Source organism: Poecilia latipinna, unplaced genomic scaffold (genome assembly GCF_001443285.1).
Source record: "Poecilia latipinna isolate Pla-1442-1.1 unplaced genomic scaffold, P_latipinna-1.0 Scaffold847, whole genome shotgun sequence".
Lineage (NCBI taxonomy): Eukaryota > Metazoa > Chordata > Actinopteri > Cyprinodontiformes > Poeciliidae > Poecilia > Poecilia latipinna.
The window spans coordinates 101,231-233,117 of record NW_015113463.1 but is presented as its reverse complement, the minus strand read 5'-3'; the positions used below and the strand labels follow the sequence as shown (position 1 = coordinate 233,117).

Here is a 131,887-nt window from a genome sequence, read left to right as displayed (position 1 = left end):
GGTTGTGCATATTTGTACCTCTTTGTGCTAAATGTACATTGAAGTGAGCGCAGGTGAATGGTCAACCCTGTTGGACACAAGTTTCATTGGTAATCGGGCTGCAAATGGTGGGCGGAGAGCAAGACTTGGCTGCCCGTCAAGACCAGCCATAGATTAAAAGTCCATCGATCCGGCTGTAATTTATTTATAAATTCAACTAAAAATTAAACATTGACCTCCTTCTCTGAAATCCGTCTATTTAATCTTACTGACTGAGTGAGTTGAATACCAAGGGAGATGTCAAATGTAGGGCCCCGTCTTTGCAAAAATGTTAAACAGGTCACGGTGAGAAGCATCTTTCCTGCTCTTCTTTTCAATTCTGAGTTTGGATGTAAGACTATGAAAAGTTTCAGGCATCAGCTCCTGCTTTTCTTTCAAACCCCCAGGACTTCCTCTTCAGACAGTAAACAACTCACGTTTCCTCAGTCCTGCACCAAACCTTCGCTCCCTTTCCTCCTCCACCTTAGCCGTATTCTCATCACTTCTGTCGCTCTTCTCATCTTTCCTTTTCTCTCTGGCTATCACAGAGTGCCGCCTTTCTTCCCCACACTTATTTTACTCCAGAACGCACCAACCATACCTAGGCATTGCAACTTCCTTATCAGCACATCAAAGTCTTATCGGTCCCCTCCTCCCCCCTTCGCATTGGTTACAGATGTGCAGTTTCTCTCAGGGCCTGAATCCTGCTGACTCCAGAAAACAAACAATCACATCATTATGAAAGCTTCATCCGCTTCTTGCGTCTTTTCGTCTTTCTCCTCATGCTCTGAGTGAATCAGAGGGTTACCTTGCTCACACTCTTGCCAGGCGGTGTGTGTATGTTGGGTGCCTCGCCTCGCCTCACCTCACCTCACCTCACCTCACCTCACCTCACCTCACGGCCACTCCTCTCTGTCCTGCTCACCCCTCCCTGAACCCTCCCCATGACTGACCCTGTAATTCAATTAAAAGCACATTAAGGTGAAATGAATTGCAGTAAATTTAATTAGCTGCTGACAAAGGCTGGCTGGATGTATCGCTGGCTTGGAGCCGATCTCTTAGATGGGAAGCAGGGACTCACGGGACAGATGACCACCGTTCACCTTTAACCCACAGATCTCCAAGAGGTGAGCACCATTAGCTGGCAAGCTGACAGAGGTTTTTCAGTGCCCTGATGCCAATCTGGCTCGTATCTGTAAGGAACAAGAGACAAATTCAATGTAACTTGTGTAGAGGCATCGACCAACACGCTCACTGACCCACTGCAGAAGTCATTGTTTTTCTTGCTACACTCTGACTAAGCAGATGAAATAAAGCAAATTAGGTCCTTGAACGATACGCTATTTAAATTCAAGCTAATTCAAAAATATTTCATTAATCATAAAGGGAAATTAAATGTTGTAACTCACACACGTGTCTTCAGAGTTGTAGTTGCTGATGATGGCTGTGGGCAGGAAGGATCCGTCTGACTGAAGAAACTTCTGTCAGTTTAATTGTCCAATTTGTTAGAGACTTGAGACTTTAGCGTGGCCATCACAGAAACCTGGTCTCAGTCCCGTAGAGCATTTGTGGGCAGATCTGGAAAGATGAGCGATGCGGCCTGACCGAGCTGGGCTAACTGAGCCCAGCTCGGTCAGGAGGAATGGTCCAACATTTCAACAATTATTAGAAGTTTTTGGAGGTAAAATCAAGACATAATTATGGCAGTCAGTACACAGAAATGATTAATTTTCTTTTCTTCTTGTTTTTTTTTTTTTTTTTAGGTTGTCCCACACTTCACCCAAAGCCGAAAAGTTGATGTGCAATTACATGGTTTAAATAAGACTTTATCTAAGACTTTGGCATTTTACAAAGAATCACACATAAGTCCTCACAGCATCTGATGAATGTTCCTCAAAAAAACAAAACAAAAAACAAAACAAAAAGCAGATAGTAGAAGCAGACTAGTTGAAGCAAATATCACCATTGCTGTCTGAGTGGCATGGCTACAAAGTTCTGACTAATCACACAACACATTGAAATAGTTCTACCCAGACCTGGTCTCAAGAAAAGGAGGAGAACTCCTGTCTGCAAACATGAAGACACAATTTTTGTCACGTTTTATCACAATGAGAGCCATCACTTTGGATGAAACATGGCAGAGCCTTTCGTCAAAATTGTTCAAAAGATGGAATAGTTTTGTCTGCTTTAATGTCCAACAGGGACAAAGCAATATCTCTATGTATGTAAATATCTGGTTTCAACTGTAGTATATATCAGTTTTAATTTCTCTCATTTAAGACTTGAGACTTGACTTGGACTTGAAGGTCTCTGCTGAATGACCTCGGCCACCTCAGAAGTGGTTCAAGGTCTTCTGATGTGATCTTTTTCGCCTCACTCAGATTCAAATCATTACTGTGGCTGCAAAGCAAAGAAATGGTTTATTACATTTTGCAAACTTTTGGGATGCTTCTTGCTGTGCTGCACAATTCATCCCTGCCCTCCCGCAACCCCCTTTCCTTCCTCTTATCCCCCCTTCTCTCTGGAAACCTTTCCTGCTGCAGCCTCCCAATGTGCACAGTCAGCAGAGCAGTCAGCGCAACCCACTGTGGCATTTGCATCGTGTGACTGAGTGTGTGTGTTAGTTTGTATGTGCGCACATCTTCTAATGAAGAGAGACAGCCTCTGCTGGGGTCCCTGTTTCCGCGGCGTGAGGGGTCTCAGGTAGCCAGTGGACAGCTGGTGTGTTTGCTGTAGTTCACATGCTCACATATGTGCATTCTTGCAGTATTTGCATGCTTGCAGGTTCACTTTTTAGGATATGCAAGTTTGCAGTGATGTGCATCGGTGTGCAGTAAATACATAAATGTGTATGTGTGTGTGTGAGAGAGAGAAATAAGATCCAGGTTCTGGCCTCTCCATTTCTCTCTGCAGGTAATAAAAATATAGAGTGCCCTCCAGATCCCTTTATAGAGCGAGAGTTGAGACCGCAGCGAAATCTAGGACAGGCTCCATTGATTTGGAGGCTACAGTATTACTAGCCATCACAGCCGAGGCAATATGAGAGGACTTTTTTAAAATCATACCGCCAACCCCCCCCGAGTCCAGGGGGACGAAGAGGAGAAGGGGAGGAAGAGGTAATTGGGAAAACTTCTGCCAACATTTCCTCTTGAACAATGCCTCTTGATTTTACAATCAAGCTCTTGCTTCTCTAAAGAAGAGGCACCAGATGTAAGGGGCGCGATGCAGAGCTTCTTTGAAATTGTGAGCATGTTTTCTTTTTGTTACAAGGAAGGAAATTAGCATTTTTCTTTCAGTGGATTCAGGGAGCATGCTGGAGTATGTTGTGTTACTCCCGGGTCCATTAAACGTGTTAAAAGCCCATTGTACGATTTCCCCAAATGTCAGTCACAGAAAGAGAGGGAAAAGGAGCGACTTCTTCCAACGGCGCTGGTTGGTACCTTTTCTACACCATCGCTTTTTGTACTTCAAAGGTGTGGCGCAAAATGGGAAGAAAATGTTTTTCATCTTCTCCAGGACTGGACTCTTCTAGATCTCAGGAGAGGGAGCGGAGTGTTCTGGGTCGGGCCAGGATTCGACCCCCTCTGTCTGGCTAAATAAGATAAGACCCCCGTCATTGTATCCCTCCACTCCACAGCCCTGACCACATCAAATATTCATGGGCCACAGCAGACTCTTAAGTAAACTGGCCAATTTGTCGCGGAAGACGTGTTTTAAGATTGGCTGGGCCGATACGCGACTGGCCCCACAGGGGGGAGAGCAGGCCCAGACAGGAGGATGGGTGGCTGCCATCTTGGCTGTACTCTCTCTATTGTTGGCGCCCATCGGAGCGGGAAGGGGTGAGGGGAGCGGCACGTGGCATGGCGTGAATGGGAGGAAGATAACAGGAGGTCACAGGGAGCTTCCTTTCAGTCAGAGGGAGTTTGGGAGGAAGAGGAGGGCCACGGAGAAGAGAGGAGGAGTCATGTTTGAAGGACAAAAGGGAATGAAGTGGGTGTGTTTAACAGACGATATCAGCAAGACAAACAAGCAAAAAGTACACATGTAGCACAAGCACTTCTGGACAGAAGACTCTTGCCAATGTGCGATGCAACTCACTGTCCAGGTCAACCTGGAGAGTGCCAGGACCACACAAAACAAGTTCTCATTGCATTTTATGTTTTAGATTGATGATTCTGTGGAATATCATCTGTGCTGCTAGGATTTTTAGGTATTCATCATGTCATGACGGTCAGGAGAGCAAAGAGCAACAGTCTTAAGTCAGAGGCCTTTCGGATTTGTTGTTGGACTGACTGCCACTGGAGATTCTTCCTGCCCAAAGCATTTCTGCTCATATTCTCTTCCTGTGCAACTTCCTGCTTCTCAAGTGAACAAATGGATGTCCTGAATGTTTTCAGTTCTTTAAAATATAAAATGGATTAAAGGGGATATTATTGCAATTAAACATCAACTCCTATGTGTCTAACCTAAGAGACTTCTTTAAAATTTTGGGGGGTTTGCCCCTGGGGAACATGATCTGGTGTACTAAAGTTATTCATTCCAACTGTAACACCGCTGCACAAAAGAATTCAAGGACAATCCATGTGTACATTATATCTCCCACGAGGGCAACAGTTGACAAATCACGAAAACAGATTGTTATTTTCCTTTATGGATGCACAAGGCAGCAAGGGATAGACACAGCTACATGTTATGGCCATTTCCTGTGGGAAATCTGATGAAAATGAGCTGAATGGCCTCCTGGAGTAAAAAATGGAAGGAAAAAAAGTTAGCAAGGAAGGATTCCCACAGGTGGCAGAAGAGGACAAGGCGTGACATTGGTGGTCAAGATCATGGCAGCGGTAGTTATGAGGTCACTGCCGCTGAGAGCCGATGCATGTTCAGAGAGCGACCGGATTGCCGGGTGACCCCTGGAAGCCTGCTCGTCATCTGGCACTAAAATTCTCCAGGGATCTTGGCGCAAAGTCGGCCGTGAATATTAATTGTGACATTCTGCCTTTCGCATACAAAGCGAGAACAAAAGAAAGAATGGGAAAAAAAAACGAGCGGATAAATAATTTGTGTGAAAGTGGCTACTGTTCACTTCCTCATTGCTGAGGAGAGCCGCCTGCCACATTAAAATGTATTTAAACCATCTGAAAGCTCGCACCACGGTGCTGAAAGAGCTTATTTCTTCTGCTCTCTGAGAGGGGCAATTGTTGCCTCAATGGGCCGGGTGCTGAATGAATCTATTTACATGCTAATAGCCATGCAGTGCAATTTCCTTATCATGTATGTAAATGAACGCACCGGCTGGATCTATGTTGGCCAAATATAAACAGTCAACAATATGCTGACTTCATGGTAACGCTTCACTTTATTTATGCAGTCTGTAATTAAACACTGCCGACGCACACGATTTCACGTTGATAGCCTCGTTAGCATTAATTAAGTCTAATTAGGAAGACGAACCAATTTATCACACCTGTGGTTTCAGGAAGTGGTGCATTCCAGACAATCTACTCGTATGGAGGAATCCAGGCTAAAATGAGAGACATAGCAGGAGCTGGAGTGGGAGTTTGAAGACCTGCATGCAGGAGTAAAACACCAAAGAATAGTATGTATGAAGGCAGAATGTGTAGGCGAGGATGATTAGTTTCAGCTCTGCCATTTGCAAACAGGCGGACAGGTTTGTTTCTGAAACGACGGGGCTGAGAACCTAATTTAGCTGAAACAAAGTCAGTAGACAAAGGATTTTACTTTCAGGGCTCCTACACTCATTCCAGTCTTCCTTCAGTCTATAGAACCACGTGAACAATTTACATAGAATAACAAATCCGTCATGGAAATGTTTGAGTGGCTGGGCTTTTTCATTTGACAAAATTGACTTTTCCAGATTTTAATATACATTTGATTATTTAGAAGTAAATGTAACTGTTCAGAATGAATTTTCTGCAGATTTTTGTGTGCCGATGAAAATGTTTTAAAGGAAGGAAGAAATTTAAATTTAAGGAAAATACTTAAATTACATATTTTTCAGGACAATTCCAGGATGCGTTAATTCAACCAATGTCTTCCAACATAATTCTGCATCTCCCTTCACTGCTCTGTGTAACATTTCTCCCATTGAGCGTGATTTCACCGATTGAATTTCAACCAGGTCAATCAACAAACAGAAGTAGGAATTATGAACGATAACGTCGATGTTTCTGTGCTGTTTTGGTAACACTGCAGAGGAAGTGAACGGAGCCGTTCAGTTTGTTGTCTACGCTTCTAAATATTGGTCAACTAAAGTTGAAGCAAGAAGAAGGTTTAAGACATCAGTCCAGCAATGAATGAAAAGATGGCGTTATATTACTTTTTTTTTTTTACTAGACTCAGATTTTTTCTGAAACTACTTTGTTAAAAGTATTTTAGGAGACCCAAAATGTTTTTTAAAAAACTATTTGCAGAGTAAAAATGCACAGTTTTATGTCTATTTTACATCATGTTACTCCTCTTGATTTCAATTAAGGCTCAACGTTGTTCTTGGGTTTCAACAGATATTTATTGTACTGTGGGGAGAACGCTAATATGTATTTATTGCCATTTTTAACTGAACAATAAAATAATGAATTAAATTTATTAGAGATGCCGTGATGGCAGCTACACATCAAGCTAAATCCTACTAAATTCTCCCACTTTTAACAGGATGACAGCACTGCTTCTACATACTCCAAACCTGCGTGCCTCCACTGCCGACTAAGGCTGCAGGTGTGTGTGTGTGATTGTGTGACAGAGTTCGAGGTCACTCCCATAAAAACTGGAGGGGGCATTTTGACCGTGAGAGGAAATCCAATTAAGACCTCAGTACAGTCGTGGTGGCATTTAACAAATAACTCTCCTCTGTGTCTCTCCCGGCACAGTGCAGTAATAATACCACACTCGCTCTAAGTTATTGTCTTATACAGTATTATGTCTCCTATATGTCAGAGAGGAGTTATATTTCCATATACCGCTGTGATGAAAACATTTGTCAACACCTTCTGTAATGACTAATCATCAGTGCTTACAGCCAACAGTTGTTTATGCACACACATACACAAAGATCCAGACCGATCCATCCTCTGAAATATGTGCATTATCCCAGGGTGGGTAAAAAAAAAAAAAAAATCAATGAAAAGCAATATCCTATTGGATTTAGTTTACGCCACTGACCTATTTTTGAGAGCTTGCACGTAGATCAAAGGAGCAACGGTGAGTGGATGACCTGCTAACCTCCATCCAGGGTCACGGCGTCGATGCGCCTGAGACAGCCGTTTGGTACGAGTTCGAAAAGACTGTCTGCTTGAAAAAAAAGATTTAAAGGTGATGATTGTCTTCTTTGTGGCACCAACAGGGACAGAGCAAGAAAACGGCGTTCATCTTTGAAAACGGGTTATTAAATAGCAATGGAAAATCTTTAAAGTTTCAAGACCGTAAAGAAAACGTAGCACACACATACATCTGATTTCACCTTTTGTCTACAAGATCTGCTGTGACCTTTCAGTTTAAGCTATAAAAATCTCTTACTTGTGGGTCTAGTTTGAAAACCTCAGAATTTTTTTTTTTTTTAGCCATCATCTGTGGGACATCATTACTGTTTTATACTCTGTCGAATTATTCTTTTTAGTGATATTCTTTCTATTTCTTTCAGTGTTTACCTATTCAGTCATTTTCCATCAGTCATTAATTCATGTCCCTATTTATCTGTATTGTGTAATAGGACTCACCTCATTCTAGCTCCATAAATCACCTTCCCAGCATTTAAATAATACTCTTTGTCAGATCCTTCTGTTATGTAGCTTGCGTTCTGTCACTAAGCCCACTTTGTTACTCCTCATGATCTCACTGATGGCTTCCCCTTTGTTGGTGTTCCCTGCCAGGTCTTGTAAATCAGTTATCATCAGAAAACTTCACTGTGTACTGGCCCTTTAAGGAAACAGGAGCAGTTATGACTGCAATGGTTCTTGTCCCAAAAGAGTTCAAATTATTTTGAAAAACCTGGATCAGAAAAAGCTTTGTGTACAAGCTGACCAGTAGAAATGCTTGCACTTGCCTTGTACTGATTAATTAATGATGTTGCTAACAAATGTCTTCCTTTGGAGGAAGTCCCGCCCCCAGAAGTGTGGAACACGATTTGTAAAACGTGATTTGAAAATCATGCAATTTTGTAGATCTCAGTCACAAAAAGAAAAAAAAATAGAAAAAGATTGAGAAGTTTTATTTTTAATTTTTTTTTTTTTTTTTCAAATTTAAGTTTTTGACACATTTTCTTTGCTTACAGCAATATTGGAACAAATAGTTATGTGGTGTTTGGGGAATTTTTGAATGTTTTGCTCACAAATCATATTACTTATTCTGTGATTTAGTCATTTAATGTCTCATTTAACTTCTTCTAGAGCAGTGTTTCTCAACCCTGGTCCTCAGCGCCCCCCTGTCCTGCATGTTTTAGGTATTTCCCTTCTGCCACACACCTGAATTGTATCTCTGGGTGATTAACAGGCTTCTGCGGTACCTGATGGTCATGCAATCATTTGAATCAGCTGTTCTGGAATAGAGGCACATCTAAAACATGCAGAGCAGGGGGGCGCTGAGGACCAGGGTTGAGAAACACTGTTCTAGAGTCAATTCTGTTGGTTTTTATGAGTTCTGATTAGCACTGAGTTTTCTTTCTTAATAAATCTCCCAGGTCCATAAGCCCTCTACAGATGCACCCAGCTAGGCCCAGAGGACTAAAAACAAAACCTTGCGCGTCAACCGGTCCCTGCCTCTCCGTCTCCTCCCAACCAACGCATCTGAACCCGGCGTCACAAAGCGACACGGTGGCAGGAGACCAACTTGTGGCACTGCTCGTCTGGGAAGATAATGAGTTCCCACAGGCCGGAGATAGGGCACGGAGTGTGCGCCGAAGACGCATGCATGTGTGTCTTTGTCTTTGTTATTTAAGTACAGAGAGGCTCTGGTTGAAAAGAGACGAGGGGGAAATTCTTTAAACTTTCAGCTTGAAATGGGCCCAGTTTGGTCAACCCCCAGCAGGCTGGGCTGTAATGAGGACTGCTTCTGCTCCCTCTGTCAGTTTCTTCTTTCTCTTTCTGTCTCTGCTCTCCACACTTGATGGTACGGACAACAGATCACTCCCAGGAGAACCGGCCCTAAAACATTATCCATCATGTTGACAGCTCAAGAGTCTTAAAGTGAAGAAAATATAATGTACCACTCATAGATAAACCCCTCCTTCAAGTCCCCCTTTTTCTCCCCATTCCTTCCTTCGATCGTAACCTTTTCTTTTACTTTTGGTAACGAAGCAGATATTGAAGAAGAGGTTGAAGCTTTATTGTTGAAAGGATGCAAGTTCAATACCTGATATTAAAAAAAATAACCAAAAGAACCCTGAAGTTTTCATGATGGATCTTAAATTGATAACTGCCGGATATTGGAGGGTCACCACTTTCGCGAACACTTATCAAGGAATGCGGCAATACAATCTGGCGGGGAAATTGCCGGCAGTTTGTCATCCCGCCTGTATATGTCCTTGTAAAAATAAGAGCGCACACTTTTAAGTGTTGATGAGAGGGATGGGGTGAGGTAGAAATGAAGGAATGAAGGGAAGAGGGCTTGAGGGGCAAAAGGAGTGTGAGAAAAGCCGCTCCTGCTATAACTTTGATTTGCGGCTATAAGGGAGATCAAATGAAGCATCTCATTAAGATCCACTTAACTTTGTAATGACGGCAGTTAAAACGATTAGATATTCAGTTTGATCAAAATAAATATTCTTGTTGATGTAATTACACTTGACTGCTTTAAGTGTTATAGTTTATCAACAAGACAATATTTGCAAGCCAAACAAAAGTTATGGCATCCTAATAGCTAATAACTAGCTATAGCTATTAGCTATTAGCTGAAATGCCTTTGGTACTTCTCAGAGACATCTTTAAAATCCGTCCAATGAAAGATTGCCCATTCCTCATTTGCAGCTAACAGCGCACAGCATCTAATTCAGATCAAGATCTGGGCTTTGACTAGGCCCAGGACTTTCCAGTTCTCCATTCTCACCAAATCCTTGGTGTATGTACTGAAATGTTTTGGCCAATTGAGATATTGCGGGATCTAGTTCTAGCTTCCACATTTCTACGGATGGTCTCAGATTTGTCTCAAGCACCTTCTGATCCATGGTGGATATGATGGTGTTTCCTGGGACGATGCAGGTTGGCACTAAACATTTCCTCTTCTCTGATGCCCACATCATTCTGTCTCATTCTCATCTGTCCAGTGGACATTATTCCACAGGTTCTCTTTGGCAAACGTTGGTCTGGTCTTTTTAAGGGTGCTTGCATACTTTCTCTAAACTTTAAACATGTTTTATAAAAAGTATAAACATGTCTATGCATGAAGTCTCTTTATGATTGTACAGACATAAACTTTACCTTCCTACACGATTCTGCTAAATTCTCACCTCCCCCCAGTACTCGGTCTGGGCTTTCCCACATTTAAATGGATTTCTACAGTAGAGTCCAGAGTTCACTTCAACCGAAGCGAAACTCACGTTTGATCGCCATCAGAGTTTGATTCACTCCTCACCAAACAAACCGGACTTTCTAGGCAAACAGACTGGAGTTGGATTGAAAAGGACTGAACCAGACTGGTGGGAATGAACCCTAAGATGAGTCTTTTCCTGAACTTGGGAAAACTCTAGTGCTGGGTTTTCCCTTTAGATTCTAAAATGGGTTCTTGTTTTGCTTTTTATGCTACAACATATTGTCCTTTTTTAGGCTGTAGCTTTAGGAATCAAGAAATAGTCCAAAGACTAAATGCACCTTGGTTGAGTATTCACTTTATATTGAATAAAGTTGGGATTCATAGTTAGAATAGTTAAGGGTTGATATAAAAAAAATCCAGTTTATTCTCTTACTGTCAGCCACCCACTCAATCCCCTTAGCATGCTCTCTCTCTGCTTCCATGTCATCCTCACTGCCTCCTGCATTGGTGCATCCCTGACACTGACCAGAAATAATGATGTCCTGACTTGTCCGACGCTGGCCAATTTCTGTGGCTACTGGTCAGCAGGAGCTGGATTAAATGAAATTATACTGCAGGAATCTGGGCATCGGCCTGGCTGTTTCTCACCATCCGACTCAGGTTAAGGATGTTGTTAAACCTCCAGGCTTTTGAGTTACTCCTCCAAATCAGTGCTGTCAAAAATGCATGGCTGTCACTATGGAAAAAGTTGCAATGCCATAAAAATTGAAATTTAGGAAAAGTTTGAAAAAATACTGAAAAGTAGTCTCTTTGTGTGCGTGTGCGTGTGTGTGTGTGTGTGTGCGCGCGTGTGTGTATGTGACTGAGCACAGTTTTTCCAAGGTTTAAGCTGGCTTAATAAATTCAAAAGCCAAGAAGAACTGGCAGGAGGACAAATGTATTGAGGTGTGCGACAACTCTGTACGGAATGATAAAGAGACACGGGGAGAGACTGCTGATTTTACTGCACCAAGGCCGACGTGCTTCGATTTATGGGCACAAATTTGTGTGTGTGTGAGTCTTCCTGTGCTGCTGACCTTGTAAAACGCCTAAAATCTGTTTGAATTCATTCAGCGCAGTGACCCTGTCCGTTTCCACGGCATTAAGAGACGAGTCGCGGAGACGCTTTAAGAGGAACTTAAAAGACAATTCAGTCCAGAGATGCTTTTATATAGCAATAAATCTTCTGCGTCTGTGATCTTCGAGGTGCTTGAGAGTTATTTTGTGATTTACGGGCTCATTCTTTGATGTGTCCGATTTCTTTCAGAGCAAATAATTTCTTGCCGAGTGTTGAATGATGTTGTAAAAATGGCTTTACGAGGAGAGGAGCTGCTCGCTGACTCACTGAGAGCAAATCGTGACATTTTATGACAAATTACATTTTGGACATAAAAAGGATTGCCATCACTTAAAGTTTATTGTAAAATCATCTGTATAAAGGAGAAAAAGGAAGAAACGATTACCTGATTACCTGATTACCAAAATTGCAAGTTACTGATAGTCATTACTGTGGTGAGCTGCAGCAGCGTACGCACGAAGCCACGTCAACGTGACAGTACTTGTCATGTTATTAATGTTAGTTCAAATAATACTGTAATCAATCTTTCTCTTATTAGCCAATTCATCAGTCTGTCACCAATTTTATAGAGAACAGAGATGTATTTTATATATTGCATTGATCATTTATTTCAATAAGACCACCTCATCCAAAGATCAAGTAAAAATCAACATGAGCTTCTAACAGATTCAGTGTATGAATTTATGATTAATCAAACTGATATATGTACACAGACATTTAACTTATGTAAAAATGTGTAAAAAGTCATCCGGAGTACCTGAAGGTTCTGAAGTTACATTTCATTTATATCCATCTGCAGATTAACAGACAGTATAGTTACTTACATTGCAGTTTATTTTCTACTAGTATCTAGTGTAGTCATCTAATAAATTGAGAAGAACTATACAAACATGCAATATTATGCTGTATTATTGGCATAGATCACCATAGGAGTTTGCAGCTTACTTAAAAAATTCAAAGAGAATGCCTAGATGTAGTCAATAAGCACCTCCACTTGTTGGAGGTGGTGTCGCACGGCTGAATGTAGTCGAAGATGCCATTAACGGTGACTGAATGATGCGCTTTACAGTGGCGCTACTGAGGGGGAGGCGAGCGCTCTGTTCACAGCACAGCCGACGAAAAGGAAGAAAAGAAAACACTGGCAGACTATGACGACAGAGGCACAACCTTGAAACCTTAGGTGGGCGAGAAAGAAGCCTGAGGGGGCTTTATGTTGGTGTGCCAGCGAGGGAGGGAGATCAGAGGCCCAGTGCTGCTCACTGACAAGAGCCTCCATGCAGGGACAAGGACACATGGGACTTCACTTTCTTCCCTCCGCTTCCTGCAAGTGACCTGTGCATATTCACACCTACAGCATGCAGCTTAACATTGGCTTGAGGTTTAACAGTGCACACATCTGTCTCAGAGTGTGATATGTCGTGCACAGGCTGCCATATTTTTTCATAATTTCAATTAAATATGGCTTAAGTGACAACATTCTGCTACAATTCTGCAGGGTTTCTTTCTATTTCCTACATGCACATTACATTTGTTTTTTTCAACAGAACCTTTAGTTTGTCTTGGAGGATATGAAGGAAGCACATTGTCTTTGATTTTGATGTTTTGAATACAAACTACATTTCTGCTGCGCTGTTTTCAAGGTTTCATTGTCTTCCGATTATACCTGTTGGTGATTTTCTTCAGAAGCGTAAATCTAATCTTTTACCGCCCCGCTGCGTAATTTCATTAGGCGGCCTTGGTCTGCACGTCCACAAACAGAGAATATGCACACAGGCACGCTCATCCCTGCTTCTCCCTTTAGGACGGCATCCGCTGGATGAAAGGTGCAGCTCCGCTGTAACCCCTCTCTTCTTTTGGTTGTCAAACATCAAAAAGAAGGGCGCTCTTTCCAAAAAAAAAAAGCTCACCCAGGCCTCAGAGGGAGAGTTTTTTTTCCCTTCTTCTCCTGGAGGAAAGAGGGCGATAGAGAGAAAGGAGAACATGGCTGACACTCTGGCTGTGAGCCTGGTGCCTTATTTATGACCTCAGCGCTCCCCATGTGTGTGTTGGGCTTCGTTGATTAGCACAACGATGTTCTGGAGGAAGAGCGAAGGTGCCAAACGGCCGCCTCGAGCGAAGTTACACGAGAAGGAGAGCGGAGGAGAGTGGGTGTTGGTGAGAGACAGAGCGATTGTACGCTGTTGCAATGATTAAGTCATTTCTTATACTCGCCTTTGAGTGTCTTGTCTTTGATGCTGTAAAGGGAAAAAAAGCCCCTCCCACACAGACATCATTAAGGAACAGAGGATGTGTCTCTCCACGTTGGATGCACAGGGGGGGAGAGGTGATGTAGAACTAAGGAGTGTCAGACAACTCATCCACAGAGATGCAACATGGCAGATTTGTATTGCCATGTTAGTATTTTCTGGGGGTAACATAAACATGTTTAGGGTATTTGGCAAAAAGAACAACTCCAGTAATCTGAATCTGACTTGTACGTTGAGAATTACCACCTGCTAGTTGTTTTTCCCGTTTGATCTGTGATCTGTTTGAATGCAGCAACCTGCAGGCAACTAGCAAACACACAACAAGGCATGAAACGGAAGATTTGAGTGGAATTGCTTTAAATATATTATCAGTAATATGGAAAAAAAAAAAAAACTTGTCCATCGATCAGCAGCCTTAATCTTGTTTGAGGTCATTGAGTTGGAATACCTCAACCCTCAACTCCTCTCCAAGATTTCCCTGAAATGACAGAGCTACCTCTAGTTTTAATGTATATTAAGGTATAGTTGGTGTTTAAAGTGTTTAAAAAGACAGATATCAGTTTCTTTAGAGGAGGTTTTGAGTATTTTTGGGTTTTAGCTATGCTCAGATGCTTGCAATTGCTCATGAATACCAATGGTCCTCTGTAAAAACAACCAGAACTTTGACAAAGTTCACCACTCTAGCAGGCCTTCACCCAACCAGGAGTCCGCTTCATTTCTGCTAAACTTTTGTCATCCACGGACTCAAGGAAACACTGAAATACTGAGTAGCTAGCTTGTTCTTTTTATCGTGAGGCACTAATCCAAAGAACCTTCAGACTGTGTAATTAACACCTGCCTTTTATTGCCTCAATATTTGCCTTCAGCTGTTAATAAAGGTACAGATTTGTACCGTTAATTGTCAGCGATGACTGAAGGCTCGTCTCCAACAGCTGGGTCAATGAATATTCAGTTTCTAGTTAGTCATGGCTTGTATCATCTAATATCTGTTAGTTTAATTTATGAAGTACATTGTATCTAAAAGAGTTGTCTTTGAAATTAAAATGCATGGACTTAACACCTACCCAAAAATAGAAGCGCTGTAAATACAAACATCCTCCCACAGAGAGCGGTTAGCTGCAAAAAGATGGAATTAGTTGGAGAGAAGGTCAGAGACCTTCAGCAGTGATATAACCTGTAATAAGCAGCAGCAGTGGGAGGACCAGCAGATTGTGGCGGCAAAAGAGCTGGTGAAGTAATTCCCTATGGGGAGATCAATGAAAGCAGAATGTTTACTGATCCAAAGATCGGGTATGGAAATAATATGTTTGGAACAAAATGAGCTTAGCTGCAGCTTGGGAGAGTTTGAAGATTTAAAGTGGTTAGAGAAGTATGAATGCAAACTTAAAGAAAATGCTTAAAGTGAACAAAAACTCTTTGATTTGTGTTTGAATTTTAAATAAGGTGGATGAATGTGCATACCCTGTAGTGGGAGAAGAAAGTGGCATTTGCAGAGCTAAAAAACTAAGTTTACTTTTGGTCCCATGCGAGTTGACAGCTTGTTTCAGCAGCTGCCACTCACTGAGTTTTCTCTTTTTACATTTACATTTAGACATGTTGTTTCTGTTGCCCACACAATAGAGTTGACAGTTTTGTGGACAACGTTGTTTTTATTAATTTTTTTTTTTTTTTTTTACCGCACTTGTGTTCAGAGATGATGCGAGCGACCACATGCTCATTGTCTCCTTCAGGGATCATCCTGCAAAGACAATAAAGTTCAAGAAAGTTTAGGTTCTTCTTTTTTAACCAACAGGGACTCCTGGCACAATAAAGTACGTCTCCACTGGCGCAGTTTTAACCGGTTCTGCGCCAGACAGCAAACTGCATTCCTCGGTTGGTTTCTCTATTCAAAATCATTCAAAATCAAAGTTCATTCAGATGCAACTTTGTAAATTTATGTTGTAATGAGAGGAGAGTCTTTTCCAAAAATAATTCTTGTTCATCTTCATTCTGTTTGTCCTGCTTTCATCTTAAGCATTTAACATACTAACTTAGCAGAACTGAATTCATAATGGAGATTTTTGTAGTTGCTCTGAGAAAACTAAATTGTTTGAAAATGACCTTGAACCCTTTCCCAGATTGATGGGCATCAACAGTCGCTTGTCTAAGGTCTTTCCATCCTGGCATTGCATTAACACACATCTAACTCTTTGATGTCAGTGGAACATTTCTTTTCTCTTTGACCGTATAACATGGAAAATTACAGGATAATGACCTCTGACATCATCTTTAGATCCATATACTCAAACCTCGAAAGTCTCCACTGTCCTCCATGTTCTCCTTTTGGATGACATGAGGCAGCGATGGAGCAGAACATGGCTGTTTTGTTTGTCCTGTCTTTACAGTCAGGAAGATCAAAAGGAACCTGATGTCTTGACACTGTTGGTTCTGTGTGCCGTCAATATAAAAGACTCCCAGACTGACAGACACAAAAAGGCTTTTTGGATTTCATGCAACTGCAGGAAGCTGCCTTTCCTTCAGAATTTGCCACATGACATTGACGGAGTGCCTGTCTGCTACAATGACGTGTTAGTCCACACGTGTGCACTCACAGACACAACCGGGAGTGTGTTCAAAGGTTCTGACAACATCATTAGTGTGTTTCTGTCTCTGTGTGTTTCGTCTCCTCTTCACCCAAATCTCTCCTTTCTTTGTGTCGGTGTCTCACCTGACGGGAATCACTGGGAAACGGGTGGAAAACTGCAAACATCAAACATTCCCCCTGCTGCATCCCAGGAGAAGATCAATGTGCCGGATTGGAGATAATGCACATCTACAGGGCGACAACAGATGACTGAGTCTCAGTCTCTGCCCCCACTGTACAGTGTTCATCTCGACGGATCCCCCAGTAAGTGGTAATCCCACAACTACGAGTCACATCTGCAGAAAAAACATGGTTTTCATTCATTTTTTCCCCCTGTCATGGTAAATATGGAGCTTTGTTCACACAAAAACAATTTGCACGTCCGTCATACACCTTTTAACCTCCATTTAGATGCAGCTGCTATTAAAACCTATGTCATTATCCTGTTTTCAATGCTTGAGAGTGAATTTTGTTGTATTCACACACAAACCACAAAACCACTGTAAAGTGCAGATGTATGACATTAGCGAACGATAAAATCTGGTGAAACAATCCAATGCCACCTTCTGTGTTTGCAGATTCAAGCAGATCTTTTATCGCTTGAATTCTGAAGGAAAGCTAAGAAATGCACAAAAGATAAAGAGAGGACCAACTCAACAAAGGGTGCTGGAAAAAAGAAGTAAAAAATTGGTACTCTTCACTTCTGGGCCTCGTGCCCCGTTCTCTCCACACGAGAGGGGGGCCTCTGATGAGGTGTTGATTGCCTGTGGGCACGAGTGGTTTCTCCAAACACTCCAAAAGTGGCCTATCCTCTGATTAGATTCAAGTGTTATAACGGCAAATAGGCCGAGACTCTCAGCCGTACATTACAGCACTGAGATAGACCCGGAGGTGAGGGCTTTCATTAAAACGCTGTCTTATACATGACTTGTTCCGACCCAAAGGTGATTCGACGAACAGTACAAGTCGTTCTTATCGAAAGCAGACATGTGTTTTGCTGTATTCGGTTGCAGTCACAGCAGAGCACTGATAAAGTGTCGCAGGGTTATTTGTGGGGAAGTGGCAGGTCGCTGCAAGAATCAGGACTGGATGATGCTAAAAGCTGCTATGTCAGGTGTCCTAAGAGACTGACTGAGAAAAGCAGTTAGCTTATTGCAAAGCTGCAGATTGTCTTTTGAAGAAAAGTGTTGTATTTAAACCATGTCCTGGATTTATCTTCTTTGTATATATACTCAAGCATTATTAAGTTTTAGGTTGTATCAAGATCCTTGGTTTGAATCACAGATGGGGGGCGGAGGGGGAGGTCTGCATGGAGTTTGCATGTGTGGGTTCTTTCCAGGTGCTCCAGCTTCTTCCCAATGTCCAGGAGAACAATCAGGTTCCCAACCTAATGGCTGCCATTAGGTATGATTGTTTGTGCATTGTTGTTGTGGCCCTGTGAAGGACTGGTGACCTGTCCAGGGTTACCCCACCTCTTTCCCAATGTCCCCTGAAGATGTACTTGATCCTACAAGGATAACTGTGTATTGACATCGACAAGCTGATATGTTCTTCTGATTGAGGAGTCTAAGGCTCATGAGCTTCTTTTGCAACCAGACGACGTTGCCACCTGGCTCTTATTAGATATAAAAGAGGGGGGCAAAAAATATGTCATCCCAATGCACAGTTACAAAGAATTTCAATAAGAATGAATTTCATGAGAATGCAAGTTACCTCCAGTTGACCCAGCACTTCATCACTATATTGTCACATAACACCTGCTGTGGAGTTAAGAAGTGTTGGGGCGGTTTGACAGCTACAATAGATCCTCTTTGCTGAACAGTAGGTTCACAATCATGTACCGACATGCAGCCAACACAAGCCAAACTGCCGCTCGTCTTCAAAGGTATGATCTCACACACACACACACACAGTCTGCCATGCATTTACAGGCATGCAGACGACACATGAATATTTAACAGGCTTCAGTCTGCATGCGTTCCATATATGTCACCACGAGAATCTCGAGAGCTGGTTGTAGGGCAGGGGGCTGATGAGCAGAGTGTGTGTGTGTGTGTGTGTGTGTGTGCGCGATTATGTGTGGTGGGCTCCAAGTGGCCATCTTCATATATCTTGTAGCTCCTCCTTTGCCAAGAGCGCTGCTTCTGTCAAGTGTGCGTGATGAGCACCCACAAGACCTTTCTGCACTTCACCCCATCATCTGTGTGTACGTGTGCGTGCATGTGTCTTTGGAGAAGAAGAAGAGAGAATGAGGCGGGGGAACATCATCTGGTGAGTGAGGAAAGCAGGTCAGTAGAGCAGGTGGGACTGCTTGTGTTTGTTGGGTGAAGACCTGTTAGAACAGTGGAGTTTGCCAAAGTTTTGATTGTTTTTGTGGTGGACCATCGGTTTGGTGGGGGTTAGTGTCATGATTTCATGGAATTTTCGAACCCACATGCAGAAAACACTCTGAGGTGCAGAAAAAAGGGTTTCTTAGATTTATTGAAAAAAAAAAAAGAACAGACATTGAAAATAGGTTCAGGAGCGGAGAACTGCCTGGCTGGGTCTCAGGGATCCTGGTGTGCGGACAAACAAAACAATGGTGAGTTCAAGTTCAGTGGGAATTTGAAGTATTTAATGGAGATGTTTGATCTTACTTGGAGTGGATTCAGATCTTGAAGGGGGGAATAAGAGGCACCAGGATCAGCGGACTGAGTTGGTGGCGGAGGAGGGCGGACAGGTAGGTCGGGTTTTCGGAGGGGCTGGGACAGGTGCAGGTGCCGGCTGGAGGACTTGGAAGAATCGGATCTGATGACTTTGGAAAACGGTGCCCTGGCACCAATGGAGCCCTCTACGGCGTGGAGAGCGACCTGAAGAACCGGTGGACTGGTAGCTTGAGATCTCCAGGAGAACGTCTCCTTCAGCACAGGGGAAATCTGAAGAAATGCTCAAGAGAAAAGACAATCACTGAGGATTCTCAATAATTCTACACAAGAGAACTCACAGAGGCCGGAAGTACCATTACTGATCAACAATCTGGCGTCAAAGTACCGACAGCTCCCTGCTGATATACCCCTCCACTGATGAGGAATATGCTGCAGGTGCGTGCAGCATCAGCATAGACACACCCTCCATGAGAAACGCCTCGCATCCCCCTCCAGTGGACAAAGAATGGAAGAACAACCCCAGAACCCCAACAGTTAGGGACCACAACTGTTAGTAAAAATCCACAAATACTTAAGACCCTATTTAAAAACTCTTAAAACTGTCTATTTTAATAGTTTAAGCACTAAATGCACCTAAATACCCATGTATACCTACAGCGTAAACTGTTTTAGCAGAAGGTAAGATCTACATCAGCTCCTCAGGGTTCAGCCAATCAGCACCAAGGAAAATAACTTGGTGTTCCTGGATTGGCCGCTTTGCAAACTTCAGCAAAGCGGCCAATCAATTCTAGTGTTTAAGTTTTTCACCTTTCCAAGCTGTATTTTAGGGTTTGGGTAATATTTTGGATATACTCCATGAAAAAGATAGGTGAATATTCAAGAAATAACTGGGAGTCACACTCCACAGAAAACTTATGAATACTAAACTATAAATACAAATAAGATCCATACTTCAGTCCACTGTCCTGCAAAATATAATATTCAATTGCCACTATATTTAATCTATATTGACAGAGGGAAAGAGATTAAAAGTAACAATTAAAATGTATTATTTTTTGTGACCAATAACAGTGTAGTCAAAGCAATAATGTGATACTCAGAATAGCACCAACAGCATTCAAAGAAAATGCATTACAGAAAAAAAAAAACAAAGTTATCAAAGTCCAGTGTTTAGTAAAGATTTTCACTTATTTGGGCATATAGAACTTTAAAAAGCCTAAAAACTTTAAAATTACAAAGAGGTGTTTTCTCATCAGTCGACTGGAACATCATTACTCAGCATTTTGAAGGATATTTTCCTAATTTAAACCTCAGAGATTTATAGTCTACTAGTGGGGTCAATTTCACTTTTCAAACATACAAAACAAAATAAATAATTCAAGCTCAGAATGACATGATGCTAAGGAAAGTTTCACACGACCGTAGCAAATCCCAAAGATGTACTATTTCAGCAAAGTTTCTTTCAGTTTCTGTCCCCTACAGTGGCTCTTTTATTTCTTCAGATGTGCTCAAGATCAGCAGGAACATCCGTGTGAAAGAAATCCTAGCCTTCTGCCTTTCCTCTCCAACGTCTCATGACATCACAAGTGTGAGGCATCACGCTGTGGGCGGACATGAGGTGATGAACTGCTGCGAGCTGCTGTCAGCCTCTGTGGGGGTTTGTCATTTACAGACCAAGCCAACCAGTCGGGCTTTGACCCGTTTCTGGCTGTTTCTCTGCATCACAGAGGAATCTCACTGTCTGCATCAGGAGTCTGATTGTTTCTATAACCTTCTTGTTGAGATTGGGTGGATATTTATTCAAAACATAGCTTTAATCATTACAAAGTTCCATTTGATGATTTTATGTGTTTGGAGATAAAATACAAACCAAACAAAAAGAACTTCTCCCCTTAAACCAATAGCTGGTTGTGTCATCCATGTGGGCATCAACTGCTACTCTTCCTTCCAGAATGGCTTCATTCAGCTACACTGGAGTCATTTATATAGGAAAGGTCAAGTTAAGGTCCTTACTTCTTACTTTGATTTATGACTGGACTTTGACTTGACCACTCCTATAACCTTTGAGCCATTCACAGGCATGCTTTGGATCATTGCTCTGTCGCAAAACTCAACTGTGCTTGAGCCAAAGGTCACAAATTGATGGCTAGATCCAATCAGCCAACCAACCAACCAGTCAGCCAACCAACCAGCCAACTAACCTACCAGTCAGCCAACCAACCAGCCAACTAACCAATCAGCCAATCAATCAGCCAACCAACCATGGACACTGACATCAGCTATGAAACTCTTTGCAGCTGTTTGAAATGAGAGGCGCTCACTCTCAGTCGGCTGTTGTGGACACAGTGATGCCCGATGATCGCAAAGGCTAACTTAAGATCTTGTTTATATCCACCACTGCCCTTCATGGGACCTCAGATTTTTCTAACCTTCAGAGAGTTCTTCCAACTGATCCCACAAACTGCCATGGAAACTCAAGATTCACTGCATTCTTCATGGCTGAGTGTGTTATAGGTTATATGGTTGCAAAAGTACAAATGCTTTAGTTTGGTTTATTTTCAAATGCTTTTTTTTTTGTTGTTGTTTTTTTTTTATATTAATAGCTGTCCCACCAATGATCCCCACTGTGTTACAACTACTTTGCTTTCATTGGCAACTTTAAAACCGAGAGTAGAATGTTAGCAAATGAGAATCAAGGCTTTAGTTTTCCAAACATGTCCATTATGGTTTAAAAACAAAAAATAAGATTAAATCAGAAAAACAATCAGGAGCTTGTAAGCTACTTAAAAATCCCACATTCTTATTTCCTGCAGATCTCAGCCTTTCAGTCCTGTTGGCCACCGCCAGTCACTGAGCTCAGCGCTGAATCTTATTTGCATGAGAGGTGAGGGGGCTAATGCTTTTCATAAAACACCAAACGGAAGTGATATATGTAAATTCGGATTTAGGGGATAAGGCTCCCATCAGCTTCAATAAGTATTGTTGCCCTTGTGTGTGAGTGTGTGTGTGTTTGCATGGTTCCAGCCAGTCGCTGTAGGCTAAAGAAATCCATATAAATGAGCCCTTTAACTGCAATATAGGTTCAATTAAAGCCAACCTCATAACGGTATACTGAAGTGTGGTTCAGTGTGTGTTCCATATGAACATATGTTCACACACCCTGGAGGTAAATAGCTCCCCACACTTCTAAATCACACCTTGAGCCGGTGGATGTCTGCAGGCCAGCAGTCTCCGTGTCCGAAGCTGATAGTGCCGCTTCACGTCTCAACCTACGTCTGGCTTCATGTCGCCCTGCATCACGTTCCGCACAGCGCCGGGGGAAGGGGCGAAGCACTGATAAGGCGTGGAGAGGTCAGTGCTGTGGAGAGATAGGGCGGCGACATGCAAACCAAGCCAAGCGCGACCAGCTTCTTACTCGCTTTCATTTCCGCCTCTCTGTCCTTCAGGCCGTCCTCAGTGTGGGCCTTGTTATCTGCCGCGGCTCTAATGTGCTTTTCTGCGCTCTTGTTTAGGTGAGAATCTGCCATTTTCGTTAAATAATTTCCCTCCCCATCGAGGTCTGCAGAATCTTCTTTTCAGAATGAACAAAAAAGTAAGGATGAGTCGAGGTAAAGCCTCGGCATTGATTTTACTCCCACTCCTCCGCTGCAGCTGTCCTTGAATATATTAATGACTGTGTCTCAACCCACTCATGTCTGCAAGGGTCCCAGAATTCTTTATGCCCATCACTGTGAGGATCTACTTCATTTTCTGAGCTCACCCAAAGTTGCATCTCTCAAGACCTCAACATCAGCCTCATCACTCAAACTCACTCTGACACCCAAAAAGGGGAACCAAACCGGGAGAATTTGATCCGTGGGAGCAGGTTCCTTTAATCTTTCCCCCCAACCAATCTTTCAGGGCTGGGACACTTACAGTACAACTCACTCATCTCCAGCAGTGAGCTTTGATTCTCTTGCTCCCCTCTGCTGATTTCGCATAATCACACCGTAATGAGGTTGGCTGCGGTGCACCGGCGTGGTCCTGCTGCCCAGCTAGCTTGTGCGTGCATGTTAACGGGCGGAGATGCTGGTGAAGGAGGAAAGAGGTCTGGAGCCTCTCTACTTTGAGAGCACATTTGTTAGAAATACAATTACAGAGGCGCACAGAAGCATATCAGGCCTCACAATGATTTCTCCATTCTCCAGCCGCTGGAGCGGCTAATTTCCTTAGCAGCTAAGTACTTATAGATTGGTGTGTAACAGAAGCTCGTGAAGCCCGGCGGACGAGGGCAATGTATCGCATGATTGTTTCTGGGCCATATCTGACTTGTATTGAAGGCTGCATTAACATGTAGCACTCTGATTAAATAAACATCGAGAAGTGGGTGGTCCAACATTTACCGCAGGCACAAATAGATGCCCCGTAAAGGTATTCACACCCCTATTTTGTCATGTTTCATGTGATGATTTGTTCAGAAACCAGCATTCATTTCCATCCAGCCCATTTTACTCTGTAATCTGGAAATCAAATCCAGCTCGACCAATTGTCCTTTGAAGTCACCTTGTAACAGTAATGATTGTATTTTAGTTTAGCTTGGGGTTCATCCTGTAAACGAAAACTCACTCCATCTGTCTCAGTCACCTTGCCATTGTGTCCTTGGGCAAAACACTTCACCCACTTTGCCTGCTGGTGGAGGTCAGAGGGCTGAACGGTCCATCTACCCCACTGCAAACCTTTAACTATTATCTTGAATAACAAAATGTCAGTGTAGAGTTGTTAGCACAGTTTCATTTCAGAAGAAGATCCTAAACTGAAACGTATTCCTTGATCCTGCATGACTCTCAGGGAAATTCAGATTTCTCCTACAGTCCAAAAGAAAGCAGAGGCATGGAAGGTTTCTTGGTCTCTCTAAGTTCTGCCTAGGTGTGTATGTGTGTCTAGCATTTATTATTTTGTAGGGCCCATTTTACCAACAAATACTACATTGTGAGGACCTACTTCTTTTAATGGGCTCTCCCATTTCTTCCATAAGAACTGCTGATTTCAGGTTTAGGTTATGTCTAGAGTTATGCATGTGGTGGCATTGGTTAGATTCAGGGTTAGGGTTAGGGTTTAAGTATATATTTCTGTTTCACAGTCTTTGTGAAACAGAAATATGTACTCTGTGTGTGTGGGATTGCTTGTCTCATGTGTCTAGGTGTTGTCCTGTGATGGGCTGGCAGCAGAGACCTGCCAGGGTGTGCCCTCCTTCATGCCCACCTGGGATAGACCAAAGGTATATGTACCTTCAGGATCCAGCCCTCTCTAACCACTGATTGGATTTCTCTTGCTGGGCAAAGATGCCTCTGAAACTACTGGGTGCAAGATGCTGGCAGGTAAAGTGCTTGTGGAACCCCTTAATCAGATGCAGTAGGTGAACACATGACAGACTTATTAGACTTAGACTCCGTGTCCAAAGCTCATAGTACAGCTTCACATCTCAACCCACATCTGGCTCTTCAAATTTATCCGTGAGTCAACAACACAACAAAATATTAGTTTTATGACTATCAATACGTTTCACACATATCTACTCCTGGATATTCTGCTGAATCTGTATCCAGAAAGTCAAAAAAGTAAACAATTCAAGTTTATAGGCTGATCAAAATCTGTGTAATTTTTGAACGGACGTCGCAATTTTTCAATTATTGGGACCTACAGCAATAAACAATTGTAATGTTCACATTATTGCTTACTAAATTCCCTTTTGGGTGTTTTTACTCCCAGCTCAACTGTATCAATGTTGTTTCACAGCCGCTAAAGATGTTGTTACAAATGTGGTTTTAAAATGGTGTGGGACACTCATTATACCACTCAGTCATTAACAAACACTGGGATGTTGGCATGAATTATTTGGTGTCCCTAGCAGGCCTTCTCGGGATATTCAGGAGGAGGGGTGTTGCTGAATCAATAGCCATAAGGAGCCTGGCTCCCATTTGCTTTCAAGATCTACAGCCGAAGGAGCCAGTCATCAAATGTTAATGAGCTATTTAGACCACGCTGTTTCTCCGGCTCTCTGCTGAGAAAACACTGCCGAACCGAGGAGAACAGAGGCCCTGGCACATGTGTGGATGTGTTGTGTATGCTTTATGCGTCTCCTATCTACAGAGGGAGATCGGCAGCTGAGCCAGAACAAAGCAGTGGTTATCATGAATGTGCAGTTGTTGGCACATTGTTCGCTTCAAATGCTTTACATGGGTTGCAACCCTTTTATTCAGCCGGTTATGGACAAAACAGAGCTGCTTTTTGACGGTTCAGCTGCTCAGACTCGGCAGTGCGTCATTCAAACTGCATTTATGATCGTAATCCAACTTTTTTCCTCTTCCTTTTGAGTTTCAAGTGAGAAGCGATGCACATCAAATAAAACCGCACTAGCAATGCTCTCCTTTTGCTCCACCCCTCCCTCTTTTTTTACCCATGAGGCATGATGCAGGCAAGCTGACATTTCACCTATGAATGTCTTCCTGGATGCTGGCCTTGTTAAGGAAATAGCATTACAACTTTTCGAGTAAGAGACCTTTATTCCCAGAAGGCCATAGCAGAGACAGAAATTACCTCTGAGAATTAACCTAAAAATTAAACATCACCCAACAGAGTAGTAAAATACAACCCACATACATTCATATGCGTATATATAACCCAACCCTTAATTCCCATTTGCTTTAGAACAAAAGTTTTATGTAAAGTGAACATTCTGGTTCAAAAATCTGCCTGACCACCATGTCAATCAAGTAGAATTGAAAGGTTGAATCAGAAGGAAGTGAGCCAAACAAAACACTGATTTTATTTTTCCAGGGTGGACCCCAGTTAATGGTTTTATCTGCACATTAACGTCCAACTCTGTTTGAAAACCCCCGGAGGACATCAAACACACTAGTGAGGCCCAACTGGTCAACTTTAGTTGTCTGGTCTCTACCAGGCTGCCTTGATGCTTACCTTCCCCTGGCCTGGAGGTTTTCCCACAAATATTGATCCACTTTGTCCACAGCTTACCTCGCCGTGGACAATAACTAGGATGTCCCAGCAGTTTTCAGTTCTTAAATCTCTGTGGCTTCCTGATTGGTTCCTGAACATCTTAATTTCCTTCTTATCAAGGGTGTCTATTTAGGCTCTTTTTCTGGACCTCGTCAAGGAGTTGAGACATCTAAATAATTTGTATTTATTGTTGAATTTGAAGTAGAGATGGTTTGTTGCTGCCAGAAGAAAGGGAACATTTTTCTGTGACAGAATTTAAAGCGCACCGAACATAGCCAAAAGTGACAAAAAGAACAAGATGACAGAGATGTTAGAGTGCACATGATATGTAGCTTTAAGGTCGAACAAAAAAAAAAAGAAATATCAACTTACTGGCTAAAATATTAATTAGAAATTAAATTTACGATCCATTTTAGTCTGCAGGAGGGTGAAAAACATGCTTTCCTGGCCGGAACCCAAGAGGGATGTTCATCGGTCACTGATGAGCACTCTCCACAGGACTGGAGCAACAGCCACTGAATTATTGAAGATCGCAGCGTCCCTAAGGTGAGGCGCTGCATGGAAGTCTTCCGTCTTCGGGCCTGACAAAGAGAGAAGAAGGCTCGATGAAACATGGTGGGGCGCTTACAAGCCATCCGTCACGGTCCCTCCCCGCTCACATGGAGACGGGATTGGATTTCCGACCGGCGGGGATTTGTTGTGTCAGGAATGAGAGAGGGGAGTGAGCAATCTCTCAGCAAGATGGTGAGATAAGAGTAACAATGATTGTTCCTGGAGTTTTCTAAGTATAACTTTAATTATCTGCTTGTAGAGATATTTGCTATGACATGCATATCTGTGCAAGTTATAAGTGTGAGGCTGGGGGGCTTCAGCCTGACCCAGCGCACCAGTCCTAATACCATCACAAGTCTCCTCTGGTGCCTACATTATCCTGGCCTTTTCCTCAAGCTGCATATGAAACACGAAAACAAGCCCAAGCTTTTGATTTAGACATTGAAGCTTTGCGCTGACTCACAAAAATGTGAGTGATGTGGTAAGACGGGATGGGTTATTTGTATTTATGATGGCCATGTTGTTTCTACATGATTTAAAGGGGCCTTGCAAAAGTTTTCCGCTCCACTTTTGTCATGTTGGAAAACAATTTGGTGAAATATGTTAAGATTTTATATGACATGCTGACACTTGTGAATAATAGTGAAGTGGACGTCAAACAATGTTTAACAATGGAACAGAAAAGGTGTAGTGAATTTATAACAGGTTTACCCCTTTATTCTAATACCCATATATAAAATCAGTGCTTTTTCATAGATATACTGACAAAATAATCTTTTTATTTAAAAAAGAATTGAATTCCTCTACATTCATTCCCACTTAAAATGTCTCAAATTACGCAATTAAATTGCACTTTTCAAACATCAGATATGCAATTTATTATGCTCCTGACTACTGAAGTGAGAGTGAACATAATATAATCCTTTGGTGCTTAGATTTTTTGTTTATTTTCTCTTTTTGATCATTTTTTATTGTTTGTTTTCTTACGTCATGTCATTTTAGTTTATTCCTTGTGTTAGTTCAGTAATCTCATTCTTTGTGTTTTGGATTTGCTCCACTAGATTAATATTAATATTTATCCCTGTTAATGTTCAGGTATCCCTCTGCCCCCTTTCATTGTTTTTTTTTTTTTTCTGTTTGTTTTTCACTTCTCCTCAGCTTCCATTCTGGTCCCCATTCCAGCTGTTAGTCATTTCCTCATTTGTCTCTACCTGCTCCCTTCCACAGCTGCATCTGCTTACCTGTAATTAGCTCTTCTGGTTTTTAGTCTCTCGCTATTTTTGAACTGAAAGTGTCTGTCTCTACCATCACAAAGAGATTAGTTTCCCTTTCAAAGGAGATGTGTAAAGAGGAAATTTTTGCTCTCTATTGCCCTAACCTTATAGCTCTAATTCATGGAAGATAAAGCAAAGAAGGTGAGTGAAAATTCTTCAAGAAGAAATTCTAAATCAAACAAAACTTTTCCATAGCTCTTGAGCATAAAGCAACTCTCTGAAGCTAAACCCTGTAATTCCCATTTTGTCTTAACTTTTTTAAATGCTTTGTTCTTCTTATCTTTTTAAGAATTCTTTATTTTCTATCTAATTTCTCCCATATTTCTACACACGTTGTCTTCTTTTTGAACAGCCACAGCAAACTAGACAAACACGAGCACAAACACCTTCCCCCAGCTCCTCCACCGCCCCGCCTCCATATCCCATGTGGGTAGTTGCATCAGGAGCCTCTGACTGTTGTCATGGAGCGAAACATCCCCCAAAGGCCTCGGCGGGATCACGCAGCCTTCCCTTTGCCTCCAACAGGCGACGTTAAAAAGCACCCTGCCAAGCTGCCAGCTGCCTTCCACAGGTGTTGTCAACAGGCAGAGGAAACAAGGAGGGGAGGCAGGGAAACAAACACAGACAGACCCTCTTCTTACAGATGCTCACCGTGTCGGGTGCGTGTTCTCGGCACGGCCCCTGCTTACTTTCGCAGTCTGCAGCTGCATCGCTGCCGATCGCGTAGCAACCCCAGCTGGCGTCATCATCGGTACCCACAGGAGATTTGGCAGCACACAAACACTGGCTGCATGGATGCACAACCAGCAGGCCAGAAAGAAAGCTGGCGCTTGGTCTAAAACAGCAATTTCACCAGTCAACTTAAGCGTCTTAAAAGAGATCAAATGCTCGATCTGATGGTTTGATCCACATTGTTGGGCAGATACAGTACTTGTCACTTCAGAGAAACCAGACACAAAACACACCCCAGGTTCATCTTGGAATGTAACACTGGAAAAGCATGCAGGAACATCGCAGGAGAATGAAGAGTCAACAAGCATTGATTCTGATCCCTTCTCTGAGTTCACATTGCGATGGAACAGCAAGTCCCCCCATTAGTTGCAGTGCACTCAAACTCAGTTATATAGGATTATTAAGTCAATGTGTTTTGTACACCACCCATTAGAGGTTTCCTGAAACTAGCTAGGAGAACCAAGGATCTCTGGCAACACCATAGAGTCCCTGAAGAGGACTTGGTAAATGCAGGATGGATTTTTTGAAGCAGAGGGCTTGGTTTGATTTTAAACCAAAATTGCAACATTTGTTAAAACAATATGTAACCCTCTGAAGAAGACACTGAGGGAAGCTTTCATCAGATGATTGTAGGATTTCTCTTTTGCCTTTGTCAAATGTACCAAAGAACACTCTTCAACAATAAGATGAGGCAGAAGGCCATAGAGAATGTTGCGCAGCACCAGTCCACTTCCTGCTTGTGGAGGAATCTCTGGTCTGCTTGGCATTCACATATGAACCACACCAGAGTTCAGTTCGACCGAGCGAAGACCGAAGTTTGTAGGAGGACCAGGTGTTGTTTTGGTCTGCAATAGAGCTCAATTGAGCATTCAGAGCTAGAAAAGCAAACTGGAGCAAATGAGCTGGAGTTGGGTTAAAACAGACTGAACTGACTGGTGTGAACACACCTGCTGAAACATTAACATTACTGTATCTGTGAAGTGGGCAGAAGGGTTGTTTTTATAATAAGAAAGTTTATTCTGGATGGAAGATGATTTTGTGCACTAACGTCAAAACTTTTCACCCTGAGGGGCAAAATCCCCAAAAACTCCAGCACCCAGATCTTCAATCTCTACATAAATGTTGCTTGATGTGTGTGGTTTGTAGAAAATCTAAAGCCAGGCCTTTGTCACCACAAGATGATGAAAACATCTAAATCTTTACTTTAAAGGAAGTCACATATTCAAAGTAAAGGATCAGACTTTGTCTAACAGAAGGCAGAATGCTCGCCTACCATAGTAATGTGTGCAGCACAATTAAAGAGCCAGGACAAATACACACAGACAGACTGGAATCAGCAGTCAGCTAATGGTCAGAATGGGGGCAGTCTGCTTCCTGAATTGTTAATAAACCCTCTCTGAGACGGAGGGTTTGATTGATTGGTGCAGACCTGTAACAATGTGATCTTTATTTCTGCTCTCAAACTCATTTACCTTTTCTGTCTCTACTGTTCAGTTCCTCCTTCTTCCTCCTGCTTTATCAGCAGCGGCTCCCAAAAAGCCTTGATGAATCGTCTCTGAATGTTGGAGCGCAGCTATGGAGTCCAAACACCACATTCATCACTGGTTCTCACCAGGAAGAGTCATTTTTACATCGGTGTTTGCTCACTGTAGATTTTTATCAGCTTCTGTTTGAATGGCTGTTGTGGACGATTACCATCTGTGTGTGTAGGTGTGTGTGTGTGTTCTGAGATGTTCTAAATGGGTATGCATGTCCACTATGCTGTCTTTATCACACCCGACTTCAGGATAGCAATCGGTTTTTGCTTGTGCTCTTGCCTGGTAGATAATTATCACTTGGTATGTGTGTGTGCATGGTTTTTCTATTTGTCTGTGAGTCACGTCTCAGACAGACAGGTAAACACACCACCTCTCATCTTGTTGACTTCACCTAAGCTTCCAGATTGTATTTTGACAGCGCCGATCGTCTTGTACCAAATCCTGGAATCCTGCACCAGACACGACGCCTCCAGGATCTTATTAAACAGAAAAGGGATACAGGAGTGAAGAAGTGGCACAAAATAAAATGGACGTGCAGCATGGAGTAGAGTACTCGTTATTAGAAATGACTGGCTGTTTTTGTACAGGAAGGTCAATGTGGATAAGGGGAGAGACAGAGATGTTTAGCAGCAAAGTGCTTTCTAATGTGTTGTCAAGGCCGAGACGAAGACGATAAGATAGCGATCCCTGGCAGCTGTGTGAGTCTGGTTGCCAGAGAGCTTCTCCAGCTAATCTATGCACACCAGAGATGGGGAGCCGAACAGCCAGAGATCATTGAGATGAGCGTGAGGAAATGAAAACGGTCAAAAACAAAAGAAGAACAGTATCCTTTTGGAATCGTCTTGATTCACCCAGAGAGTGAATCTTATTGAGTGAGAAAGGCCCGTTAGCAGCCTATCGAAAGCGGTGTCTTTCTACTTTTGAGAAATGCATCTCCTCCTGCAGTCTAGCGTCTCTTTCCTCCTCACCTGCTCACCAATACCTTCTCTCATTTCTTTTCTTCAAGCCTCCTGAGCTAAGGCCAATCTGTCTGCTCGCCATCCATCCACTTCATCCCCATCTTCTTCTTCTCTCCCATCACTCCTCTTTCTCTGCTGCATTTTTCTCCTCTCACCTTGCCGTCTCATTTCTCCCTCCCTCACCCTCTTTTAAAAAGCCTGTTGCTGATCCATCAGCCTTGCTGCTGGAGTGCGCTCCCACTCCTTTCTCACGGCAAGTGAAGTCTCTTTCTGAAGAGGAAGGTAGCCTCTACTCCACTTCGATACCAGCCAGTTATTAATTACTCCCCAATTCCTCATCTGTCTGCAGAGGGAAGTAATTACGTCGCGGCCCGTTTCTCCCCCTTCGCCGGCATCAGAAATGACGCGATAACCAGAAACCCAAATTACTCCCGCTGATGAGACAATCATTGAGCGAGAGAGAGCAGGCCAAAGATTTTTCAGCCCCACTGTGCTTCGCCCTGTCAGAGTAATGGCGCCTTGATTCAGTCTGGGATGTCTTCCCGACATATTCGCCGGGCGTTTCCAATTTCCTTCTCGCAAAACACTAGAAGATGGGTAGGGAGAGATAGGCAGAATGAATTAAACACGGATTTTCCCTCTGTCTTTCTGTTTTTTTCTTTTTCCTTCTCTGCTTCTCTATTTTTTGCTCCTTAGAAGAGAGAGCAATCATGAGTTGTTTCCAGCTCCAATCAGCGTTCTGCAGCTGGAGAGGAGTGATGATGGAAGAGGAACATTAGCACCGGATCCTCATCTGCCTCTGAAGACAGAAGGAAGGAAGAAGTGAAAAAACAATTAAAGATTCTTTTCATTTTCAGGCTTTCTGCGTGTTTTTCTTCAGACACACAGGTGTACCTTGATATATTCTGACACTTCCTTCAATCAGTGTGTGGAATGTATATCAATAAATAATTTTCCACTATGTCTCTTGTGATTAAGAAATAGTAGATCCCTAAATGTGGAATTTAGCAACAATTAAGTATTTTTGGGGGGTAAATCCCGCTAAGCTACTTTGGTGCAAACAAATCCAAATTCAATATAAAAACGCTGTACTTTTTACTTTTGAGTAATTTTATCATGAAGAATCGTGTTCTTGTGTAAAATTTCTGGATTCTACACCCACTGAAAAACAAACATGTTTTATCCAAAAATTCACCAGGCACAAACGCATACCTGCAGTTTTGGTTAGTTCCATAAGTTTTATATTGAAAGAAATTGATTTGGAAACATTTTTTGGATGTAAATATTTTTTGTTACTTACATAAATTATTGCCATTTTGGTCCCCAAAATTGTCTACTTAACTTTATATTTTAGTCCATCTGATTATGTAATTTTTACATATTAAATGACTGGTAATTTGAGCACTTCAGTAGACTTTTTACCAAATACTTTTTTACTCTTACTTGAGTAATTTCCTGGGTGGCTACTTTTTAGTTTTATTTGACCATAAAATATATTGAAGTAGTGCTACTTTTATTTGAGTACAATTTTTGGATTCTGTCTACCTATCTCTGCTTACAAGTTCTTAATATCATGTAAGGTCACATCAGGTCAGGCCTTTTGACTAAGCATTTCTGCTTCTGCCCTTTCAAACTGCACCCATAGAACTCCAAAGTCAAGGACATTTTTAATTAAAAACACTAACATACAATAACACAATTAAGTTGCAAATCAGTTTTAAAGTTATGCGGGTCATAAGTATTCTTTTCCATAAATGATAATGAAAAGAGAATATGTGATCACATTACATAGTGCGTCACCACGCCTTTCTAACAGTTATGCTAATTGCTAATTGCTAATTGTCACAGTTGCCAATTAGCATAATTGGCACTGTGACACAGGTCACGGATGAAGTTGGCGGACGTAACTTGTAACCTGTGTGATCCTGGCTATTTGAGGGTCAGATATTATTCATAGTAGATCCAGATTGTGGCAGAACTGGTAACAGCTATTCAGAGCGTAGATGAAATAAAATTCCAATCTCATATAGTGTTTATTTGTTGTTTGAGATGCCAATTTTGGCAAAAGCAAGTTCAAAATTGCTGATGGTTGCAAGCAAACAACCAGTTAAGCATTTTGCTATCACCATGAACATGAGGGCCTTTGATGATGTGTAAAGATCTGGTTTTAGTCATGCTAGTGTCCAAACACACAAAGTTAAATCCTGCCATTTTTTTTCCACAATGAAACCAAAATTCTGCATCTGAATGGATCTAAAATGTAGCATAGTGTCTATGAAGTGTAGCCTGTTCCCTAATCATGTCTGAAGATCTTCAGATCTTTGTTAGTATTCATTTTTAGAACTTTCCTTAATGAGGGTTTGTAGACACACTTTGCAGACGAGACATTTCAGAAAGCATCAACCTTATCTTTACACCAAAGCTGTCAAACTGCTGTTTAAATTAAGCAAAGGAAAATGAAACTAACTGGCTGGAGGATCTTTCTATATTGTATTACAGCAGCTGTCAAGTGCTTATTGATTGGCTACAGTGGATAAGGGTGGCTCCATTTCTTCCAGGCGTGTGTACATTTGGCACATGCATGTATTCAAGAGGTGTAGTCACAGAGCTGTGCATGAGGTCTCACTTAATTTGTTCTACAACTTCCCCTGCTTGGCTTCTCAGAGACTCTTCAGTCCAGTTGGATCGGGATCCTTATAGTCTTTTTTTTTTTACAACCACTCGCTAATGTTGCCATGGGGGAATGTAACAGGGCCATAACGAGACGATCTCATTCCATATGCGGAGGATATGAAGGGGAATTTGTCTGCTTCAGCAGTGACAGAAGCAATCTGTACTGTGGGTTAGCTCCAATGAGGAATCAGTAGGAGGAAAAAAAAACTGAGTGTATTCAGGATTATGGTGTAGGAGCCCATTGAAAATCTAATGGACTAGTCGCATCAAATAGACTTGGTGGGAGCTTGCATGTAAGCCACCAACCACACGAACTCACACCCCGAAAGAGAAGCCATTACCAGCAGGAGTTGGGTCATTACTCTCTGTCCAGTATCCCAGTGTGTGAGCCCCGGTCCTAATGTCTCCAGTCCCAGGGGGGGTTTCACCGCAGTTTGCTCTTTCTGAATAATTATCAGTCAACCTTGTATTAAATACAAAGGCTATAAAAAAGTATGATACTTTATTGTGCATATTAAGCACCTATGAAGTGGAAGGAAGGCCACCCAGAGACGTGTCGGGGCTTGATTTAACAGCTTTCCAGTGAAAACATTTTTGCAAAACTAAAATGCTGTAATTTGTTGAAGTAAGGGATTGGACTAAAGAGTCTGAACCAGAGTAGCTCCAGTTACTGGAACAAAAACCAGGAAAAAAAAATTCACTGTTCATTTTGAAGGCTTAATTTTCTATATTGAGCCTTCAAACGACATTAAACCTGGATGCTAGCAACACTTAGCATCCAGTGTTTGGGATGATAAGGACTCTTTGATGTTACTGGGAAAAAAATCTCTTCTTTGCAGATTTGTTTCAATTTGGAGAGTTTTAGGCATGTTCCGTTTATGAGATTAAAGTGTGTACTTTGACTAGGTCAATTCAAAATCTTCCTATAGATTTCTAAGCCATTGGGGAGAAAATGGCTGGATAACCCAAGTACCTTTGTGCTTAAAGTCACAAACTGATGGCCGGACATCAGAATTTATGGTTCTAATAATTACAGTTCAGATTCTGAGCCATTAAATTATGCCTGTAACATAATTTTACTGCAACCAGGTTACTTTTACACCAGATACAATGTGACGCCAACTTCTTAAGGTTCACTGTTTTGTTTTTTGTTGAATCATGCACTTTGACCTTAACCAAAGTGGGTGAGGCTTGGGAAAAGGGCTTGTGGTATATTGTTCTAGATTTGTTGGAACAGTTGTTAACGAGATCTCAGATTAATTTAGATAGACCACCAATTTCTGAAACTGTTTGCCGCTGTTCCATGTTTTATCTGTTCATGAATAATAGTTTTCTGAGTCCTATAGATTTGAAATGGATTTCAATCTGTTCTTAAATTAATTTCCATCTGGACCTGATGTGTTGATTCTTGAGATCTTCTAGACTACTTTGTGTTGTCTTGTTTTAGGTCTTTATTGAATCTGTTGGCCTTTGCATAATCTGACCAGTGATTATGCAAAGGTACAATCACTGGCCAGATTATGCCTTTGCATAATTTGTAAAAACTCAGCTGTTTTTACAAAAAACATGGAGAAAAATACTTTGTACAAGAAAATGGCTTTTGAATAGCTGTGAATTGAAGAGACTATGCATGAAACATTTAAATTGGGTTTCTTAATAATAAAGCCTATAGGCAGTGTTTAGACACATAACATTTTTAAGTAATTAAAATGTTATCCCAGCAGGTGTCAGCTGAACATATTACTAATGCTTTTCCCTGGTGTTCCACACTGTTTAGTTAGTAATGAAATGATTTACTGCCTTTCAGCTGCTTGACTGTCTGTGAATCAGAGACACCATAAGATATCATTTTGACAGCAGAAATCCCTTTTAGAAATAATGTTCCTTTCAGCTTCAGTGGTGACTGGGCGTTTTTCAGAAGCACATATCTAAAAGTGCCATGTTGCAGCGCAGCTTTAAACACATATCAATGCCAAGCCCTCAGGCCATGTTGGGTGGAGAGATGTGAGCCTGGCACATAGGCTGCCTGTTCCCTAACATCCCCCCCTCACCAGTCATAATCTGCGTAAGTCATCCTTGATTAACCCCTGCTGAATGACTCTAATTACAGCCAATTAGCCGGGGCAGAATGAGACGCTCTCCATGCAGATGAACACGATGAAGAGGTGGAAGGAGGGATGGAGGGACGGAACGGGGTTGGGGGGGTTGAAAAGGAGATGTAGAGAGCTGGGGGGACGCGTGGGATGACGGAGCGATGGAGGTGCTCGGGGCATGTGGAGAGTGCCGGGATGCGGTGCGAGGTTGCAGGAGAAATAATGAGGGGATGAAAGAGAGGAAGAAGCCACAACGCCACAATGACTATCCGGCTGTGCAGCACACCAGTCAGGCAGTCATGAGTAAACACTTGTAAGGGCAGATTAGAAGTGATGAAATGTGACTTTATGCCAGGGTAGAAACACTGCCGGTGTCTGGTTCACTTGCTCAGGTCGCTGAAAATCAATGCAGTACTTCTATCAAGATATTGATCAAATCTGCGCTTTATGCAAGATGCGGTTTTGGAAGGGAAGACAACTTCATTTTAAGTGCTAAAGGCTTCAGTAGTTGCATGAGGTGTGCCGAGATGGAACACCTGCATGTTCGAAATATGCCTAAACCAGGAGAATCACTCAGAAAGTTCTAATAACATATCAATACTTTGCAAAATCAAGGAGGAGGATCTGAAAAGAGAATGTTCCCAGAGATATAGCTGGAACAGAAGTCTGTTAAGATTAGCATTTGGTAGAGAAGAAGCAATCAAGTAGATAGTTGATGTTTGAAAAGTATGGGACTTCTGCTGTGGTGTAGCTCTGATAGCACAGCCATTGATTCATTTAAAGGTGAGGACGTAGATCTTGTATTCAGCAGTCTGGAGAATGAGATTAATGTGGGCATCTCATCAGGATCTGTTTTGGATATCCTGCAGCGTTTAAATGTTTTTGAATCCTGATGCTAAGTGTTATACAGGCTGGAGAAGACCAAAGTGTGGAAGAGCTTCTTGATTTCAGGAATACAGTAGGTTGCTACGGCAGCAGTTCTGGCACAGACAGGACCAAACTTAAGCTTTTTGTCCTTTTCCTCTGAAAAAATTACTTTTTTTTTTACTTGTGCCTCTGCAGAGTGTTGCTTTTCTATTTCATTGTGGGAGGGTTGCTACCTACTTGAAAGCATTGAATATAACACCCTCTATTTCCCAGCTGTGTTTCAAACCATTATGGCAGATTTACATAAATTCATCCACATGTAAAAGTCGTGATCTGTATGGATGGCAGCATGCGCTCCAGATATTGGCGACTGAAAGAAACGGCTCAAGGTTGAAAAGCTGCCTTCTCTTACAGCCGTTCCATTCCATGCTGGGTTGAATGAGGCCTACAGCTGGACTCATTGCTGCAACTGTATCTCTTGCTTTCCTACAACTTACAAGTTACGTTCTTGGAATATGAAGGCCACTTTACTAGAACTTACCGGGTTCTTTAGATGACTGAACTGTAATTCGTGTTAACTCATCTAGATCATAAATGTCAGGTAAAATTGCAGCTATTCCAGTCATCTACACAATTTCCAGACTGTGTACTTGTAACCTTTTAATATTTTTTTTAACTTACAGACTTATGTCCTACATTTTACTTTTCAGAGCAAAGTGTACTTCAGACATCTGAGCTGTGTTAAAACTTGACCGGCACCCACATCGAACTTGAAGCGTCAAACGCAATTTTGACGCGGATAACTCATTTGTTGTGAAAGCACCATTACATTGCTGTTCTGTATAATTGTTCTCTGGAATGTTCTGGAACTTTCAGGTGTCTTTTTAGGGATGTCTAGTTCACTTTAACTTGCTTTTTAGCTTAATTTGAAATTTAATTTGAAAGGAAACAGTAATTTACAGGGAAGTACATGTATTAAATTATCTTCTATTATTTTTGCTTTTTATGCTACAGTTTGTATTTATCATTTATGCAAAGTAAGTAGTAAATAGACATGCAAAACTGGGAAACTCAACACAGAAAAGGTTCTAGGATCGTCTGAACCATAAAAATCCAGCACAATGTATGACTCCAATTTAAATGACAGATACCCTCATTATTGGGTTTGTTGTTTAGATTTTCTATCCCCTCAATCTTTATCCATCCAGACAGCAAACATACCAACTAAATACCTATGCCAACATCCCTCTGGCCCTTTCTCCACTATCAACCAACAGCAGGGTTGGAGAGGCCAGAGTGAAGAGCCCACTCAGACTGCCCAGTGATTGCCTCAGTCTATCATCAGCCAGAAGATTTCTATTATTGCAGATGGATGATTGGTCTGGCTAGCTGCCGGCCTGGCAAAGCAAGCTCATTTCAGAGCAGTTTGAAGTGCAAGCTCCGCTGCACAGAGGCGAGCAGGAGGGGTGCGAATTTGCAAAGGAGGGGCGGGCGGATTTGGTGATTTGGTGTTGAAATAATGGAGCAGAAATGGCCGTAATGACAAGGCACGCTGGTGGCGGGAGCATTATGTGCTAAAGGACGAGGCTGTTAATGTGGACGGCCTCTATTTCCAACAACAATTTAAACGCTAATGGGGAGCGCTTTCCTGCCAAACAAATAGATGCCCCACTCGCAGAACAAGGAGTGTTTTCGGGGTTTTGTACCATGTTGTTGGATCAGTCAAAATCATCTCCGCCTGCGTGTTTTATCAACCTGGATCCAGTTCCAATCAAACAACCCAGTGCAGTCATTGTTTTTGAGAACATTTTACATCATGTTCTTTGTATCACACAAAAGACTGCCTGTATTCTGTGAAAAAAAAAAAAAACCCAAAGGGCCTATGCTTGAGATCAACCTTAACGTCATATGACTATCACATGGCTGCACCCGCCTCTCCGTCCTTTGTGTTGTTGCTCTGCTGCAGATCGAATTACCACAACACATTTCAGCCATGAATGTAACTATTTAAAGCACTTCTTCACGGTCCTTCTCTGCAGCAGCAGCTCTGCTCCAGCGCCCTGCCCCGGGGTCAGCTGGCTCTGCTGTCGACGAGGCTCCCGATTCTGCAACCTGCAACCTAAATCGATAATCTTAAGGGAATTTACAGTATCTGACTGCATGGCCTCTGCACTTGGGAGATTGGAGACGCACCAAGGAAATGCAACCCTACATGTTTTTTTATACACTATTGATCTCTGCGTTCAGAGGTTTAAAGCCACGTTTAGGGGGACAAGAACAAATGTAGAATACTATTTGTGATCTGAAGTGCTTGACTTTTAAAATAAACAGGTTTGATTATCAGGATAAAATTTAGTTCTTCGTGCAAGTGAAAGGTAGAGATTATAAATTGATGATTTACTCAGCCAACTCTTCACTTTCTTTTCTTTTTTTTTGCCTGTCTGATTTTATTTTGTTTCATCTGTTTACGCTGCAGAGAAGCTTTGAACCGAGAGGCGGCGGCGGCTCGGCGGCTGCCACTGTCACCTGCTAATGTCAGCGGTAATGATGTGAGGCGGCTTTACCTTGAAACGCCGTCACAGAGCCAGGACTCAATCATTTCATTTAAGCAAAACAAAGTGCGACAGCAACAACTGTGAACCAGCCAACACAAAGAGACACAAAGAGAGACAGAGAGACCAGGATACGGTGATGCTTTCCTCTGAAACTCGTTCTGTGAAGACCTTTGAAGTTGTGACATACCTGTGGTGGAAAAAAGAGCAAACTCTACCGGTTTCGGGTGGGAGATCAAAGAGCGACCAGGTTCTCGTCAACTTTTGACCTCCGTACCTGTGAGGGATCATCTGGGGTTTGGGGCCAGCTGTCGCTCCAAAGGCTGCCGTGTGTTCAGAGGAAGCAAAAAGGGAATGCAAAGTCAAATAAAGTGCATTCAAGTAAACAATTTTATGTGAAGAAAAGTGCATTTAATGGGGATGAGGCAAGTTTTTCAAGACTTGTTTTCCTTATTATATCCAAGCGGTTTCATGAAAAGTTGAAGAAATATATGAACCAAAATGAACCCCCAGCTCATCCCCTCTGCTCATTGGAAGTGTGTTTTATTAGTGTGCAAGGAGTCCAAGAAGATAAAGGCCTTGAAGAAGATGAAGCAGAAGTTTGCTTTTTGTAGAGAACCGATTGAAGAAAGCATGAAGAACCCTAAAGATGAGCCAGTTTGAGTTTTCTGCCAGATAAATCATAGTTTCACTTAAAATATTCTGGTATTCCAAAGATTTGATGATGCTGCACATCATCAAATCTCCTAATAAGGTTTCCAGGAAATCTCAGCATCACACATCCTACTCCATACTTAGTAGTGTAGTAGTGTACATCAAGAGGTTTCCACATATCCATACCCATAAACCTCCAACCTCATTTCAGCCCAAATTAGGTTACATTTGTGATTGTCTTTTTGTTTTTTTCTTTCTTGTTTTGGCTCTCAACTTACCTGTAGATGTTGCCTAGAGATTGTCATGGAGATTTGGTGACCTCGGAGATGACGCTTTGGCATTTGTACTTCTCTTAAAATCATTCCCCTGTAGACATACCACCACTGTACAGAAGACGATTAAATTTAGAGAGAGGTTTAAGTCTTCTTGTATTCATTCCTAATTTCTGAAGATCTTGAGAGAGGGCAAAGAGAATTTGCCTTTGTATCATGTCCTATAATAGGAAGACATGAAATAAAGGTGTGCTAATTGAAAGTACCTCAACAAAATGAGCAACTTTAAAAGCTAACTCGGGTAGGCTACATAGAAATGCATGAAACACCTTTTATATTTTTACCTGTTAAATATTTTTTCTGGGAATACTTTGGCAAAGAGCCAACAGCTAAAACTGTATATCAAAAACCCATTTCTCTTTTCTGTTTTATTTTATCAGCCTGAAGTTGTAAAATAATCCAGCATAATTCTGATTGTTTTTAACATCATCAAGCTAATTGGTTCTGATGCGACCTGTTCCAGCCTCATCAGCTGGAATTAGCCAAACTGGAACTCTGTGCGCTCCCAGTGTAACTTCCTCCTTCTCATGCATATCATAGATAAAAAATAAAAAAAAAATAAGTGCTCACCATTATCCCTGGGCACACAGCGTTATATTGTGGATGCTGACATTGCTCTTACCTGGCAGTTGGTGCTTTTACTATATTAATAATGGAGCAGGCGCCATCCATCATGGGGATATGAGGCTGCTAATCATGTCAGCTCCCTGCATATTCACTCCTTTCATCAGGAGGAGGAGAGGCACTGCGAGCGAGGCGAACTGCGGGGAAAGGCAGGAGGGACGGCACTGAGATGAACAGAGTGGGGAAGTGGTGGCAGAAGAGCGGGGGAAAAGAGGAAGAAGGAAGGGGGACGGCGTCCGTGTGCTGAACACATGACAGATGCCCTTGGCCTTTTGCTGAATGGCTTCCCTGTTGGCAGGAGTTAACCAGTGTATTTAAACAGGACAAGACGAATGGGACCTCTTCTCCCTTCTGCTCACTGAACCGGCCCATTTCTATTCCAACTCAGCGTTCCCTCAAGTGGGATGCTAATATGGCTAGCTGACGCCGCAAGGGTTCAAACTTCATAGCGTCGTTTTGTTGTAAAGTTCACTTTATTGGTTCCATTTCAAGTTGAAACATCAGAAATTAATTGGTTTGTTTTTAGCTTTTGTTAGGATCTGTGTTTTCTGTGTAGCTTTTTAGGTTTTTCTGTTAGTCCAGTTTCCCCTGTGAATCTATCTTCCCTGTTGATTGCTCCCAGCTGTATCCCGTTCCCTGATTACCTTCCCTGTGTATTTAACCCCACCTGTTGTCTTTGTCTGTGTCGGATCCTCGTCGTGTGTTATGTCGTCAATCTGTTCCCTGTGCCGTCTCTGTTTTGGACATTTCATTAAAATTAATTATTTTCATCATCCTGGGCATGCCTGCGTCTTACCTCACCTCACCCAAAACCTGAATCATGACAGCTTTATTGGTACTTTAAGGAAGCGAACATTAGCATTAATTGTACTCGTTTCTCTCTGCTTGTTTCTTTGGGGGTTTTTTTTAGAACAAGCTAATTTGCATGGAAAACGTTGCCTGATGTTTGCAGAAACACACGTCCCACCTGGCCTCAGCTGCTTTCTGCCTCCTGCAACAGAGGAACCTTAAGTGTCTGTGCTTTGCCTCATTTTTGCTCATTTGGCGTAATATGACATCCGCATGCCCCGATGTGTTTGAACAGAACATTTACACAAATCCAGAGGCTAAAATTGCCTTCTGTACAGCATCGTCCTAACCTTTGTCCTGTGAGAAGGTAAAAGCAAGCGCTTTTTTTTTTTTTTGCCAAACGTCTGCTCTTTGCTCCACAAAAGAAAAATAAATTTGCTCTTGATTGATGGGCCTGATTAAAGGAAGATAAGATTTTGAAAATGTGGCCATATGCCTGGCATACATGCTGCCTCTTTTGGCTCAAAGCCTAGTGGCAGAACATCTTCAATATCCTGACATCTTCCTCATGTTGCTCCTCCGTGGGGAAGAGGGGAGAATGTGGAGGTGGGTGATGAGTTGTTGGAGAGTGGAAGAGGGGTGGATTTCAGAGCGACAGGCCGACTTGGAACAGAGATAATGAGCGCTTGGGGGTGCCTGGGGTGCAAACTCCTTCCTTCCACCATATAGCTGGAAGGGAAGGGAATAGAAGCAGGGTGGAGGTGGAGGGGGGTAGTTAAGGGAGCCGAGGGGCCAGGCGAAAGCTGCCCTCTGAGTGATGTTTGATGTGGCGCTGCTGTTGCTTCCGATGCCAAGTAAAAAGACGAGCCAGCCAGGAGGCCATGAGGGGCTGCTGTTAAGTGCCAATTAGGCAACTATGAGTGGGAGTCAGAGATAGCCATTTGCATTCACCACTCCTGCATTTTAGCAGGGACGAGTAGTCAAATGCTAAAACATCCACAACATAATTCCCTTCAGTTTTCCTTAAGTTGCTTCCCCTCCTTTCACCCTCTGTCTCCCCCGGTGCCTGTTGGGTAACGTCGCATCAGCGTCAGTTAGAAGAAAAATAGGCTATGATTCGCCGCTCCATTTACTTTTGTCTTTGTATGGCCTTGACCTCAACTGAGGACCACTGAAAGGAATATTTTGCAGAAGCTTGACACATTATGCAAAAGGACAATGACTGTTGTCAGGCGTCCAATTAATGAGAGCATTCACAGTCATTTCATCCTGCAACGCAAAGAGACAGGGTGAGGAAAATGGAGCTTACATCTCAATGTGTGCACATGCCTAACCTTATGTAGCAATAAATGCAAAGTCTAAGGAGATTTTTCATAATGGTGAATTTTTCCCTGATCACTATCTCCCTGGAAACTTATTTTAGATTCAGCCATATGGCTGAACATTGGCATTTAAAAACCATGTTCCTCTTGGCTTCAGCCAAGAGAGAAAGAAGCTGCAAGGTGCTGATAATCAAATACAAATGCTTGATAAGTTGATTACCATCAGGGTAACTACTGCATACAGGTGTGTAGCAGTTAGCTGCAAAGTTCAATACAGTACAATCAGAAAAATACTACAGATGAAAGTCTTGACAGCCTCTTCTGTCTAAAAACAGGATAGTAGGTTAATTTAAGAATGATCTTAAATCAGAGGTGGACACATTTCAGATAATCTGCTAATATGCTAAAGAGGTGCTAATTCTTCATTTCGCGCTTTAGCAATTTTGCTAACTTTGGGAACGTTGAGTAGATGCCGCGTCTCCTAAAATATTTTTCTGGATAAATTCTAAAGCACTAATGTATTTATTGTCTCATTGAATTATGGAGGATATCAACATGGCTGAATTAGTGCTCTAGCATTAGCTTCTGCTAAATTCTGTTGGCGTAGCACTTTAGTGTTAGGAATAACACAGTAACTTTAACATTTGCATTGTCCGTGGCCCTCAGTCAAGAACAAGAACAAACAAATACTTCTGGTCCAAAGTGTTTACATTTGTCTCAACAGAACAATTATACCAAACATCATTGGAAATCAACAGATTATCTGGAAGAGAATAATAATTGGTGAGCTTCATGAAATGTCAACAACACACTCACTGGAGTTACCATGGATAGTTTTCAAAAACGTTAAAACTTCCAACTAGAACAGGTTCAAAAAGTGTGTCGAAGAGATGATAACTGTGTCGTGACTTGCACCACCCGTACATGTTGACCTTATCATTCTTGCCAGGCTAAATCAAAGTCAAGACTCAACTTGATTGAAAAGCTGTGGCAGGACCTGAAGAGAAATGAATGTATCGGAACCTTGATGAAGTGAAGTGAAGAGTTTCAGAGACTGAAAAACACCACTGAAAGCTACTGCTGCTAAACATCCTTCTATAAGCAGGTCAGCCATCACTTGAAATGTCGCAGCAGTGTCAAGCAAAATCAAAAAGTGCAACAATATCTTTTCAAATTTCTTCTAAAAAGAGAGGAAATAATGTTAGAGAGTAACAAACCGCTTCTAAGGCAGCAGCTATGGCAACTGTGGCTATCATGAAGCAGCTGACCTTGTTTGCAGAGAAATAAGTCATGCATTTATCTGAATGCAGGTGCACACTCCTGTTACAGCACCTCATAATCAGGCTGCCTGATTTTTTCTCCTACTCTCGCATGATATTGCACAACCGGGTAAATTACTTTGATAGATTCACAATGGCTCCAAATGTAAAAGCGTCACCCGCCATCGCGGTCGCTGACAGTGAATGAGTCTCTTCATGTCCGAGCTCCCAGTCAGTCTTGTTTTCGTGTGTGCCGCTCACATCCCAGGCCTATCAGTAATTTCCCCGAGCCGCCGCCTCAGATCCGCCCGTGCCCCCGTGCTGTCTTTTGTATATTCATGTGTGTACCTTCCTATCTTAATCCTAGCTATTACTCGCATGGCTGGCCATGTCAAGGGGAGATTTGCTCACTCACAGTGAATGGGCCAATATTGACAGCACGCCCACCGCATCAGCGATCAGTGTTAGGGCTTAGTGAGCAGTAGATTCACCGGTTTGAGGCTGAATGCTAAAGGGAGGTTGGGGTGCGATCGGTGTGTTGGGAAACAATCCTCCTAGGGAATCTATGCAAATTGCTAAATGTTATTCAGAGACTGTCAGGTGCGATAATTTACTAGTGGGGGGATGTTATGATGTCCATGTGCTAGTTCTTATAATCTTAATACACTGGATTACACTTTCTAGTGGTTGTAGGCCAATTTTGTGTTTATTTCAATTTTTTTTTTTTCACAAACCAGATTTGAAGTTTGATCTCTGTTTTGCTCCTGGTGCTAAAGGCACCAAAGGTACAACACGCTTAATTAGTCTTAAATTTACAGCCTTGTTAAGATAAGAGGTAAAATATACAAAGTTATAAATGTATCTTATTTTAGAGCAAACAAACTTTGATTGCAACATAAACCTAAAATTAGAGAAATGCTCCTAAGCCGGTCGGTGGAACCAAATTTCTACAGAGAGTCTTAAACTAAAAGGAAAAGAGAATAAATAAAGTCTAGGCAAGTACTTGCCTACATTTGATTGTACGCAAGCAAAGGTTCCAGTGGTGTTCAGGGATCATATTTAAAGTTTAATTGGATGATGGTACTCATCAAAATGTAATCTAAAACTCACTCTAAATTAATAGATAAAATAATCTAATTAAAATTGTTGTTACAAGCTTTAAAAATAGATTCACACTCTTCACAAACACCAAGAAATTCTTAGAAAGGTCTAAAGTTGATGTCAACAGAGTTTTCACAGAGATATGTTAATGGCTACAAAACTCCTCAGCCAACTTACTTGAAACAAATTGCTGCTGACATGACTTGGTGTCATTTTTAGTGGTGGGTGGTGATTGAGAGACCCAGACTGACAGACTGTGGAGCCAGTAGTTGCTTATGTCTAAATGCAAACTGAACTGTTGTTGTGCTAACCCTACAGCACTAATAATACATGCTAATTAAGCTAATGCTAAAGCACTGAAACAGCACAGCATTCAGTGGAATGCTAAAGCGCTAAACTCAGCCTTGTGGATGAGCATAATTTGTGATGACATGAAAGGAGTCTCTCAAAAATAATAACATTTTGTGAATACTTGTATAATTAACACCCTGGTTGTTCAGGTAAGTGTTATAATCTTTTGTATGCGTTATTCATTTGTTTGTTTCACTATCATTTGCTCAATAAAGTTTCTTGAAGAGAGAGAGAGAGATTGTTGGGCGGGAAAGGAAATGGAGCTGCTTTGTAAACAGTCTTCACTCCCTTCAAAATAAGAGGATGAGTCCAAGTACTAATCATAACAGTCTGTAGCCAAAACTGTTACACAGAGGTAGAACTTTATTCAAATGAAAATTACAAAACAGACAAGTAAATTTATGCTTTGGAATTTTATCTGGTAAAATTCAAGTGCCCTAAACATTTTCAAAGTTAACAAAAGCACTAAATGGAAAAATTAGCTCTGCTATTAGCGGATTAGTAGTGTGCACTCTTGTCTAACTGGTTTAGCTAAGAAAAAAAAGACACTTTCTGTCATCTTCTCCTGTCTCCCCAGGAATGTAAGGCAGCACATGAAAAACAACAGAATTTATCTGTTAAATATTTTAGACTCCAGTCAACCGTGCAGCAGTTGTCTGTATGGGCTGTCGTGTGTCTCCGTCACACCTTTCGTACAGAGTTCCTTACAGGAAAAAAGTAATCGTGGCAGTAAAATTCTGAGCAGGATTCCGGGAGGGGAAGATGGATATGATCAGGTGGAGATGAATGCAGAACGAGATCACAAATAAAAGCTGCATGTGTAAGGATGCGAAGAGCAGGAGGGAGAGAGAGACAGAGTGAGTTGTGTCAAACGGATAAATGTCAGAGAGAGCTTCACCGTCTGCCTGAGCGGGTGCAGCTCTCCCCTCCCCAAAATGCCAGGCGTAAATCTCATGCAGCCGGGGCCCTTAGTCAGTCAGCCTCACCGAGAGTTGTAATGAGATTACAGTCTCCACCAATGCTGCCTCGCATATGGCTTACACGGCTGGAGAAAACCAGCAGCAAAACGCTGAGCATCGAGGAAGATTTGGCCACTTCAGTGTCATTCCTCTCAACCAGCATATCATCTCTGGGAAAAGACATGTCTTTACAAAGTGTGTCTGGAAACACTGGCTGCTGAAGGTCAGATATGAAGGTAAAAAGAAAATAAGCGCAATTTTTTCACTCGGACGTCAATATTCTGTGGAGGCTCTAGCATTCCCTCATTCTTTTCCAGAATAATATGTAGAATGCAAAAGGTTTTATAAGATTGGAAATATGGCTCTACAGCAGGGGTCCCCAAACTACGGCCCGCGGGCCGGATCCGGCCCGCCACCTCATTTGGTCCGGCCCACTGAACAATACCGGATCCGGCCCACCTCCTCATACCAGAGAGCATTCAGTGTTTTTTTTTCATTTATTGTATTTTCCGGTTTATATGTGGATATTTCTTCAACCACCAGGGGGCTTTTGAGCAAATGTGAAACTTACTTTTCCTCAATGGAATATATACTAATCCCAGTCACCGTTTCGCTGACGGTTTTTTCCATTTCCATTCTGGGTAAAAACCGCTCTAAAAACGCGAATATGTCGTCGACCGTCGACTTATGTGGCCCTCGCAGGAAAAAGTTTGGGGACCCCTGCTCTACAGCCAGAGCACTATCTGTCAGGGGGTGACACAAGCATGGGAAGGAAAAAAGGAAAAAAACTAATTATCGTGCCCTTGTGGGATTTTATGCACAAACTCAAACAAAGTAGTGGATAGTGGAAGTGACAGGTAAATTTCACAATTTAAAAAAAAGAAAGAAACTGAAAAATGTGGCATGCATTTGTATTAGACCTTTTTATTCAACAGTTGACTGTATGTTTAAGGTTACTGTCCAGCTGGAATTTGGGTCTTTTCTAGCCCTCGTTATTTAAAAAAAAAATCTATCTATCTATCTATCTATCTATCTATCTATCTATCTATCTATCTATATTACCATATATTTAGTTATTTTCCTCTCAACTCTGTTCAGTTGGTCTAAAAGCACTCCCGCAGCATGATGCTGCCTCCTCCATTGGTCACAGTGGGGGTGGTGCGTTCTGATGTGTGATGTTTGTTTTACATCTCATCTGACCAAAATACATTTTTACAAGTTTCCTGGTTATCATGATGCTGTCTCTCAGCCCCAGTTCTGCCTTTATTCAATATTTATTACACACATATGGATTCTTTTACCAGTTAGGTGAGCTCCCATGTTTTAGTTAGGGGTATTAACTTAAAGGAAAATAAAAGTATATTCACTTTCACTGTAAAAATAGATATGCTATGCTTTGAGTCTGTTCATCTAATAAAATTGTCTATTAGAAGGTAACAAATTGTCATTTTCACTTTAACTTAGTACCAAGTCAGAATCTCCAAATCAAACACCAAAACTGTTCTGTTTTGACAATGGGCTCCTTACATGTGGCGACCCTCATAGATGGCGCCCTGTGTGGTGAGCCGGATCCCCCATACAGAAAGCTGCCTGTTTGTATTTGTGCTTTAAGTGAACCTCTGACTTCACCTTCCAAGTCTAAATATTTTGCACAAACAGCTCACCTATGCAGCTGGTCGAAGCGCCTCCGCAGCCAATCACCTCCCGAGAATCCATCAAGTCCCGCCTCTAATCACCATCAGCACCTCTCCCTCCCCAACATCACCCGCCCACTCGGTAAGAAGGCAAAGCAAGGGGACTTTGATTGACAAATTGCCCCCACGCCCCTTCACTTAGCGGAGCCCCGCCCTCTCCGCCGGCTCCCTATCACAGGCTGTTTTGGCAACACGGATACGCATGGAGCGTCCGTCCACCTCCAGTCTCCTTTACGCACCGATTATGCGCGCAGGTACAGGGACTCGAACTGCTCCGCGTCCGGCCGCTGCACTGCGCTTTTAACCCCTCCACACGGACCAACATGACACAAGTGGATGTAGAAGTCTGACAGGCGCGTTTCTTTGTGGATCATTCTGCCGCTTCCTCCCCGGTTGTTTTTTTTTTCTTCCCCTTCCTCCTATCCCTCCCTCCTTCTCTCTCGCTCTCTGCCGGAGCGTCAGCATGGATGTCTTGGCGAACCACGGCATCTTTCAGGAACTTCAGCTCGTCCACGACACGGGCTATTTCTCGGCCATGCCGTCGCTGGAGGAGAACTGGCAGCAGGTACGTGGCCGAACCTCCGCCCACCCCTCAGAGCCATGCGCTCGGGATGCAGGCGATAACTTTCTTCCTCCTTTTTCCCCTCCTCCCTAAAATACTTATTTATGCACTAATAAAGCTGTCAGGCGCTTTACCGGAAGATGAAGATCCAGATCTCATAATGCAGACTGAATTGATCGTGAATAATATATGCATCCTTTAGATTAGCCAGTTGTAACCCCCCTCCTCCTCTCATGGATAGAAGTCCCCTCTTATCCATAATAGATACCCTTACATGTCTGGCTTTTTTTTTCTGCCATTTTTAATTGGAAGAGGAGTGGAGAAATCATCTGCTCTCTTAGTCCCACCTTTATCCCTTTTCCTGCGTGGAAGTTCCGCTTGGAGAAGTGGGAATCACATGGAGCCGGCTGAGAAAACACAAAATCTGCAGTTTGTCTTTTAATTTTTCAGCGCAGCGCAGACAGTCTGTGCATGTTTGCGAGTATTTAGATGAAAATTTTAGATACATTTTGGAAAGATAACAGGAGTAAATGAATGGATTTGTCATTCTACTTTCAGGGTATTTTTTATTGCAATTTAGAAGTTCATACAGGAGCCACCTGCATGCAGTCAGCCAGAGGAATAAGCAAACTTAGCTGCTTAGGTCCTTCTCACCTGCAGGGGGAGCACCAGAGTTTTTAGAAAAGTCAGGTTTATAAATGTGTATTTTGTAGCTTTATTGTTGGTTTAACTGGAGCACCCAAGTGTAATTCTATGCTTAGCTAGGTCCTCCACACCAGCAGGGGGGGGTAAAGCACAAAAACTCTCAATACAATTCAAGTTTTGTAAAAGACACAGAACCCTAGTCCATAGCAGAGGTAAAAAGAGAAAAGGGAAATGAAAAATAATTATAAATGACTACTAATAAGGAAAATGTTAGAAAATTTACCTTAACAACTGTATATGTTATGTGTTAATGCTACTAACAAATAAGTTAGCTAGCATTAAACGCTATGCTCTAGAGGTTTAGAATTCATACCTAGCAATCTTTTTAATGTTTGAATGCAAAATATTAATATATAACTCACATGCAGCCAATTAATACAATCTTTTCAAACTTGTACCACTAAATGATGATTATGTTAAATGTATTTTGCCCAAAATGTCAGAGGATGTTAAAGAGATGTGAGAGTATTTGGAGAAGAATTAAAGATTAATTTTGCGTACATTTTCCAAATCAAAGCTACCAAATGAATTAGTTTTTCCCAAAGTCCTGCTTTCTTTTTTTGTTGTTGTTTACTTTTGCAGTTTTTTAAGATGTGAGAAAACTAAGCAGCTAGTTAAGTCCTCCTCACCAGCAGGGGGGAACTAGAGCACTATAACTGTCAGAAAATGTTTTGTAGCACTAACACCAGTGAATAATTGTAATATTCTACTTTGTTAACAATAATCCAAAGTTCTAAGTACGTCTCAATTGTAAATAAAAACATTAAATACAGATTTTTAAAAAATCTTTCTTAATATAGAAATCACTTCAAGGTGAAATGCAATCCACTGATTTAAAAAAAAAAATCTTTCTTTTTTTTTGTTTCCCTGTAGCTATATTTGGCGTACATCGTAGAACATGTGACTTCTCACTTATTTCATTTGGTCCCTATTCAGCTTTGGGCCTGTTCTGACTGCATTGCTGCTGCTCTCCACAGCGCACATGATTGACCAGGGAAATAATGCAAAACAGAGAGAGAGAGAAGGAAGGAAAATCAATGCATGGAAATATGATGCCGTTATTGTTCTTGTAATAGTAGCTTCAGGTTTTTTTTCCTCTCTGCTCCATGCTGGAGGAGGCAGGATGGAGGAGGGGAGAAACCGGTGCGTGACCGCAGATCTCCTCTCCGTGGCCGAGCAGTCTAATTGGCATCCTACTGTTCGCCACCGACGCATCTTTTCATAACAAGTCTCAAACTCCCTGCCTTCACTGTCAGTGCTTTTCTTTAAAAAAAAAAAAAAAGGAAAAATCGCATCGTGTACCATATGCAGCGCTGCTTTTCACCCCACAGCCTGCGTCTCAAAATCAATACCTGATGCAAATGGAAGAGGGAGACAGCTGTGTGTGTAGGCTGGGAAAGCTCTTATCTGTGAGCAGCGAAAATGTCAGTTTTTGCTTTGACGGGAATTGTTTTTCAGCACGCTCACTCCGATATAATGCCTGTTTTGGAGAAAAAAGGGAAGCACTTTCTGTTTAAAAAAAAACACTTTGAGTTAAAGCTTTTTATTTGCTCTCATTTGGCAGCTTGCATCTATTTCCTGCTCTCACTTCAAGAGACATCATCACAACAATATATAAGGAAAGCACCTAATTTAAAGTTAAGAACCTTTGGCTTTATTTTACATCTCCATCCCATTACATGGTCTTTGATAACATTAAACAAATTCAAACATTTTTTTTACACCAATCTGGCCATATGTGACCTTGGGCATGTATCATGCAACAATGAGAAAATAATAACAGATACAGTAAATTGTTCTGTCATCATTTCAGGTGCTTTATGTTTTTCTTAACCAGTGTAATCAGGAAGCTTCGGAGGCTGAGAGTTCACCTATCCATCCCGCTCCATCACAAACTAAACTAGTACCTTATAGCAGTGGAGCGCTTTGAGTTTCTCAATGATCCTACAATTCAAGTTTCCTTGGCCAGATGGTAGATTAGTTCTGGGTGAGAGGCTGCAGATTAATTATTATTCAGTAGAAACACAAAATTGGCTTAAGGTCGGTATGGTTTGTGTCTGGGTTGCCCTATGGAGCCTCTTGCTCAATGACTGCTGGACACTGGCTCCAGGTAACCACCCGGGTGGAAAAGGTATGAGAAGTAGAAGAGCATACCATCCTCCTGTAGATACTCCCTCATTAGCACCATAGTGGTGGCAAAAGACAGAATAAGTGGCCTTTGTAATGGTTGGTTACTAAAACTATCTTTGGGTACCTGGAGGCTAAAGCTAATCAACAGTAGACAAGTCAGTAAGAGATTTTCAATAAGTTGAGGTAAAACTACAATCCTGTGTTATCCAATGTGGAAAAAGTCTGCAATTTGGTGTATTTTACAGGTGAGAAAACTTATGAAAAAGAAAATGGAGTAAAAGAAAAATATTTTTACTTCAAGATCGCACAGTTTCTCCTTGCATCCACACGTTCTATAGTGATAGTCCAGCCTGTTCGCACAGCACAGACATGCATGTTGGATTAGTTAACCGATTGCAATTAATCTGAAGTGTGTGTGTGTGTGTGCATGCTTGTCTTCCTGTGTCTAGGTTGCTCTGTGATGGACTGGTGACCTCTCCAGGGTGTACCCTGCCTCTCACCCAATTACTGCTGCAGCCCTCACTTTACTACACACCAATCCCCAACCCAACTCATGACCCTGCATGGTTAAAATCTGTATCAGGATAAAAATAGGCAAGAATAGGTCTGAGTTCACATGAAATCTGAAAGTTATGCAGTCTTACATTGAAGCCAAACTAGATCCACAACTGTAGCTCCACGGTACAATACATCGGATTATGTCATGTAGATTTCCAAGCCCTGTTAAAGTACTTTAGTTGGTTAAACCTGATCAAATGTGGCTGAGACAAATGGAAACACAATGAAATTGTGGCCAAACTAGATATTGGTGATTGAATCCTTTTCACCACTCTTCCATTTTTTGCAAATGGAGTCCTGAAGGACGTCTCTTTTTGTCAGGTTTCACTGTACGCCCCAAGTGTGAAGCCACCTGCTGTGACCAAAACAGCACTGTTTAACACCCCAAGATGAAAACAAGTCGCTTAACAGCACTGGGAAAAAAAACAAAAAAAAAAACAGTTTCCATTTAGAAGCATTTTGTAAAAGGGCTTAAAACCTCAATGTCCTGCTGTGAATCACTGAAGTAAATATCTCAGAAGTTTTTTTTTGGCAAACAACCCCTCCTTTGGATAAAAAGATCACACTGCTTCCTTGTGAGCACGAGGATTATGACTGGCCCCACATTATGAAATCCCCTTTCCCCATGCAGAGCAGAGATGTTCTTGGCAAAGCACTCATTGTGCTCATTGTAGCCGGATGAGGATGGCACAACACAAGCCCTGCTGAATGCAGGAATTATGAGTCGTGGCTCGCCTTAAAAGCTTTGTCTCCTGCAGTGGACCCATGGCTTTAGCCGTCCCTTCTGTATTCCGGGCACAATTTAGAATTTGATGCTTTTACAGCTTCTGATGGTGAGATAGGAGGCCGTTGTAGTCGGCACCTAAATGGCTCCCTGAGACGCGATGGCAGGAGTGATGACTGTGTCCCCTGTTGGTGTCTGCGAGGCATGATTCAGCCGGTTATAGGGGGATGGGGAGCAGAGGAGGGAATAAAGTGTTTTGGAGGTCTGCAGATGGTACATTTGAGGCTGCTATTTGTTCCACTATTGAAGCTAATGGCGCCAAACTGAACTGTGCTGCCTCGCGTCCAAATCCCTGTACAGTTGGTTGTTCAGATTTGGTTTGGAACAAACAGCAGGGCTGAGCGGGATTTGGAACGAGCAGAGCTGGTCAAAAAAACTTCCTCATTATGCGAGGAACCCAGTTTCCCTGACAGCCAAGAGAGAGCGTGTGTTGCTTTGCATCTTCGGACCAAAAGAAATGGCTCGTTATCTTGGCTGCAATATCCAGTAGACTGACATTTGCTCAGATAAAGCCTGATTTAGCTTCATGGTAAAAAAAATGAACTGAAATGCATCCTCAGACACATTTAAGAAGGAGAATTATAGATTTGCACAGCTTAAGTCTTTTCTAAACAGCTGCAGATTTCACGATAATCAGTTCAAATCATTTAAATGATAGAGTACAAGTTGGGAAAATACTTATGTGCTTCGGGAGACTCTGTAAAGGAGAGCCAAACGATTTCAGAGGAAAATAAAGTGGCGTGGAGCAATTCATGACCGCTAACACTCAAGCCTGTGAGGAACTGGAAACATCAGGTTTAATGTCCAGAGTGAAGTGAATTTGAAATGGCACCAGACAAATGTTTTCTAGAGAACGATGTTGAACTATTTCACCACAATTACAAGAAACATGTCTAGAGAAATGTGGCAAATTCTTGACTTACTGTTAAGCATGGTGGAGGCAGCATCATGCTGAGTCTATCTTATTGTAAGTGTTACAGTTGTACTGTACTAGTTCAGCTTCACCTCTAATCAACTACTTGGACACAATTGTTTGTTCACACTTATAAAAAATAAGTTTCAGAATACTGGATACCAAAATTTAGCTGGTGTGTATTTGGGTATTTGAGTCTTGTGAACGAGAGAAAATCTACAGTAAATTCAAATATCCAGTTCTTTTTTAATTCATTGCATTGTTAAATCAATAAAAGCCCACAAGGAATAACATTCTTGCCCATATGTAATACATTTCTAGTTGACATCGTCGACTTTTCAGCTGCGCCTAGTCCCAGCACTTGACCCTGATGGAGGGGATGTAACCGAACACCAACCTTAGTGGTGTATCATTGACCTCTGGACACACTCCATACACTCCAACACATATATCATCCTTCAGGGCTCCAGCACACACAGTCCTAGGACACGCATGTAAACAGAGTTCCTGATGCTTACCCAAGCAAAAATATCTGGATGAGGCTGCTGGGCGCATTATGGGCCTGGCAACCTATGTGACTGTGGCATTTCTAAATACGGACAGATCAGCGGGACAACCGCCATATGCAAACAGTGTTCACAGACGCATCCACTCACATCCAGTCCATGTTGGCGATTCAATAACATGCACATCTCCCAAGTGGCACCTCAGTCTGCAGGATAGGGTGTAGTGGTGGCGGGGGGGTGTTGGTGGAAGTTGCAGAGCACGCACATTCTCCCAACCGCAGGGTTTTGCATTTCACAGTTCGGTGGGCTGCTTGAACTCCCCGCCCTTCCCCACCTTTCCACCCTGCACTACCCTTAGGGTTGATGGGCACACGCAGGCAGACATTCAGAGAACAAGTGTGTAGGAAGGAATGGAGCTTCATGATGAGCAGGAAGAAGAAGCAAGGGATGCAGATAGATGGAGTCATTTAGCATTTTGACGGAGGCCTCCGAGGGAAATGTTTCCCCACGTTGGGCTATTAAAGCTGTGGTCAGCAGCAGTGGAGTGCATCAGCATTAAGGACCCTCTCTGGTATCCTCCGGAGAGATCATGAGGATTAAGGGACAATAGTGGAACTGTGAAGCTCCATCTGCATCCATATGCAGCCTTGTGCATGTCTCAGTGTGTATGTCTCAATATGTTATGTAATCGTCAATAGGCCACAGCTGCTTTCTCACACAGCATCCTGTGTTACTCCATCTCTTCTTTCTCCTTTCCTTCCATGTCTGAGCATTTCCTTCTTATAGAATTAGAGTATGGATTTTTTATTTCAGCAGAGCTGTTTTGTTAGCTTGAGTTATGTTCGGTTTTACCCACATCATATAGTTGAAACACCTTGGCTGCCAGGTAACCGTGCTCTCAGGTGTTCCGCCTGGCAAAGTAGGAATGCGCCGACCAGTTGAAAAACGTGTTTTTCAGGCAACTTTACACTGACTGCTGCTTGATGCCATGTTACGCAAACAGAATTCAGTTAGTCTGGAAGCACGTTTCCTGAATGTGTTCCCGTTTTCTGACATAATGCTAAACATCTTCATTGGACGATCTACCCCGCGATGATCAGATGTGGAGCGCAGAGCTGGACTCCTGCCTCCAAGCCGATGGCAGTCAGATGATTTTTGAAGATGGATGCTGTGTAGAATGTATCTGACATGGCCTTGGCTGTGACGTGGTGAGCCATGAAAGGAAGTTTTTCATGTGTGCTGCTGCTCAGCGCGCCATCTCTGCTGGACTCTTTTCAGCATTCTCAGCCACAACATTCTTCCTTAGTGCATTGATCCTGAGAATGTGAAGCTATTGGTCATTGTTGCACAGATACATTTTGATCACAAGTTTTTAATAATTCCATACATACACCCCTCACTAATATTTATCCTGGATTCAGTCGGGATATGGGTGATCATTGTCTTGTTGAAACACCCAGGTCTGTTTTATATCTTCTTGCAGATCTTGCCTCAAATATTTGAAGAAATTTGAGGCAGTCTCCCTTTATTACTCCACACACTTAGATGCAATGTGTCATTGTTCTTGGCTGCAAATCAGACCCTAAACATGATGCTCCCACTGGCATGCTTTAGAGATTTAAAGCTACTTCTAACGGTACTCTTAGATCTTAGGAACATGCAACCTTGCTAGAATTAAGCATTGCATAATACGTTTTGATGGATGTTTGGGATTATTATCTTGTTATGCATTTGAGGTGAAGTTGAAGTGGTGTAATGAGTGTAATGGGATGTTCAGCGCCAGCCCCAAGAGCCAGGATTCATCAAGTTCTCCAGAGTTGTGGTAATGAATCATCCATTTCATTGAGGAGTGTGGAACAAGACATGCATTGAAAACATTTAAGACTTCAGCTCTTATGGGTCCAGCAGGGTGTTGACAAACTGTTGACATATGGTTGCAGGAAGTTCGTTTTCAAATCCACCCTTCAAGGTCTATGAGGTGGAACCCATTCTGCTGATGTGTATGCTACGGTGTTTTGTCATTTGTGGTACAGTAAACCTGAAGCTACTATTGCAATAGTACAGTAAAAAAAAATGATCCTGACAGAGAGGAACGACTATTGTGAGTTCACAAGTTCGCCGGAGGAAGAAATAATGATTGACAAGCTGCAAAATTTCATTTTATTTTTCATATTGTAAGCCAAAAACAAAAGAACAGAAGATGAATGTTCTCCCAATATGATGACCAAGAAGGAAGGAGTTTAGTGTTTTGGTCCAACAGTATGTACTTTGGACAATTGCACCTTAAATTTATTCATCCTGCAAGAAAAATCCAACAGTTTACCTCATAAACAAACACAACCACAAATTTCTGACCAAGCACACACTAGTTATAGCTGAGAATAAGACGACAAGATTTTCATTACGCTTTCTCCAGAGTTGACATGTCCATGTGGGGAGCTACAAATTTTGATTTGTAGATGATGTGTGTTTTTAAACTTCTTGCAGCATTTTTTTTCCTGAGTCCTCTAAGGATGTCATTGTTATTTTCAATTTACCGAAGGTATTCTTGTCCTATTCACAGCCCATCCAGTTTGTGTATGTTGTGTAATGAGATGTGGGAGCGACCCCCTGACCCAGTAACATCTATTGTGCCATAGGAGTGCTTAGTGAACTCTGCCACCTCTGTCTCATCACTCAGACAGCATAGAGGCGATTGCCCATGATAGGTGCCGGCTACTGCTTTATGGGCACTGATGAAAAGGTGGGGAAGCGCTGATGAAAAAAAGGACAGCCGGGGAAGTGTTCATTTGTCTGACGATCCGCTGACAGAAAGGCAGGCGGTGAGGGGTCTGTGTGGGGAGAAGGAGGCAGGGGGCGGCGGGAGAGGAGCAGTGAACAAGCACATCTTTATGTATGGCTTCCGTCTGCGAAGCGCTCTGCCACCTCGGCTTTGATTAACAGCGAGGAGAGGAGCCAGTCATTTTTTTCGCCTCACTCCAGCACACATGGCTTGGCAATGACTTTCACATCATTTGAGGCGAAATCGGGAAGCCGTTACAGCACCTTACAGTGATCCGACATGCTTTGCTGCTGCCATCCGGCTTGGCAACCAGAGAGAGAAAAGAGAAACGGAAGACAAGTCTTCAACACTTGTTTTAAGCTTTGAAATAAGCAATAACTCTCTGTCTTATGACTTTGTTTTTTTATGCTTTGACAAAATCTGAGAAAAACGGTTTGACAAAGAGCTACATTAATCTTCAGTTAAAGTATTTCTCTCTGCAAAACCTTGAAAGGGAAACCTTTACATCAATGAAGATCCTAAATATAGAACCTTGAAAATAAAGAGCTAATGATTAAAATGTGATTTGTTTTTGCTTTGTAGTGAAGAGCTAAGACTGGAATGTAAAAACACTATCTTGGAGTTCTTGCATCAAGCTTTGTCTTTATCAGCAAAGGTCTTCAGTTCTGCAACAAGTGTCTCCTGCCATGGTTGGTATTCCATCCAGGACTAGCAGTCATGGAGGCTCAATGCCTGGGCAGACACGCTAATTGTCTCTGTGTGCATTATGCTTGACGCACACAAAGCCTTAAAATAAAATTAAAGACGCATCCACTCATCTAATAGAGGGCCTGAAACCGAGAGAAGGCAGTCAGTGTAAAGGCCAAACCAGTAAATCCGTTGCTAAGGGAACCAAGGTGCATTCTCGTACAGTGTTCTTCAAGCAAAACCAGCAACTGGTTGAAATTAGCAATGAGTGGGTGTAAGACTGATCTCCCTGGTGAACAAATTCACCTTGTTTGCATTAATTAATTCAAAAATGTTGAGGAAAAGCACATGTAAAATACCAGCCATGAGTCATTCTATGCAAACATCTCCTTTCCCTACCTTTTTTTTCACTGTTTAATCAGCCCACCTGCTCACGTGTTTGGGCATCCAGTGACCACACATACACACTCCATGCAGGCATTTCATAGCACTAATTGGCTCCGAAATCCAAGGCATCGCATCCCATCTTCCTACCTACCTGTTGCTAGGCAGCCTTGGCAAGCAGGAAGATCAGATTTTTGTTTGTTTAGCTGTCAGCCTGCAAGGCTAATCTCACCTCAAGGGAGTCCTAGTCATCCAGAAACTAGAGACCCAGTCATGTGGACCATCTCTCTCAGAAGGCAGAGCTGGAAGAATGGGGAGGAAGAGATGGACCGGAGAAAGAGGCAGGGGCAATTTGCCCTGAGTAAACACCGCTGCTTGTTGTTGTCATTCGAAGCAAGTTATCAATCACAGCCTTAAGCTCTTGGTGCTGACAACCGCAAAGGCAGGACGTCCTTTGAAAGCGGTTGGAAGGTTGTCATGAAATTTCTTGGAATTCAGTGTACAGGCAGAGAAATGCATCCATGTGCTTGAGTTTCTGCTTTGCTACGTAAGCACCTTTGCATGCAGTGATGTGTACGCTTTGCATGCCGGCCTCAGTGCTCAGCTGTTGTATTCCGACATGCAAAGCCAGCTTGTGTATGTTTACATGTCCTCCATCTCACTGCTCCAGAGCTGTCCAACTGGTTCACCGGCAGACCGGATGGTTTTATCAGACATACCTCACCGTCCGCTGTTATCTCTCCATCTTACCTTCATATCCTGCTGCCTTTTCTTTAATCTCTTTATCTTCTTCCTCTTTTATTAGATCAAACCTCAAACTTCAGTCGAATCTTTTTATCATCTTGTGCACTTTTCATTTGTCCAAACTGGTTTCCTTCAGTTAATCGGCCTGAAACCAGGTACGAGGATACAGATGTGTGGTCAGAAATATATAAACTCCATTTTCCATTGATGGCAGCTGGAACTAGGTGCGCTGGAAATATTACCAGGGTGACAAATTACCCTAAAGACACTGGTATCTCCAGCTAACTGGGTACATTTTGTAGTTTAGGTAGTCCAGCTCCCTCCAGAGTTGAATTTTCTCTGAAAAAGAAATAATGGATTCTGCTTGAACTTGGATCAGCCCAAGGTTTTGCTGTGAAATATAGCACTTTAATATATCCGTGTATAAAAAGGCTGTGTAGGTGTCAGAGCAGACAGACAAAGCAGCTGTGGAGATTCTGCACCTTGCTCCGCTCTTCGAATAGGCCGGGAAGTGCCCTTGTGTGATTTAATGAGACCTATGGGAAGAACCATTCGTCAGTGTGACAGCACACCTCTGTTTCCCATTGTTCTCTGCTGGTACTTGAGGAGAGCAGTGTGTGTTTTAGCCTTAATGATGGGCTGGCAGGCCTTTGATTAGATGAATCTCCTGGTGCTAATTAAGATTTAGTCTGCCAAAAGACATCTGTGTTTATGCCTTCAGCCCACTCAGAGACCCTGGAAGTACACGCCAGTGTGCACGAGCAATTTAACGGAAGGCGATTTTGATGTTTTGGCCCAAATGGTGTTTTGGCAGTAACCTGTGTTTGACATAAATGCAGGTCATGAGAAGCAATATTTACACCAAAAACAGTGAGGTTTAGTCCCAAATTGCTTAACTGTTTGTTGTTGTATTCAAGTTCCCTGTAATGTCTTGACTGTCTATAGAAGCCTAGCTCTTAAAAAAAACTGTTTTGATTTCAAGTTCCAAAAAATTTGCTTCAATTCCTAAACACAACAAATATTTTAACGTTTTCTGGTGTTGAGATTTTCTGAAAGCTGGTTTGTTTTTAGATAGGAAAACAAGTTTGAAGCTAAAATCTTGACAGTTTTTCAACCTTAACTAAGGTGTACTGTTGCCTAAACCAGGACATGAAATAAAATAATTTAATAACTAATTGGTGTCTTTACTGACAGAATGCAACCATGAAAAAATAACTGTTATAGCTTATCACTTACCAGCACAGTCCTGCTAATCTGCTAGCACAGATTAGCAGCCTGTTAGCTAGCTGCTAATGTGCTAATTGCTGAGCTAATTTTTCATTTAGCTCTTTTGCTAACTTTGAAAACACCTTACATGTAACACTTACATGAGCAAACAACCATGGCAGTTAAACAAATACATGAAAAAATGTACATATATGAATTGTTTTCAGAGACTCCTCATGCGCCACAGTGTCCAAAAACAATTCTGAAAGTATTGATATAATATGTTCTAACACCAATATATCATGGTGGGTATTAACATGGTCAAATTTAGCACTCTAGTATTAGCTTCCCCTAAGTATCATATGCAGCCCTTTAGCGTCAATGGAACCTTAAAAATATTGTGAGTATTTTTCCTGATTAAGCAGTTTGAAAAATGATGTGATGTAAGATTCATTAGAAAAACAGAGTGGTTACCAGGCTGTATTTAACATCTTTGCACATAATGATATTGTTGTTTATAGATGACAATGGCTCACCACCCATCACGAATAGGTTGATTATTACTTGGTAACCCTCTTTTTTTTCAGTTGTATATTTGAGACGTTTGGTTTCTATGACTTCATTCTCTCTAGATACAGAAGACGGCCTACTAACCGAAGTTCACAGCCATGTAGTTAGAGAGCCAGCTGTTACATTTTGAGGAGAAGTTTGTTGCCAATGTTGTATTTACACAAGGCGCCCCATAGAGACTGAACGTCAAAACTCTGACAAACTTGCTTTTGAAATCTGCTAAAGGATGATAAATTAAACTAAACTTTACTTTTGGGAGTAAATGATAGAAATGTTAACAAGAAGCACTTTGTGGATTTAAGCATTTAGCGACTCCTGCTGTGGATGTTATTTACATCCATTTTTGAACTAAGCTGATGCTCTGGATGAATATTTCATCCAGTTTTCTGTTCGATGTTTTCGGGGAAAGCATTTGATGATCCGTGCTTACAAGAACGAAGGGATCCCCCTTTGCTGCTCGTCCCTGCTCTGCAGTTTACTGCCATGTGTTATTCAGTCTATTGCCCCAGATATTATTTCATTGTAAAGCGATGCCAATTAGTAAAGCCAGCCGTCAGTGGCTCTGGTCTGGCTCCCTCTACGCTCCGGCGGGGACACTTATTTGGGTCGGCTGCTATTTTCGGCCCCGGCGATGTTGCCAGGAATACCTCAGGGAGCAGCCACTGTTTTATAAGAGAGCACATCAATAATTTTCAACCGTGTACGTGTGTGTCTATGAGGAAAAAGGGCGGAGACAGGCGGAGGTTATTGGGTTTACATGCGCTGTATCTTTACCAGAGCAGGTGTTCCTTACAGGGTTTAAAAAAAAATCTTGAACTTGAACTTTTTCACATTGTTACATAATGGAACAATGTGAAAAACATAAATGAACATTGGCAACGATGTTTGAACAAAAGGAATACGTGGAGTGCAAAAAATCCAGGAAAACAAACTTCAAAATCAGATAAACTGTAATCATACAGCTAAAGCTATTGTGGTATGATATATATCTAAGCTTTTATATTTAGCTTAAATGGCCTTGTAACAGTCAAAAGATAAATCTTATAAATAAAAACTGACATTCACACACACTCAGCATTCAATGGTGAATAGGTGAGCTTCATCTAGACAATCTTGACAGCTTCATAAACACATATTTGGGTCCGTATGAAAACAAATATTTTCATCACATTGCTTCAAATGTAGCATCGTACATATAGGATTGTTCTCAGAAAACTTTTCATCCAAACAAATCAACCCAGAGCATTGCTTAAGCATTGCAGGTAAATATGATGAACTACTTCTAAGTGTATTAGAAAATAAAGCTGATAAAACACAAGACGATGTTGGTGTGGATATGGTGCATTGGCAACGCAGGCTGTAATGCACCAGAACCTAAATCTCTGTTTTCCCATAATCACACACACACTTTGTTCTGAGTTTCCACAAATCATTGTTTTTAAACAAAGTTTTCATGTGGATGAAAAGCCAAAATGCATAAAAACGTATTGGTCTTCTCAAATATCTGGCTACATGTTGTCTAGGCTTAAAAGACTTGTAGTTTTATAAACCATGCTGGTTTATAAAATAAAATCTTGGTAAAGTTCACAGAAGTCTGTGGTTGTGTTGTGACAAAATGTCTAAAAAAATTTTTTGACGCGACTGCTTTAAAATACCAATCTGACCTTATAAATTAGAGCTTAAGGTAGTTTTACCCCCAAGTCGTCTGCTTTCTTTATCAGACCAAACCTACAGGGTAAAGTCACTGACTTCTCACCACCGTTCTAAGTGTGTCTAACCGCCCTCCCTCTCTGCTGAGCGGCCGCACATTGTCGGGATGAAATTGGGGTGAAAAGTCTTCGTGGTCCCCTTCTGCTTCCCGCAGAAAAACCAGCCGCTCTGCACCGGAGAGGTTACTGAGTTCAGCCTGCCTCTCTGCCTCAGCCCCCGCCTGGTACATACAACCTTAACTCACACGCACTCTTTCTCTCTGTGCTATCTCTTGGAGAAGAGCCCACAGCAGACGGGAGAGGAAACATCTTTCAATATTTTAAGCAGCTTGCCTGGGCTAATCTTCGTCGTTCAGGTCTGTTTTGAAAGCGTCCCTGTGGGATAAAGGGAGAACGACAGTACCCACCTCTGGTTTGGATGCACATGAAGTCATCCGGTTTGGTAACTGAACCGGTTCCTTGCAAACTTGTCGCATTCAGCTTTTATTTATTTATTTATTTTGGCGCACTGTGCCACTGACCTGCTTACTTAACCTTAAATTTGGTGGCATAATGAGTGCCAAAGCTGGCAATCTGTGTCTTTACAGTTGCACAAGCTCAAAGCAAAGCTGACTTTTCATTCAGGCTTTAAGAAGCATGTAAGAATGGAGCATTTGGACTCTTATCACTGTGGGCACCGCACCAGAGTCGACACTTTGCGCCTCGCAGATGCAACTTCCAACCAGTCCTCTACGAGTAGGTGGTTGAGTCTTTCTGCTCCGCTGTTCCCTTTATCAGAACCCCCTTTCTCACTTTTGTTTCTCTACCCCTTCCCAGCCGAAGCCTCCATTGTCCTGCACCCATAATTGTGCGCGGTAATGAAGATTAGCTCGCCTGCTGAACACAATGGGGTCCCCACATCCGGGTTACAGACTTCCCAAATCCTGCCCCAAGCTGCTAACCCTGGTGTAAAAGCTCCTTCTAGCCACACGTTTTCATGGTCTGGTTCATTGAGTCAGAAGCACAATCACATAAGCATGACCAATATTCAATGTGCCCCCCTTCCCCGATTAGATTAGGGTGGTTTTGACAGCTGAGAGGGAGCGCTATGGCGATAAACAACATCTCACCCAAATCCATTTACAGAGAGACAGAGTTCCTTTCCCCAGCGAGCGCAACATGGCTCCAGTCAGCAGGATTACCCTCCTCCCCTAAACCCCCATGACCCGCTATTCTCCGTTCCTGTATCTATCTCGTTCGCCTCTCCATCGGTCTTAAGATGCGTCTTCTCTTGTGTTGATCCTATTTCACCCTCACCTCTCCTACCCTCCACTTAATACCAGAACAAAGACATTCTCCACACTTTGTCACAAGCTATTTAGATGGCGCCAGAGAGGTCTCTATATGCAGTGTGCTTGTTGTATCCAGAGACTAAGAGCCCTTAATAACACCCGTGTCAGGCTCAAGGTCGGTACATCTTCGTTTTCTTGGGTTTGCTCGCCGCGCTGCTGTTCAGAGGGAACATGTGTAGCTTTGTCTGAGCGTAGGAATGGATTACACAAATGTGACCACGGCTGAAATAACGGAGGAAATCAAACTGCATGAAATACTTGAAAAGGGTGTTCTTCTAGCAGTTTAAAGAGGATAGAAAAGTTTGGAAATTCAAGCCAGTCAGGATGAAGATATGGTACCTTAATTTATGAACTGTTCAGAGCCAAAAATACTTTTATGATTGGCGATGGATTGTGTTCAGGAAACAAGAGAAGTCCGGTTGCCTTTTACTTTAACACTTAGGATCGATATGTCTTAAATGACTGAGAATATCCACCAACAAATGGATGCTCCGCTTTACCTCAAGGTTTCAAACAGTGAAAACGTCTGAGGCCACAGAAACTTTAAAAATGGGTATTAATGGCAAGAAACATTCTAGACCTTCTTTTATTCTTTGTTTTCTTTCAAAAAGAGATGGCCAACAGCAGAGCGCTTTATTCTTGTTTTTACTCCGGCCCCCAGGTTGAACTTTGAAGTTGGGCAATTGACAGAAATAGTATGAATATCAAGTTGTGGACTGCAGCAATTTCCCAACGGCTCTTGCTCAAAGACACAGAGGGACAAATCTAGGCCTGAAAAAATACACAGAGTGCAAGAAATAGTTCAGGGTGAGAGGTTGAATCCATTTACAGACTTTCTCTAATTAATTTTATCCTTTAGAGCAAATAAGAAACAGTATTTGAATAAGAAGCAGCATTTTATTTTTAAATGTTTTATCCAGAAATATTTGCCTTCAAGCTGACTTGAAGTTCACAGCAAAGAGAAGTGTTGCTGCTCATGTAACCCCTCCAGAACATCCTGGTTAAACTTCAGGCCTGTGTGAAAAACACAGCAGAAGTGATGAACTTCATCTAGGCGGCCAAGTCTTGCTAATTTCCTAGTTTCTATTTCTCTTTTGCCGTGTTTTGGCCTGACTACTCTCCCCCAAGCCTGTTTGAGGTGAACTGTCACATGAACAGATGGACATTCGGCATACTGTTAAACAAGTTATAAAAGAGAACTTTTATTAGCCTGAAACATTTACATTCACTGCATTTCTGCACAAAATCAACTTATTTCATAATGGAAGCTATAAAAAGAGACATTATTGTTTGAGATAAGGCAAAGTAAAGCCACTACTGCTTTGCACCTATGCTGCTGAGAAGATTGCTGCTAAAAGAACTGCTTTTTGGACAGTCAAGAACTTAAAGGTGCGAGCCGCAGTTGAAAAGGTGTCAGGACTAAGATAAGAAAACTGTCTACAGAGAACCAACAACATTGCTGTTCAGCATTTCAGAAGAAAAAGTTAAGAAAACACAAGATGATGTTGATTGGGAATCATGTCAAAGACTCATCGTTTCCCACGGACGTAAAAACAAAAATGGAGAATTCTCCAATCTCCACTTTGGTCAGAGTTTTTGAAAAATAATCCTTTTTAGCTATAGTAAACAGATTTTTTTGTGTTGATGAAAGTCCAAATTGTATAGAAATTTATTAATTTTCCCAGATGTCCAGCAATGTGTGGACTAGGCCACACTCCTTTTTCAAATTAAACAAAAATGAGCTTTTCTGGCTTGGTAATACTTCCAACTAGGGATTCACAATATTGTATTTTTGCTAAAATTCTGATATGCCGATATACTAAAACTCATTTGGCCAATAACCAATACAAATATCGATATTTTGTCTTATACCTATTTACTGAAACTCAATGGTTTTCTCTACTGTGGAATTAAAATACTGCATCAACTTATCCTGCTACCAAAGTGCTAAATATGAGGCTAAAAATACACTTTCAACTCATGGCATTTGCTCTCTCTAAGACAATGACAACACTCAAACAGTGCACATACTGTGCTACAGGTGTCATTGTCACTGATTTGTTATATAAAATAAATGCCTTTTATTTCAGTGAGTTATTTTGACAGAATGGTCGACGTCTGATATTAAGTTTTACAGCTAATGGCCGATACCGATACCATGCCGATAAAATCGCGCATCTCTACTTCCAATTGTGTTTAGCTGTTTGTAATTTCCCTTTCTCTGTACCTTTTTCCAATGAATTTGCCAAAGATTCAACATTTTCCATGCATATATATATATATATATATATATATATATATATATATATATATATTCCACCTTGTTTTAGCGTCCTCACATTAGCGCTGTGCTAATATTGTGCTAAAGGAAGACAAGAGGGGAGGTCCCGGGTGTCAGCTTGACGCGGACGCGTGCCTCTCTGTTGTGTCTGCTCACAGAAAACGACGGGAAAATGTCTCCCTGCTCCATTAAGCAGAGGTCACCAGGATTTTTTTTTTTTTTTTTTTTCTGTGCTCCGAGTGCTTCATCATTGTGGCTTTCCTGCCAGATGAAAGGTGCTTTGAAGATCACACACAAACACACACACATGCTCGCATGTCGTTAGTGTGAAGATGCCTTCCATCAGACAAAAAACAAAAACAGAGGGAACAATCCAAATATAATAAGCCAGATCAGCAAGCAGAAAATTCTGCTTGCAACAGTTTGGAGCCTTTATTTGTGCACCCATCCAGACCAGGATTGACTCAGGATAAAGCAGCTGGCAGCTTTACAACCAAATGTGCATTATTCCCTCAAACTCCGTCAGCAAATTGCGCTTTAACAACTGGCAGCGTGTGTTATCAGCCCGCAGCTCGCTCTGTGTAAAAGCGCCTGGAGGTGCTAGCTTTGACGGAGGAGGCTGATTATTACCGCGCGGCTAATGTCGTCTGATAAGGCCGTGTGTGTAATTAAGCCGTTTCCGCGGTGCCTTATCTGGAGCTAGGTGGCTGCCTGGAGAGATGGAGCTGTTAGTCAAACGGGAGGAGGAGGACAGATCTGCTCTGTGGCATTTAAATTCCTGTGTTTGCTTCAAACTTTTTCCCTCCAAAATCATAAGGTGCATTTCAATCATTTAGAATCATTTATATGCAGTATATTGCCTCAAATATTTGTTCATCCTTATAAATCATTGGGTTCTGGTGTACTGGGGACTTCAAGTAACATCTTGACTTTATTCTGATTTCTTACAAAGTGAGCTTTGGACCACAGTGACACTTTCCTGTTCTTTGTTCTGCTGTGTTATCATTTTGTCATTTTGTACGGCACTTTAGTGCAGTTCCAACCTGCTTTTGAAAGTGCTATATAGATACATTTTACAAGAATTTTACAAGAATCTTTTACTCAGGAAGGACATTCTGATTCCCGTCTCTGGTTCAGAAGTTTCTTAAAGGAGCGATTAACTGCCAGGAGCATCTCGTTAAAACGAGGAAGTTTCTTGTTTTATATAGTCTCGTTTTAACCAGATACAAAACCTGTTAAATCGAGATGAGTTTAATTTGTTGTTATAGCGAAAAATGTTGTCATTTTAACAAGATTTTAATAATGCCTTCCTGACTTGATGAGAAGGCATGCAGGGCCTCACTTTGACTCTTTCTTCTCACTTTGTTTCTTCTAGAAATCCCAAAAGATTTTTCTGTTTTACTCTTGTGATCGTTCTTATTTAAAAGAGAAGATATTTTGATTTTACCAAGATCTAAATCTTAAGTTATTTTTATCTTATGATGAGAAACTTTCCTTGTATCAATGACGCTTCCTGTCAGTCTGCTAGTGGTGTGCAACGTTTTCACATCACACTTTTTCCTTCCACTCAACTTTCTTTGACAACACCTGGATAAGGCTCTGCAAGCAGCCGGCTTATTTAGCATATTCCTTTTGCAGTATGTTTGACATTTGCCAAGTCAGCATCCTTTCTTGTGGCTTTGTAAGGTATTTCTAAAGAAAAGAAAAAATCCTGAGTTTGTCATTTGTCGTCATGACCCCGCTTCCTCCGTCTGCTCCCATATGCCTCCTGGCCGAACCCCGCACCTCCCGCTGCGCTCCCTGTCGGGAAAACCAAAGCGCCACTCAGATCAAGAAAACGATGGATCTCTATGCAGGCTCAGCGCTGGAGGGCAGGAGGATCCCCCCTCCCCCCTTCCCTCCAACCTCCTCCGTCTCAGCGGGGATCCGCCGACGACGCCCAAGCTGCTCTCCGAGGAGTTTCAGATCTGGGGGATCTTAGGAGACCACGGAAGGAGCAAAAAGAAAAAGAAAAAAAAAAACCCTTAAGGGGAGATTAGGAGACAGACAGTCCCTGGCAGGAGGGGGTGGGGGGGTGCTCCTGAAGTTCGGCTCGGGAAAGCTATAGATTACCGTCTGTGTCAGCTGCGACGCCCGCTGCTGATGAGCTCCTGCGCGGTATCATTTTGTATCGATTAGCGCACACACACACACACACACACACACACACACACACGCATACACACACACACACACGGAGAAAGCGTTGCCTCGATGGCCACTGCCCCGGGCTACTGGTCATTTAGCTGTCACCTCAAAGTGATGGCCTGGCCCGGCACAGCAGATCAATGGGAGACAGAGACCCAATAACGTGTGGCGGATGGATAAAAAACACACACACACACGCACACACACAAAGAGAAACACTACGCTTTGAATCAAACGACAGCCCAAACTTTTACCTCGATAAAAGTGTCGGACTCATCCGCTGAAATACAAGCGGCTATAATAAAGACGACTGTAAACAAAGTCGGTCGAGTCGTAAAAAATGAAATCAAAAGAACGGGAGGAATCATGAGACAATTTGGTTAGTGGGAGAGGTTTCATATCGATGTCTGTGCTGATGTAATTGTTACCTACCTGTAGGGGAGGGGGGGGAAAGTGATTAATTTCTCACGGGGATTTTTAATCACAGAGGTACAGCACTCATCCAGTCCAGTGAAAAGAAACCAAGGCCTTTTTTCCTGACCACTCGCTTTGTGTGGTTTGAATAAAAAAACAACACGACGAGTAATAAACAGGCCGCCACTCGAATGCGACACAACAAAAGAAGCGGAGGGAGGCCGTGGAGGAGCGGATGGAAATTCATCCGTGACATGAATGTTCTGACTTTCGAAATGAGCAAACTCCGCCTGTGAAAGTGGCCAAAGCAAATAATCAATGTGTCACGTCGATGACAAAGGGGTTGTTTTTCCAATTTGTGGCGAACGATGATGGCAATCAGAGGCGCACGCTGTGCCAAGGCTGTCCTGCTGCGGTGACACAATCCAAAGAAACAGAATGAGAGCAGAGCTCAGGAGTTCAGGAAACCACGAGAATTAATGTTTCAGAAATGATACTTCAGATTTTAACACCTTTGGTTTGTACAATAAAACCGGTTACCGTATCTAATTTTAGCATTAGTTTGTTGCAGCGTATCCTCAACCAACATAAAGTTTGAAAACACCAGTTGAAGCCCCACATCATAATACCTCCTCCACCATCGGTCACAGAGGAGTTTATGATGTTGTGCCTTTAGGTGTCTTGTTATAAAGTGAAATAATCTAGTACTTTTTCATCAATATTAAAGAATTATTTTACTTAAACAAGTCTATATATCTTGCTAAAAAGTTACTTTTAATTTAGCTTTAAGTGCAGTAAGATATGCGCACTAGAAACCAGACCAAAACTACTTGGTGAGGTTTTGTGTTTGTGTAGTGTAGAGGGTGTAGAGTAGGGGCTTCGTAGCGTTACGTTGGTGCACAGATAAAGACATACTTAAGATAAGTTAAGACAAACAATAATTTAGTAAATATAATACTTTTTTAAAATGTAAAACTTATATTTTCAAATTTTAGACTTTCTAAGTCCATACAGCTCAAGGTTTTAGAAGAGTCTACAGCTCGCCTGCCGTTCTTATGGTATCATATCTTTTTCATGCATATTGTTTGCAATATTTGATTTAAAACCGATTTTGCGTTAGGACAATACTGGATATGATATCAATAAGCAATTTGTGTTTTACATAAAGCATTAAGATGAGCAGGCAAACAGAAAACTGTCGTATTTTATCAGGAATTATGCAACCTGACGAAGAGACGACGCTGCTGGGAGTCATAAGTCATCTTTTAAAAGATGTGACAGCACCCCTCCACCCCCCTGCTTCACCCTCCATGTGTTTAACAATAGAGCTGCATGGCCCCCCTCCAGCTCAGGGGCCTCTTAAAAGTCTTGCCCTTTTCAACCCTGCTGCCATAAGAGGCGAATATTATTCATAGCACCTTGTCTCCATCATGGCATCTGTAAAAACCAAACACGATCACCCTAAAATTAATGAGCCGCATCCTTCCCATCACATTTATCTGTTTAGTGGTGTTTTGGGCCCTCCTTTAGGGCATATGCATGCTCCTCTGTTCATATTTATAACCCAGGCTTTTTATTAGCGACGTGGCGGGGCGCTAACAGTTGGGAGGCAGCAGGAGCTTTGATGCGATGGCAGGCGGCTCGGCGCGGGCCAAATGTGAAGGGAGGAGATGGGAGAGAGGATGGGCTGCCAGAAGCAGGGCCTGATGGAACAGGGGAGGGGTGGATGGAGGGAGGAGAAGGAGGAGAAGTGGAGATTTAAAGGGAATAGGTGGAAGTAAGTGGATCAGGTTTGCTGCGCAGACTTTAGAAAGCGTCAGGTGTTCAGAAAATATCTGGTGCAATACAAGCCTTTCAAAGCTGAGGTGTCTAAACACAAATGTGTTCTGTATAAACACACAACTTTCATGTGTCAGGTATTTTCTTCTGTCTTAGTATCAATTATGCATGGTTTTGTAGTAAATATAACCTGAATAAGGAAATATGAGATCTTTATGAACAAGTAAAGCAGAGGTAATTATTCTGAATTCTTTATGCACTGAATTGCTGAATGGAATTAAAGCTGAAACATAGTCATGGCACAGGGATCCTACACAGTCTGGAAAAGACTTTCTTTATTGCGTTATGCCATTTCCTTCATTCCATGTGTCCTTTCTTCCTTATTTCCTTCCTTGTATTCTTTCTTTCTCAACATCTCTCTAAACTTAAGAAACAGGAATTAACCATAAAAGATAAGCAGATGAAACGTCTCGATCCTTTCAGCTCCTCGCTGATGCCCACATCTCGTCAGTCGTTATCAGCCTCCTCCTAACCTTTCACTGCCTCCCCAATTACAAGAGACGTTACCTGACAAAACCAGGAAAACTGGCTGGTGATGGCCAGAAAGGTCAGCGTGGGTTTGATGCACCCAACACGATTTGATTTTCCTTTTTTCTCTCTCGCTACAGCTTCTTTATCAGTGGCATTTTGATATATCACAGTCAGAATGTTGTGATGGCAAACAGTTTAGATGAAATCGTCGTTGGATTTCATTCAGCCACTTCGGGTTCACCACAATGCTTACGCGGGAAACAAAAACAGAGCCATTGCTAAAGTTTGTGATTTTTTTCTTGAGAGGTATTCTGAGATTATTTTTGCACAAATTTACAGTCGATATAAGTAGCATTTGGAACTGTTTATATTATCTACCTAGAACACAAAGAAAAGTCGTCCCACGTTCTTCAGGTGATACAGATGTTTCTGTCGCAAACTCTTGGATTTAAGGGCCAGAAATTCATGTTGGATTTATTCACACCAAACATATATATGTTCAAAAGGTTTTGGGAGGTTAGCCAGCTTTGTTTTACCTTCAAAAGAAAATCTTTCGTCTTCTAACTTTACTCTTTATTGAAAATATTTGGAGACATCATGAGTATACAGGAGAATACTGGATAGCAATGTCGTCATCTCCTTCAGTCTTGCTCTCTGTGGCTTGGCAGAGTGTTTCATCAGTTTACATTTTCTCTTATCAATCTTGGAAAAATGTCTAACTTTAGTCACTGTAATCACCTTATATGGAAACCTGTAGTCCTTGTTGCTGAATCAGGGATTTATGTTTTGAGCGTGTCTCTTCCTACTTTGACACTTTAATGATTTCAAAAGAAGGTCAAAGAATCAATGCAGGTCCATAGAGGCATCAGGAAAAATGTTACTTTATTTATCCTATCTGGCAGCCTGATAAGACTTCCCCTGAATAAATTAGTTCCTTGATGCTGTTGGTGCTCTCTGCAAAAATCTCTTAACAACCATCCATGTTTATACATGTGCATCCATCCATTTCCCACTCAAGAGTTTATTTCTCACCATTTAAAGAGAGTGAAACCATACAGTAGTATCCAGTTGAGAGCTTAATCCAGAGGTTAGAGCTGTCACGCTTGTCAATATTGTGAAATAAATTATTCATCAATCCTACCCCACAACGGAGAGCCGCTTCTCTTTGCTGGAGCAGCCGAGGATGTTGGATCAGCCACTGGATTTGTCTCAGCTTATCTTGGCTGCCATAAAGGACTCATCCCGAGAGCCCTTTAGGAAACGGACCCTGGCTTTGCGTGGAGCCAACTGCTGTGGTGTCTCCAGATCGGCGTTTGTCCAAACTGGACTTAATCCAGGAGCATTCCTTTATCATGGCTGTTGTGCCAAACATTCGGCGCTTGATTACTTGCCTACACACGGATGCAAGTTGCCCACTCAATGCCATGAGACCAGCAAGAAGACATGTTTATGCATGCGCGTAGGTGTTTGCACAAACACGCAGACAAGAGCTGCATAATTGCACATGGAGTGTGGTAATTACTCACATTCACTCGCACTTGCCAAATTATGGGCATACACGGTCAAACTTGCTGCATACAGTAAAGCGTACCCTCATCACTGCCCACCGGGCGCACAGGAACTGCTGATCAGCTGCATGACCTTCTCTGCAACAATGTTAATGCCACCACCTGGGGGAAGAGGGTTAAGGAAGGCAGGAAGGGGCTTGATGGAGTGATGGGGAGGAACACAGAAGCTAGAAAAAGGTGCATGATAAGCTTGTCATACTTGCCACCTACTCACCTGGAATCTCTTTTATCCTCCTTACCTTGTCAGCGTCCCTCATTCCGCATGCATGCTGGGGTGTAAGTACAGTGCATGCCTGAACGTCGGCACGCTGTGTCACACACGACATCCTAGTCCATCACCATGGGTCGCAACCTAACATTTAGCGTGCACGAACGCGAGGCCCTGCGGTTTGCCCGCTGACAGGATCCCGTTACGCCAAATGTCACGGTTGCAAAGCGGATTCGCCCCCCGCAGTGAGAATGAAGTCAAGACCTTCCCTTGCTCTCTCTTCCCCTCTGCCTACCTATCTCGCCTTGTCCTTCCATCACTCCTTCTCCTTCATCGCCCGCTCTGCACCGTCTCTTGCTTAGCGCCTTCTATCCTCTTTTCTGCTTCCTTGAACTACCTCAAGCACACACAGTGCGGTTTGCAGTCCTCAGCAATTTGCTGAATAAAGTCCCCTTCCACTTGCTGGTTTTAGAAGATAATTAGTCCTCAACTGAGGTACAGGAGGGGACAACGAGGAAAAAGGAGGACAGAGGAAAAGGTTGAATTCAGGAAATCGATCTGGGTTGAGTTGAAGATGAAGTGACGAGAAAGGCTGAAAGATACTTTCAGATAATGTTGCGGACAGAGCAGATTCTTTTTCTTTTATAACTCTAAAAGCTAAAGTGCCGGTATATTCCCTGCTTCCCGTGTTTCCACACCATCAATACTTAATTTAGCCCTGAAAGTAGGCATAACAGAGGATAAATCCCTCTTATTTTATTGGGATTTCATTGCCTTGAACCAACAAAGACAATTCACTGCAGGAAAGAAGAAAGATGTAGGCGTACAGTGTGAATAGGAGACACGGCGCATTACCTTCACTTCTCACTGTAGATGTGTCCTGAACAGCTTTTTAATTTGAAGCCCTGTTTTGTTCCTAGAAAGAAATAGCTTCGAGGAGCAACCGCACTCCCTTAGCAACAGACACCCCTTCTATTTTTAGAAGGTGCAAACAAGGAAAGAGGCGAGTTCGGAGTGGGATCCTAAACGTCTCTGATGTGTTCAGTCTGTGCAGTCTTATTCCTGATAATGGGACCAGCTACTCCTGTCTGTCAGTGCCTATTTACGAAGAACGAAGAGGCGAGTTGCACGCACCCAACGGAGCCGCTAGCCTCCATATCGGCTGTCAGAATGGGTTAGCGGGTACAAGCGAAACACAACCATCCCTGGGATCAAACCGCTGCCGTTTCCGCTCAAACATAATAGTTTCATCCTTGGACACGGAGCGTCTCGCTCCCCGCGCCGGGCCCTCGCTGCTTAGAGTTTTGCCAGCTTGTTGTGAAGTAATAGACTTCTCAGGATGCCAGTTCACAGGAATAGGGGATGCAAGTCTTTTATTTGCTCTCCGTAGGGAGAGGTGTTTGGAGTAATAGGGATGAAGCAGACCATAACTACAGCTGAATAAATCTCCCTATCTCTACCCAGGGGAAGCTGGTTCGTCAAAGCTCCATAAAATGTTGCTCGGTGGGGGTTTTGCACAGTTTGGGACTTCTTCCCCTGCTACCCACTCTTCTCTGCAGCAGTTGCAATCAATCAGGGTTTAATCAGCCGTCTTGCTGGAGTTTTCAGGTAATCATGGCTGTCATTGTGGCTATCTGTGCGTGTGACAGCTGTGCAACGCAGCAGAGAGTCATGCAGGGTTTTTTTTTTCATGTTGGAGCATAACGGATGATCTAATGGCTGTTGAAACGGCTAAGTGGTACGTGAGAGGGAAGACGGACATGCCTGAAAGTTGCCTGATCTGAATGTAAATGAGTGTTTCTCTCTGTGCCGCAGACCTGCCTGGAGTTGGAGCGTTACCTGCAGACGGAGCCCAAGCGTCTGTCAGAGCTCTTCGACCAGGACCTGGACGGCCTCCTGACTCCGGCCTACTTGAAGGAGGACGGTGAAGAAGACCTGTCTGAGGCTCTGCTCCCAGGCCTCCCTGAGCCTCCAAGCCCACCTCCTGTCACCCTGTGTCCAATGAGGCAGAACCTAACCTCAACAAAAGACCTCAAACCCAAAGGGCAGGGGCCAGAAACTTCAGACGGAACGGAAGGGGTCCACCTGGCCCAGCTGAGCGCCGTCACCTCTCTAACTCCTCCGTCTTCTCCGGAGCTGGGTCGGCACCTCGTCAAACCCAGCCAGACACTGACGGCCTCCGCGGACGGGACGCTCACCTTGAAACTTGTGGCCAGGAAGGTGGGGCTCAGCGCCGCCCGGCTAGTGGCGGGACACGCGCTTCCGGTCCAGGTGAAAGAGGAAGAGGAAGGAGCAGCGTGCCTAATCGGGGGAGAGCTACCAGAGAACAAGAAGAGGATCCACCGCTGCCAGTTCAACGGGTGCAGGAAGGTGTACACCAAGAGCTCCCACCTGAAGGCCCACCAGAGGACGCATACAGGTGAGGGGAGGCTTTGTGGCTCCTTTCTTTAATCTTTAATGTTTGTTTTCCAGGTGAAAGGTGGATTTTGTCATCCACTAACCTCGTCTGCCTCCACAAAGGTCTGAAAAACAGGCACTGATGTACAAGAGCAAATGTGAGAGTAAATCACAGCATAGTAGCATCTGCTCATGCTCCGTTAACAACAGTCACCCTACTGGTTCCAACTTAACGACTTTGTTGTTATATTTGGAAACTTTTAAGACAAAAAAAATTTATATCGGCCAAAACCAGAATCAACACGTCAGGCTTTTTAAAGATCAGTGATCGGCTAGAAAACTACAATCGGTGCACTCTGAGTTTTATCTGTATTCTTCTAAATTTAAGAAGCATGGTGGCTGTTTTTTCTATGTCTGCTCTGGATGTCTTTTTAAGCTTGATGAACTTGTCTTGGTGTCATTTCTTTGTTTTTGTTTTTTGTTTTTTTACTTCTTTCGTTTTATACCAGAGAGTTTCTTACCAAGGCAAAGGTCCAGTAGACTTACGTAAACTCTGTGTTTATGTTAGTGGTGGTAGGATAGAAAAGAAATTCCCCTAACCATCCTTCCATCAACCTGCTGGCATTTAGCGGTTGCCATGGTGATATGATGACCCTCCAAGGCTTATCCTCCTGCTTACCGTGATGTATTGCCCTGATGAGATGTGGCCACATTTTCTTATATTCAATGTCTGACTATGAAAGATAAATGTATTTTTCTTACTTGACTTCCATGTTTACTTGTCTTTTCCATTTTGAATTGTGGCTAAGGAATTTGAGTTTAATAAGAGGTGTTTGGGTGCCAATAAATGAGGCATCTGGGATTTTATTTTTTTTTTTTGACATTCTGGTATTGTAATAAAAGGTGAATTTATTTGACGGTTTTATCCCTTTCCTGGTTCTAGGACATTAATTACTATGGAGGATCCTCTACAGGCCCACAGAAAACGTTGGTTCCACCGTTAAACAAAAAAAAAGCAATGAAAGATAAAAACGTGAATGACTTTGGCAGAACCTTCTCCTTTATCGCCCTCCAAGTAAATCTCCCTGCCATACTGGGGCAGATCCTCCTTGTCAAGGTTCCTCTACAGAAGGAAGGAAAGAGGAGGTGGGGAGGGGGGCTCAGAAGCTATAACTCTCTGGCTCTTCCATCTCAATCCCGAACCACTCAGACCTCTGTCAGGGAGCTGTCCTCCGACTGAGTAACTGCACAATGATGGATGGATTGACCTGGATAGGCCGCCATTTCCCAGCTTCATCCCAGGCACCTGTCCTCCGTTCGTTCCTTAGGTCCGAGGTGGGAGAACATGGTCTGATAGGATCATTTTTAAGACAATAGAATGAGGCAAAGGGATAACACTCAGGGTTTCTGGAATTAATTAGCAGGATTTCTGACGGGCGTTCACGCTGAACTCCTGAGACTTTCTGCTTCAGATCTGGTTGCTGAGGTGAGAACTGTGTTTTTCAGATTCTATTAGAAATAATTGCGCTTAGCAGGTCTGGTCTCCAACTGCCTTTAAGGAAGGCGCGCAGGAGCTATAATTGGATGATTATTGACATTTAATACGTATATGGCTGTTTCTTCCAACCGGAGGGATACAGAAACCAACGTCCATCACGCCAAACACACTTACAGCCACTCATATTAGATTTCTCCTCTCCCCGCCATCTAAACGGATCCCCCCGCACCGCTGACAGATCACCAAAGCAGCCTCAGCAAGACACCACATGTGCTTGTTTCTATTTTCATGGGTGTGATTTTGGGAAAAAAACAAACAAACAAAAAAAAAAAAACAACCCCCAAAAGAATCAAGTTGTCAACCTTTGCATGCTGGAGATAACAGAGACATGATGCATGTGTGATCACACCCTCAGTGGTGTGCAGGCATTGGCTTGACTGCAGCAAGAGGCCAGCAGACGTGCCATTGTTGATTCCTCCCAGTGTTGCAGGTCTACCGCTGCTGGGATTTACCCATCATGGCAACTGGGACAGCAGGCAGAGGCTCGTTCTGCTGGCGATCCCGGTTAAATGTGGTCAAACACAAATCCTCGGCTGCATTTCGAGATTTTCCTTCTTTTTTGTTGCCAGTTTTAATGTTGAAGTGCAAACGTGTCATCCTGTTTCTCCCTTATCGGTTTTCAAAGCCGAACCAGGGCCTGAGCCAGCTGAGCCAGGGCCTCAGGCTCCCAGATCAGCATGGCACCTCTGGCCCCCCTTCCAAGAGCACTGCGATTAGAGGCCCAAACGTACTTCTGTTTCAAGAAGGAGACGATTGATTGTCATAGAAAATATTTTAAATATTTTATTTGTTAAAGTAATAAAATGGCAAGATTAAAGATTTAAAGAGGATTTACAGAGCAACATAGATCCACGTATAGTATGACTTTATGCTTGTATTGTGAATTTACTCTTGTATTATTATGAATATTTTCACATTATTACAACTTCTTTCCTTTTGATATAACTGTTCGCATATTTTTACAACTTTATTCTGAAAATATTCTGACTTTATTCTTGCTATTACATTTATGTTTTTATTAAAAAGTTCTTAGTCTTTTTAATAAAGACTAAGAACTTAGTCTTTATGAAAAAGACTAATAAAGACTAATAAAAGGCACCAGGGTGCTAACCACCACCCTGGGCACCATTTTCATAATAACGCATGGCAGTCGCAGCATCATGCTGTGGGAAGATGGACTTCATATTCTGGGACTTTATTGAAATCCATTTGGAAGGAATTCATTTCTCCAACATGGTCCATACATAATTTTGTATTTTAAACGGTGCCTTCAATTTTTTGCTGAAATTCGAGGAAAATCTAAACTTTTTTTGCAAATATTTGGAGTCAAGTTACCTCAGAAAAATCTGTGAAGTACTGAACCTTGAATAAGTTTGTAATTTCCTAATTTAAAAAATATCAAATGCCAAAGTTTTCTTGTTCGGAGCCTTGCACTGAAAGAAAACCTGTCTTGTTACTCAAAGCAGTGAGGTAGGAAGACGAAGGAGAAACTGTTGACAAAAGGAAACAAAAGTAAGACGAAGAGCAGAAGAAGAAGAGATAGAGGCGCTGGGTGAACAAAGCGGAGACAAACGGGGGAGGTACAGTACAGAACCTCTTTGGAGCCTACAACAGTGCCACAGGCTCCCTCATTCACTGAGCCATTATCCTGACAAGTTTAAAGATGTCATTACTCAAATCCTCTTTTTCTTAGTTGTTATTTCCATAAATTACCAAACGAGGGGAAAAAGGCTACGATTTAATCTGGAATTAGACGGGCTGAGTGGAAATGACAGTGCCCTGTAGAGCTTTTTTTGTGAATAGGCTTATGGCAGATAAGGAATGGTACAATTAGATTTTGAGGCCGGGGTGAAAAAAAAAAAAATGAAAAAAAACGAAGGCTGTTGGGTTGTTCTGCCTTCTGTCTTCTTTCTCATTACCTTACCTCATCCTCCATTCTGTCCTCCTTAAAGCACGTCTTTCTGGAGTACACCGCCAGGCTGCATGTTTTCATCTTCATCCTGCTCACATTCTGCCACTCTCCTCTTCACCCTCCATGTTTCGATAACGTATTGTTAAATAACAGCAAATAAATTAGCTCTATTTCTTTGAAGAATGTGATTTTTATTAATAGGATTCCCAGAAAGTCCAGAAGAAGAAACTATGTCATAATTATACATAAAGGAAGCATAGCAAGAAGGGTTTCATGGACAGAAGTTACTGCTGAGGTAGAGTAGGTGAGGTCAACTAAGGTCAACTGATCTCCTTCTATCCATACATCTAGAGGTTCATCATCCATCCATCCATCCATCCATCCATCCATCCATCCATCCATCCACAGAGCTACAACTGAATGCTTGAACTGCCACATGTGATCATGGTTCAGTCAAAATCTAGACGTAAGACTTGACACCTGATGTTCACCTTCGGCCCCTCTCCTGCCTACATGTCAACTCTGACTGAGCTACTTTGCAAAGAAAAAAACGGCCAAAATTCTGTTGCCTGTTTCATTAATCCCAAACAGAAAATCCCTTTTATTTTTTTGTCGTTCCCCTCTAACCTGGGTGTCTTTCCTCTCCCTCACTGCGGTGCCGCCCCAGCCTGAGCGTCTGTAATGACCTGGGAGACCCGGACGCTCTGCCCGGGTTCTGGCTAATGGAGGGAATGTAATTAAGTTCCAGCGCTGGCACCTGAGAGGCTGCGGAGCGGAGCGGAGCGCAGCGTGCACGGCGCCGCTCGTGCTTGCACACGAGAGAGCGATCGGAAGTAACAGATTACATATAATGGGATTACGGTGACTCAGGGAAACACCCAGTTATCAGATTACACATGAGAAATGTGTTTTGGAAGGAGACTGCACATATGCCGCTTCCTCAGATGAATAAAAAAGCAGCTGGAAAACAGATGGAGTTCTTTTTTCTTGACACACAAATTAACACTTTCCATAAATAATCCACTTAACTTCATAATCTTCATTCAGTGTTTTCATTAAACTAATCCAAAGTTAACAGTAATATAATCTGATTATGGCTGAGTTGGGGCTAATCTGGATTATATGGAGCTGTCAGTCTAGAACGGCGTTGGTGAGAGGCAGCAGGAGCCGGCTGCGTTTGCCTGGTTGTCGGACGGTTTCTTAAGGGAGACGAGCGCCGTGGTGGTGGGGGGGCTTGTTGCCAGGCAACGTGAGCAGTGTATGGTTGGAGGAGTCAGTATTTGAGTGGCTGTGTACTGCTGCAGGCTGCCGCCCCGCCCCTCTCCTCCACCACCACTATCACCACCAAGCAACTGGCTCCGCGCTCTGCCAGCGCGCTCGCTAATTGGCCGGCGGCGTGGCGGCGTGCCGGTGCCAGATCCAGCCAGCTGCGCCGACTGCTGCCTCCTCGTGTTTCACCACCACCCCCCCACACACACACTCTCACACACGTACAGATGCGACACACCCCTTCCCCTTGCAGACATTGCTAGGCAACACACACAGGCATCCCTGCCTCCTGGGGATTTCATTGGCCAGAGGCGGAAGGGGTCAGACCTGCTGAGGACCGGGTCCAGGGAACCGGACTAACTGCTGAGACCAAACCAAAGCGAACTGAATTATACCTAGCAAAACCTCGTCAGACACAGTGCATTGTTGATTAACAGTGAGGGTATTATATATTGGCAGGAATACTTTTGAAGTGCTTTTACTCCATTTAATTTAATTTCTGTCAGCTGTTAAATTTTGCTTGATCTGAAGAATTCATGTCTGAAAAAGATGCAAACCAGATGTAATCTGTAAGGGGGAAAATACTTTATGAAAAGCACCATATGTAATGTATGTTCTACTGTTTGTAATTGAAAAGTGAAACGGTGTCCATAAATACATTTTAAAAGCTGACCTGTTTATGTTTGAAAACATTAAATTTAATCAAATATGCTATTCATTGTGGTTGTTTAGTGATTATTTGTAATCACTAAACTTTTTTGTGCATACAGTACTTTGTTTATGTGGCAAAAACTCTTAAAATTTTACCTCAGAAATTCAAAGAGATGTTTCTGCAGAAGCGCAGAGTGAAGACGAATCTTTGGAGATCATCTCCTCCTCAGTGGTCGGACCCCTGACCCCTCATTTCACACCTTTCTAACGTCTCTGAGTCCTGCTAATTAAGTGTTCCTCAACATGGCTTCTGGCTGATCCACAGTCCTTGAACCGAGCATACGTTGTGAGATCTGTTTCATCTTTAGATTCTTTGTGGCTTGCTTGGCGATTCTTGTTGATTCCCACTGAATTAGCAGCAGATGTTCCCTTTGACTTGTTTGCTTGGACATACTGTGCAAACATAGATTTTTCCTTTTCTTTTTTCTTTTTTTTTTGGGAATTTCTACATCCCGTGGTACCGATAATGCCGTAAAACAAGCGCCGTCTTTGAACAAGAGCTTGACAGCAGTTGATCCATCGATTGTGTCTCCTTTATGGTCACATTGGATGGATTAAGCTGGCGTTGGTGTGGAAAGGACTCAAGCTGTGCTGGTCAGTGTGTCTGGATTCAACCAGATGGGATGTGACTGATGCAGTTGACATCTTCGGAGCTGGACGCAGCTGGTGTATTGTGGCTTCCTTGCCATTATGTGACTGGCCTAATTATCACCACCCCCTCTCCTCCTCCTCCTCCTTCTTTCCCTGCCGGCATATCTGCAGCCTCCCCTGCCTTAATCCACTTCTGCGGCACTTCTCTCCTACTCACACTCATCTCACCTTCTCTTCCCAGACTCTCATCCACCTTGGCTCTAATCCCCCCCACCCTCCCTTGTACCGCTCCACTTCTTGCAACCCCTTCTCTGCTCTTTTGCATGTTCAGCAAGATCGTAGACCAGTGGGAGCTTCTCCGTTCCAGTTGAACATTTTGTTATATTTTCAGTCTCCTAAAAAAGGACAAACACACATATGATTATTTGTTTGTTTTTTCCAATGCACCTTGGCAGTAAGTTTTACATTGTTGGAACTATGTTCATTTCCCCATGAATGAATGAATGAATTAATATACTTTATTAATCCCAGAGGGAAATTCACAAGAAATGTGTAAAGAAATGCCGTTGCTGGTCAGTGACTATTGACTGGTATAGGCTATAAGATTGGATGTTTGAATACTGAAGGAAGAAGATGCACTGACAGTTTAACAATTCACTCCATTGACAAATGGGACCTTAGCAATGTGTGAAAGTCTGGCACCAGCCAGGTCACACACTGCCCTGGGATGGTGTCTCATTCTTCAGCCAATGTATCTGAACTCAAGGCTATAAAATGTCTTAAGATCAACCGGGCTACGCGCAGCGTGAGTTCGTCAGATGTTGATTATACGCATGGCTGTGATAAACATGATGTAGCGGTTGCTAACTAGCATGGACCACACATTTCAAGTTGTAATTGTTGTCTTGCTGTCTGGAGACGTAGAGACAGAACAGCAATTGGAATGCGCGCCTACAGAACGTTTTCAGCAGATATATTTTCATATTCCATTAATGACTCAACTCTTTTTTGGAAAAAACTAAAACCAGCTGAAGTGAGTATAAAAACTTTTTCTTGCGAAATTGTGGAAGTTATTTTAAATTCTACCGTTTCCATCAACCTCTTCTAAAGCGAGACTTCAGCAAAACGATGGAAACATATTTAATGTCAAGTCTTGTTTTTTCCATTGAGAGGACTGGAAAAAACATTTTCATGTTTTTTTCCACCAAGCAGTTTGGTGGAAGCCAAACTGGTTCCACCAAAAGCTGTTTGGCACTGCCAGTTCTACACATTCGTAAATATAAAACCATTTAAGAGGGAACCAACTAGCTGTCTAACAGTGTATCAGGCATTGCCAAGATATATCAGCCAAACATAAATTTCCTTCTTTTTTGTGCTGAGTATATTTAAATCTGATATTTGCTGCTGTGGTTCATAACTAAATAAGAATATGATGGGTGATGAAAGTGGTGCTTATCTATATTTTTTCTTTACTTTCATGCTCCAGGTGAGAAGCCGTACAAGTGCTCATGGGAGGGCTGCGAGTGGCGATTCGCCAGGAGCGACGAGCTGACGAGGCACTACCGCAAACACACGGGTGCCAAGCCTTTTAAGTGCAACCACTGTGACAGGTCTGTCAAAACACAACTTTCCCTCCTTTCACGCCGTTTGATGTGTTTTTCTCCCATTTTCCTGCTGTTATTCGTGTTTTCTGCAAAGTTTGCTACCAGATACTACTAACACACTCTAAACTGTTTTGGTTCTGACCCAGTTTGAAAGTGCGCTGGCAGGATTACTAATGTGTGCTTCTTTGAAACCTGCAAAGTCTTTCAGGGGAGAACCCAGAGAGTGCTCACTCTGCTTACATTTAGCCTGGTGCTGCATATTAATACTGGATTGAGCCTTGATATGGAGGCTGCTTTCAGATTGGAGCAAAAATGCTAAACAGGTGTGGAATCAATTAATGCCATCACACAAAAGTCTATGACATATTAATCTTCTGTTTTGGACCTGTAAGGTGGAGTTTTTATAAGATCAGTCATCATTTAATGAAATTGTTTTACTTAAAGGAGCACTACATTTTTCAAGCAGAAATTTATTTTTAAGCATTGCACCATTATTGCACCAAAATAGCCAATATGTTATTTTGCTTTTTTTGTCATTATATTCAGACTGTGCTAATATACAATAAATGTTGTGTTAATGCACTTTACAAGACAAAAAAGTCAGATACTGAAGCACTGGTCCAGCGTTACTTTTCATAGCATTAACAAGACAGAAAAATCTCTGTTTTAATTTAAAGTCATTTTTTATGGCTCTCTGATATCCATGAAGAATTTAAAGTGATAGGAAAGAAGCGCAGTAATTACAGTGAGAAAGTGATTTTCATTGTCTTTAAAAATATTGTTTGTAAAATTTGTAAAATGTAAAAATATGTTTGACTTAAAATATACTCTAAATCTGGGCAGTAATTTAATATTAATTAAGTTTTAATTTACTATAAGCACAAAAGTGTTGATATATAAAAACATGTTTTGTATATAAAACCATGTTTTAGTTAGTAGAAAAAGAATTCCTGTAAGAAAACACATTTTTGCAAGCCCCCAAATTATTTTACAGAACTTTAGTTTGGTAAAGTGGTAACTGTTACGGAGTAAAGCTTCTTCAAACAAGACGGAGGCTCGTATGTCTTTTACTGAACCTTTCTGTTCAGCTTTTATTGAAGAGAAAAATGGCGACAGCTGATAATGGCAACAGCTGTTCATAACCTAGCAACCAAAAATCAACAAAAGCAAGATAGTAACAAAACAGAACCAGATCCTGTTAAACATTCTTCAAAATAAAAGACTTCCTCTATTCAAATAAATCATGTCTCACACTTAAATATATTCCACTTCATCTTTGTAATTATATACAATCATGTTAAATACATTTAATAATAATCACCATGTAAATTATGCTTAACATATAATTGTAAATCAGTCACTCATCATGCAAAATATACTGAACAACATATAAGTGTAAAAAAATCACAACAGTAACAGAGGAGACACTTTAACTTCAGTGACCTTTAAACTAATTTAAATAATATTTAAAAACACTGCAAGACAAGCATTTCATCGAAAAAGTTAACTGGATATCCAATTGGTTGCTGGTTCTTGAAGTAAAATGACAATAACTAGCCCAGAATATACTCGGAAACTATGAGTTTACATACTCATTCAAAGTTTTACTGTATTTCTTCCTTACAAAAAGAATTGCTTAAGCTCTGAAATATAGATACAGACATATTATATATATATTGTGACCTATATTATTACAAATAAAAAACATCTTCAGATTTTATGAAAGATTTTTGTAATTTCTTTTTGGCGAAATGTAATGTTTGAAAATACAAGGACTGGATGAAACTGATTTAAAATATTTTGAGAAAATTGTGCAAGGTTTTGTGTATATTTTTATGCATATCATGACCAAAATAACAAGGTACGATGGAGTATTAGGGGCAAGCTAAGGAAAACATTTTAATTACATAAATAAACTCATATGATATCATGCAACTTTATTCTTGTAAATGCATTTAATCTTTTTTTTTTCTTAGTCTGGCCCTAATACTACATTGTAACAAAGAATGTTTTTGTTTTATTATTATTATTATTATTATTATTATTATTATTATTTATTTCTTTTTTTTTTTATTTGAACCGTCACCAAATTTCTTAATAAATAACCTATTTTAATGATATTTTGGTTTCTTTTTGCAGCATAGTTCCAGGTTGATTGTTCTGTAAATTATATACAACAATCTTAAGTTATTCATGAGGATGGAACTCAATGAAGATGTCATCCATTTGTCAAATGCGGCGTAAACTATCAACTGTATGGGAGCTTTTAAGTACAGCGACAGTGTGGAAATTGGACACAATGGAGGAAGTTAGTGAATATGGGACCTCTTGAATCATGCATAGGTTCATTATTAAAGGACAAAAAGAAATCCCTTCTCACCTGGGGTACTTTCCCTAATGTCGATAAGATTGGGGGGTCTTTGAGTGTGTGTTAATGAACAGCAGGCCAGACAGCGACAGCTAAATCAAGTCCCAGCTGGGTAGACTGTAAGTACAGTATTTCTCCCCACCACGAGCCCACCTCCACCCGCAGGCACACCCCTAATTTGGGCCCACCTCTGTCATGTGTCAGAAGGCATCCAGCCCTTCCAGCCTAAAGACCCAAACACACATGCCCCCTGCTGAGATTAAAGAAGAGGGGAAACAGTGGAGACAAAAAAAAGTCGAGAGGAAGATTGAGGATTGCAGGGGGTGTTGTGGGGTGAGACAGACCTACGGTGTGCCAGCTGGTGTCGTGCCCCCAAGTCGTGACTCATACTTCGCCATCTGTCTCCGAGAGTGTACACACACACTCACACACTCCTAATGACACACGAGAACAGTGATGAATGACTCCGTAGCACTTTGTTCATTCCACGAGTGTGTATGGGTAAACACACACATAAAGGTAGGACAGGAAGTGGTGTGACATGGAGGTTCAACCTGTCTGTTTGGCAGACAGGACAAACTGTTGATTGTCTTAAAAACAATCAACAATTGAAGACGTGGATATAATTTTCATGGTGAAGATCAAATAGGCATCTATTGTCTGTGGTTGCTTTACATTGATTCAGTTCAGCCATATTCACTTATTATAGCAGTAAATGCCCTTTGCCCTGCCACTTAACCACTACATGTAGTTTGCTTATGCTAGTAAGTGGGTAGGAGGGAGTACTAATAGTTTTTTTGTGATGTAGAGAGGGCAAATTAGTTGGTCCCTCCTCACAATCATACCTGCCTGTTACCATTTTATCCCCTCTAATTTCATTTCATAACATTGAACCCAACTTCTGTATATCAGTCAATATACTAAAGTCAGGTGTTTTAATGAATTCTGGAGATAAATATTAATATGCATCATTAGATAATTTTCCATAGTTTGGATATTACAGCCTGATTTCATGAGTTGGGGTTTGCTGGTGTAGATCCACAGTCATTCAGGACATGAATATCCTAAGTGTTTGAGTAGAAGGCAAAAAGATTTCTCTTGATTCTTGAAGATGTTTCACCTCTCACCCAAAAAGCCTGTTAACTTCTGAACAACGGTTGGAAAAAGCAACCCTTGTTCAGGGTATAATTTGTAGTCTGAACAATCACACTAATAGGGCCATTAAGGTCCTAGAATGAATAATTAAGGAAATATAAGTCATTGGCCCCGCCCTCCATTTAGGTCAATACTTCTATTTTTCTCATTTGGTGCGCCAAACATATCCCTAACCCTGTGGTGTGACTTGTTTTGGTCACATTTCTGAAGGTGTGAAAAGCTGTTAAAACTCCTGGAGAGACGAGTCCAAGCTGCACTGTAGGTGTTGGAAAGATGAAACCTGAGGTCACCTCCTCCGTAATGTTGGTTTTTAATGATTAACATGGTGTAAAACAGTCTCTGTCTGACAGTCTTGTTAGGTTTAAAATGCGACAGAATGTTGTAATTGAAAAATGTCCTTTGTTTCTCAGATACTTTCTCCAAGAAAAATATTCCTGCTGATTTTAAGCCAAACAATGCTTAGTCTCCAGTAGACTGGTTGGAGCATTGTTCCTAGGGATGAAGAAGGTGTCACGAAGGGAACCTATGGTCTCAAAGTGACATCTGATTCTGCAAATGCACCATGGGAGGTGTAAAGAGGACAGGCATTCTCCTGGAAGAAGTCCTTTTGTCTGACAGACAGATGAAGGCCCTCAGTCCAAAGGGACGTCCGCTGCGGGATCTCAAGAAAAAAGCCCCGAGATTATGATAGCAACAAACAGTGCCATGTGGAAAACATACCCAATAAGACTTCCTTGTCATGGCAAAAATTCTAGAAGCCATCAGAACCATTGAATCAGATGAATTTTGTTTCATCACTGAATGAAACCTTGTGCATGTATTCAATGGGGGAATGTTAACTCCAGTCAATGAAGACCTGAAATTTGATTTGGTCTTGGGCTGAAAGACTTGAGGGCAAAAAGTTTGAAACTTCGCCTGGATTTTCTCCTAAAAAAAAATGAAAAACTCGATGCTGACTTTCTTTGCAAAAACTTGATACTTACTTTGGACTTGGGACCCATACAAGTCTGACTTGGGACTTAAGTCAGACTTGCCCTCTGACAAATTGAGATTTGACTGACTTACCTTTTAGAGACTTCACTTGGACTTGTCTCTCAAAGGCTTAAAAGTTGAAGTCAAAAATATTAGAATTGACTTTGAAAACTACTACTTCTACCATGTCTCTGATCTTTTTAAGCAAGAGGACTCAGTGATGGCTAACAATGCACTGCCTTCTTGAAATGGGTGAAATGAGGCGGCCAAGGGGAAGTGGTAATGCAAATAAAATGATCAATAGTGAAATAAGACTCACCCTAAAAGAACTCTTCCTCTCAAATGTTTCTTACACACCAATTACCAAAGCAAACAGCTCCCTGTTATCTCTTACAAAGCAACCCTCTTATTTGGAAAGCACTTCTCATGGGAATGGAGCAGTTGTTTTCCTCTACAAACTCTCAGCGGAAGCATAGTTTATCCAGACATGCATATGAAAAAAATGTAAGAGTCTGATAAAAGCTGCATAAATGTGTGTGTGTGTGTGTGTGTGTGTGTGTGTGTGTGTGTGTGTGTGTGTGTGTGTGTGTGTGGAAGCAGGCACAGGAATGAGCCAGCTGAAAGCCTTTATTATGTCAGTTTGTGGCAATCAGCTTGAAATCCTCATTTTCGCAAACATTTTTCAAAAACCCCTCGCTGATAACAAAAGACAAGAGCAATTTCATTTTTCACCGTGGAGCGACGCCCCAGCAATTCCACCAGGCTGGTTTTTTTAGATGAGAGGCTTCGAGCCGTCTAATTTAGCTGTCGTTTCCCTGCGCATGTTTTGCATGCCGCCTTTTATTCCCCTCCTCTCCTTCTCTTCCTCTCCCCCCAACACTGTTTCAACAGATCCATCTGCAGGCTCTCTAGTTATTCATGGCGCAGCTGAAGTCATTAGGAGTTCTGCTGAAAACGCTGATTATGAATTAGTTACACATATACTAATTGCGTGCGCATTAGCGGCTCAGCACTCACTAGCTAACAGCAACATTTAGCTCCATCTACAAAACAAACTTCTTCCTCATGCTTTAGTAACAAGCTAACAAGCTGTTCTCTGTTTTCTCCTCCTTCTTCGGCTGCAGGTGCTTCTCGCGGTCGGATCATTTGGCGCTGCACATGAAAAGACACATCTGAGGAGTCGGCGAGAGGTCAATGGGAGCGAAAGGAGGAGATGGACTATCGACAGCTGAAAACTAACAAGAGGAAGACAGAGAGGGTGGATTTGGAAGACACTGGGAGGACCAGATAGGCTGCCTGATCATATGCAGAACTGAGCTCAAACCTTTTTGGTCCACTAATACAGAATGGCAACACCCTGTCTATGACACTTCAAGGGGTTGGTGGAGGACATCATGGCAGCTCTTTGTTTTCTTCATCCAATGAGTGATCAAGCCGCATAACTCAACAGTTGTACAGTCACACGTTTTCAGCATTCCTACTCTTCAGAAATTCCACATATTCAAATAGATTTTCAGCATTCATCCTGTCAAACCTGCCACAGCCTTTAGAATCATTCTTAGAGTTTTGGGCAAACGCCAAATGGATCTTTCTGCTCTTCTGGCTTTGGAGTCCTCAGAGACGTGTTGCACCGATGTGTGGTTGTCTGTTGCACTGACTTACCCCCCACCCCAGATCAACTTCTGCTGAGACAAACTTATCAACTCCGGGAACGTCAGAGGAAACTGACCGTCTGGAGAGATGCAAGGCAGCTTTCGAAGAGTGTGTTTCCTTCTTGAGATCTTATCAGTTGTTGACAAAAACGGTTGCACAATTGACTCTTTCAACTTTTGTAAAAAACAAAACAAAAAAAAAACAAAAAAAAACAAGAAAAAACAAACAAAAAAAGTGCTCCAATGTCCAAATGAAATACTGGCTTTCATGTGCCACCTGAGCACAAGTTTAAGCAGCTAGCCCACTGCGACAGCACACCGAACACAAAACGAGATCACTATGTATTTAAAGGCTATATTGTTTCTAAACAGATCCTGTTACTCTTTTGAAAAAGACCATTTTAAATAGACACCTCACAGGAGAAGAACTCACAGGAAATGGATGCAGCCAGAAGGAAAGAAAAGACGGATGCCTGAAATGATCTCTTTGGGCTTTGAGAGTGATTGGCACCAACCAAGCCGCTGGACTGAGACGGTCCAGCTCACATTCCTACAGAACTCTTCCAATTAAGCGTCTCTCTGACTTGACTTCAAATAAAAAAAATGTATTGGACATCTCTCTAAATTTGGCTCTATGTACATCCAAGAAGATTTCTGCTGACTCCCTGACCAGCATGTATGTCGGAATGCTGATATTTCCCCCCGCAGGACTGAAGCTTAGGAAGGCACATTCAATTAATCAATTGGGCCCTGTCAGAGAAAATCAATGTGAATGTATCTGTTGCAATCCTGGCCATTTTTGCAAGAGCCATTAAAACACTGGAGGATGGTGGTGGAGACCATACTAGACACTGTTTCTGTTCTTTTTCACATTAGGGAAAAATGACTGGACTTGGAGAAACTGGCTGGTCACAGCTGGTAGCTTTTGACATTTTAACGGCTCTCATGGACCAGCATGAGTGCAGATTTTCAGTGGGTGGCTAAAATGGGTTAGGGGAGGGTGGATCTGCTCAGTCAGCAATGGTAACTGCCCCATCAGCTTATGTAACTGTGGCAGAGTGAAACCCACACGCACAACTAGTCAAACATCCACACCAGGATGTTTAGCATTTATATTGTGTAACATGGCCGTTCTCATGTCAGAGAAACAACTAAAATCCGATTCTTAGATGTCTTAAATTCACAGATGCATTTGAGATGGACATAAGATTGCACACAAGCTTGGATGTCAATTGATTAGCTTTGATTTTGCTGTTTTATTGCCTTGAAGGAAAAGTCTTCAGAGTAAAATGTCTGCGTCAGGGTTACAGCTCTAAATATATGTGTTGGGGGGGTAAAGCTGAAATAAGTCACACAATCCTGATCTAGAAAACAAAACTTTAGAGTTTTTGATGGGACAAAGAAGACTGAAAATCTTAAAGCATAAATTTTCCAGCTAACACCAGCTGTCTTGAAGAAAGGCCAAATTATGAAAATGTTTAGTCCAAAAACCTTTGATTACAGGACAATTGCTTGAGCCGTCTTAGAAAAATCTCATTGTCTCATATCATGAAACTGTTCCAATTAGTTTAAAAAGATAACACTGTTTAAGGTGTCCAATGTACAGTCAGGAGTTGAGGAAGGTAGGATGAGCAGAGTTGGTAAGTGTTTGTGAAGTGGGGAACAGCAGAAGCAGCACTAGAACAAAACTTACTAGTTCTTATGTTTGATGTGTAGCAGATTATATTGAGAGCAGTGGCCATCTTGCAAAAACTCTGAAATGACCATTTTACAAATCCACTGCACAGATTACCACATAAAACACTTTTTTGCTAATTGTAGTTTCAAATTTTACTCCAAACGTTAGAAACCTTAGCAAAAAGTGCAGCCGACTCGTGAAAGAAAAATATTCTAAACTGGCAGAAACTAGCAATGCCGTTCAACATGATAGCTTTGTTTGATGAGCATCCCTTTTCAAGCTGATTGAAGGTTTGTCACAAGGTTTACTTTTTATTTGGCTAACATGACTTAGAATAAAGTATGCCAGCCTGCAGTTTGGAGTTTTGAGTGGAGCTAATGTAGGCGGAGCTACATGATTTGGCACGCCCTTTACTAGTCCTACCCAGTCCCAGCTAAGAAACATTCACGGACAAACAATTCACATTCACAGTTTCAAAAACTATAAAAGTGACATATTTTACTCTGGAGATTTTGAAAAACAACTAACTTATTTATTAATTTATGTATTTTTTGTTAAGTCTTTAAGGCCATCCAAGCTGCATTTTCTTCATCATATGTGCAAAAACATGACTCTTCCAATAAAGCGAACAGCGTAAACATTTCAAATTTCAAGCAGATTTGCTGTAATGTAATTTTCTGACTGTACATGAAAGAGGAAACGAAGAATGGCAGTTTCACCTTTTCTAAGGTGACTCCTGACCACTGATGGCAGCTCTATATGTGTGTTTCAGTATTTAAGTTCGATATGCTTCTATTGAATGAATCTGTGTGTTTATATATAAGCTGGAGACTGTTCCGCATCGATTGAAATTGTGGATTTAAACAAGAACATTGGGGGGGAGGGATTTCATGTTTGTTTGCTTGACTTTCTTTGAATTTTTAACAAGAAGCTGATCTGAAATGTTAGCCCGCCTCTTTTTGGGCAGCTGACGAAAACAAAATTGTTCTCCAGGAGTCGTGGGAAACTCAAATCTCGAAATGTGAATGTGTTTTCTGGGGGAGGGGGGGTTGAAAAAAAAAAGTCTTCATGTCGTCTGTGAGGATGCGTTTACGTTCCGTGTCATCTTAATGATTGATTCAGTTCTGCTGTGCCTGTGTGTTCTTCGTCTGTGTTTTTTGCACTCTGACTTTTTTTTTCTTTCGAGAGAAAAAAAAATCACTTGCATATCTGATGTTTTTGTTTACCTGTCTACAGTCCTAACAACCATGCTCTACCATGATCATAAAGTCTGTACAGTAGGGTTTTTTTAGCACAATATCCACACACCACCGCTGAGACTCTGTAAACACTTTTCACCAACACCTATAGACGCATTCTCTGCTCATTCCTCGTATTTTTCACTGATTTAAAAAAAAAAAATTCTTTCATTTGAGACTGCAGCTCGAGCTTTTTCTGCAGAATGTGTGGGGGTTACATACATTACTATGTGTGACACCACCTCCGTTTCCACCAGGTCTGAATTTTAAATCAAACGCACCTCCCCTTTTTCTACCAGCACACTCTCTTTTCCCTCCATTTTCCCCGACACGATCCCTTTTCCCTCTCTATTGTCCTTCTGTTTGTGTTCCTCTGTACAAAGTGTTTCAAATTTATCATTTGTATATTATGACGTATGGGTACGATAATGTTCTTTATTATGGAAAAATGAGAAAGATTTATTTTTGTTACCGGTTTGTTTCATAATTCCTTTTTTAAATTGGTATTGTAATATCTCTATGCAAGGAAACTGTTCGGTGAATCGTTTTTATTTAAGAATGTAATTATGTGTAATAAATGGTAGAAGCAGTTTGGCATGGAGTATTCCTGCTTCTTCGGCTGGTCTGTTCCCCCGAGCGACAATGCCCACCTAATCACCCATCTTCACCCTGGATATTTTCCCCCGATTTCTTATCGAGTCTCAATCATGGAGCCCATTCAGCGTGCTAACAAAGACCGACCACGTTGCTTTTTCTTCTCACTGACCAACACGTTCCTTTTTTTTTTTTTTTGCATTTTTAGAGGTCTGGCCACAAGTTTGAGAGCTAAACATGAACACAGACGAGTCAAAAGGAGGATGGGGAAATTTAATTTACACCCTCCTGTTTCTGCTAAGCCCAAGAGGAATGAAAAGAACGGCTGATTTATCTCCGTTTTCGATCAAACGCAGGAAATAAGCCGGAATACCTTCGGTTTACTTCGGTGCACGCTCTCGTTGTCTCCCTCCAAGGGAGCTACAGCGTGTTAATTACATCTGTTACCAACCAAGGTGATGACTTATCCACTATTCCTGCCTTTTGACCATGACTAACTGATAAAAGGGTAATCGAATAACTAATAGCTAATTAGGGAGTAATTACTCTCTGGTAAATGGCCCTATGCAGTGTATTAATTCTCCTTGGGTCTGGCAGTGAGAAACTCCCATAAGGTTTTTTGTTTCATTTAATGCTCCCTAATTGAAATGGGCACCCTCATCAAGAAGCTTACATGTATCTGTCGAACTTAATGTACTTTTATCTGTAATTACAGACAGGCTGCATATTATCTACCTCCCTACATCGTCTGCGTGAGGCTGCAGAGGCCCCATTATGACACAAAGAGCCATGAAGCCATTTTTCAGTAAAGGCCACGTGTCGTAGGAACGCTTTTAGAGCGTCATTGTCTTCTGGTGCGATGGACGACAGCGGGAATGTGAGTTTACAGACAAGCTAACTGGTTTGGATCTGGGAACTGTTGGCAAGCTTCAACAGTCTGTAGTTTAGACAAACCGGTAATCTGTAACTGTTTTCTAATTGAAGTGGGTGGAGCGAACTGGAGAGCAATGCAACACCTAACGGAAGACAAAGTATAAGAGAATCCTACTACGGTTTCCTCTTTTGTCCCTGAGATGAAGCCCGAACCGTTTGGTAGAAAAAAAATCTACATCAGCTATTCTCTACAAGGCAGGACAAATTGGGATGCCAATGAACAAAACTTAAATACTTCTTATACACATTCAAATGATCCTAAAATATGTCTGTTCCTTTCACAGATTAATCCCACTTGCTCTGCAATCCAGTCCAGGTTTCTTCTGATTGAGTTCCTTTATCTACAGACGAAGAATTACTATTTCTTGCCAAGGAAAAATGACTTTACTTAAAGTCAAACTTAGTTTCACAGTCACATCAATTGAGTTATTCCATATTTATTGCATTACTCATGCAAAAGCAATCACTGATTTTTCCATTAGTTGTATTTAAAAACATCATAAATCCTTTCAGGAGTGAATTTACTCGCCAGACTTTATGAAAAGTAGTAATATGGCAGTTGAAAAGGTAATTAGCAGATCTGATGCTCTGATAGTTAAAACTCACAACATGATAAAGAAGCACCTACTAATATCATGCTTATGATAGCTACTGCTTTACTAAGCTGAAGGTATCCATCCATAAGTCAAGCAGGGTAATGCAGTTAAAGAATAGTGCAAATTCAGTGCACCAGCTTTGATGTTTGATCAAAATCGACACTTTTTATTTTAAACTACTAAAAATTTTTAGGTGCGATGCAAAGTACTCATGTTTTAATTACCACACTTTTTGCGTTCTCTAAAATTTCATAGGATATTTGTCCAGAAATTTACTGGAAAGCAGCTTTTGGTGCAACAAAAAAATAAAAATAAATGCTTTTTGTTTATTTATTAAACAATTTAAGTGTCTCCTCAAATCCTGTATGACTTTCTTTTAAAAAGGCAAACGTGGAAGAACAAGTTCACACTGTTTGACTCTATGACTACACAAACCCTTTTCTTCTAAAACTGACTATTGTTTTATTTAAAAATTGTACGTTTACAAACGTCTTAGTTTATTGTTAGACAAATTAAAAAAATATAAATTAGTAGTTTGGAGTGAACATTTTTTTCTATCCAAACTATAGCCTGACTTTACCTCAACACCTACAGCCATTTGACCTTTGACCTCCCATGATGAATCCACCTGGATGTTACTGCAAAGAAAAATTTGATTGCTTTCCAAAGTCCTGCAGCTTTAGCACACAGATCTGCAGTGGAAAGAGAAAAGACATGGTCATATTATGTTGCGAACAAATTAAAAGGAAATTAAACGGAATAAAATAAATATTCAAACATAGTCTGCAGTGTGCTAGCTAGCCTGACTTCTCATTGCTAGTGCTAACAGAAATACAAACAAGTTCGCATCAGTTTCAAATAGATTCTAAAAATTGGAAGTATATTAACAATCTGTGTTTGGTTCATTGTTTGATTTTGCAGCTTCAAAATAAAACGACCAGAAACAAATAATTGAGGCCTGATGATCTTTCCATCTTTTCCTGCATCGCTAGTAATAAAAAACTATGTATTCTATTTTGAACATAGATAGCTGAAATAAAGATCAAACAATGTGTATTTTTATCTAGTTCGATTTCACATGAAGGAACAACTAATTAATTTTGGCATTTTGTTTTGGAAACGGAAAAACCAAATACAGAACAAAACTCAAATTATCTATTTAGCTGTTAGCTGTTAGCAGTTAGCCGTCGTGGTCTGAACGTCTGACCGGTCCAGTTAAACATTTTATTATTCTTCAAACCTTGCCTGTGGCTGAGCATTAGGGCTTAATCTAATATAGCTGATGAAATCCATGATATTATTCCGGTCAATATATCCACGAGGGTTCACGCAGTTTAATTAAAAAACAAAATTAAACATGCCCCCACATGATCTTCCTTCCTAACAGCACTTGACAGTGAATACAACTGAATTAACGCAGACACAGTGCAGTAAGAGGTGGATTTGTTATCCGGATAATTACACCGGGGGATGCCAAGCAGAAAAACGTGAATAATAGAAAAGATAAGTCGATAAACACGTCTTTTTCAATGCTTGATTACATGTACTCTGTCACCCTGTCCCCGCTGATGTTTTCACACATCGCCATCAAATGATAACATCTTTGTAATTCTAGAAGGACAACAAGAAATTAAACATGCATGGGTAGCGTTTTAATTCTGTTGACACCATATTTCATTAATGCTTATTCGGGAGCAAGTTAGTTATTATGCTGTTGGTGTTGAATTCAGATTTGTTCACTCAGAGATCAGTATTTAGATCCAAAGATCTGAGCAATTGCTAAATGAAAAGAAAGCAACAAAATGCAGTTTTGATGATTTGAAACGAAACCCAGCGGATGCTTCATTTCTGTCTCCAGATTTTTTTTTTTTTTTTTTTTTTTTTTTGAGCAGTGATTGTTTAGCATCCTGCGGGATTATGAGCCGTGCCCTTGAATCTTCTACTTCCTCTGCAGCGCTAAACACCTGAGCACATTTTCGAAGCGGTGCCTTTTGTTTCATTTACAATGATTCGGTTACAGCTCCCATCGCTGGAGGAGAACATAAATGGTGGAAAAGTGCTGAATTGAAGCCCCTGTAATAAAAGGGAAAAAGGGGATTCTTGAGGCAAAGGGGTGATTCACCTGACGAGCTGAACATTAAGCTTTCTTTTTTTTTTTTTTTTTTTTTTATGTGGTTGTAACGGGAGATTTTACAGAGGGAGCTGCCAATGCCCGTGGGTGCTTTATAGGCGTCTGGCAGCCATATTGGGATGTTTCTGTCAAATCTGCCAATGGAGACGGAGACATACTGAGAGATCCAACAGGTTTAACATCTCCTTTACTCTCATCTTTTTTATGCTCTCTATGAAACTAGAGTGATAACTAGGATAGAATTACAAACAATTTCATATCTGATAGTGCAAACCACGAATTCTCCAGTTGCAGTCCTGCGGGGGTATCATCAGAAATCCAAACCTAGAGATGCAGACCGGAGATTCTCGAGCAGCCAACTGCTTGGGTATTCTCAATTATCGGGAATATGTCGTTGCGGCTCTCTGTAATTAAAGTCTAATCATGTCGGTGGATTCAGGGAAGCATCCTCATCAAACTTTCATTAATCTGCCTCCTTGTGATGGCTAGCACCAACCCAAATGGTCAAATGGATACATCAAGACGGGGTGTTTTAGGAAAACTTGGATGTTTAGTATAAGGCTTTTTATAAGCGTTTAAAGGAAACGAGTGAGGAAAAATAGAATAGAATTTTGAGCCCCTAAAATTCTTCACTGAGCCTTTAATAGATCAACATTCAGATTTAATCCTGGATATTAATTCATAAGAGCACACACAATTGAATATTTAAGAAATGAATCGTGTACCTTTGACAGGTTTAGCATTCTGGCTTGGCCAGTGTTTTTGAACTGGATACATTAAATCTTCCAAATGTTTTCAGGTTGATTAGAAAGTTAGCTGCTCAATAAGTTGGAATTACTTTGTACTGGTGTTTTCAACAAAACTTAAAAATTGGTTAGCAGCCTGGCCATTGCTTTCCTGAGCAATATGTTTTTAAAAAGTTCTGGCTTCCACCACCGTCTGAGTTTTCTCCATTCTCCATTCAGGTTGTTTCCAGTCCATATTCTACCAGGACCAATCAGCGAACAAAAGGAGAAATCATAGATGATTACCATGACAACCAGGTAATTACAAGTCTTATAAAAAAAAGACAACAGCATTGGACAGGGCATGCTAATGTAACATTATTCTTAGCATAAGAATAATGCTAAGAATAATCATAGCAAAGTTTTGAATATTTTACAAACACACTCACTTTATAGAAAACTTGTATTTTCCTATGAAATAACTGATTTGACTTTGTGGTTTTAAATGCAAATACATTGAACATGTGTCTAATAAAGTCAAATAATATGACCCAGACAACTTATCACTGCATTTGTGTTTTAGGCCACCAAGTTTTGGTTGAAGCAAAACTGAGAGTGCAGAAAAAAAAAAAAATCTGTGTTTTATGGACGCTATATTAAGACTAAAATACCGTATGTGGCGCTGGGTCTGTATCTGCACTTGTTCTCACTCTTTCCTCTGACTGTTCCCTCCTCTGGGATAGTTTGAAATAAAACTACAGGCGAGATGTTTGTGTTTGAAGCAGGAACAAGCAGCTGGAAAGGCTGGTGGTCCCGTGCTCGGAGTCAGATCAACCGGAGCGCCATGTGAGAGCACCTGGCTCTCTCATACACTGCCTGCTTGACAGACAGCACAGACACCTGGAGGTCCAATGAGAGAGCGCCGTGTATGAGCCACTGCTGCTCTACAGGGCCATGCATTATGCAGGAAGCTTTTTCCTCTCCTCCCTCTGTCTGTCTCCCCCTCTGCCCCCTGCTCTGCGGTAAAAATAGATCAACAGACCTTAGCGTTCAGCTCTTTTTTTTTTTTTTTATGCCTCTCACTTTCACTTGGATCCCACCAGGTGCAGCGACTGCTGGCACGCGCCCCACATTTCTTCGCCTCGTTGTTTGTGCTTCCGAGGCTTAAACGCGTAGGTGTTTACACACTCTTTTCAGCATGTGTGTGTGCATGTGTGTGTGTATACATGTCAGCCTGGGTTGTTTCATCAGTTTGCACTGCACTCAACTTGCAATAAAAGTGGGATATTAGTCTCACAGTGGTTTTTCTGGTTATTATCGAAGGAAGGATTTTGGAGGAGGTATTATTTGGCAGCGGCTGGTGGCGTGACATTTGCAGATATTGCATTATAGCTTGTACTTTGAGCCCAAAAGCATGTGAACTCTCCATTATCTTGGAACTGAGTGCTTGAATACAATTAGAAGGCACACCAATGGAGCAGAAAATCTAACAAAAACAGAAAGGGCATGTAATTTCTTTTGAATTTTCTTCAAATTTAGCTGTGGTTTCCTTTATTTCTACTTCTTGTTTTCTTCTCTCTGTATGTAAGAATGTATGTAACCTTTATTTAACCACCTTTGTCTCACTGAGGTTAAAAATCTCTGTTTCAAGAGAGGCCTGGCCAAATCAAAACTACACTCATCACAACCATTTTAATTTTAAAAAATTAAAATGCAGTTCAGATCATAAAGGGATAAAAATAAAGAGCAAAAACAGACATAAAGATAAGATGCAACTTGATATTAGTCAAAGTATTTACATAAAAATAACATATTTACAAACTGCTTAAGAGTTACTTCAAATATATTAAAAGAGAACACTATGTGCTTCATGTCTGCTGATTATTTGGGTTTTGAAATACTGATGAGAACATTTAAACATTCAAGTTATGATGTCAGAGGTAATGAGTTCATTTGGACGCATTTTGATACACAGTCTGGGAATATTTGATCTGGGAGAAAATGGATCACACTTGTTGAGCCAAGTGTGATCAGGCAGCAGCCGAATCGCTACCTGCTAGCCTGCTGTTATAAAAGCCATACCAGTCTCAGTCAGAGGGTGGCGCCAAAGACACAACAGATGAAAAGGTGAAATCAAAGAACAATGAAAACTGTGAAATACAAATTTTTCTAATGAAGAATTACTTTATTATTTCTTTTCAGGCCATTTCTTACGTTTCTTTTAATAAAGTGTTAAACCAGGACATTATCGCCGCCTAACATTGTCCTGACAACTACATATGTCTGCCTGGTTGTTCATCTGAGAAAAAAAATTGTTTGAGTAGGAAATGTGCTTGTTCACAAAGACACAGAGACGTATGTCAGCCCTTTAAAGGTCATCAGACAGTGGGGTCTCTCATAGACCCGTTCCTGCATTACTATCTACGGATGGAGGTTGATAGAGGTCACATTGTGGGTTTGCATGAAGGCGGACATTCATAATGACCAACATCTGATGGCTCCTTGATGTAACAGGTGGTTCCAAAATTGTGTCATTCAGTGTACCAGGCACCTACTAACAAACATTGGTATAATATTTAATTTACACTTCAGTTGTCTTCATGTGTGCCAAACCATGTCTAACTCTGAGGAGTTCTTCTGGATGATAGGCTGGTTTTACCGTGAAGGAAGAGCCTGTTCTGTCCTCCTGATATCGGCTGAGGATGACTGCTGGCATCCATTTTGAGGTTTTCCTGGCTTGTGTCAGTGGAAGACCCCCCAGGGAGGAACACTTTGGAATCCCTTTGGAGCTGAAGAATCCCGTAGCTAAGAATGTTGGTACCTGTCCAAGTTGATATTAGGCCACTGTACAAGAGGATCAGGGGAATATATTCCATATTATCCATCTTTATAACAGTAATTGCCCCATCTTTCAAATTATGCGTTCAATGTCCAGGCCTTGTGTCTGGACAGAAACATCCATCCTCTGGTCACTTTCTTGTTCAGACTGTCCATGTAATACTTCACCTCTCTCCATGAGTCCACTGTTGGTCCAAAGCACCAGTACTGACCGTAATTCACCTGCCTGGAGGTTTTCAGCCTATGAAGAGATGCCACAGTGGATCTGGGACTCCATGGAGAGACTAAATGTCGTTTCTGGCTTGGGAACCTCTGGGTGTCCCTTAGAATTAGTTCCTGGATCTGTTACCTCTTTAATCCAACCTCAGATGTTGAGAAGACAATAAAAAGTTGGCAGTACTTCTCCATCGACTACAATCAGGGGTCAAATGTTTATCTCAAAAGTAGGGTCAAGGGGCATTACTTTGGAAAGTTCTAAAACTAGAATCTTGTAAATGGACAGAATTCAGAGTTTCACCTATAAAAAGTTATAAAAATTCATGACAAGTATCAGAACCAAATGATATGCTGCCAACTTTGCCTTTAGGTCCAAAGTTTAAGCAAAAAAATATATTTGCACATAATTGTATGCATCAGCTCATGGCATGCTTGCACGATAAGTGTAAAGGTCTTCTGTTGCCGAGTGCCAAGTCTCCCGGAGGACCATTGATCCACGTCTATGACCAAAGAGCGTTCTGCGGCTCCTCCCTGATTGCCATTCTGCTGCTAATTAAACAGTCCGGCTTAACGAGTCCACGCTGATAACAAGGTCGGAAGAAAAGGTCACGGCACTACGCTCGCCTCAACCAGACGGTGTCAATAAGAGCGCCGTCCGAGAGGACAGGCGCTCAGAGAGAAAGGTAATCATCTGAAAGGTACGGAACAGAGAGAAAGAGGCAGATGAAGTGGAAAGAAGAAGACGCTTGTTTGAAAGAAGCGGAGCATCAATACTATTAAATCTGAGCAAATTTTAGGTTTCGTCTACCACATCAACCAATAAAGAGACCCTGAAACTCGCCGCTGACTCTGAATTTAATCAGCATCTTCGAGACATTTAAGAAGCAGACATGAAAAGAAGTGTATTGATTCGAGGAGGGCGTATAACAAGAGGGAAGTGGTCGTCTTGCTGGATTTTTTTCCAACCAGGCTGCAGAGGAGCCCTGAGCACGACACGCAAACACATGACCTATATATATATATCTCCTATCTGGCCCTCATCATTTATCTTACAGCGGCAGAATCAGGATAGATTGGTTCAATTAGACTGGCCTTTAATGTAATCTGTTTAATCCATTTCTATCATCAAAGCCAATACCTACCTCTCTCCTCGGAGAGTGGGATTAGCACCGGGAGAGCACATCCAAGCAAGAAAAAGAAGGGAAATAAATACAGCCTTCGAGTTGATCAGATCCCCTTTAATAGTCGGGATATTTGTTCTTTACAACTGGGCTGTGAGGAAAAGTAGAAAGTGTGGAGTGAAGTTTTTATGGGCGAGATTTAAGATCTTCATATCCTGCCAGAGATTGGAAACACGGTTTGTCACGATGCCCCGCGCCACCATAAAAATTAAAGACTTGGCTCTTTTTTTAGTGTCTTCACAAACCTCTAATAAGTTGATTCTATTAGGAGACAAGAAGACCGTATCTTTTTGGATGAAAGTACCTTAAACATTAATTCTGTTTCAAGTGAATAAGTTGGCAAAATACTGACATTACACAGTTCGTTTCTAGAGCTTCCGTTGCATTCTCAGGCTATTTGACTCACTTTTGCAATGATTAGACATTTTCTATTGAATGAGGAGGTGATTTTAGTACATATCTTTCCATTTTATTGTAATTTTTTTTTTAGTTCTGCCTGTTGTTAAAAGGTGATCTGTTGAATTGCAAATGAATCTCAATATTAATCATTGTTCTTTTCTGGTATAGGAGAAGTTCAAAATGTGATGCTCAGAGTCCAACAGAATTTGAGAAAATGAATTTTCTTGAAACATGCCTGAATTTAGACAACAGTTAGTTCCAGAAAAACACTTTTTAAAACCATTTTTAATAAGATGGTTCCTTACTTTGGTCCCAAATCCACCTGTGGTGCTATCTTTCTTTGGGAATTTGCACCAAAATATTTCTTAGAGCAATGCCTCTTGGGAATAATCTGTTGATTTGCTTTTAAATGGTGACAATTTTTTAGGAAAATTAATTTCAAAGTTGAATATGTCAGTCATGCCAATGAAAAACCTGCTAACTTTTAGGTTTTTCATTGGCCTGATATAACAGATATAAACGGGCTGTTTATATCTTGCCAAGCAGCCCATTCTGTTACTGGATTAGATGACTGAAGATTGATCAAACAAAACAATTGGAAGTTGAACAATTTATGTCCTGAACAAGCAGTGAGGCTTGGATAAATGTTACTCTACCATAACAGGCTGGTCATTTGGTCATACATTGCTGTGGGATGCCAAAGTGGAGGTCTGGCGTTGATGTGGTTCTGTGGTGGAATAGGCATCTTGCAATTGGAGGGTTATAGGTTTGATACCAGCTGCAAACCAAACTTGTCATTTTATCACTTTTACAAGATAAAAAGATTAATATTCATATTCTTCATAAGTAAGAACGATACGATCAAATTTTGCATTATGGCAAATGTATACACATCATTGGTAACCATGGAGAAAAAGTCACACCATCATGTAGCCTACCATATATGGAAAATACTGGTAAGAATCCAGACTTTTATACACTTTTAAGTCTCGTCCGGTGAAAGGGGAAACTCAGCTTATGACTTGGTGAAATAAATCATGTGGTGTGAATTCAGGCTGACTTGATGAAATCAACAAAAAGGAGGGAGAAGGTATGGATCAGTTTCCAACTTTTGTAAATATTGCTGTCAGAAATAACAAAAAGAGCTAAAACTGAAGGGCAATTCCATTATTTTTTCTATCTGGGTAACCTTAGGTCAGTAAAAATTCACCATATTGAATTAATTACAGACCCGTTAAATCCCAGCATATAATCCTTCACAAAATTCTAAGAAAAAACTTGAATTTTAGTGATAAACTCAACCAAATTCAGGAACTTTGAGTCAAATTTTAAATCAAAAGCAAAAGCATCTAGAGAACATAGAACAAGTAAATATTTCTGAATAACTTATACGTCCAAATTTAATACGACAGGCGAGTTGGCTGAAAACTGAAGATATAATGTCCCAAAGCAAAGATAAATGTCATCACCTGGACATAAATCTAAATAAAAAGCCCTGTAATTTTCCAAAAACACATTTTTTTTAATGTCCTTTAGACTGTATTAAGATATAAATTCTATAAACTCAACTTTTGTTCTTCACACAATTTTACTTGTAGCAGACTTTTCAAGAACTGTATGCACATTCTGCTTATTAGGTAAGAAAATTAAATAACATCTTACTGGGATGGGTGTCAGGTTCATTGATTATTTAAGAGTGTTACAACCTTCTCTTTTGGCAAACTGGCAAATCAAGCAAATTAGGTTTTTGAATAGCTTACTTTATATCTTTGAATAGCTTACTTTATATCTTACCAGTTTATGTTAATATGTGCTTATTCAGATCAATAAACTGCTGCCAGGAGCTCAAGAGCTACAACATCCTTGCTTGTCATCCGTTTTCATTTCAAGGTTTTTTTTTTTTTTTTTACGCTCCTTCACAGAACAAGATTGTGTTTGAGGACTCAGGGGTCTGCCATCCGAAAACCCGTGACATTTTTTTCCCCACCAAATTACATGGCTTTCAATGAGGCAGCAAGACTGTTTTGTAAATTCATGGATTTCATCCAACAGCTGCAATCTGCTTCTACCTGCTGAGATTTCTGCAGGGAAGTGGGATTTTTTACACTGAATACCCGTCTACCCCCACTGCCCCCTCCTCCCCCAACCCCCCAGGCCTCCATGTCTCTGTGCTGGCTCTCTCAGAGGAAGGAATGAAATCAGCGCACAGGTAGACGATGCACTCATGCATTTATTTTTGTTGGAGAATTTTTTTTCTTCTTCTTCTCATGCATAATGCTTATGCATGCAGCAGCACGCTCGTTTATCTCTTCCTCCACGATCCACAACTTTCAACTGTTTTCCCTTCCACCTGTCTTTATGAAGCCTGCTTTTTAAATCCAGTATTTGTAATAATTCTCTCTCTCATATAGTGTGGATTACCTGTGTGATTGCTTTCCAGGAGAATTCCCCCGCGGAGCGTTAGCAACACCGCTCGTCACCCTCCCTACCCCCCCTCACACCTCCACCCCATCTTGTCGTTTTTATGTGCCTGCAGATATTAAAGCTATATATGGTGCTGCTACGCTGGAGTCCATTAACTTTTGTCTTACGGCTCCCGTGTGTTTGCAGAATTGTTTTGCAGAGAGGCTGTAATGAGACTCGGCTGGTGAGGCCTCGGTGATGCATTGGTCATGTCTGCTTAAACACGTGTTGACAGGCTTGTCCTCCACAAGCAGGATTCACCTCCACCAGCACACACACACCCAGCTGTTAACGGTGACTTGACTGCAGCTGACAGGTTTGATCAAAGCTGATTGATTAGGAGACAGGAGGAGTAGGGGGGGTGAAGGGTTGTGGAGAGGACGTCCTACACCTTCCCCTCACTCCCACTTTCTCCACCTCAAATCATATTTGTCGGTTAATATTGATCAAATGGATCTGAGTGATCAATGCTTCAATTTGTTAAATGGGCAAAATTAATGATTTTAAACTAAAAAAACAGTGTAATTCAAAAATATGTTTTGCCAAATAGAACAAAAACATAAAATTTTTAACCTTTCTTAAATTCTATTTTATCTTCGAACCTATATGACAAGAATTAGACAAGTCTCTGTTCATTCAGGTTTGTGGAAATATACTGAGATGTGCATTTGCTGCCATCTGCTGAATTGTATATGCAAGTACATGCCATTGTAACTTCCGCATCAATTCCAGTATCCTTAGAAATGAAACATTGATAAACATTCTGATGTGTAATAATGCCACCAGACAAATGATGTAAAGCACTTTGAAGTGCCTTGTTGCTGATATGTGTTATACAAATAAACTTGATTGATTGATTGATTGATTGATTGATTGATTGATTGATTGATTGATTGATTGATTGATTGATTGATTGAAAAGTCTAGGAATCTAACAGCACGTGAAGCCTCACCAGGCTGGTATGTTTTTGATGAATTTCATAGCTGGACGTTGCAGGACGAATGAAGCCTGCTCAATGACTGGGAACACCTATCTCATGAACTGCCACCAGGGGGTGCTGTGAGTATAAACGGAGACTCTTTCACTTGTGACATGGTCACATTTCAGTGTGAGTTATTTAGCAGTGACCACAAATCAGCTAAGTGTTGCTTCTCCTGCATTAGATCTACATATGGCTGTTTGCTCATTTGTGATGTAGAAACAAATGAGCTGAATCTCCTGCTTTGGCTGGGCTGTGGTAGTAACTTCACCTCCCAATGTGACCATAGCAGCATAGAAAAGGTGTGTACTGTGCTCATTGCATCCAAATGGTTCAAGTACAGAAATCTTGACTATTTGTTTGCTCAGTAGAAATCACTGGTCAGCTGCTCCTCCTGTTGCTGCTGGGCCAGAAGGACGTCTCTGGTTTGGGTGGAGTACTTCAGAAGGATGATGCTGAAGTTGGTTTCAGAAGGTCTGGAAGATGAAAGCTGCTCCTTCCTCTGCACTCCACCACTTGGCTAAACCACCATATTGATTTCCATTTCTTTTCAGATAGTGAAGTTGTTGCAGCTCAATGGAGACCCTGCTGCTCTGTTTCTCTAGCTCTGTGCGATTATTTTTAGTTTTGCTCGTTCTGTTTTAGTTTCCTTTCTTTTGATTGTTTTCTTGGGTATTAGTCAGTGTGGCCTCATTTTGTCTTAAATCTCTCTTAATAATGTAAATTTTAAAATTGTGGAGCCACATCTCGTTCTCATTAGTGTACAAACCTAAGCGCCTTTAAGGGGCAGAGCACCAAATAAGTAATGCCATTCCCTTGTGTTGTGAGTACATATTATGTATAGATTGGTTTTGGATGTGAGCATGAATACAGAATAAACTAATTTAACTTTTTTTTTTGATTTACAGTAACATTTTAAGAATGCAATTTGTGATGGACAAAACAAAAACAAAGGTAGATGATGTATTTGAAGAAAGATTTAAAGATACATGATCCTCTGTGATGCACCAGAACTTTTCTGGTCCTTCATAGCCTCAACATGAGCTGGAGAGGTTTGCTTGGAAAAAGGAATTGTGGGTCCCTTCATGAACTTACCTTACGTCTGTGATGAGATCTGATAGGTGAAATTCATTTGATTGATTGATAAACTATAATGAAGGATGAAACAAGAAGAACTCTGGACATGGATTTAAGCAGCTAGGGCAGCAGTGAGACTCAAACTGTCACTTTATCCTAGTTGGTTGATTTTGATTTATTTCTCAGTCCAGAGGGATATGGGCCTCTTCATTTTGTTAGAAAACACTTTCACTTAAAGTGCTTTGACCTTTAAAGTGCTAGCGTACTGTAGGTACAACAATCAGTCTGTTAATCTGTAACTCGCTGGTTGAACAGTCACACCGCTTTTACTGCTGAGTCATTGTTCTCTGGCTGACGTTGTGGAGAGGTTCCAACTTTCTCCTGAAGCTCTGGTTTGTTTTATGATAACTCCTTTTCTCTTGAGTTCAGGAACTTGACATTCGATTTGTTCTTCTGTCTGGAGAAGCGGGTTTTCTCTTCTTTTTTTCTGTCTGCTTTGGTTTTTATTGCTCCTTTAAAAGATGGCTGTGCGGCTCTTTGAAGGGAAAGACCATGCAGCCTCTTACCTGCAGTACAGAGTGACACCCCATGAAATTATCAGCAAGATAATGAGCTACATGGAGCAGAAGGTAAGCCTATGTTACATTTCATGCCACCGCCATAGAGCGTGTAAGAATGGAACCATAAACTCTTTAGTTCACCTTCATGCTCCAATGCTTGTATTTTCTTTGAGACTATTACCCCTAAAACAGAAATAATGAATTGGTGCTTGTCTTCTGTTACTTTTGTCTGTGCCCCATTGTGCCTCATGCTGAGGAACATGAACCACTGGTGAATCATGAGCTCCCTCTAGTGGTGCATAGGAATAGTGTACTACCCAAATCACAGGGCATTCTAGGGAAAACTTTATGCTTCTTTGCAAGGTTATTGTTTTGTCAATGAAATGTTTCCAATCATCAGATACGTTTTATTATCAGTAAAAAGTAACTAGAGTAAATACAAGAAGCACTTTTTAAATGAGTTTTCTCTTAAGTTACAGTAATCGCCCACTATTCACTGCCAGTCAGTATTTTACTATAGAGGAATTTTGGCCCACTTTTCCTTGCAGAATTGTTTTAATTTTATATTGGATGGTTGTCAAGAGTGAGCGACCAGTTTTTGTAAATCCAACATCATCTCAAGTCCAGACTTTGACTAGGCCACCACAGCGTTCATATTATTAAGTGATTTCAGAGGTGAACTTATACTCGTAAGTGTTCTTTGGATCATTTTCCTCCAGTAAAACCACATACTGACTTTCCAAAGCACTTCAACTTTTGTCTCACCAATTAGAAGAATATTTTCACAAGGGATCATGACGATGTTTATTGGAGGACGGATATGTGTGTCTTTGTGATCTTGTTAAACTGCCTCATATTGTCAAACATGTTCCTTCCAGGTGTTTTCTTGAATCTTAACTGGGTGTGACCAGAAAAATACATCAGAAAATATGGATAATCATATTGTTTTTTTAATGTTGGATCTGGTTGAGTGGTATAGCTAAGATCATCACTTCAAAAATAATTAGACAGATATTTTATTTGAGGTTTTGCAGTAAAGAATGAGGATCTTTATCTTTATTCCGTTCAGACACCTCGGCAGTACAAACTGGCCGTGGATGTGGGCTGTGGTCCGGGGAAAGGGACAGTCCTTCTGGCTCCTTACTTCACCAGGGTAGTTGGAACGGACATCAGCCAGGCTATGGTAGAAAGAGCGCTGGCCAAAAACAACCCACCAAACATTTCATACAGGTGAGCAAGAAAAAACCATTCTTATTTATTTAGATGAATTCAAAACATGAACAATTTCAGAACCCAGGAGGAATCATCCAACTTTTGGAGTAGAAAAATATCCCTTTTGCTTTCTCATATGTAAACAAACAAACTTAAATGTTGGAGTATAAACAAGATAACTTGGTCATAAATAATCCTCCAAATGAATCAATGACCACTTAAATAGAGCTGTGTACTGTTAAGAACTAAAACAAGCTGGTTTTCTGTAGCTGGATGTAATATTTAGCTAAAGTTTAGCATTAGTATGGTCAACACAGATCAGTATCAATTCTGTTTTGACTGATATAAAACAGAACTCCAACATTTAACTTTATCATGTGACAAACTGAATATTCAGCTTCCTTCTGCAATGTTGGCACATAGTTTGATTCCTCAGCTTCTGCTAAATGACTAGAACAATGCTCTTTAGCGTTCTTTACAGATTTCTGGAAACTTCGTTCCTCTACTTGTATTATCTGACCACAGACATTGCCCTGCAGAGGAGACACCCTTTGCATCAGGGGAGGTGGACCTTGTGACGGCCATGACGGCGGCCCACTGGTTCGACCGGCCACGGTTCCTCCAGGAGGCTGACAGGATCCTCAGACCTGGAGGCTGCCTTGCTCTCCTGAGCTACACCATGGACATGATCCTGGAATACAGAGACATCTCAAACGTCCTGAATGACATCTGCCGAGAGGTCCAGTCCAGATCTTAGAAGTTAGCCATTGTTGCATTTATGAAAGAGGACTAAAGCCCCTTCTCCATTGTCAAGTCTCACTCTAGCCGGGTAACACCTGGTTTGATTCTTGCCAAGTTGAGAGGATCTCCTTTGGCATTGTGTCCCTCGTTATTTTGGGAATGTTGGAACAGGCCGTAACCCCACAGCAGCTGAGGTTGACACTCAGCAATGGAGAACCTCAAAGGTTGTTGTTTGGTAGACACAATTTAAACACAGGTATTTTATTTGGTCTTAAATTCAAACAGCCAAAATTGTGAAGTAGCTAAGATTAAAGTCTACAGTGATGTTACATCTCATCCTCCATCCAGACGCTGTCATGGCTGACTCAAGTAAATCTAGATACTCCATTTTGTCTGACAGAAATTAATTACTGGCCCAAATGTAGGCAAAACTTGTTAAAGACATGCCGGTGGAGAAGGGGCTTTAGTGTTCAAACATGTAGAAATTGAAAACTTCCAGCTGGTGCTAAGAGATGTGTCGACCTCTGTCACCAGTTCTACACTGCCCTGCTTCCCTACCGAAGTTCTTATTTAGGACCAAGCTCCAGGAAGGTTTACTTTGACATGTTTAACTCCTGCTCTTACCCTGACAAAGAATGGTGAGTCCTTACCGACATGCTTGTTGTTGACCTACTGTATTTATAGACTGAACACCCTGAATGTCTCTGTAGGACTGAGTGCCATCCAGTGAGAAGAGCCCTTCCAGTCAGTGGATTCATAGGCATGGTGGAGACATTCTCCAGCTACCAGCAGCTGAAACAGAAGGATCCTTCTGAAGCCGATAATCTCTCCAACAGAATCCTGACCAAGTGAGATATCACCGCTAACACCTTTCACCTCCCTTCTCATACTCTCCGCCTTGGCTTCATCCATCATTATCAAAAACTGCTGAGATGCGTCTGTGAATGCTGTCACAGTTCTGGCCTTTAATCAGAAAATCCAAGCATTGCTTGACTAAGCTCAACTGTCGAAGGTTTCCTCTGCTTCGGTAACACAACCGTCATTAATTCCCCCTGCCAGTGACGGGGAGGTTGGGGGGGGAGGGTGCGAACAGCTAAGCAAGCACAATGTATGTAGAAGTGCTGAGTCATGACTTTTACATGCATGGGGAAAGAAAAAAACTTGAGATTGTGTTTAATTACTGACAGCACATTAATATTTAAGTAAAGTTCTGGTTTCTGTCTCTGTTTTAATTCACCCATTGAGGTTGAAATTAAGATTTAAGTCTTTTTTTTTTTCTTTTTTTTTTTTTTCAGATTACTGACCGCCATGAATGTGTCCTCTCCTGACACTGAAGTGATGGTGATCGTGAACTATTTCGGCATGCTGGCGTGCAAACCTTCATCTGAATGAAACTTTGTACGCTTTGATTGAACGCCACACAGTGTGCGAACCCAATATATATATATATATATATATATATATATATATATATATATACACACACACTATGAATTCAGGAAATAAATATAATTTTCCTAAAATTTTATAGCACTACTAACAAAAATAATACTTAAGAATACTGAAACAAAAAACTATTTCTAGTTACAGAAGTAATAACCAAATTCACATTCAGACATAAAAAGCAAAAAAAGCTGCTAATCTTTAACAAGAGCAGCATACAGCAACTTAATCTCATATTTCACTGGAAGCTTTTTTTTATTATTATTATTGTGTTCCTTTTCAGTTTATTTTGTTGCACATAAACAAACTAGTTTTCATATACACATTCATGTCACATTCACTCATGGAATTTTGAGCCTTTCTGCTTGCTGTCCGTTTTCTTGTTCTTATGATTATTAAACAGTAACAGAGAAACACTTTCCTCCTGTTAATCTGCTACACACTCAGATGCTGCACCAAACACAATGTATATTTTACCATTGCCAAAGCACATCCAGTCTTAAGTTGTTTTTCTGTATATATACAAAGTTATTTCTTTGTATTTTTCTGTGTATTATACTACTTTGTGTTTTTTATTGATTTGTTGATAGATCTATGCATAAACACTAATTCAGACTTTGTTTTTAGATCAGAATTGACAGCTAATACCAGTTCACCATTGTCACTTGTGAAAGAGTGATGTTGAAGTCACTCTTACTCTCATCAGCCAACTGATGTGCCACCTTCGTGTTAACACCTTCTAAACAAGTAGCACTTATTTTCAGCTGTGAGAAGAAGACTGACTATTCTTAGATTTTTTTTTGTGGATTTTCAAGAACTTTTGGCTGCAACGAAAAGTCAAATTTGCTCGCAGATCTTCGTATAAATACTTTGGACAATTTTCAGAAATCTGCACATGGAGAATCTTTCATCACTTCCTTAAAGACAGCCGCAGATCAGAGGCTGATCCCAACATTTGCCTTGTAGCTATGACTGTAAATCGCAAAAACATTCAAAAGAACTTTGAGAATAATACAAATAAATAAAAGCCTAAACATTTTCTTCAAAGCTTAACTTGTTGTGCTTTTGCATTTCCTGCACCTCATTTCCTCTCAGTTGTTGATGCAGACGTAGTTTAAACTCAAGACTTGAATACGCTTTTGTAGAAGCGACACTATCTTGTCTTCACTACAGTTTACCGTTTCCTAAGATATCTTCTAAGATGTACATCCGCTTCTCAAAGTACATGAAGTTCACTGACTGTGGCTCATGATGCTATGAGTCCTTCTCCAAGTCCTGAGACCAACTCAAGCTCCTTCACCACCTCTACAGCATCCCTTCCGTGCGTTTGCTCCTCCACACCACGACTGTGGTCATGAGCAGGGTGATCAGCATTGACGCTCCGATGAAGGGCGTGAGGATGCCGATTGATGGCTCACTGAGGAGCCGGCCGGTCAGGGCGCAGTGGTGGAAGTACGTATTATGAATCTTCATGAAGAAGTTGTCGACCAGCTGGTTGGGCCAGAAGCAGTCCATCCTCAAGGCCACCTGGCAGGTGCAGTTAGTCAGTCCCTCATAGATCCTGCAAAAACCATGAGAGACACACACCAGTGAATATTTGCTTAAAGACTTTAGATGAAACACTTAAATTAACCCAACTTTCAAACGTCTGAGGGATGTTCAAGTCTCTCAAGTTAAAATCTAAAATGATAATGAGTCTGAATTTTACATTTGCAGTCTTTGGACTGAAATATTCTCTCCTGATGTCTTTGAACCTCCTCTCAGTGTGAAAGAGCAGCAGGAGATTCCTGACGGTAGTGGGAAAAAAGAGCTGAAGAGTTTCTAGAATTACCAGTGAGCTTAAGAGAGCTATATATAACTGCTTGGTTGGTGGAGGGCAAAAGAAATGGAGATGCATTCCAACTGAGGAGCGCACTCATTGGAGCACTTCGACATTCCAGAGAGAGATTCTTCTCTGGGTGAAGTGTGACTTGGTCTGAGGACGATCAAGGGGGGTAGAAATGAGGAAAAGCAAACTCTCAATCTGTGACAGAAACAAACATATGATTTAATTGCATAATCACAACTCTGGATGAGTAAGCAGAGAACTTATCAAGAACAAGATTAAGAAGCACGGAAGGATTAAAAGGATTTAATTCAATGAGAATTAACAGTATGAAAGTCTTGTCTTGAGGCAGGACATTCATAGCCCCTCTGTTCTGGAAGATGTTTTTCTAATTGTGTTTCTTTCCAGATCCTCTGGTGGAAGTTATTTTAAAAGCTTTCATGACCTTGTTTAACATGTCCATGGTAAAAGTTAGGTTGATACTCTGATGGGTCAAACCTGCATCGGATTGTGGTCATTGACTTTGGCATACAGATAAGGTCAAATGCTTACCCACTGTCATCCCTGGACATTTTCTCAGAAGTGCCGGGCCCACACTGGAAATGTCCAGCAGGCCTATCTTGACTACAACAGGACTAATTTAGGTTTGTCATAACAAAACCTAAAGGTTCAACTTTGACCAGGGGATTTTCAATCCCTCTGGCTTCTCCAGCTCCACCACAACACCATCAGTATCAAAAGATGGAGTCAGATAAGCAGAAGGTTGAGCCAAACATCATCAATCTCACCATAATGAAGCACTCAACTCTAGGAATGTGGTCATGTTGAGTATCTATGAACTCGGCTGAACCAGCTCAGTACAAAGAATCTATGTTGGTTGGGATCCTACCTATGTATGCAGAGCCCTTTGGATTTGATTGCTTTCCCTCAATAGTTCCTGTTATTATTTTAAAATCAGAGGTCTTCTAAAGATAGCTACTTGAGTTTTATTCACACCAGGAAAGTCCATTGGCCAGTTTTTTTGGTCCAGACAAAAAGCCGATTTTATTTATGTATTTTTGTTTGGTGTGGTTTGCGTTCAAATTGGGCTTTTCTGCAAGTGGACTATAATAAACAAAGCTAAATGGGTGACAATCATTTGAAAGAAATGACAGGTTTCCCAGTATCTCCACTTCGGCTTGAGAATCATCCAAATTATATTTAGTACACTGTATAATTAAGAAGTGGAAAACAGGTGTTAATTTAGTCATTACAAAGAAAACCCCACTTTTGATTTATTTAGAAAATCAACATGAAAAATATTTTTAATCTCTTTCTATTGGTTTTTATAATAGCATAAATGCATATTTCAAGTAGGGTAAATGTTACATTTGATCAATATTCAAAATAATAAAAAGTAGCATTTACCTTTAGACGGATAGTGTGGCACTCAGGTTTCAGTAGTTTATTCTTCTTATTAATCTTTCAGAGATAAATCTCAGCTGATTATTATACATCGGATTTTTCAAGTCTCATCTAATTTAGCTAATACTTATTTCTGCCAGTAGATGGCAGTAGTGTTTTAGCTGTGAGCTTGACTTACTGGCGTCCTCGGCATTTTACGGCAGCAGCGGTGAAGCCCTGTCGCACCCCCACCCCCTTTCCGCCCTTGTGTTCTTCAAATGCGCACAGGAATTGATACTTATTTTTAATTTCTTCTGCAGAAAGTCATTACTGGAAAACCTCGTATATAATTATGAAATTAACATCTTAATTTTTTTTGTGGAAGTGGAATAGAAACCAATTCGATTCTTATTTTCTTTAGAGATATCATGATTTTTTAAAAAAATATATATTTTCCTCTCAGACTTTAAAGTAATTTGTTTTCTTGCAGTTGTACTTTTTAGCAGCACAAATGCGGAAACACTGATCAGTCCCGCCATTTTGGATATCTAAGCTACAACACTAGGGGCGTACTGTCCCAATTCTCACATTTTTGCTGCTTCTAACCCTGCGCACTCGATCCCTTATGTGCACTTCGACTGAATCCACACTTCACAGAGGGGCGTAGGGTGCGCACTGAGCACTGGGACTAAGTTTAAAATTTAGGAGCTCAGTCAGAAATGTGTCTGTGTACTGTTGACTTTCTAAAGCTCTCCTTTGCATTACAGGTGAGACTAAGCACACAAACTGTGTATGATAAGTTTAGTGATGTTTGATGGTGCCATGTCTTATTTTGTAAATCTTTAACAAAGTGACTTTACCTCTTCTCTTTGTTAGCTAAGTTTGGTTAGCCTTGGAAGCTAAGTTGCTTCTTTTCACTGAGTCCTTTCTATGACAGGGATGTCACTCTCTGTTTTTGATTGTTGCAGTACATTGCTGTCTTTGCTCTCTGAAATTGTACTCTAAAGCAGCATTTTTGTTTAGAAACAATATATTTTCACATTTCTGCCTTTATTCCTGTTATTGTTATTTCTATGGGCATTTACCAACGGTAGCAGGAAGTTAGTGCTTTGAAGTTCAGCCAAAAATGACTGACCTAAAGCTTTGTTTTGTGTTACAGACAAAAATAAACACTTGAGACACCGGGATTAAAGTTGTCCTCATTCCATGTGTAACACTAACTTGTACAGGAAGTCTATCAAAAATAGATAATGAATGTTTACATTACAGAGTTTTTTTTTTGGGCTCATATCCATTTCCATTTTCTGCATTGCTGGGTTCTAATCACATGGTTTTTGCTCCATGATGTTAAATCTAACCTGGTGTCAGACATTGTAATTTGTAAATAGCACTTGCTTAAAAAATTGTGTTTTACATATAATCCAGCCTGGAATTAGCCACAGTGTGACTAGCTTTAAGCTTAACTTTTCAATGAAAATTGTACCAAGTTTGAAGACTACAAACCTCAGGTAAGATACTTCCTGCTGATAACTAATCTAGAGAACTCCACTTTTAAAAACTGTTAAAACTGGGGAAACAGAAATATGTTTTTATTTATCCATTCTGTGTATATTTTTTTTCTCCTGCATTTTTAACATATTTTTAACAAAAGTTTCAGCCAATCAGGTTTAATCTCGCATAAATAAAATAACACACATCAAATTTGTGTGAAAAAAATAGCCTACCTAATATGTCACATTATGAAATATTTTATGTTTAGTCTTATTAATAGTGACCTGTGGCACACGCAGCTCTTCGTTCTAACATCAGCTTGTTAGTTTGTTTTTCTTTTCTTTCATTCAGGGACATGAAGGGGAGATATTAGTTAAACCAGATATAGCCACTGGCTAAATCATATTTGTATTCCCTAAATCCTTTCATTTTGCTCTCTTCAGTGCTGCCATTGCGCATTCTTTCCAGCAGTTTTATTACACCAGTGCAAACCTTGAAAATGCCTGTACTTTTTTTTTTTTTTTGCAGCACAGAGAGCACCAGCAACCAATTATTTTGTGCTGGACCAGGCGAGGACAGGGAGCCAGGAGGGAAATCACATAGTTCTGACAGAAACTTCTTCAGAGCCTTTTTATCCTCCTGCCTGACTCATCCTCTGGCAACCGCTGGTGCTTGGAGAAGAAGGCCACTGTTTCACTTTCAAACACGCACTCCGCCACTGTGATGTCAGACTGATTTGCGAAAAACGGCTCTGGCTGAGCAACCGGTTGACTTTGAGCAAAAGATATTGTGTGAGAGAAAAAGGGAAAACTCAAAGCAGCAGACGGAAACCAAGAAGGAAAAGGCAGAAAAAGCGATGTAGAGATCTAACTATGAAACTAACAGTTAGCTAGACTATCAAATGTAGGAGAAAGTACTCCTGGTCAAGATCTATATGTTCTTCTGGGCAACTGACTAACCTATTCACTATTTAAACTCTATTTATGTATTTATATTTACCATAGAAACTGCTCCTTGTCCACTAATTCTTTGTCTCTTTTCTCTCTCTCATTAACAATTATTTCTCATAGCCTTTTTATGTTGATTTGCCACAGAAAGTGCTCCAGGCTCTGGGATTTGTTTTTAGCAAACAGAACCTTTAAATGATAGACTTAAAACTATGAAGACTGTTTTTGTTTACTATTGAAGTATTTTTTGTTCTGTTTTTCTTTGTTTTGTTGTTCTTGAGCTATTGATTAAGCTTTTCTGTCACTAATTTCATACACTCTCTATTCCCCTAATAGAAAGTACTACCAGCTGAGTTCTTCTATATTTATCTTTGTGCGTTTCCTGGATGGAAACATTGCCAACACTGACTTTGTGCACTTTTTAATTTTTTGTTCTTTCCACACAGAAAGTTCTTTTGAGCCATTGTGTTTGTGTTTACATAACTTTTTTTTTTCTGGTGAAAACATTAGAACTTTTCTTGCCATTAAACTATTTCCATAGATAGTTGTTTTTCTGCTAAGCTACATCTCAGAGGGGCGTAGTCAACAGAATTTGACTGTATTTAACATAACTGGATATTAATTCAACAGTTTGGGCCTTGAAATGAGTTTTTCATGAATGGAAAGTTGAAAGTTTTTGATTTCACTCACTCCATTGTTTCCGGCCAGCTGCACCACGTTCCTGAGTCCAGTCTGCCCATCTCCTCTTTGAAGTGGTTGAAGCAGAGGTCGTTGATCATCTTCTGGTAGAGCCGGCCGTCACATCCACACTCTGAAGGACCGACGTGAGCTGCAGAGAGGATCCAGTCATAAAGGTGCTTCTTTTTCTGTTACATGATTGGCAGAAAATAACCATTATTGTGAATATGAAAGAAATATGACACAAAGCACCGCAGTGGTTATCTGCTCCGTTTCATTTTTCCCCTCATAATTAGGAATATGTTTGTGCAACAAAACAAGGTCACTTCCTGGCTCCGCGTTTCCCTTCAGGACTGTTTCTTCCCTATTAATCTGCTACTTTCACGAAGAAAAGATTTTTAATTTGCAATCAGAGTCCCAATCCCATTTGTTTACCTCGGAGATGCGAGCAAACAGCTTCTTAATGTGGAGGCAGGCGGCGGCCGTCCCGTTGGACCTGAGGCTGAATGGAAAGACGGTGTGGAGGGAGCAGAGGGACGGCTTGTTGTTCTGATCGGAAAAGGCGGCGGATCTCAGGCTGCGGCGGCCCGATAAGGCCCAACTGTTTGGGCCCGGTGTTTGTTCCGACTCGGTGAGCTCTCTGAGGGAGCCGCAGCCTCACAGGGACAACCAGTGTGTTGAGTTTTCAAAAGGACAGCAGCTGAGAAGCAGCAGCTACAAGTCATTTCCTCGTTCTTCTGTAATTTTGTGGGGGGAAACAATTCCCTGAATCAAAACTAATAACTTCTCTCAACTGTTTAATCAGCAGGTGGTGCTTCCTATGTGCCATTAAGCATTAGCGGCAAGATATCCCAGCTATCAAAATAAATACACAAATGGATTTCCATACATAAGCAACAGGAATCAAATATTCAGTTTTTTTTTAATTAATAAATGCTCATGTATTGATGTCTAATGTTGAATTTCTCTGTAAAACCCCAAACAAACATCCTGTTTTTCTCATAAAACTAATTTCTAGTTTTCAGTGAGGTCTGCCCTGTTTGAACCTCTAAAGCTCAATCATTTGGGAAGATGTTTGGCGTAAACAACCAAATAACAGTTTCTAGCCTTTCACATGCTATACAGCACGGAGTGAGAGTGTCATGGTGCAGGCAGGAAAATGCAACAAAACAATAACCCCAAATATACCAGTTAAGTCACCAAAACTTTCTCAGAATGTCCTGAAAAATATGGAATATCTGATTGTTGCATTTTCTACTAATCTAAAATGAAACATAGTTCCATTTCCAAACTATCGCAGCATTTCATCTTACTTTGTTCTTCATCATGAAGTCCAACTTCTCCTCTACGTCCAGTAACTCAGCCGGCCAGAATAATTAAAGAAGACGCTCCTTTAGAGACTCACCTGTCAGCAGCAGCAGCAGCAGCAGCGGAAGAGCCATGCTTGGAAACAAACTTCACCTCCTCACTGGCTGCAGGTCAGAAACACAAACCTCATTCTGGACTATCCTCTCCAGCCAGAGCTGCTGGTTCTGGTCGGGCAGACCCCGGTTCCAGTGAGATTCCTGCCCACCCCCCACCGCCCCAATCACAGCCTGTCATCTGAGCCCCGAGTCCCACACAGTGGACAGAACAAAGTCAGGGTCCAAAATTAGAGCGGGGGCATTGTGAATGCTGGAGGTCATCAGGGCACAGACCAACCAGATTACTTTATATGGCAGCCAAAAATGTAATTAAGTTCAGCAAAGCTGAAATAGAAATATCTTTAAAAAGATTTATATGTACAATAGATGCTTATACTGAACTAATTCATAGATCCTTTAAATAGTAAAATCAAGAAATATACAAACACAAGCAGATATTAAAATGATTCATGTGAGTTTTTTTGCCTAATGAATAAAAATGTAAAAAAAAAGAAAAAAAGAAAAAAATACATTCATATTCTGAAATTACAAATATTGAGTCAAATGTACGTCCGAAACATTTTTATTCATAATTAAATAAAGACAGAGCTATCCCTTCCTGTTTCCGCTAGAGGGCAGCAGAGGACATTGAATAAAGCTCCTTCGTGTCACAGCGAGTCCATATCGACTCTTGTCCGTTAAGCCCTGGATGCTGAGCTGAGGACTCAGGTCAGGTTGGCTAGAAATTAACATCTGCTTACTTTGACTAAGCCTTCCTCTCATTACACCTTTTAACAGAATTGTTCTTATTCCTTCTTCTGATTACTTCTAACGTATTTATGAGTCAGTTCCAGTGTTTAAAAAGGCGCTAATAAACTGACTTATGCAGATAAGAATAACCAAAGCAAGAGCGGGAAACCAAAACAAAGCAGCTGTTGACAGGTGTAGTGACAGCCGCAATGACGCCTGTTAGCCAATCAGGAGGCGCGTTGGGCTCATTAGGAGATGGGTGTGTGATGTGATTGGCTGAGAGAGGTGTCGATTAGGCAGAAAAGGCGTGAGCAGAGCACCTACACCCCCTCCTCCCCCCTCCTATCCCAACACGCACCGCCCGCTGCTTCCTCACCCCCCATCCCTCCCTCCCCCCTCCAATCCAAGAACCGGCGCAATGGCAGAGTGAGGAGTAAATGGCTCAGAGTGTCCGCGGCGGAAAGCGACCTAAACACCGGACTGGGAGCCCACAAACAAACCCAGCAGAGCGGGAAGCCGTCACACCACCCGGGGACACTTTCATTCCGACACTTTCAGCCCGTTTTATTCCTCTTCTTTTTCTTTTGTGAGAAGCGCGTTAGAACAGCGAGGATATCTTAATTTGGACATGTGAGTTATACGGGAGTTAACAAGACAAGGAGGCTTTCTTCTTCTTCTTCTTCTTCCTCTTCTTCTTCTTCTCCTGGTTTTGGATCAAAGATGAAGTTCCAGGCGTGCGTTTTAGTCACTTTGGCGGTGATCCGCTGGAGTGCAGCGCAGTCAGGTGAGTGCTTGGATGCATGGATGGATGGATGGATGGTTGCGCGCCTGTGCGCATCGGTTCCTTCGGAACAATGAAGCGCAGCTCCTTGAAACTGAACACAAGTTCTCATGTGAGTCATCCCGATCCTCTCACACCTGCAGCGGAGCGTCGGACTCTGCGTAAAAGCCTCTCCATCTGCTCCAAAACATCCACTCGCATTCCACTAATCTGTTCTCTGAAATATGAACCTAATTTTTTGCGCAGTTTCTTAGTGAATACATGCCACCGCAGCTATTTGCGGGTGTTTTTGCATGATTTAAATGTCAGCTACTGTGCGAATCATTTAGAAACGGAGCGGTTAGGAGTCATCAGGACCCCTGAGGTTTGGGTCCTTCCTAATGTTCCTGCAGTGACGCTAAGAAGTCAACTGAGAAAACTTCCTGAGAGGGATTTTTGGTTGCACCGATTGTTTTCACAGTGCATTCGTTTCTAAAAGGCACCACTTTTTCTTCACACTGGAGAAAAGCTGCTTTTAATCAGCACAATTTGGAGCATGCTTACTTTCTATCCCAGGTCCGCAGGGATGGGATCAGTTCTAGGAGCAGCAGCCTTTAATTCCAGGTTTGAACTGGAAGAAAAGGTGAAAGAAACATCGTTAAAAGCGAACCATGCATACCTTCTACTGCAGGTCCAGAAGAGATGATTTTTGAACCATCACAGCCTCATATATGTCCAGCTTCGACTTGAATCAAGTGTAAACACTGACTGTTCAGTTGGATGGAAAACTAGATCAAATGTTTTTAAATGTGTACTTTCTATTCCAGGTCCAGATATTTAGCACACATTTGTCCAGTTTTGATGTATATCAGACAGATATTTAGATTCCAGTGGTTAATCCTAGCTGCAGACTGCTGGAATGAAGAAAAACAGCAAGAAATGTCTTTACTAGAACAGATAAGACCATGGATCCTTTCTACATATGTCCAGATGGAAGATTTTAGTTTACTATGAAAGTGATGTATGTTAGTCTTTGATTCCAGGTTGTTGCTAAGCTTAGACAATGGAAGTTGGACATGAATAAAATAAAAAGTTCAGAAAACAACCAAGTTTAAACACTGAACTTGCAACTTGTTAAAATCACAAAGTGAACAATGCGTACTTTCAAGCCCCTTTTGGGACAGGATCCTTTTACTCTGGTGCACAATACTACAGCAGAGCATCACGGGTCACTGAATCGATGTGTTACTCAGCTCTGACTGATTCCAGAAAGTGGACAAATTGAACGAGGTATACTTTCAAGCCCATGTAGGACAATACAGTGAAGGTCACAGTTTTGAGGCATTCCTTAGTTCAAACATAAATTTAAACTGATACAGAGAGTTTGATTTGAGATAGTGGAAAAAAAAAAACTAATAAGGCATACCTTCAAATCTAACAGCAGAAAGATGGGATAAGCATTTGTTAATGGATACTGAATGCAGTGTTTTAAAACTAAACAAACTGGGCCATGGATACTTTCTTGTTCAGGTCCAAATGGGATCAGTTTGTCCTGAAACTGGCTGTAAAAGTCACAAATTGAACAATGCAAGCTTTCCATCACAGGTCCAGCTGGATGAGGTCAGTTTGTCCTAACCCTGAACACGAACAGAACTATGTTTACTTTCTAGATTAAGTTCACATAGAACATTAGATCAATTTGGATTATTTAAAAAAATAGCAAACTTGTACTGTTGTTTACTCACAATTGAAATACACACACTTCTACCCCTGGTGAAATTTAAAGCCGAACATTTTGGATATTTTATGTAAACTAGTAAAAATGGGCAAAAAGACACAAGTTGAACCATGCATACTTTCTAGTCCACGTTTAGATGGGATTGTATTGTTGTATGATATAATAGTACAATGTTGTCGTTTGATGCCTTGTAACTGAACTGGAGAAAAAATGACAAACCAAACTGAACACATTTGATGATGCGTACTTTCTATCCCAGGTCCTCTTCATAGTGGGAGCTCCAGATGATGCCAACATGAACTCTCTCACTGTCTGAGTGCTGCTTTGGTGTGGATCTGGCATTGTTAGGAGCTGAATGCAGCCTATTAAAACGAGTGGATGGATGCTGGGATGTATGGGAGCAGGGCAGGGAAGAACGAGGGAAGAAAAGTGGCACCCTCTCCGCTTTATTTATTCTCCATGCGCACGCTGCCATCCGAGATATTTGTGATGCAAATTCGGCCCAAGAATCTGAGCTATGCCTCGTGGGAAGTTCACTGAATGCTTGTGTGTGTGTGTGTGTGTGTGTGTGTGTGTGGGCGTTTGTCGACGTTTGCTTCTCTCTTTCATTTACTCTCCTTCTCATCACCCTTGCTGCTTTAGAAAGAATCCCACCCAGCTCCGTATATTTGTGTTTACCTACATGACAGTCCAAGTGAAGCCAAGGTTAGAGCCGTTTCTTTCTTCCCGTGATTGAAGCTGTCTGTTCGCTCCTGCAGCGAGACAAATGTCTGTAGCGTTCCTGCCAGTCAGCTCCACCAGGCTGTGTGTACACTAAACCGGGCGTGATGTGGCGTACGAACACACATGTGCATCGCAAGCTGCTTGATTTATAGTTTCTGCTGGATTCTGGCCGACTGCTGGCTCCTGTTAATCTCAATTTAATCCAAAATGAAGATAAAATCGCCCAGTCTCTTCTCCGTTGGGTACCAGTCGACTTTTCTCAGCCAAACTTTCTCGATAAGTTTCTAAAATGAGGTGTTTTAATCCAGAATTTGCTGTTCTACATGAGTTGGATTCTCGTTTACAGCAGTTGTTTAAATATGCCTGCAGTATATGGACACTATTCTTTCATGTTTGTTGAGTTTCACATGTGGGTACTCGTTTCAAAGACGTCTTAGAGCAAACAGTCTGAACAGATGACGCCTCTGCCATTCCTCAGTATTCATGTACTCTAAAATTCAGGCTTAGATTTTAAAGAGCTGAGATGAACATCTTTAGATAAAAATCAGTGATCAAGCTTGAAATCCTGTATCAGAATGACTGAAATAGTCATTTTAGATTTACAGCACTTTACCCAGTTTAGCTCTTAGTCTCTGGCATCAGTCTGGGAAAGGTTTGACTCACTCCCCACTTTATGTGTGATGTTTGAGGAGTTTCCTACAGGTACATGCTGTTTCAAATGGAACACGTGTCAAACTTGAGGCCCGGGGGCCAAGTCTGGCCCGCCGTAGCTTTTTATTTGGCCCTCTAAGACTCCAAATTACATCAACAATTCCCTCCAGTTTTTCACAAATTGGCAAGATTCACACAAAATCAACAGATCCCCACATTTGTTTCTGACCTTACTAAAAAATGTTCTCAAAATTGGCCAAAAACATTAGGTTCAAGTGACTGCTGCCGCAGCAGTGAAGTTGTAGTTTCTGATCGATACAGCAATTTAAAAAAAAAAAAAAAAAAAAAAAAAGAAAGTCACATTTAGTATGATAGATTAGCGCAACTATCGTAAAAATTCCTTTCAAATATTACTAAATTAGTGCCACAAAATCTGTGATTTTGATTGCAAAAACCACAAAAACAATCACAAAATCCTGGATGAACTGATCAGTGTGAAAAGATGTTTGGTATTATTTCATTTTCACAAACGCTAATTGAATGCTGAAACAAACAGCTATTGATATTTTAACAGTTCAGTGGGATTTATCTATAGATTCTCCCCTTTAAGAACATTCAGATTTTTGCTATGGCCTAAAATGAAAATGAGTTCGATGCTTCTGCCCTACAACATCTCAATAATATCATGATCTGGGCTTTAACTGGGCCATTCCATTTCTTCATTCCCTACCAGTTTATTGAGAGTGAGTGGGTCTACTGGTATGTTGTCACTAAGGAAGGGGGATGTTCTTTAGTCTCCACAACATGGAGTCCAGAAGTATTTCCAAAAATCAGAAGTTGTCTTTCTATAAAAGGTGGTGAAAATTGTTGGAGCCTTCTTTAAGCCAGCTGACAAGCTAATCTAGCGAGTAACTTTTTAGAACTTTGCCTTCTTTAATCAGGCAACCATTTACTCAATTTATGCTAAACTCAAAACAGAAAATTAGTTTTCTCACTGATTTATTTTTATTTTTATTTTGGGCGATCACAGTTGCTGCCTGATTGATCATTGTGTCAATAATTGGTCTGATAGCCTGCTAAAGGATGTTTTTGCCCCTTGACATTTGTAAGAAATCCTCCAGAGAAACAAAGATTGCTAGACACATTAACAGTAAACTAATCAGACTTCAATAGTCAACATGAAAAACGTCTCAGATAAAGAAATCTTTGTTCCCATGTGGATAAAAGAGACTATAATACATCCCAGCTAACCCTAACCTCTGAAAGGCACGGGATATTAGTTAAGGTGTTTAAGCTTCTTCAAAGATTGTAACAACAAAAGTCATAAAAAACGATGCTGCTCTGGAGTCTGGGTGTAAATGACTCCTCTCGGTTTGTTCAGACAATTGTCCCTGCTAGTGTGGGATTGTGTGTGTGTGTGTGTGTGTGTGTGTGTGCATGGATGACATTTTGAAGACGACGCATTCTCCTGTTGAACGGTCGAGAGAGAAGACGCCCCGACCAATGCTGGTATCAAATTTGTCAGCCAGCAGATGTGGTTTAGGCTTTGTAGAAAGAAAATGAGAATTTATTACAAGCTAATTAAGCACTTTTTTGATACCATCAGTCTGGACCGCGAGGCCTTTATTTGACAGCATGAGAGATGTGGTCGGAGGAACCGGGGGGATGCTGGGTGTGGGAATTCAATCTCGCTTTAAATTAGTCAACACTGCTATCGTAACTTGATATCTGCCAGGCTCGACTCCTGCCAGGCTTTTGCTGCGAGCTGACGGAGATTTCTGCCGTTCCTGTGCATTAGTCAGTGTCCTCGGGTGAAAGAGACATAGTCGGAACAGAACTTGGCAGTTTGCACAAAAGAATAATAATTGCAGTTCAGAGATGGTGACGTTCAGGTGTTATTTGCCTCCTCTGTCGAAGTCGGACGATCTTAGTGGTCTACGAGGGAAGCCTTTATAGATGACTGCGCGGCGCGTGGGGGGTGATGGAACGCTTTTCCAAGGCCAGAGACAGCAGTACACAACCTCTCATGGTACCCGCCGTCTGAATCAGCGCTCAGATTATTATCTTGACGGCCCCAACAAAGATGATGCTGTTCTCCCTCATGAGAAAAGTGATGTCTTCTTTGTCTCTTCTCTTCTTTTTTTTCCCCCCTTTCTCTTCTCAGGCATTCGATCTGTCGACGTCACGAGCCTGTTTGCTTGACATTTTGTTTGCGACCCCGGCTGTACAGAAGGGCTTCTGTTCTTTGAGTTTGCGCGCCGCCAAATATTTACATGTGTAATCACAACTGCACAGCGTGGGAAGGAAAACACACAAGACTTGGGTGCAAAATAGTGGCTTTATTGGCTTCTGTTGGTTATCCTTCGAGCTCCTTAATGCCTCGCCGTGCTGGCTCCGTGCTTGTGTGCTTGGCAGGACAGACTTTTGAACGCCCAGTGGCTTTGCCTGCTAATGATGAGCGGGGTTTGGCTTTGGTTGAGCCGAGGCATGCGGCGCCAACTCCTGGTGGGAGTTAGATTGGCCGGTGGAAGACTGGAAGCCTGGCACGAATGTCCCTTTTTTTCTCAAGAGGACTGAGATCTCACTCCTAAACAAAAGACAGCGCCACCAAATTCTATAGAAAAAAAAAAAATCACTGCTCCCATATCTTGCTTAAGGTGACTCTTTCAATCCACACAGGCAGTGATGTGTTTAAAGCTTTTTTTTTAATGGTTAGCCCCATTCTTTTGGAAATCGCGACACGTTTATGAGACCAATTTCTTAATTTTTTAGCCTATAAAAGTGAAACAGTTTTATACTGGATGATAAAAACTGTAATCACCTGTAATTAAAGATTTCGCCCTGATGGCTGACATGGATTAGTTAATGGATCTGTATCCTGGTCCATACTGCTGTTATGAGTGCATTTACAAGCATAAAAATTACTTGTATCTCTCTAAAGTAATATTAAATGCTCCAGCAAATAATATGAAGCATTATACAATTTAAATTCTTAAAAGATAAGAATCTGGTTTTGAACTTTTTATTACAATAATTTATCTTAATAAGGTCATGTGAGCCCTGTGAAGCTGTGCAGTTTAAAAATTTCTAAAAATGTCTTCATCTACAGGTTAGGGTGACAAAGGTTGGACCAGAATTCTTCGGAGGTTTCCAGGACATATCTTTAGTTTCAGAACTTTAATTTACTGAAGGAACTTTATTTCCCTTCCTGGAATATTTTATCTTCCACCTCTGTTTCAGAAGATGATGTGTAGATGAATGCAGTGGATCACAAACAATAAGTTAAACCTGATTGTTCAAATGCTTGCGTATTGCCAGTTGGATCCCATACATATAAGTTGCACATCTCCCTGTACAGATGTCCTTCTGTCATTCAAGGAACAACTGTGTGACTTGCTGTAGTTAAGGCCTGAACTACGTAGGTAAACCAGCCAAATGCATTCAGTTCTCAGCAACGAACCTGAAAATAAGCATGAAGACTGTGATGACTTATGTCTATAAGAGGCTCTAGGCTATGACTTCAAGCATTCAAAGACTTTAACAGATCTTATATAATCTGGTAAATGTTGAACTTGGCAGAGCTGACATACGGTTTGCACTCTATGTAACTAAACACACCAAGATGTTGTGTCTTTATTGTAAAAGCTTGGTAAGAATACCTTTACATGCTTAATAGTCAGGCCTCAGGAAGAAGCTTGCATCATTATAATTGGGCCTTAAAGTCCCAATAAAGAAAAATGCTTGCATTTAACATTCCAGGGCCGGAAGAGAGAATGAAAGCGAGTAAACACACACAGACCGTGATCAAGGTACGGCGCACGGGAGAGAAAAGAAAGAGGAAGCTTTTCTTTTTTCTGTGTCTCCCAGGCCTCTTGAAGGTTTGTTCGGCCCGCCACTTGTAATTCCACTCAGAGACAAATGTCTCCATCCTGCGCTTTAGGGGTTTCCTACACACAGCCCCGCATATACACACACACAGTGGAGGGCGTTGCAAACACACACACACAAATCCTGTGCGGCAGCGCAGGTTAGCTTCCAACACGTCAGATTTCTCCTTTCATTTAAAGCCCTTCATCAACTTCCCTTCACTTGTCATCTCCTTTTCACTTTGCTATTAGCAGATCTTTCTCTCTCACACACCCTGCCTCCTCCCTCCTGTCCTCAACCATTAACATCTCCCACTGTTTGTTTTATTTGCTAGCTCCGTTTCATCCGCCTTTTACCACGTTACTTTCCTCGTTAAAGTCGCTTTTCTTTTACTCCCTGTGTCCCTTTCCTCTCTTGCTTCCTCTTCATCCCACTCACAAATACACAGTGTTTCTGTCTTTCATTAGCTGTGCTTGTGAGGCTGTCGCAGCACACATGGACAGAATAGGAAAACAGACCTTTTAATCACGACTTCCAATTTGTTTCACGGACAACATGCTGTCAACAGCACCGTCATACACTGTTCAAACTAGTATTTACGTGTAAACATGTGTAGACGTGCTTGTTAGCTCCACAGAGTTGTAAAGATGCTGATTTTTCTTTTTAGCTAGCTGCTAACTTACTGACAGCTAGCTGAGTGTTTTGTCGTGAAGCATCCAAGAATAGTCTGTAAATTTCTTGAGGAAATTCGATGGTGCTGTCCTTTTGCATATCGTTAGCAGCATTTTGCTAGTAACGATTGAATAATTTTTCAAGAAATCCAGAGGATACCTAAAAACTAAATAGACTTTGACTTTGGAGGTTATTTGAGAGCTGAAGTCTGACGGTGTGTCCAAATCTGTTGTCCGCTGAAACTGGAAGTGAGCTGTTGAGAAACTGGACGGTCCAGCCTTCAAATATACTCCTACTTTTACCTCAGAGTATATCTTTTCACCTAGCAACCATTACGGTGCTAAAAACAAGATGGTGAAAATAGAGCTTGAAATCTTGCTGAGTTTTTTTTTTTTTTTTTACTTATTTAATCCTTTTTGCTAACTATTGAATTGTTTAAAAAAGTTTTTTTAATAATAAACAGAAGAGCCTAACCTCACTTCCGCATCAAGGATTAAATTTTTGTACCGTTTTACTATAGTCCTATCTGTATCCCGCTCCATTTCCCTCATCGTCCGCCATTGTTGGAAGAAAAAAAATCTCATGCAGTGAATCTTGGGATACGTTGAGCTGCGAAGAATACACCTGACCTGTCCTTTATGTCCCTCAAAAAAAGATTTCTGGGCTGCATTTGGAGGATTCCTCGAATTTGGTGATTGTTGTGATGGAATTGGCCCTTAAATGGAATGTTGACACACCATAAGCGCAAAAAATGTTTTGTCCCTGGTTGCTATGGTGATTACAGCCTGCACTATGGAGCAGAGGGAAGGGTAGCACACATCTCACATTCAATCAGACAGAAAGTGAGGTGCTTATCACCACAAATGGTCTCTCATTGAAACGTATCAAAACTTTTTTTTGGAGTTTGAATGGCTACAGGATGTGTGCACTTCTTCTGACTTTCATGCAGAATATGTTACGAATTAAAAACGCTGATGAGAATCAGTGGGTACATTCTGGCACTCTGTGCCAAATGATATCGTTCCCCTAATCCATCTGATTTCCAGAAAACTTTTTCTGACTAAATAGTTTTTTATATATATAAAATAGATATTAAAAAGCCAATGGACAGACAACTTCTCTAGCATCTAACAGTTGAACTGTGGGTAAATGAATGTTTGATGCCTGAGCACAGTGGAAAAGTAAAGCAAGCTTTATGATTTTATTTCCCTAAATAAAGTTATATTGTCATGGTAACTGAAAACATCACCAGATGTAATAGCACACATTTGACTTCCGAAGCTTCTTGTTTTTTATATACGTAGATTGAGTGGGTGTGCTCTTCTGTCCAGGTTGTGTTGAAGCATCAAGTTGCTCTCTGTGCATTTCCATGGCAGGCATCACTGGAATAATAATGTATATAGTTTTTTGCAAATAACGGCAGTTTACCATTTTTCTGTTGGTGTTCTGTGTTTGCATCAACAGGCGATTTATGTCTAGACAAGGGAAATCAGGGCATGAGATGCACATACATGCATGCATGTATATTTGTTCTAATGTGCAGAAGAGTTGGATTGGGATTTGACACTTTAGCGGTGCTGTACTTGGGCATGGGGCCAACGCAGGAAGTGGAGCACCGCTCAGCCGCCTTTGATTGGCAGCACTCCTTTGGTGAAGCAGGATGAAGCGTGATCGACTCCGTCTTTCACAGTCTGGGCTCTTTCTTTTAGTTCCTGTGCCCTCTTTAACTTGCTTTTGCTTTGGCTGTCTGCTCAGGCTTTTAGCTTCGTACAATAGAGGGCATTAAATTCCCAATAGATTGTCTTTTTTTTTTTTTGGTCCTCTCTCCCTCCCTATAACCGAGAGAAAAGCGTGTTTTAATGAAAGCTGATGAAGAAGAACAATCAGACACATTACAGTCTTCATTGTATAAAGATGGAGTTGCTTTTGACTAGCACACTTTGCTCTTTTGGACATCAGTCACTAGTTTACTCCTCTGCATGTTTCAGTGATTGTGTATGTGTAGCCAACCCCGCTGATGCATTGTCTGCCAGCTAATCCCTGGTAAGACATTCATGGCAGCTAATCTGTTTAATTACACTACAAATTAAGGATATTTACTGTTCCAAGACTTTTATGCGACACCCGCCTTAATCAGGGCCCTAATCTCTCTGGCACAGTCGGAGTGTGTATTACTTTGGGTGCACGCGTGACTGTCTGCGTTGTGATTGATATTCTGCATGCTTGCTGTTTATCAGCCTGTTTCTGCCAGCGTCTGTCTCTATCGCTACGCTTTAATTCTCTCCTGGTTGTTTGCCCACAATGAAAGAGAAAAGAAAACAAGAGATTATTGTATTTTTCCGGCTGTCGTCAAAGGCTGAGAGAGGCATCACTTAGGAGGATTAAGATCTAATATCAGTGAAACGTGGACATCGGCTCAAATGGCGCCTCATCTTCTACTCATGTTCTGTGAAATCTGCTGGATTAAAGGTAGTCTGAAAACATGGAAACATGCTGCATTCTTGGGGGGGAAAGTGCTGCAGAGTTAGTGATTCCGTAAGAGATTTATTAGGATCTGAGCATATTTGACTTATGTTTTAGCTCTTTGTTTAGATTCTAATAAATAGTTGTTTTTTTATGTTAGGGTCAATCAGATCATTAATAAAAGTCCAACTGGAAGGAATATAGTGACATAAACCAATTTTTATTGAATCCAAGCATTGTAAAATGTGTTACTGAATGGTTCCATGTGTTATGGCTACATCCTCCCCTTGTGGTGGCGAATGGATATAGCACCCTTCCACAATGAAATAAAAAGCAGTAAAAATCCTATCTTTTAAATAAGTATATTCCAATAAAGCATCATCACCTTTGTTGCCAAGGAAGAAAGACATTAATGTAGCAATGAGGGTTAGCAGTGCAACCTGGCTAGTCTAGACTAGCGAACTTAACCATTGGGAAACAAGGCTAACAGGTATTTGTTTTTTGTTTTGTGGTAACAATGAATAAAATTTTCACAAACTGTCATAAAAAAAATTCTGTAATCTGCATGGTAATTCAATAGTTTTACTTAGTCTGTTTAATAAAGAAATATATATATTTTTTTCATATTTGTGATGATTATCTGTGGGGAAAAAATCTAGCTCCTCTGCCTTCTTCCAGTGCTAACATGAAACAACCAATCAGGACCAGGAGGCGGGTCTTAGCTCTGTCAGTAACAATCTCATCCTCCTCTCCTCTTTAAAGCTGCAGCTTTTAACTGTCAGCAGATCCTGTAGTTAGCATAGCCACTGATGCTGGCACATAAACAATTTTCCTGTAAGTTCTTTCTCCACCTTTAGCACATTTAGCAGTGAGCATATGAAGTTGACTTACAGTGCTAAGACCCTCCTTCTGGTTCTGATTGGTTGTTTTTGGTCAGAGTGGTGCACGTCTTCAGATAGCAATAGTAGCTCAAGAATGAAGTAGAGGAGATCGATCTTTTCACAGATTATCTGTCTCGTGGCATACTGTCTTCAACTTAAAATCACTCTCCTTTATATGCAGGACCCACAAATCACTTGTAATTACTAGAACAAGCAATGAGGTTCAGTCACAAGACAGACTCTGGCTGTGATGAGAAGTATAATTTTTATTCCATAAAATCCCATATCTACTCTTTTGTACATTATTCTTGTCTTTAGGAATGACTTTAAAGCAACCAGTGAGCTATAAATGGTGCAACATTGACATAGGTTTTAGACCTGGCAACAGAGAGATGTCAGTTAATGGCAAAAGCTACAAAACTGTATTTAAAATGTGCTACTTTTCAAAGACTCGATGATGCCACGCACTCTTGCAAGGTTGACCTGACTTTTGAAGAACAGGCCTACAGTTTCACATCTACAGAAAAGGCTGTTTTTCCTAAATATTTCCCAAACAACCAGTTGGCGGAACATGCATGAAGTTGCTCGACTTTGGCCTTGTTCGACAAGATTTTATTTGGTTTATGTCCGGCTATAATATTGCTAATTATTTGTAGCCGTTTCCCAATTGAGAAAAACAAATACACATGCTTTAGTAAACAGTATGTTTTCATGTTTTTCATATTTTGAAGAGCTTATTGACACATGACATTTATATGGAAGAGAAACAGGAAGCCAGGGATTATTAATTAAATGTTTTATGGAGACTCTGAGCTCAACGTTTTGCTCACCGTGTTTCCAACATACCCTAGGTGCAGGCAGTGTGTAAGAGTATGTGTACTCCTCGTTTTTCAAAATAAAATTATTCTTACTCTAGTCGTGTATGAAATAGAAATTACAAAATTGAAAATGAAATGTATTTTTTGTTCGGTGGTCTGTATGTTGTGGTAAAGGTAGAGCATTATCACAGCAAACGCTCAGTAACTGCTCTGTTGAACGTTTTTAATCTACCGTTTTAAACTCTGTCAGCTGTAATTTCCAAGCAACACATGACAGGTGTATGTGTTAGCATTACAATTTATGTATATGGAGTTAGAGGTTGTCTGTACCTGTTCAGATGGGGCACACTGTCCTTTTTTTTCACCCCCCAACAGCCCCTCCCGAGACGGTGGCGTATAATAAATGAGTGGGCGCGATAAAGTGGCAGCCATGACAGGCGACCAGGGAGGGTGGGAATAGAGCGAGTAGACGTGGGGAGAGAAAATGTGAAGGGGGTTATGTGTGTGTGTGTGTGTGTGTGTGTGTGGATGTGGATGTGGGTGTGTGTGTGTGCTGGGGAGCAAAGGGGAGACAAAGCGGAGGTAAAAGAGATGGAAAGTCTCTGAGGATAGATAAGGAGCGAGCATGAGAGGATGAGGGGGAGACAATGGAAGGTGAG

General features: G+C 41.4%; 3 protein-coding genes and 4 long non-coding RNA genes across 8 annotated transcripts; 5 read left to right on the top strand and 2 right to left on the bottom strand.

Annotated features, from left to right (window-relative positions):
- Positions 1 to 5,505: 5,505 nt before the first annotated feature.
- LOC106956833 (uncharacterized) lies at positions 5,506 to 9,800 on the top strand. Its single transcript, XR_001426834.1, has 3 exons — positions 5,506 to 5,614; positions 6,688 to 6,750; positions 8,708 to 9,800. It is a non-coding gene; the product is annotated as an uncharacterized LOC106956833 (long non-coding RNA).
- A 9,143-nt stretch (positions 9,801 to 18,943) lies between these two features.
- On the bottom strand, positions 18,944 to 41,394 carry LOC106956830 (uncharacterized). 2 transcript variants are annotated; one of them, XR_001426831.1, is made up of 3 exons: positions 40,970 to 41,394; positions 19,117 to 19,395; positions 18,944 to 19,035 (listed from the first exon to the last, which is right to left on the bottom strand). It is a non-coding gene; the product is annotated as an uncharacterized LOC106956830 (long non-coding RNA). The 2 variants fall into 2 exon arrangements; XR_001426830.1 differs by having other exon boundaries at positions 18,944 to 19,395.
- Positions 27,381 to 32,133, top strand: LOC106956831 (uncharacterized). The gene is made up of 2 exons (XR_001426832.1): positions 27,381 to 28,088; positions 28,300 to 32,133. It is a non-coding gene; the product is annotated as an uncharacterized LOC106956831 (long non-coding RNA).
- A 7,222-nt stretch (positions 41,395 to 48,616) lies between the features above and the next one.
- LOC106956834 (Krueppel-like factor 7) lies at positions 48,617 to 91,366 on the top strand. The gene is made up of 4 exons (XM_015047897.1): positions 48,617 to 49,011; positions 74,801 to 75,404; positions 82,910 to 83,033; positions 88,647 to 91,366. The coding sequence occupies exons 1-4, from the start codon at positions 48,910 to 48,912 to the stop codon at positions 88,696 to 88,698; spliced, it is 882 nt and encodes a 293-aa protein (XP_014903383.1). The 5' UTR covers positions 48,617 to 48,909; the 3' UTR covers positions 88,699 to 91,366.
- Positions 91,367 to 105,129: 13,763 nt separating this feature from the next.
- On the top strand, positions 105,130 to 110,184 carry LOC106956832 (trans-aconitate 3-methyltransferase-like). The gene is made up of 7 exons (XM_015047896.1): positions 105,130 to 105,225; positions 105,330 to 106,851; positions 107,852 to 108,012; positions 108,520 to 108,733; positions 109,270 to 109,373; positions 109,446 to 109,583; positions 110,031 to 110,184. Exons 2-7 carry the CDS (start codon positions 106,744 to 106,746, stop codon positions 110,125 to 110,127), a joined length of 822 nt encoding a protein of 273 aa, XP_014903382.1. The 5' UTR covers positions 105,130 to 105,225; positions 105,330 to 106,743; the 3' UTR covers positions 110,128 to 110,184.
- A 1,194-nt stretch (positions 110,185 to 111,378) lies between these two features.
- LOC106956840 (receptor activity-modifying protein 1-like) lies at positions 111,379 to 118,178 on the bottom strand. Its single transcript, XM_015047909.1, has 3 exons — positions 117,908 to 118,178; positions 116,515 to 116,653; positions 111,379 to 111,739 (listed from the first exon to the last, which is right to left on the bottom strand). The coding sequence occupies exons 1-3, from the start codon at positions 117,942 to 117,944 to the stop codon at positions 111,484 to 111,486; spliced, it is 432 nt and encodes a 143-aa protein (XP_014903395.1). The 5' UTR covers positions 117,945 to 118,178; the 3' UTR covers positions 111,379 to 111,483.
- LOC106956841 (uncharacterized) lies at positions 113,077 to 116,366 on the top strand. Its single transcript, XR_001426836.1, has 2 exons — positions 113,077 to 114,153; positions 115,406 to 116,366. It is a non-coding gene; the product is annotated as an uncharacterized LOC106956841 (long non-coding RNA).
- Positions 118,179 to 131,887: the final 13,709 nt, after the last annotated feature.

Excerpts from the sequence above, each read along its gene's own strand:
- LOC106956840 (XM_015047909.1), bottom strand. The coding sequence starts at position 117,944 with ATGGCTCTTCCGCTGCTGCTGCTGCTGCTGCTGACAG. Across the intron at positions 116,654-117,907 it reads GCTGCTGCTGCTGCTGACAG|CTCACGTCGGTCCTTCAGAG; the intron begins GTGAGTCTCTAA and ends TCCTCTCTGCAG. Across the intron at positions 111,740-116,514 it reads AGCTGGCCGGAAACAATGGA|GATCTATGAGGGACTGACTA; the intron begins GTGAGTGAAATC and ends TGGTTTTTGCAG.
- LOC106956834 (XM_015047897.1), top strand. The coding sequence starts at position 48,910 with ATGGATGTCTTGGCGAACCACGGCATCTTTCAGGAACTTCAGCTCGTC. Across the intron at positions 49,012-74,800 it reads TGGAGGAGAACTGGCAGCAG|ACCTGCCTGGAGTTGGAGCG; the intron begins GTACGTGGCCGA and ends TCTGTGCCGCAG. Across the intron at positions 75,405-82,909 it reads CCACCAGAGGACGCATACAG|GTGAGAAGCCGTACAAGTGC; the intron begins GTGAGGGGAGGC and ends TTCATGCTCCAG.
- LOC106956832 (XM_015047896.1), top strand. The coding sequence starts at position 106,744 with ATGGCTGTGCGGCTCTTTGAAGGGAAAGACCATGCAGCCTCTTACCTG. Across the intron at positions 106,852-107,851 it reads TGAGCTACATGGAGCAGAAG|ACACCTCGGCAGTACAAACT; the intron begins GTAAGCCTATGT and ends TATTCCGTTCAG. Across the intron at positions 109,374-109,445 it reads TCTTACCCTGACAAAGAATG|GACTGAGTGCCATCCAGTGA; the intron begins GTGAGTCCTTAC and ends ATGTCTCTGTAG.